Here is a 142,283-nt window from a genome sequence, read left to right as displayed (position 1 = left end):
TCCCTCTCGATTGGGCTGGGGTTAGTGCTTGAGGTGAGCTGCAGGGTGTTGAGTGGGTGGGCGATGGGTGGCCCGGGACCCAGCACACGCTGTGCTTGCTTTGGGCACAGGTTCTGGGCGTGGGGAGGCCGAGACAAGGGAGTGCATCTACTACAACGCCAACTGGGAGCTGGAGCGCACCAACCAGAGCGGCCTGGAGCGCTGCGAGGGCGAGCAGGACAAGCGGCTGCACTGCTACGCCTCCTGGCGCAACAGCTCTGGCACCATCGAGCTGGTCAAGAAGGGCTGCTGGCTGGATGACTTCAACTGCTACGACAGGTGCCAGATTGCCCCCCACCCCCACCTTAGTTCCACTGGTGCCCACTGGTCATGTGGGACTCAGGATGTCTGAATGTGAACCTGGCATTCAAGGTGGGAGGGGAAGAGAAGAGGGCTCTTGAGGCAGCTTAAATACCTATGAGCGGTCGTGCCAGGGCCCAGCTCTTTTGGAGCTGTTTGCTCTGCCCCAGTGAGTGGCCACCCCAGCTGTCCCTTCCTGCTGTTACTCCCACTTTAGAGGTGGGGGCGGGGTTTCACACTGTTCCCCTTATAGTTATTCTTGAACTTATCTGGCGGGGGAGGGGTGGCTAGGCACACCCTGATGGGTCTTGTACCCTTAGCTGAGGGCTGTATGGAATGCTCTGTGCCTCTAGGCAGGAGTGTGTGGCCACCGAGGAGAACCCCCAGGTTTACTTCTGCTGCTGTGAAGGCAACTTTTGCAATGAGCGGTTTACCCACTTGCCGGAGGCTGGAGGCCCAGAAGGTGAGGGGGCTAGTAGGAGGAACAGACTTGGGCCTTTCCTTGGCCTTGGAGCTCTTAGCTCCTGAGTTGGGTGGTGAGTGGTAGCAGGGCCCTCTGGCTGGCCCTGGAGGTTGGGGGTGGGCGGGCTGTGTGACCAGGGCTCCGTGTGTCCCCCAGTCACGTACGAGCCACCCCCGACAGCCCCCACCCTACTCACGGTGCTGGCCTACTCGCTGTTGCCCATTGGGGGTCTCTCCCTCATCGTTCTGCTGGCTTTCTGGATGTATCGGCATCGCAAGCCCCCCTACGGCCATGTGGACATCCACGAGGTGAGACAGGGCTGACCAGGGCAGGGCATGGTGGGGTACAGGTATGGAGATCAGGCCAGACCCTATTAAGCCCTTGATCTCCCCCAGGACCCTGGACCTCCACCCCCATCCCCTTTGGTGGGCCTGAAGCCACTGCAGCTGCTGGAGATCAAGGCTCGGGGGCGCTTCGGGTGTGTTTGGAAGGCGCAGCTCATGAATGACTTTGTGGCTGTCAAGATCTTCCCACTCCAGGTGAGTGAGTGAGGAGCTCCAGGTCATCTCCCTCTGTTGTGACCTGAGCTCTCCCCCATCCCAGGGTAGCCCAGGGCTCATGCATGTGGCATGAGAGAGAAGTGGGCCCCACTGGGGATGGTGAGCATTCATCACAGGGCTAGGGTAGGTCTTTTGCAGAACCTCAGTCCACTCTCGTTTTCAGGGTTTTGTTTTTGACCAGTTCTGCTTAGAGGCCCTGGACAGAGGGCTACCTTAAGCAGTTCGCCGGGATACTTAGCAAAGTCAGGCCAGCTCTGCCTCTTATCTGTACTGGGCCATTCACTCCCCTCTGAACCTCAGTGGCTCTGTTGGCAAATCTGGCACCGGCCTTAAATGATCTCAGGGTTCACTATTGGCCTGGATTCCAGGACTCAGCTCAGTGGTGATCTTCCACTTACCTCCCTTCCGGTGGCTGAGGCGGGGCTGGTGGTTGGGGGGCTGGGTGAGGGGACCTGCAGTTGGGCTGAGCCACATCCCTGCCTCAGGACAAGCAGTCGTGGCAGAGTGAACGGGAGATCTTCAGCACGCCTGGCATGAAGCATGAGAACCTGCTGCAGTTCATTGCTGCTGAGAAGCGAGGCTCCAACCTCGAGGTGGAGCTGTGGCTGATCACAGCCTTCCATGACAAGGTGAGCCGCACTCATAAGACCAGGCAGCCATGGTCCATGGTGGCCTGCGCAATAAGGTGACCTTTCCTTAGGTGCAAATATGTCTACAATAAGAATCCCTACCCCTGGGGTAGTGATAAATTCTCTTGAATAAGAGCAGTGACTTCATGATTAACACCTTCTGACTCCCTTAGCTCCATACCACCTTCCCTGTAAATTCCATCCTCCTTGGTATGCCGAGTGCCCTCCCAGGGCCCAGGTGGGCCCTGGCCTCTGTCCAGAGCCTGTACCCAAGTTCTGTGCTGTCTCCTAGGGCTCCCTCACGGATTACCTCAAGGGAAACATCATCACATGGAACGAACTGTGTCATGTGGCGGAGACAATGTCAAGAGGCCTCTCGTACCTACATGAGGACGTTCCCTGGTGCCGCGGCGAGGGCCACAAGCCGTCTATTGCCCACAGGTACCTGCGTTAGCTGTTGCTCTCCCTGTGCACCCTGGAGCTGCCGTGGGTTGGAGGACTAGAGCAGGGTCGGGGGTGGTGATGTCTCAATTTTGTGAACACGCTTAACTGCTCTGTACTGTGTCAGAAGCAACTGGGCACAAAAACCTGTGTCCTCCTGGTGCTGCCCTTCCCGCCCTGTCTACCTGTGTCCTGGGCATCTCCTGGCAGTTTCCTGGTGCCCTCCAGTGGCTTCACGAGGGAAGTGCTGACACTATTAGTTGGAGTGGAGAGTTGGCTCAGTGTTTCTTAAACCTCATGATTTGAATCTCTTCACACTCTTAAAAAGAACTTTTGTAACTATGGCCTACATCTGTTGTATTTCCGGTATCAAAGCACAGGCATCCCATTGACTGTTAGGGTGACAATGTTGCATATGTGTAGCCTCTGTGAGAACAAGCTTAAAAAAGGCTAGCAGTGGGTTATTATGAAAAGAATTTGAATGTTACAGATCTCCTGAATCAGCCTCAGAGACCATCTGGGTGCTCGGGCCACACTTCCACACTTCGAAAACTGCAGTGTTAACTCCTCACCATGGTGCTTGCTCCACGGCAGATGCTGCTCCAAACACACAGAAACACCCAGGCATTGAAGCTCAGTGCTACCTGTTGGGATCGGGGCTGTTTTATCTTAACCCTGTGTTAGAGAGGAAGGGCCTCAGTGCAGGGAAGTCAAGTACCAGAGCCATGCCTATTTAGTGAGCATCTGTGGTGGTGGAGAAGAGAATGAGCCTGGGGTTCCAAAGTTCAAGGCTGAAGAGCTCCTAGTGCTATAACTTTGTGACATAGCATATTGCCATTTTTTTCAAAGATTTATTAATTTATGCATACAAGAACTGGGGTATAGGCCAGAGATATAGGGGATGAGGGGGGTGAGAGGATTCACCAGAGACAGAGTGGGGAGCAGAACAGGCAAACTGACAAATACACTGCTGAGGGGAGCAGCGGGTAAGATAGGAGAGGTCTGCTTCACCATGTGAGTAGTTCCCTGGCCGGCCGGGGATTGAACTCGTGCTGCAGAGGCTGTGGATTGCTTCATAGTGCTGTGCTTAATCGCTTACGCCACCACGGAGACCCCAGTTAGCCATTTTTGTTGGTCAAGAAAGGTTGAATACCACTCTTTTATTCAATCTTGCCGTGCGTAGTAAGTGTACCAGGGGTGACCCTAAGCTTTTGTACTTACTTTTCTCTCACTTTAATCCTTAACACAAGACTGAGATAGGCACTGGGGAGTTTACGCACCAAAAGTAGCTCTCTAGTAAGGAGCCAAGATGGGAGGCCAGGGGGAGGATGTGTCCAACCATGAATTTCAGCTTCATCTTGAGCCACTTGTCGCCACAGGGACTTTATTTTTTTTTTTTTAATTAAAATAATGTATTTTATTTTTTTTTTGATTATAAAATCTTTTTTTATTTTTTTTATTTTTTTATTTTTTTTTATTATAAATTTTATTGTTATATTCCCCATACAATTGCAGCCCCCCATTCTGACCCCAATCCCTCCCCTCCCGCCCCCGCCCCCCTAAAAGTGTCTCTGGTTCATAGTTTTTTGTTGATTTTGATTTTCACTTTCTTATAGTTATTCATTTTCCTGGTCCCTTATTTAAGTTTTCTAGATTCCTGCTATGAGTGAGACCATCCGGTATTTTTCTTTTTCTTTTTGGCTTATTTCGCTGAGCATGATCCCTTCCAGCGCCATCCATGTTGCAGCAAATTGCATGTGTTTATCTTTTTTGAATGCTGAGTAATATTCCATGGTATATATGTACCACATCTTCTTGATCCAGTCATCTATTTTTGGGCATTTGGGTTGTTTCCAAAGCTTAGCTATTGTAAACAGTGCTGCTATAAACATAGGGGTGCAGGTGTTCTTTGGAATTGATGTTTCTGTGTCCTTTGGGTAAATACCTAGGAGTGGAATTGCTGGATCATATGGAAGCTCTATGTTTAGTAGGTCCAGAAATCTCCACACAGCTTTCCACAGTGGTTGGACCAGTTTGCACTCCCACCAACAGTGCAGAAGAGTTCCTTTTTCTCCACACCCTCGCCAACATTTGTTGTTGCTAGTTTTTTTAATATGTGCCATTCTCACTGGTGTAAGATGGTATCTCATGGTAGTTTTGATTTGCATTTCCCTGATGACAAGTGATGTTGAACATTTTTTCATATGCCTGTTGGCCATTTGCATTTCCTCTTCAGAGAATTTTCTTTTAAGCTCTTCTGCCCATTTTTTGACTGGATTATTTTCTTTGTTGTTGTTGAGTCTCATCAGCTCTTTGCAGATTTTTGTGATCAGTCCTTTATCGTTAGTGTTGGGTGCAAAAATGTTCTCCCAGTTGGTGGGGTTTCTCTTTGTTTTTGTTATTGTCTCTTTTGCTGTGCAAAAGCTCTTTAATTTGATGTAGTCCCAGCTGTTTATCTTTGCCTTCACTATCACTGCTTTGGGTGATGTGTCTGTAAAGATGTCTTTGATGTGCAAATCACGTAGTGTTTCGCCTATATTTCCTTCTATATATTTTATGGTTTCAGGTCTTATGTCTAGTTCTTTAATCCATTTTGAGTTGATTTTTGTGTATGGTGTGAGGTGGTGGTCAAGCTTCATTCTTTTGCATGTAGCGACCCAGTTTTCCCAGCACCATTTATTGAACAAACTTTCTTTGCTCCAATGCATATTCTTTGCTCCTTTGTCAAAGATTAGTTGACCATAAATCTGTGGGTTTATTTCTGGATTTTCTATTCTATTCCATTGGTCTGTATGTCTGTTCTTGTTCCAATACCATGCAGTTTTGATGATTATGGCTTTGTAGTATAGTTTGAAGTCTGGGAATCTGATGCCTCCATTCCCTTCTTTTTTTTTCAGGAGAGCTTTGGCTATTCGGGGTTTTTTGTGATTCCATATGAATTTCATCAATAATTGTTCTATTTCTTTGAAGAATGACATTGAAATTTTGATTGGAATAGCATTGAATCTGTATATTGCTTTTGGAAGGATGGCCATTTTAATAATGTTTATTCTTCCAATCCATGAGCAGGGGATGTCTCTCCATTTCTTTGTGTCTTCTTCTATTTCTTTTAACAGTGTTTTATAGTTTTCTTTGTATAGGTCCTTTACCTCTTTTGTTAGATTTATTCCCAAATATTTGATTTTTTTTGTTTCAATAACAAAAGGGATGGTCTTTTTGATTTCTTCTTCTTCAGATTTATTGTTTGTGTATAGGAAGGCTACTGACTTTTGCGTGTTGATTTTGTATCCTGCCACTTTACTGAACTGATTGATAAGTTGAATTAGCTTTTCTGTGGAGTTTTTGGGGTTCTCTATGTATAATATCATATCGTCTGCAAATAGTGATAGTTTGACTTCTTCTTTTCCTATTTGGATTCCTTGGATGTCTTTCTCTTGTCTTATTGCCCTGGCTAGGACTTCCAGTATTATATTGAAAAGCAATGGTGAGAGTGGACATCCTTGTCTTGTTCCAGATCTTAATGGAATTGCTTTCAGCTTTTCACCATTGAGAATGATACTGGCTGTTGGCTTGTCATAGATGGCCTTTATGATGTTGAGGTATGTTCCTTGTATCCCAAGAATTTCAAGGGCTTTTATCATGAATGGGTGTTGCACTTTGTCGAAAGCTTTCTCAGCATCTATTGATATTATCATATGGTTTTTATATTTCTTTTTGTTGATGTGTTGGATAACGTTGATTGATTTTCGGATGTTAAACCATCCTTGTGCCCCTGGAATGAATCCTACTTGGTCGTGGTGAATTATCTTATGGATACATTGTTGGATTCTGATGGCTAAAATTTTATTGAGGATTTTTGCATCAGTGTTCATTAGGGAGATTGGCCTGTAGTTTTCCTTTTTTGTGTTGTCCTTGTTCGGTTTTGGTATTAGTGTAATGTTGGCTTCATAGAACGTGTTTGGTATTGTCCCTTCCTTCTCAATTTTTTGGAAGAGTTTGTGAAGGATAGGCACTAATTCGTCTCTGAATGTTTGGTAGAATTCATTTGTAAATCCATCAGGTCCTGGGCTTTTGTTTTTGGGGAGGTTTTTGATTACCATTTCAATTTCGCTAATTGTAATTGGTCTGTTTAGGTGTTCTATTTCTTCTTTATCTAGCTTTGGGTGATGGTAGAGTTGTAGGAATTTGTCCATCTCCTCTAGATTGTTAAACTTGTTTCCATATAACTGTTCATAGTAGTTACTGATTATTCTTTTGATTTCTGCTGTGTCCGTTCTGATTTCTCCTCTTTCATTGATGATCCTGTTTATTTGTGCTTTCTCCCTTTTTTCCTTTGTGAGCCTGGCTAGGGGTTTGTCTATTTTATTGATTTTTTCAAAGAACCAGCTCTTGGTTTCATTGATCTTTTGGATTGTTTTTTTAGTTTCAATTTCATTTATTTCTGCTTTGGTTTTTATTATTTCTTTTCTTCTACTGGTTTTGGGGTTTTTTTGTTGTTCTTTTTCTAGATCTTTGAGCTTCGAGATTAGGTTGTTTCTTTGCGTTCTTTCTTGTTTCTTGATGTGAGCTTCTATTGCTATATATTTTCCTCTTATTACTGCTTTTGCTGCATCCCATACATTTAGGATATTGGTGTCCTCCTTGTCGTTCAATTCAAAAAATTTTTTAATTTCTTCTTTGATCTCCTCATTAGTCCAATGGTCTTCTAGTAGTGTGGTTTTTAATCTCCATGAGGTAGGAAAGTTCCTTGCCTTCTTTTTATGGTTTATTTCTAGTTTGATGCCTTCATGGTCAGAAAAGATGGTTGATATGATTTCAATCTTGGTGTATCTGTTGATGTTTGTCTTGTGCCCCAGTATGTGATCGATCCTGGAGAATGATCCGTGTGCGCTTGAGAAAAATGTGTACTCCGTTATTTTGGGGTTTAGTGTTCTATAGATGTCTGTTAAGCCCAATTGCTCTAGGTCTTTATTTAGAGCTTTGGTTTCTTTACTTATTTTTTGTCTTGTTGATCTATCCATTGTTGATAGTGGTGTGTTGAAGTCTCCCACTACGTATGTGTTTTCTCTGATGTCTGTTTTCAGAGAGGACAACAGTTGTCTGATATATTTTGGTGCTCCTTCGTTTGGTGAGTATATGTTAATGAGTGTTATTTCTTCTTGAAGTATTGTCCCCTTGATCATAATGTAGTGACCATTGGGGTCTCTTTTTATCTTTTTGAGTTTGAAATCTGTTTTATCTGATATAAGTATAGCTGTTCCTGCTTTCTTTTTTGGTCCATTTGCTTGTAGGATTGTTTTCCATCCTTTAACTTTGAGCCTATTTTTATCTTTTGTAGCTAAATGTGTTTCCTGGAGACAGCAAAAGGTTGGGTTTTGTTTCTTAATCCAGGCTGCAACTCTGTGTCTTTTTATTGAAGAGTTTAGTCCATTTACATTTAGAGTTAATATTGATATGTTAACATCTGTATTTGCCATTGTGTTTGTCTTTCCTTTGATTTTATTTATTTATTCTTTTAATAACTTTTTTTTTTTTTGGCCTTCTTTCATTGTTATTCGTCCCTCTGAGGTTCTGGCTTTAGGACTCCTTGTAGTATTTTTTGGAGTGGGGGTTTAGTTGCAATGAAATTCCGGAGTTTCTGTTTGTCTGGGAAGGTCCATATTCTTTCTTCAAAGAGGAAGGAGAGCTTTGCGGGATAGAGTATTCTTGGTTGGCATCTGTTTTCTTGGAGTCTGTTGACTATGTCCCTCCACTCTCTCCTTGCCCATAGTGTTTCTTCAGAGAAGTCTGATGTCAGCCTGATTGGTTTTCCTTTGAATGTTATCTGTTTCTTCCCTCTTGCCAGCTTCATTATTTTTTCCTTGTCTTGGATTCTTGGGAGCTTTACTATTATGTGTCTTGCTGTATTTTTCCTTTCGTCGTGGAAGTTTGGTGTTCTTCTTGCTTCTTGTATATCAATTTTCAGCTCCTTCTTCACATTTGGGAAGTTCTCTTCAATTATCTCTTTGAATATTTTCTTTGTTCCTACATCTCTCTCCTCTCCTTCTGGTATTCCTATAACTCTTATATTTCCTTTCCTCATGGAGTCAGATAGTTCCCGAAGTCTTTCCTCGTTCTTTTTCCTTCGTACTTCTCTTTCCTTTTCTGTTTTGGTTCTTTTTATTTCTGTGTCTTCAAGATTACTTATTCGTTCTTCCATTTCATCTATTCTGCTTTCATTGCTTTTCCCAGAATTCTTTAGTTCTTCCATTAATTCTTTGATCTCCTGCATTTCTTTTACTTCCCTCTTTAGGGACTCAATTTCTTTCTTCTGACCATTGTTTTCCCTCTCTAGGGACTCAATTGCATTCTTCTGATCGTTGATTATTTTTCCCTTATCATTGTTTTCCTTTATGACTTCTGTCAGTTTTTTAATCACGGCAATTTTAAATTCTCTTTCTGGAAGGCTCAGAAATTCTTCCAAGTTATTGTCGTTGCAATCTGGGGGCTGGCTTTCTTTTTGTGGTGTGCTTTTTCTCTGGAGAGTTGCTAGGTTGCGTGTGGTTCTTCTCCTCCCTATTGTCTGTTTTCTAATTTGCCGTATGCGTTGGGACACTGTGTTGTTGGGACTGGCCGGCATCTTGGGTGGGCTTCTCTGTTCCCCTCTGGTTCTTCCAGGAGTCATCTGTCAGTTTCAAGCAGCCTTTACTGGAGAAAGGTCCCTGTTCTAAAATGCCGATGTGGGGACACACTCCCCTGTGCGCCTGGTCTGCCCCGGCGGTGGGTTCCTGCTCCCCTCTGGGCTTGGACTGCAGGCCAGAGGGGGTCTGGCGTGGGCGAACTTCCCCCGCTCACCTCTGGCTCCTGAGGAAGCCTTCTGCAGGTAGTCTTTACTGAAGAAATGTCCCTCCACAGGGACTTTAAAAGCAAGAATGTATTGCTGAAGAGTGACCTCACGGCCGTGCTGGCTGACTTTGGCCTGGCTGTTCGGTTTGAGCCAGGGAAACCTCCGGGGGACACCCATGGACAGGTAACGACCCTCAGGGAACACAAGAGGGGGCCTGGCATGGGGGTGGACATTGCCCTTCTGCTGCTCAGCTGGCAGGGTGCAGGCAAGATCACTGCCCAAACCCAGAGCCATCAGAAACTTCCAGGACAGTGCTCCCATTTTTCCTGTGGGAATCGCAAAGCCCAGAGGGTTTGTACCTTCCTGGGCCAGTCAGTCAAGGAATGTAGATGCCCCATTGGGGTTTTGGCTGCTTGTCCTTAAAGGAAAGTCTCTTTCACTTGTAGTTATTAAGATAAAATAGAGGTATATGATGAATCCAAACTTAAAACCTAGGAATAGTAAACTGTCCTGAAATAATCGCTACTTTTATTTTTAAGTATTTTCCTCCCCTTTTTTGCTTTTTTGGCCTTGATCTCAGTATCCCCTTGTGATGTTGATGGAGTAAAGAAGCAGCAGTTCCATGTTAGATCACTGCTGTCTGTTTCTCACTGAGGGTGATTTACACTGTGACTGCTCATAGCCCCCTTGTTGTGGAGAAACAAGGACTGCCCTCGTGTCGGTGCCCTACTCTGAGTTCCACACTCTGGTCCCACATGTACCCATAGAGTGTAGTTCCTATGTCTAGGTTGGTGACTGTGGACCCTCCCCTGTCCTCATATAGGTGGGAACGCGACGTTACATGGCTCCTGAGGTGCTTGAGGGAGCCATCAACTTCCAGAGAGATGCCTTCCTGCGCATCGACATGTATGCCATGGGGCTGGTGCTGTGGGAGCTTGTGTCCCGCTGCAAGGCTGCAGATGGTAGGTGGGATGGTAGCCCCTGAGCAGGCCTGGGTGTGGGAAGGGGAGCAGTGGGGCCTGCTGTGATCCTGCCTGGTCCTCTCACCCCAGGGCCGGTGGATGAGTACATGCTGCCCTTTGAGGAGGAGATCGGCCAGCACCCGTCGCTAGAGGAGCTGCAGGAGGTGGTTGTGCACAAGAAGATGCGGCCTGCCATTAAGGATCACTGGCTGAAGCACCCGGTAGGGTCCTGGGCATTAGATGCTTCTATAGGGGCGCAGAGACGGGAGCCCCTCCATGAGTGGTGGCAACCGCGATGAGGAAGGTGTGGGACAGAGAGAGAAGATGCCCCCGGTGGCAGGACGGTTCCCTCCTCCCCTGCTGGTCCAAGGTTACTTTGTACACTGTTTCCCTTCCATGAGTGAAGTGCCTTGTAGGGAGGAAGCTCTGGGTGTGGCCTTTGCAGAGCTGATGGGGCCCAGCGGCTCTGTCAGGGCCCAGGCTGCCCCTGCGTTGGTCACTGCAGTGGAACCTTCTGGTCCTGGGCCTGATACCTACCGATTCTGCCAGTCAGCAGCTGGGTGACATCAGCATATTGCTTCATTTCTCTGAGTGCCCATCTCCTCAGGGTAACATTAGATTTAATGAGGTATCATTGTGAATTGCTTGGCAGGACACCTGTCACGTAAGTGCTAATATGGATCAGTTCTGATTAAATATTCTCTGTTCTCTGCCTTCGTCATTTTCTGGGCATGGAATGAGCTACGTGGCATCTGGGTGCCTCTATTCTGGGGACGCTGTGCAGAAGATCCCAGTCACGAAAACCATTTCCTGTCTTGGAAGGATATTTGCTTTCAGCTCCCTTGAGTCCTCCCCCAGCCCACCCAGGGCAAATTCAGAAAAAGCATAGTCTTGGGGCACTGGGGGCCAGTTCCCCAACTGGGGAGATAACGGGTGAGCCAGAGTCTGTACCGATTGCCTCAGTCTTTCTCATTCTCCCAAGGCACAGGTGCTGGATGAGCTGACCCAGTTTCCTGATGAGGAGCCCAACATCCAGTGAGGTCTCAGTGTGGCCTGGAACTGAGTGGCCGGAGAGCTCTTGTGGATGTGGGCATTTTGCTTATCCTACTGCCTTTCCCCGTGCCACACACTTGGTTCCTGCACAGATTGTCATACCGTGTTCCCGGACACTAGGGAAGTGCTGCCAGGACTGTGGCGAGTAGAGCAGGATCATGCCCCCTGTCCCCACTGTGACTCACTGTTCTGCTTTGGACCCTTGATTTGGGCTTCACCGTGATTTCGTTTGAATATGACTGCTCCTAGGCAAGCAGCGGTGTCTGCCCCATGAGGGCATGCGTGCCCACTTACTATGTTGAGGTTCAGTGACCCTCCTATTGGGGCTGTGGATGTCACTGCCAGGAGGGAAGGCACCCGATTCCTGCAGTTTCCCCCAGGCCGCCTCTGCTTACCCTGCTGCTTGGCTTGGGTCTGGTGAGCTCTACCTGATCCTTGGACTCATCAAATTTGCTTTCCCTCGTGTTTGTCCTTGCCTAGGGCCACTAACATGGGTGTCTTTTTCTTCTCCATGTCCGCTGTGCAGGGCCTGGCCCAGCTCTGTGTGACCATCGAGGAATGCTGGGACCATGATGCAGAGGCTCGCCTGTCTGCTGGCTGCGTGGAGGAGCGGGTGTCCCTGATCCGGAGGTCGGTCAACGGCACTACCTCGGACTGCCTTGTCTCCCTTGTGACCTCTGTCACCAATGTGGACCTGCCTCCTAAAGAGTCCAGCATCTAAGCCCAGGACACGAGTGGCTCTCCAGACTCAGTGATCTGAAGAGGAAAGGAAAAAAAAGTTGTGTTTTGTTTTGGAAATCCCATAACACCAACAAACACATAAAATGCAGCTGCTATTTTACCGTGACTTTTTATTATTATTATAATTATTATAATTATTATTATTAATATTATTTTTTGGATTGGATCAGTTTTTACCAGCACATTGGTCTACTGTATCGCAAACAGCGGACATGTCAGCAGGCGTTGAGGTGCTGAGCTGTGAACGCAGAACCAGCGCCATGCTGAAGAGCCTCAGCCACCTCCTGTCCTTTGGGGTTCATTTTTCCTGCTTTCTCTTTGTTTGTTGTCTCAGAATCTGTGACACAAAGAAACCCATCTCCTGTCTTAGGAAACTTAATGCTGCAAACTCTACTTAGAGGAACCTTTGAAGACTGTTACATAAGAACACTCCTTCCTCAAAAGAGGAGTTTCCTTCTGGCCCCCCCCCCCTTTTATTGTGTTTTTCTCCCTTTTTAGACAGTGAGTTAAAGAAACAGCAGATGTGTCTTTCACGGATTAATGGGTGTTCTCCTGTCCGAGGAAAAACTGGATGAGGATGAGGATGGTTCGGACTAGAGTTGGAAGGGGAGGATGGAGCTGGGGTTGGGGTTTGGAGCAGAGCTACACTGGACTCGGGCACATTCGGAGCAACATCCTTTACTGTGGAGGCTACTTCTCAGGTAACCAGGAATCGAGGGGAAGGACCGTGCAGAGGCCGAGCATGAACGGCAAGAGCAGGGGTTTGGAGAAAGGATGAACGCAGGTGGGGCTCTGTCCCATCTGCTGGCCCTGGCCAGTTTTTCTCACTAACTTGGACTGGAACAGAGGACAAAATATTTTTTTCTGCCCTACTTCTAAGGTTAGGTAAGGGCAGAAATCATCATGGTTTTTGAGTACATTTTTCATAAGACAATGTGCTGTAAATGTCTTTGAAGAAAAACCGAAAAATGTTGCTCCCTCCAGGAGCGGTTCAGGGAACTGCCCACAGGGGCACCCTGCACAGCCCGGGCAGGAGGATTTCCTGGGCAGGGCTTGCCAGGACCTGCCTCTCTGGAGACTCTGGAGTCCTGCAGTGCTAGCTCTGCCCTGTGTAGTGACACTACTGTCCTCTCTGTGGCTTGTGGACACAGCTTTCTCCAGACCCCTTAAAGTGGTGCATATTCTATAAAAACTTTTTCTATTATGCCATAACCTTGCTCTAGTCAGTGAATGTTCCTAATGCTGCTGTTTCAACATTTGAATTTTTTTTTAATTTATGAAACACACAAATTTTTTTTAAAAAACAAAACACATCCACATACACACACACACGCTTTGCTATGTGGCTTCCGAGGTTTAAATTTTGGAAAGTAAAAGAATTAAAACTTCACGACCACAGACCACCTCAAACCAGAAATACCTCAGAATTTTCTACTTGTGTAAGTTTTATTATATATTTTGTTAGTTGTGTTGTCTTGTAGTAAGTATATTTTAATGTAAGTTGGCTTTTATGACAAGAAAGTTTAAAAGAAATAGAGAAAAAGAAAAAAAGCTTGAGTCTTCTAGGGAGTGCTCCCGATTTTGTTTGATTACACCCCCTTGTAAATAATTGTTACCAACTGTAGGTTGGCTGTCTGGGCATTCATCGCTCTTGTTTGTGAAGGCTTTTCCTTCTGGTTTCTTTAGACCATTTTGTTTAAAAAACTGGATCTCTTAATCTTGAGAGAAGGTAAGTCCGTGGGCGAGGGGAAAGAGGTTGACTTGGGTGAGATTGGAGAGGGCCTCCTCTTGGGTCATTTGGAGGTTCAGATGTTTCCTTCAACTTGATTGGTTGATGTTCAGAATGACAGGTAACCCCACTTTAACTTGGTAAAACTGTGGCCCTTAGACCTGCATGAGGTCATTTTACTTGAGATTTTATTTCGTAAGCACGATCGCTGCAGAGATCCCTGGTGTCTCTGAATCCACACTGTGTCCGGGCAGTTGTGATAGGAGGGTGCACCTGGGAGTGGAGGGTTTCATACTCTGTCCTGGAGGCCACTGCAGCCTCAGCACGTACCCTCCTGCCGTCTACTCCCTGCTCAGTGCGCTGTATGTGGCGCAGCACCCGGGCCCTGCCGCCTGGCTGTGTCCTCGTCTCTGGGTGTTTGGGCACAGGGTGCTGTGGGAGGGGAGTTTGCTTCCCTGTCAGAGCCCAGTTTTTATTTCATGGGTCAAAATGTGAACTGGCCAAGGTGGTTACAGGGACAGGTTTTCCCTTTGTGTTTTTGTATTTTTGGTAAGCTATATGGTCTTTCTTCCTTTTTGAAACTATTTGACTTTGTGCTGTGGTAATTTTCTTCCCTCGGAATAATTTTTAACAGCAAAACAGGCCTTACAGCAGTTGCTTTTCTTTTCCACTTATTTCTTTAAGAAGCTTTAAAATATTTATTGAAAAGTGCCATATCTAATTTCTTTAGCTTTCTCCTCAGGCAGTGCTGGGTGTCTCTCTACCTTCAGAAGAAACAAACCACTGACAAATGTAGCTCATTTACTATGGGAGCGGTCAGATCGCCGATCCTGCCTAGTGCGGAACACTAAACCCCAGCATCTCCATTTGGTTTTAGATTTCTTCTGGGTGATTTTTCTTTTGTGTGCTGGCTTGATTCTTGTGAGAACAAGTTCTGACCTGGTTGTGGAGAATTGTGCCGGTCAGGACACGGTACGTGACAGGGCAGGCCTTCCATCGGCCTACAGGCCTTTTATGTGGGTGGGCTCCTCCTTTGCCAACCCTGTGCTCAGCACTGTAGCAGCCCTTGGCACCAGAGTGAAGTGTCAGGACATGATGGTACCTATTTGTTGCGGCAGAGAGAGGGATGTGTGGGGTGGTCTGTGTCAGACTATGCTTTTCCCTCCTGTTGCATACATGCAGTCATCAGGCAGTCTCCCTGAGTGCTGCCAGTGGTTCGATGGCTGGAAGGTGAGTGATCTTTCCAGGGTACACAGCTGAGAGCCTGGGTGGGTCTTCCTCAGAAAAGTATTTGCTGTTGTATACTCTTTTGGGGAGTGAATCATCTAGAGCCCTGGTTTGTGTTTAATGGGTTGAGGGGTCTCTGCTTATGTTCTTTTGCAAAGACCTCATGTGACATCCACTTCTAGGGAGCTTGGCTAGCCGCTTGTTCCCTATCCCCAAGTGGAAGATTGGTGGGAATGGCGCCTGGTATCATTTTTCCTGCCTGTGAGAGGGACTTCCCCTTCTAGGATAGGAAGGTGGTCCAAGATCCTTGCTCTTTTGATTCTAGAGTGCAGTCACACAAACAGGCTCATGACTGTGGGGTGGACTTTGGGGCAGAATGTGTTATGTTTGGAAACACCCATGATCACTCTAGAAAGACATCCCTAGCCAGGGAAATTTAGGAGTGAGCAAGAGGAGAAGGAAGCAGATGGGCACAGAGGCCATGGTGTCACAGTGTCCAGCAGAGGACTGTCTGTGACTTGGGGCGGGGGGTATGTCGATGAGGGCAGGGAAGGCCATGGACATAGTAGAGCCTCCTGGGACTGGCATGAGCCAGTTTTCTCTTGGGGCCATTGGTCCTTACAAGGAGTCCTTAGGGGGAATTGCTCAGGGTGAGGGCTGCAGGTGGACCTTTCTTAGGAGAAAGTGGGCATCATTAGTCTGCATTGTCCTGTTTGCCTTCCTAGATGCCCCGTAGAATCACCCTGCTTGGGGTGATCTTCCCGTGTACTAGCTGCTTCTTATTCAGAATCCATCCTGTCTGAACTTGAGGGGCATGTGTATAGAACAAGAAAGATCTTATCTAGCCTTGAACATCTTCAGGGCTTGCTGCAGCTGGGAACCTAGGTGGGACTTCCTCAGATTTAATGTTTATTTGCTGTCGTGTATTCTTTGGGAACTGTCATCTAGAGCCCTGGTTTGTATTTATTGGCTGGAACCTCCCCACTCAGCAGAGGGAAGCATCTCATCTCCAGGCCACTGAGTGCTTCTTTTGCCCTACGATGCCAGCCCAGCCCTCTTGTGGTTTGATGCTTTAGAGGCAAAGCAGATGATCTGCAGTTCTCATCTGTCATCTTTCTCCTTGATTGGCATGTTCTTGCTTCCTGCTACCCTGCCACTCTGCACTGGGTGGTTGGCTGGTGACTGGCCTCTCCTTGGTAGCAGTTCCAATGGTGTGTTGAATGTTCACCACGGGCAGTGTCTCATGACCGCTCTGTTCTGAGCCAGGAGGGCATGGAGGCAGCAAACCTATACAGGGTGGGACGACTGGATAGCTCTCTCTTGCAACTGGAACTTTGCCCTTTATTAGACTGCAGTATAAAGTTCACAGCACTTACTGGTAATACAGGATTTGAAGATTTTTAGTAATGTAGTATGCATAAGTGAGTTTTTAGACTTGGTTAGAAGTTGAGTGGCCAGGCATTATTCTTGAGAACTTGGCTCACTAGAAAAATAGTGAAATTGGAAGGCATTTTCCAGGAGTTAGCTTACTTTGATTGTCGGTCCCAGCTGTTTCAACAGCCTATTGGCTTCTAAATGGCTCATCTTTGGAGAGATGGCTAGGCCTGGTTCACATTTCAGGGCACTAGACCATACCTATCTAAGCACGGTGAATTTACTCCTCTACCCCCCATCTGGGGTGAGCAGCCAGATAGGAAAGAGGGCCAGGGAGTCTTCTTCTCATTTGGGTGACATAAATTTTCCTTCGCTGTTTACAAAAGCTGAACTAATAAAATAGTCAGATAATGTGTTCAATATAGTGATGCGTTTAAGTCTTCATCAACAGAACTCTTTGTCTTCTCGGTCTAGATTTGTAAATATTTAATAAATTCAGGGTTGTTTGTACATGTTGTTCTTTAAGTAAGATTACTGGTAGTTGATTTGTAACCAGCAATCCACCTATGAATGTATCCCAAACCTTTAGAAGGCTTGGAAAAGCTTTTTAAGAGAATGATTTAGTTTTTCTAGGAAAAAGAAATTGAAGTGTAAGATGTTCCCCTTGGAAATTAATTCAATTGATAACAGCCACCTTTAAAAAAAAAAATTACATGCTCTAAGAGACCCATATACTATCATCAAATGAAAGTCCAAGTTGTCTAGTAGGGTATTTTGAATAATCCTATTTTATACTTATTTTAGGTCCACTCTAAGCTTTGGTTTGAATGAGATTTTGAATAGAAAGAAGTTACTACCATTTAAATTTTTACCAACATTTTACATTTTTGTGGCGGTATCTTCCAGGTATGAATGAAGCAGGACTTTCTGATTGTAGTCCTCTGTATATCCCCCGTAGTGCCAAAACCAGTGATAGTTTATTTGCTCCTATGGCAGCTCATAGACATAATAACACATATAGTTTTTTCTCATGAATTAAAATGCATTTTCTAGATGCCAGTATGTGGTGATGGGCCCTCCTCTGCCCTTCTTTTCCCCAGGAGTATCTTTGAACTGTCTGGGGAGTAGGTAATTCTGAGAACTACTGCAAGCCAACTACAGGATACTAAAGAAATAGACACGTGGACATGTTTGTCTGCAATGGACTATACAGAGCTGGATGGACATATGTGGAAAAGTGTTAATTCATGTCTAAAGTTTACGTTTACAGTTAATGGAAAATATGCCCCACTGGCTCATGCTTTTCATGCAGGTGGGGATGGGTGTTTTGAAGTGGATGAGTTCTGTCTTGAGTCCTGGGAATTACTGCTATTGATTGGGCACAGACTCATTCCCTGACCCTCGCAATCATGGTTGCGCTGGAATGTTGGTAGGTAGCATGTAAATAAAAGAATAGGCTATATAATAGAGATCTGACACTTGAACTTACACTTTAAAAAAGCTATAGCTCTACATATATATTTAGTTATATCACCTGACGGATTCTTCTGCACAGTGTGGAGATTGTTTTGTACCACAGATTATTTTTATAAAATCTAGTGAGTTTGAGAAGAATGATTTTTGTACAGAATAATGAGCTTTACCTTTCGAGATAATGTACACTGGAGTATGGTTGGTGTGGAGCTTTCACTTGGTACTCATGATGCACTGGCAGGCTGGAGTCCACCAGCCTGGGTCTTGTTTGGCCAGCACTCCGCTTGTGGCTGGGCAGTGACACTTTCGCATGGCTCCCTGAAGCCTGGGAGGAGCAGGGCTGGGGAGGCCAGAGGAGCCTGCAGTGTGTTTTACACTTTGCTCTTCCTCCTGAGATTTCTTTTGATCAAAGGGTTCTGAAAGTTAAACATTATTTTTTAGGTTCCTGCTGTAGTATGTAGTAATTTGAGGGTGTTTTGGGGAACAGAAATTGTGTGCGGGCGCGGATTGGGGCAGGTTGGAGCTAGAATAAGATTCAGACTATAAAAATGAAGATTCGGAGATTTGAATGAGCCACCCAAACTGAATTATCCAGGACCAGATTACCCAGTTTTCAGGACAGACATTCCAGCTGAGTCCCTGTGTGGACAGTGGGGAGAGAGGGGTGGACATAGTGCTCGCACTAGATGGGCAGCGCCGGGCACCTTTCTTCTCTCTGGCAGGGCTATTTGGAAGTGAGAGTAGTTGGCTGGGCTCGTGAGTTATCCAGGAGCCCATGGAGGAAGCTCAGAACCCCAATCGGCAAAGCATTGTTCAGATGTCTACATGTTCTCCTGCTCGTCCTACAAAGGTCAACATCGCAGCCATCATTTGGGAGGCGGTTTTCATGGTAGCCTCTTTTTTTTTTGAGTAGAGAGTGGTTGGTTGTTTGGATGAACCTTTTGATGGCGATATAGGGGAAGCGTATAATGAGGCTTATTCTTCATCTCTCTAATTGCAGTTCTGAGGCCCAGCTGAAGACTGTGCCCAGGCCTGCTTGCTGGCTTAGGCTACTGTGTCCAGAGTACGCTGGTTGGGAAAGTCTTGTCAGGAGACTCCATGATGTGTCATTTTAAACTAATTGCTTTTCATTCATTCTGGTTTAAAGTTTTACACTTTATGCCTTTTATAATTTGGAATAAATTTAGTTTCAGTGCTCCGGAAACCATCCCATTGTTTCTTTCCTCATCCCCCGTAAAAGAACATTTCCCTGCTCTCCAGCCACGAGTCTTGGAATGTAATTCTGTTGTGCCTTTGTTTTTGTCACTTGCCTCCCCTCCACCCAACAAAAGCAACTGCTGTAAGTTTTTTTCTACTTATCTTTTCTAGCCTGAAACCCCACTTTTTTCCTTTTTTCCCAGCTATAATTTCTGGAGGCACTTGTCCTCCAGATATTTTAAGAACCAGTTACCTCAGACCTCATGTTGAACGGTGTCACCATCTGGGTCCTCTTGGTACTGCAGGCCTGTAACACACGTGCAGGAGCCCTGCCAAGTGTGGGCACTTATTTGTTTTAAAGTAAAATTCTTCCCAGGGACTGGAAACAGGGCTTCTGGCAAGCTCTTAGCGCCACTGTGGTGGGGTGGGTCTCATGTGTCATCTGAACGGTGCTTCCTGTGCTCCCTCTTTGACTTCTGCCATTTCCAGTATTCTTGGGCAACGTGATTCAGTCGGCTGGTCTTGCACACAAATCAGTTCCAAAGATGAGCTCTTTGTAACACATCTCCAGCCATTCAACTCAGATGTAGAACATTCCTTTAAATGGCAGGATTAAAAAACCCAAACCCTCCACCACAGTGCATTTTGGGAAGATGTCTGTAGCATATGTTGCTGTGAAATTAGGCCTTGTGGGATATGGCTGTTTGTCATTTTGATGTATTTTAAATAAATAAATATATATATATTTTTAAAAGAGCCTTTTTTACCAATTCAGAAAGTTTAATTAACCAGCAGTCACCACACCTGAATTTTTGTCTCTGGGGCATAGATGGCAGACCAAGATTAAAAGTGGTAACTCAGCCATCGGAGTGTGGGCTACCTGCCGCCTGCCTGGGTGGTGCTGCGGGCTGTGGGACACCAAGGTCAGTGTGTTCCCGGTGGGGCCCAACCCAGCCCGCGGAGCGTTTGGTCTCTGCCCTGCTCAGTGGACTGTTGACTTCAGTCCCTGCAAGTGCTTTAGCCCGCATGGGGTTTTCTCAGAGCACTGCCACGAGTTAAGTGTATGTTTAGCCAAATAATTTCTCCATAAGGGAAAAAACGCGCTCATCCAAATTTTACCAGCAGTGACAGAGATGAGAGTAGGAAAGATCAGGCAACATCTGGGTTTTAAGAAAGCATCCAAGTGATTGTCGAGGCTGTCTGAGAGCCAGTGATCATAGAGATTCATAGAGGATCTCATCTGAAAGTGTTAAGACCTCCTGTGAGGGGGAGGGATTGTTAAAATGCCAGCGGTTTCCTACCCCCCACCCCCATTTTTTTCTAGGATTTTGTAAAAATGCAAAGAAAATTGAGTGGTACTTGAGAATCGAGGGGAAGGGTTACCGCAGATTAGAAACAAACATACTTTTAGATTTCAGTTCTACACCACAAATCCACACAACACCATTTTTCAACTGTACAAAAGAATCTGCTTGTGAATTTGACATGCTCTTAATGGTAGCGTCTGAGGCCGAATTTTTCACCTGTTTAATCAGATTATTTTCCACATTTGTCCTTGAGTCTGAATAACTTTATACAGTACTGTAAATTTAACTTCTATTGAGTTTGATGTCAATTCTTGTGAAAAGAGCTTCTGCACATAACAGACATACAGTTAAAGAACACAGCAGAGTACAAAATTTGCAGGACCAATTTTAGAGTCAGCAGAGTGTCACCTCTCATTTGCCATCTTATCTATCAGTTTTACCAGCTACTTCTAAATTTGTACATTATTTGTAAGGAAAAGAAGGAAAACCCTAAGACTTGTCTAACTTAGTGGAGAATGTGTGTGTTGGGTTTAGGGTGGATAGCAAAGTCTTCTTGAGCTGTGTTATCTTAACTTGTATATAAAAATTGTAATTAAAAGTTTGGATTCACCTGTTTCTTGCGGTTTAAAACAATGAGTAATTGCAAACTCTGGAAATGTGACTAGTATATGATTTAAGGCTATAGAAGTGAGGAAGCTCTTCATGTGCTAAAACTAAAGACTTCTAGTTTTTGGCTCAAATTCAATAAGTACTGTTTGTATACCAGGATATGTGAGATGTAAATGTAATAGGTCACTTTTCACCCTTGTAGCTATAAAATAAAAATTTTGTAGAACAGAAATAGCTTGTACTACTGAATTAACAAAAGTTATACTAAAGTATGTTTTTTTAAAAATATATATATACACAGTTAAGCTTGTTGCTGTTACCCTGTCTGGATTTGAAAAGTGTGCTGATTTATATATATATATATATATATAAAACACACACACACACACATATATATATTAGATACACGCACACATCAAAAATGGCCTAAAGCAGACATCCGTGTAATTACAGTTGCAAAATGAAGACGTTTTGGAAAGAACATTGTATCATAGTTCATTCATTTGCAGTGGATCTTTGTTCCTTTTTACTGTGGTAATTTTAGAAATGAGTGTCAAGTTTGAAATTAGATCTGCTAAGTTGGGGTTTTGCTGCTTGAACTCTGCACTGGGTCCTCAAACCGATGTGAATGTAGTTTTTCCCCCTGTGTGAAGAAGCAGCCACACCCCAACAGAATAGGAGGAAAAATCTAGAACTATTTCAAGTTTTATCTTTTCGTATATGAAAATAAAAGAATAATAATAATAAAGACTTGTTGTTGTCTTAATCATGTGGCAGGGGATGGGGTGGAGGTTTCTTTTCATGGGAATTAAAAATGAAATGGTGTTCTTCCACTTAACGGGGCTGAACACCCTGAACACCCCTGGGAGTTCCTGCTGGGTGCACAGGTACTATCATGGATTGCCTAGTCCTCCATGTTCCCTGAGGGGCTGGATCCTGGCATAGGTCTCCATTTTTGCTCTTCAGAAGCTCAGCATCTAGTTGGGTCATCTCCTGAATGGACTGTCAAGGACTTTGGACGAGTTCCTGCAAGGCAGAGGTGTAATTTCCACATCTCCCAGATTCCCCAAACATAACCCCCACCTCTCAGTCCTCTACATTGCAGGCAGCCCTGCACAGTGTTTGTGTTAACTGGAGCAGAGAGGTCTAGATAATCATTTATATTCAGGACTGCTGCAGAGTACAAGTTCTGCCATTCCCAAACATGGCTGAGTAGCAGGGTCCCTGGCTGAGCTATTAAAAAATAGGATTATTGGTTACCATTCCAGATCTAAATCAGTAAGCCAGATGTCATATTTTGGAGTCCCTGAGCTCTCACCAAATGAGAACACAGTTCCCTGCCAACAAAATAATGACAATCTTAGCTATCAAACAAAGAAAACAGTCCCAGAAATCACCTCACCGCTGTGTACACTCATGTAAATGCTTTTTTTGGAGCCCCTGTTATTTTCTAAGTGGAGACTTACCAACTTTGAATCCTTGGGGTAAATGCATTTTTATTCACCTTTTATTAAGAGGATTAAGCAACCTGCTTGGCTCTGTTAGTGAGCAATTTTTGATGAAAAGGCTTTTATTTAGTGACCAGTTTTCCAGTTTGGGTTCCTTTTTGCTCTTTCAGATTTATAGCGTTCACCTTTGATTAGCAAGTGCTCCTAATGTAGAACAGAGGAAGGCAAAGGTTAACATTTTTAGCAGTTAAATGCTCTACGCCCCTGCTATACCTTCCAGACCAACATTTTTGAATGACTTTTGAGCTAGAAAAGTTGAAGATTGGACCATGGGAGTCATCTGGTCAAACTTTCTCTTTAGCGAAAGAGAAAGGAACTTTTCACCAAAGGAACTGGTTTATAAAAGCAATCTTGCCCAAGTGAGCAAGTAGAAAGGGCTGGGGGAGGGATGGGATTGTGCACCTTGTCTTTCTATTCCTTCCCTTAGGGATCATGTACTCCTGTGGACCACTAGAATTCCCTGGGAGTTACCCTGCTAAGAGGCAGTCCTTCCAATCCTCAACTGTTTACACATACAGCATCGGGAAGAGGATGTCACCTGTCCTTTATTTCTAGTGTTTAGCACAGTGCCTGACACTCAGGAGGGCCATGAGAAATACTTCTTGAGTGAATGAAATAGTAAATTATGATGGAAGCTGCACAATTAGCTTTGAAACCTACAGATACCAATGTCTGGTCTTTGTCCGGACTCTTGGTTGCAAGTAACAGAAACTATTAAATAAAATGGCTTTACTAGAAGGATCCTGGGGAAAGTGGCCCACTGAGAAAGGCAGGATGTTTCTGGGCTTCAAGAACCTTAGAAGCTGGTTGTAGGCCTCAGCATTTCTTCCACTACCACTCAGTGAGAGGTTAGATGCACCAGTACCTTTGTCTACTGATGCAGGAAATAAGGTGGTAGACAGTGCCAGAGTTTTCACGTACAGCTTTGCTACCTGGAGAGAGGTCCAGATACAAAATCTCTGGAAAGACTGTCTAACTTAGCTCAATCATTTAGGGCCAGAGACCCAGAGTTTTACACAAAATGACTTTATGAGTGATATATCTGTGGAGGGAGCATGAAGCCATGAGGCTGTGGAAACAGTGCCTACACTGGACTTGATTGGAAGAAATGGCCTCCTGCTTAGTGAATAGTCCAAGGGGAATGCTAGAGATTGTTTTCCAAAATGTTCAGGACCCATTTATTCGTAAGTGGGAGTGTATAAAGCATCCTTAAGCATTCAGCAATCCAGATTTTCTATCATGGTAAGACTCAAAATTCGCCAATATTATTCTACAGAGCATTTACGATGACTCATGTTCTTCCCTAAATGCTTTAAAAGGACCATCTCCTTTAATCCTCCCAAGAACTTATGGACTCAGTAGTAGTATTCCCACTTTGAAGAAAGCAAATGGAAGCCTCGAAGGTGCAGCAACACACCCAAGGTGGGAAGTGGTTGAGTGGGATCAAACTCCTCACTCTGATTCAGGGCCCTAAGCAACCGTGGAGCCCTCTCTTGTCAAGAACTCCTGAGAGGAGACAAAGCTGTTTTCACAAATTATATTTTGTTTAGAGATTTCCCCTGCTATCTGAAAGAACACCCCACTTTGGTATGACTTAGTAGTTTATTTTGAGGGTCTTGGAATGATCCAAATTCTACTTTCGGATATCGGGAAACCGCTTCCATATGATTAGAAAGCCAGATATCTGCAGACATTCTCTATGGCACAGGTTTTGGAATCAGACCTGAGTGGGAATCTCACCTGAGGACCGTAGTGTAAACCGTTCTGCCAGTGGCTTACTCACCCATGAAGTGAGGCTAAAGGCATATTCTTGGAACTTTCTATGCACACTACTGAATGCTCAGCGCCCTCACGAGGTCGTGCGCCCACCCACACCCGTTCAAGCTGACCTGGGAGGGCGGTGGGAAGCCTCTGGGCGTTCAAGTTTGTCGCCAGGGGGCGCGCGAGGCCCTCAGCGGGAGGGGCTGTGCCTGCGCTCCAGGTACGCGGAGTGTCTGGAGTCCCTCAGCCACAGGCGACTCCAGGGCGTGCATGCGTGTTGGTTTTTTTTTTTAAAGATTTATTATACATACAAGAGCTGGGACAGAGTGGGGAACAGAACAGATCGACGGAAGTACACTGCTGAGGGGAGCAGCGGGCGAGACAGGAGAGGTCTGCGCCATATGGGTCGCTCCCTGACCGGCCGGGGATCGAACTCGTGCTGCAGAGGCTGCGGATTGCTTCCTAGTGTGGTGTTTAACCCCCTACGCCGCCGGGGAGGCCCGCGCATGCGTGTCTTGGCCCCGCGACTGCGATTGGCTTCTAGGCGTCCGACCCCGTTTACGCATGCGCCGAGGCAAAAGGCAGGTGTCTCGGCCAAGATGGCGGCCAAAAGTTTTGCTTCCTGCCTCACAGGCTCCCGGCGCTTTTTGAATGGCTTCTTGACCGGAGCTGTAGTGGGCGTCGCGGGAGCCGGGCTCGCGGCCGCTCAGTTCCTCCGCAGTCAGAGCGCCGAGGCAGCGTTGGCAGTGATCGAACATGACGGTAAGTGTGGGCCCGCTCTCCCCGCCCTGGCCCGGTTGCCGGCCCCGAGCCCTGCCCGGGCCGGGACTGTCTCCGCCCGGCCGCGAGCTCAGACCCTGGCCTTCAGCCTTTCCCGTCTCCCGGCGCGGCCCCCTCTCCCCAAATCCTGTCTCTGCCTCCGGGGATCTTCATCCCTGTAACGGCAGGAAGGCCACTGAACTGGTTCTGTGATCCGGCAGACGGGTAAAGCAGAGACCCGGAGCCCGCGGTGGGCCTCTCAAGCTTTTATTGATCTTTTACATGTAGTGCAGCAGCCAGGTACGCGGCAGGCAGGGGTGCTGGGGGCCAGGAGGCCTGTAGGCCTCTAAGCCCCCGGCAAGTCTTCACTCTAGGCTTCTCTCCTTCTCTCTCTCCTGCCCCGTCTCCTGCTTCTGCTGCCGAATATCTCCAAACTGCAGTCATGGCCCCCAGAAGTAGACCACACAACTTACAACAATGTAACAAAATGCAGGTTGCCCATCAGGCAGGGGAATCCTAATGGCAGGAGGGCAGAAAAGCCTGACAGCCATTTACCCTGCAATCCCCCAAGTATTTATCATGATCCGTATGTCTTATTGTCAGTGTCCTTTAGATCGTTGCCTCCGTAAGAGCTTGGACTGTGTTTTGTTCACCACGTACACTACACGGTATCTGGTACCCAGTTGGTATTCAGTACGTATGAATGAATCAATAAATTAACACGCAGTTTTAGCAGATTAGTTAATTGTTCTTCTTTTGTCATCATTCAAATGAAGCATACCTGCCAACCCTTCTTCAAAGTATATGAATTCTCTAGTTGCCCAGGATACCTTTTATTTAATGAAGAAAATGAATTCATGTTCATTTCTTACACTTACACATGCTAATTAACGTGCCCCTTCTGTTATTGGTATTTAGCAAGAAAACTACTCTGATGAGTTGAAGTCTGGGGAAAGCATCGAGAGGATTCAATTGAAACCCACTCCCTATTAAATGCGTGCTTGGTTTCTTCTGCTAGGAAAAACAGTATCAATTTTGCTACAGTCTGGCTGCAGCACACACATCTCTGCTTCAGTAACAGGATATTGAGGAAAGAAAGATGACAATGTTTTTATCCCCCTAGTACTCTTAAAGGATATCCAGTAGGTCAGCTCTTTTACCCTTCAGTCATATCAGCGACTAGGAATGAAGTATTTCTTTTTGATTGTTACTTTTGGTTTACACAGTTGTTACTTTTGGTTTACAGCAGAGATTGTTGAAGCTGATGTAAATGGCCAATAAGATCAGGTCCTTATTAAAAAGTTAATGAAGTAGCTGCAGTTTATTTTACCATAACTATACAACTGATTATAGGCAAAAAATCAGTATTTTGCCTACTGGCTGTGCCTACAAAACCAGTATTTTGTCTCTTCTTTGTCTTCTAAGTAATTGCAAAATTAACATCTCTGGGTTGATCATATTTTTGAGGCAGTCCTTTGTGTAAATCTCACCCTGCTCTCTTATAATTTTTTGTTCCTACTAAGGGTTGCTAATTATTTGTTGTTTTTGTCCCCCCACCCCCTTTTTTTCCCCTCGTTTTTAGGTTCTGCAGAAAAGGCTGTCTTGGAGCGATTTGGTTTCCCTTTAACTGGAACAGAAACTAGGTGTTACACTAATCATGCTTTGTCTTATGATCAGTCAAAGCGGGTGCCTAGGTGGGTCCTTGAACATATATCCAGAAGCAAGATAATAGGTAGGTGACTAGAAGTAAAGGTATTTGTGAAAGATGTTTCCAACCTAAGAACTAGGAAGATGATTGTTAACCTCAACCTTTTTCATAATACAGCTCATACAGAAAATGATGATGTTTATGTGGCTCACTGACTAAATGGACCTAGCCTGGCAGCCAGGGATCCCCAGATAATTCCCAGGTTAGTCTTAGGGACTGCACAGTTCCATTTCTTGACAGGAATTAGAAGCTCTGTCACAAATGTTGCAATAAGCACCACTCATCTATTGCTTTCATAAATGTTTTTTTTTTTTTTTTTTTTTTTTTTTGTGGGACCTTTGCCGGTGGCTGGGGTTGAACTGGCGCTGCAGAGGCTGCTGGCAGCCTTGCAACCCAGCGCTCAACCGCTGCGCCACCGGGGAGGCCCTTTCATAAATGTTTTTTAAGTGCCTACCATGTGTCTGGCACTATGTGAGGCCTTGGGAATACATCAGTGACCAGGGTAAATGGTCGTTAACCTTCCTGTCCCTCCCTCCTCTTCACCCTTTTGCAATGGATATTAACTGTTCTGAAAGGAAACTGTTTGCAAATTGGGATAGTATAATTATGGAACAGTAAAGAATATGATTTCAGATTATAACAGAATAACCTAATTTGGGTTAATGAGGTTTCTCTGAAAATGTGGCCCGAAGGACGACTGGTATTTACCTAGACAGAGGAGTTGGGTGGGCCCAGGGATATGGAGAAGGGCATTCTGTTCAGAAAAGTATAGGTGCATCTTTGAAGGCCACAGTGTGGAGAAGAGTGTTTTGTTCCTTTAGGGAACTGAAAGGGAGTCAGAGTGGCTGGAGCAAGGGAGAACATGGTATGTAGTGAGACTGGAGACGTTGCAGGTGTGTAAGTCTGTTCATGTGTTGACAGCTTCCCATTATCAAGATCACTGTCTTGATATTTAAAGTCAGATTGGTTTCTCATCGCTGTTCCGTCTCTTCCAGCTTTCAGCCATAAAGAGAGTCATTGAGCTTACCAATCTAATAGCTGATTATTTGTGCCTATTGGTTATCATGAGGGTTGTCATTTTGTGAATTAGTTTTTGTGAATTTTTCTTCATCATTTTCAGTTGGGATATTTAAAAAAGAAAATAATTGGTAGGTGTTCTTTTTATATGTTTAGTATATTACCTTTTGTCATATTTGTTTTATTCCCATTTTAATTTGCTATGTGCCCCACAGATTATTTCTCCTTTGTGTTATAATGCATATTATGTTTTGTATGTTAAAAATGCTGACATTAAATAAATGTGAGCCTTTCTAGAGTGCACATCAACAAGCAGAATAGCAGGAGGCTTGTCAAGTACTTGCTGCTAGAGGGAAACTGATGTAGGTATAAACTTTGTCAAAATAGTTGAGAAAAAATATAAATTTACATCAAAGGATCTTATCTGATTTAGTCTCAAGCCTAAGGAATTTCCTTTAAATACAGAAATTTTCCCAAGATAATGAGGAATTTCGGCTTTACTAATTTTATCCTGCTATTAATTTATTATTGTAAGAAGCATATAAGAAAAATACTATGTTTCATATTGTAAATTCCATGAGCTATGTGATTTTGAGGAGGTGAAATAGAACTAGTTAATATTATTTGAAAACAGGAAGCAACATACCTGTGATTTACTTGATTTTAGTGTAAAGATTGGTCTGTTTTCAGTAACAATGACTAAGTTATTCAGGCAAATTCTGTTAATAGTAAGAAATGTTATTATCATTGTGTAAGAAGTATTTTCTGAGCTTTGGGATCTGATAATTTTGCAGTTTTCTTGGCTGAATGAAATCACTAGAATCATTGCTCTCCATTTTATACTTGCATATCAGCCTGAGGATATTCCATTTGTCTTCATAAGTTTTGTAGTTTAACAAGATCTGTCCTAATGACAGTGGAAAATGAAGTGTTAGGGTTTGCTAATGTCATCTGTGACCAACTGTTCTGGAGGTATTAGAATATAAGTAAAAACTGAGATTTCTTTCCTGTGGTACTCAGATATTTTCTTTCAGGAATTGCTTGACTGAGCTCATAACCTTAATATTTTGTCATGGCTTAAGAGGCAGTAATTTGATTTGTCTATAGATATATCTATATCTACATGTCTATAGATATATCCATTTTTTCAGTATATACAAATGCAATACATGGAGGTCTTTTTAAAGAAGAGTTTGTTTAGTAGCTATGCTTTTTACATAGCTCAGCTATTGGGTCATTTTTTAACTTAGTTACTGTCCAGAGGATTTTTTTTCTTTAACTTGAAAGGCTGGAAACAAAAGTATGTGAGATAGCTACAGTGTATGAAAAGCATTCTTTCCTAGACTAGTCCTTGCTATATTCAGTTAAAGTATCTGAACTATTCTAGGAACTTGAGACATGCACTCAATCACTAAGTATGAGCCGCTCAGAGAGATACAAGCCAGCTGCAACCAGCGTGCCTTGTTTAGAGAATCTTGAGGGATATTTGTTCACTGATGACTTGCCCATTTTGGTTGTGTGTGGTTTATTTTCAGGAAATGCAGACAGAAAACATTGTAAATTCAAGCCAGATCCCAACATCCCTTCAACCTTCAGTGCCGTCAATGAGGACTATATTGGAAGCGGGTGGTCACGAGGACACATGGCTCCAGCAGGAAATAACAAATTTTCTACTGTAGGCATATTTTGGGGGGTAGGGATGGGGATGTGGGGGTGGTATTATGTGTACTCTGGGATTTGGAAATTAAAATCCTAGGAGCCAAGCCTTAATTGAGAATTTCCATACATTTTCATGTTTATCTCATAACTTGAATTACTTTTTTAGCTCAGATACTGAAACATACTTAAATAGGTTGAATGAGGAAAACTGTTCTTTACTTTGAAAAATTTTAAACCTGTAGAAAAGTTGAAAAGATAGTATAGTACATTTTGATACATTTGCATACACACACACACACACACACACGCACGTTTTTTAAATACTGACAATAAAATTCCTGACACTCCTAAATAGATTGCTTGGGAGATTGTATAAGCCAAGAATGATTATCTTTACATACGCACGCATATATATGAAACAATTGTATCTTACTAAGAAATATGTGTAAATGAATTTTTGTGTATATAATAACATCTAACATACAATTCATACTGACATTTTGTCCCAGGTTGTCCCAATTTAGTCCTTTAAAGTTTGTGTTGATTCATTATCATTCATGAATCACATGTTATGTTTAGTTGTCATCTCTCTCTAGTGTCTTAATCTAGAATAATTTCTTCGCCAAAAAAAACATAAAATGTCTTATAACATTGACACTTAACCTGCATGAACTATTGGTGATTACCATTATTAAGATGGTGGTTCACAATTGTGGATACTCATCTCTTGGGAGTTCTCAGAAGCCCTGATGGCCAGACATGTCACCTACATTACTTAAATTAGACACTGTAGGAGGTGGAATCCAGCCATCAATATCCCTGGGTTGTCCCAATGGGCATCCAAGATTGAGAGCCACATCCTAAAAAGAAGGTAGTGTCATTGGTAGTTAGCAAAGATCAATGAAAGTAAATACAGTGACATAGAACCTTGTATTTGTGGGTTAGAAGTGTGAAATGAATGAACATATAGTGGCCAGAAATTCAGAACAACAAGGAATTTTTCTCTGCTACTATCGAATTAATGTGCTTGTACGTAAGCGACATTCCTGAAAACTGTCCTTTATTGAAAAACTGTTTAAGCCAGAAACTTAAAACCAGAATTTACCCTTTAACTTTATATTGGAAAACATAGTTCTTAGATTCTACATTATGTTTGAATTTTATAAATTATAAAGAAAACAAGCACACCAAGCTACCAACCTTGTTATAGTCCTTGTTAGGATAACTGTTGTTGAACTCTCTGTCTTGGAGAGTTTAAACTCTCTTTAAACTCTCACTATGGCTTTTATTTCTCTAAACAAATAGTCACTGTAATTGCTTAGAGCTAATGTATTAAGTAAGGAGCTAGTTTTCTATGTCTTTTATAAAATCTCTCTCAAAGGGGAAGAAATTTCAGTACAAGTTACTATTTTTATTCTTTTCACAGAAAGCCATGGCCGAAACCTTTTACCTTTCTAATATTGTGCCTCAGAATTTTGATAATAATGCTGGATATTGGAACAGGTGAGTTTTTAATCTGTGGTTCTGTGGAAGATGAGTGATTGTGATAGGAATAGTGTGTCTATAAACTTTCCTCATTTTTCAAAAACAGGACTAGAGGTAAGTACTTCAGACTTGTTTGCTTTATTTCAGGAGTGAAGTTTTGTGCAGGAGTACAGACTTCAAAACATAGCTAGTTACTTTGATCATATTTGCTCCGGAAGAAACTAACCAAATGTTATTCCTGTTAATAACTAAAATCTTTTTGAGTATGCCTAGTGGACACTGAATTTTTATTTTTCTGTTAAATTTCGAGAGAGTTTCTGAACTTGTTTTTAAAAAAGTTTTGGTATAAATAAGCATAACCATTAACTACTTTTTGATAGAAGCTAATTATAAGTCTCTAGACCTCTGCGTTTTTCTGACACTTGTAGCCACTTCTGTTAGGGGATCTGTAAACATTTAAAACTAATACTGTTTAAGATTGTTCCAGGCTGTTGTGTTTGTGCCTTAAAACAATAAAGAGAGCAACTCATACTAAAAAGCTTCAACAATTACCAGTCATGGCCAGTATGTTTCATCTACAAAATGTTCCCTCTACTCAGTATTTTAACTGGGTCACAGATGTTATATTTTATCCATATATATTTTAGTATATACTTTTTGAAGATTAGGAGTCTTTTTTTTTTTTAAAGATTTATTTATTTATGCATACAAAAGCTGGGGTTACAGGCCAGAGGTATAGAGGGTGAGAGGATTCACCAGAGACAGTAGGGAACAGAACAGGCAGATTGACCAAAATACACTGTTAAGGGGAGCAGCAGGTGAGACAGGAGAGGTATGCTTAGTACAATGGTCTGCTTAGTACAATTAGTACAGTGAGAATTAGTACAATGTCTCACATAAGAAATGTTAGGGTTAACCCAATTTTCTCACACTAGGAATGATTAAACAAATGAGGTATATCAACTTGTTAAAATGATACATAATTCTTGAAAAAAGTTTGAGAATTATGGCATAGAAAAATAAGTTTCTCCAGGGTTTCTCTCTGGCTGGCCGGGGATCAAACTCGTGCTGCAGAGCTTCAGATTGCTTCATAGTCCAGTGCTTAACCCCATGCGCCACCAGGGAGGCCCAGATAAGGAGTCTTTTAATACTGTAACCACAGTACTATTCTTGCCCTAAAAAATATAGCTGTAATTAATTCTTTATTACTAATTTTACAGTCAGTGTTCAAACTTCCCGATTTTTTTTTTTTTTTTTTTTTTGGTTACCTGGTTGGTTTGAATCAGGATTCAGACAAGGTCTGCATGTATGTTTGGTTGGTAGATCCCTTCAGTTCCTTTTAATCCATAGATTTCCCTTCTCACTTTCTTTTTAAATTTCATTTGAAAATTATTTATTGAAGATCTAGGATACTTGCTGAATTGTGTTTCCTTTCCATAGTTCAGTTGATTACACACCTGTGGAAGCATTTAACATTTTCTCTTCCTGAGGGATATATTTGGGGGAGGAAAACTTTTATAATTGGGCACATATTCTATAAGATGTAATATTGTTTTTTTTTTTAAAGATTTATTTATTTATACAAGAAGTGGGGTATAGGCCAGAGGCATGGGAGGGTGAGGGGATTCACCAGAGACAGAGTGGGGAGCAGAACAAGCAGATGGACTGAAGACACTGCTGAGGGGAGCAGTAGGCGAGACTGGAGAGGTCTGTCATGCCATGTGGGTATCTCCTTGGCTGGCTGGGAATTGAACTCGCACTAAAGAGGCTGTGGACAGCTTCATGGCTCTGCGCTCAACCCACTGCGCCACCGGAGAGGCCCAAGATGTAATACTGTTGATTTCATCTGTTAGATAAAGAAACTGAGGAATGATGACATGCATTGTTACCTTGTAATTATTTTTTTTTTTTTTTTTTTACATTTTAAAAAGACAAGTTTATTAGGAAAAGGAAAAAGAAAAAGAGAGAAAGAGAAGCACCTGCATAGTCACAGGCAGGCAAGAGAGCTGCTCACAAATCTTTCAGCTGCAGTATAAGGAAGTATACTGCAACCAAAGTATAAGGAAGTATAAGGAAGTGTACCAACCAAAAATAACTCCCCGCTATTTTTATCTAGTAAATTAGTGAAAACAGCTTTTAACTGCTAAATCCCAGTGTTCTGAAGATTGTTGTGAAACTGCTATGTCATATTTTGGGTTTTATAGAGTAAATTGGCCAGTATCATTAAAGATACTAGTTTTACATACAGTCAAGTATGATTAAGATATTTATTCAATCAAGTAATTCTATCCCTTGAAACTTCCTGAGGAATTAGTACAATGTCTCACATAAGAAATGTTAGGATTAACCCAGTTTTCTCACACTAGGAATGATTAAACAAATAAGGTATATCAACTTGTTAAAATGATACATAATTCTTGAAAAAAGTTTGAGAATTATGGCATAGAAAAATAAGGGCGAGAACAAAATAGACTTTCAGTTCTAAAATGTTCACTGAATGCACAGACAGGAAAATGTAGGTAGTTGTATTAATGTGTTATGGTTTTAAAATTTTTTTGTACAGTAGACAAACGGGGAAATCATTGCCTATATATTTATAATATTTTTGGTATGTTTTGTTTACTTCAGTTTCTCAAATTCATTGTTTTTGGTGTCTTTCCTAGGGACTTAATGTAGTTTGCTTCTTTTCTATATTTCTATTCATTTCTATTTTTAAATGTTGTACATTATATTTGCTTTTTTTTTTTTTTTTTTTTTTTCAGAATAGAAATGTACTGTCGGGAACTAACAGAGAGGTTTGAAGATGTTTGGGTAGTATCTGGACCCTTGACCTTACCTCAGACTGGAAGTGATGGAAAAAAAACAGTTAGTTACCAGGTGGGACTATGTTTTAACATTCAGATTTATGTAATTTGTATCAGATTATAATTTCATTCCATATTCTACTTTTTTATTTCATTTACTGAACACCTGTTGGAGTGATAGGCATAGGATATAATAATGGATTAAAAAGCAGCCGTTGACTTGACTTCAGTGAGTACATAGTTCAGAAAGGGAGACAGATGTTATCAGTTAATTACGTTAATATGTGACATGCTCTAGTAGAAGTAAATTCGAGGATGAAGTGGTATCACAGAAGTGACCAAATCTTTGTTTGGGTTAAGAAGACTTAATAGAGGCAGACATTTTGGGGCCAGAGCTTGACAGATGAGTAAGAGTAAAGGAGAGAAGCGTGGGAATTCCAGAAGGTGGTGCAGTATGAGCACAGGACATTTATTGTCAGCCCTATAGTTCCGGAATTTAGGTATTGTTCATTGGCACTGGGGCTTATGGCTCAAAACAGTATGGGTGACTCAGTTGGGAAGAGGATTTCTACAACAATAGGTAGATCAGGGCCAAATAATAGAGGACTTTGTGTTCCATGATTAAGACTTTGATCTTAATTTTTAGACACTGAGAAGTCATAGATTTATTTTAAGCATGGAAGACACATGACTTGTTTGGGTTTAATAAAGGGTATTGTGTATGCACTATGTAGAAAGATGGAAGGGGAAGGGAGTGTATGAAGGAGAGTAGAGGCAGGAAGATGAGTTGGGGGATTACTGCAGTAGTCCATATGAGAACAGACATGGAACTTCAGTACAAAGGGTTCCTGAGCTACCACACTTATTTTAATACCTTATTATTACTGATTGCATTTAGATTCCTCTTGGTATTTTTTGTTTATTGTATTCATTTTGTACTTCATTTCTCACTTCCCAACCATTTATTGTATGTTTTTATGTGTTCTTTAAACTCTTGAGAGAAGTAATGACTTTCTATTCATAATCCTACTAGTTAGGAAAGTGTTCTTCTTGAACAGCCTGCTAAAGAAGCCCACATGTTTCTGGATTAAGGAGAAGCTGCTTTTTCATCAAAAGGCATTTATTGAGTGATTGTCTGACAAACTTGTCAAAGGCCTGGCTGCTGCATTTACAGAAACCAGAGTGGCTCTTTGATGCATGTGGGTGTTATTAAATGCTGTCCCAAACAGCAATATTTATGTCTCTGTTCTGAGCCTGTGGCTTTAAAAATCATGAATTTGCTAATGTGGAGTGTGAGAAATAAAGATCAAGGTGCTTTATGTGTTCTTTGGTACATGCATCCATAAATCTGGGATTTCTGAGGTTCTTTTTCTTCCTCCTTTCCCATACACAGAACCCAGAATTCAGGTATCTTATCTTTCTGTTAATTTTAAATCTTTTGAATCTATTTTTCATGAATTACATATTATATATTAAATCAGGAAATTAGATACTATATTTTAAACAATTTAATTTTGATGCTGTTTTACCCCTCATAGCATTGAAGCCTGTAATTGCCAAATAATCTTTTAATAATCTTTGAATTTAAATTATTAAAGTACATGACATCACAATGAAATTCAGATAGTACAAGAGGTCCCAATCCCACTGTCCAGTTTTCTAGTTCTTCTTGTAGTTAGATTTATATCTCAGATTAATGGGTAGGAAGCTGTATTTCTTAACTTTGATTTGTCAGTTTTTAGTGGACTGTTGATATTTTTTCTTAATTGTTTATTTTGCTACATACATTGCTTCAGTCTTTGTCAGTCACATTTTAGTTCTATCGGTAAATTTTACATCATATACTTTTGATATAATATACTTAAACCCTTATATATTATCAAAGTTTATAGCATTTACATTTGTACAGTTTACTAACTATAATGTAGTTTGAGCTGTCTATAGCAGAAGTTGTAAAAACTGAGGCCTCTATGAGACTCTAGCCCATAGAGGTATTTTCACAGTATGCTGTTTTTTAGTTAGTTGATAATGTTTAATAATTGGGAGAAGGCCTCCCTGGTGGTGCAAGGGGTTAGGACACAACCTATGAAGCTGTCTGCAGCCACTGTAGCACGGGTTCGATCCCCAGCCCGGGAGCTGCCCACATGGCGCAGCAGACCTCTGCTGTCTCACCCGCTGCTCCCCTCAGCAGTGTGTTTCATTTCAGTCAGTCAGCCTGCTCTGTTCCCCATTCAGTCTCTGGTGAGTCCTTTCACCCCCCATGCCTCTGGCTTGTACCCCAGTTCTTATATGCATAGGTAAATAAATCTTTAAAAAAAAATAATTGGGAGATTTCACATAAATCCAGATTTTAGCTTCTCTAAAAAAATCAAGTGACTTGATCATACTTTGCATGTGTTCCCATAGGCATCATTCACTTGATGAGGGTAACAGCTTTCTCCTTAGATTGAACACATGTTCTTCAGTTCACCATAGTCCCCACCAGGCCCATTTCATCCATTTATATTGTTATTTCTGCCTAGCCTTTGTTGGTCTCTGAATTTATAATCCTGGGTCTATTGAAAATATAAACCAGCATTTATAGTATTATGAATGTATAAGTAGTATCTTTGAACCTGCAAAGAAGTAAATATAATCCTGTATCATTAAGTCTCTGCCACTTGAGAGATAAGTACTACCTCAAGCAGCACAAAACTGAGATCGGAAAGTAAAGTGGCAGTGTAATATAATTGCTATTTAAAAATTTTTTAATAATATGTATTTTTGTCTAATTCAGATGATTTAACCGTATCATACTATTTTTTTTAAAAAAGGAAACCTGTTTTTTCTTTAAGGCATCATTCTTGGAGTCCTCTCACTTCTGTTCATATTCGGGCTACTTGTTTCCTCTCTTCCCTCCCTCCCCCTCCTCCCTTCCCTCGCTCTCTTTCTCTCTTCTTCCACCTTTTTATTCAACAAACATTAAGTTCCCACATTGTACCTAGTGCTGTTCCGGGTGCTTCTCATGCAGCAATAAGTAAGCCTGTATATTCCGTGGCGCTGACACAGTGGAGGAGATAAACAATAAACAAAATACCATATAGAAAAATAAAACATGGTAAAGAATTATAGGTGAGAGGGAGAAAGGGTAGGCCATTGGGAAGTTGAGATTAAGAAGCTTAAAGTGAATCAAGGGAGTGACCTACTATGAAGAGTTTTCCAGGGGTAAGATTTAGCTGAGCGTGTCCCAGGAGCAGGAAGAATGCCCGTGTGACTAGAACAGAGTGAGTGCTGAGGAGAAAGAGATAAAATTACAGAGGGAGGCAATGGGAAGAAGTCAGGGTTATATTGAGATGGGGTCACTTACGGGGATTTGATTGATAGTGGCTTAGTCTGGTTTACATTTTTAAAGCCTAATCTGACTGCTGTATGCGGAGAACAGAAGAACAGATGGAAATAAGGAGACTAGTTAAGACGCTACTGGAGAAGTCTCAGTGAAAAATAATAACTTGAAAAAGGAGTTGGTGGTAGAAATGATGAGAAAAGATCTAATTTAAGTTTTGTGTTATTGGTAGAACTGATGGGCCTTCCTAATGGATTGATCATAGAATAAGGGGGAAAGAGTCAAGGAAAACACTGAGATTTTCAATCTGAGTTCATAAAGACCAGAGGGAAGCTGATTTAGAGGCTGGAAATCAAGGGTTGCGTTTTGCTTGCAGAAAATTAAGATCTGAAGCCCAAGTAGAGGAGTAGGCCATGCGTTTGACTCTGAAGGAGAGGTGGAAAGGACAGATTTGCTTGGGAGCAGTCAGTATTTAAAGTTATGATGAGATCAAGTAAATGATTATAATAAGTCCCAGCCTGGGGTACTGAGATAGTTAGAAGTCAAAAAAAGGGAAGATCTAGCAAATGAAACGGAAGGAGTAGACTTTGAGGTAGGCGAAAAATCAGGGGAGAGTGGTATCCTAGAAGCCAAGTGAAGAAAGCATTTCATGGAAGGAATGATTGGTTGAGAACCTATTGACAACCTACTCAGTAAACTGTTTTAGTTTTAGGTCAACTGTCATTCTTTTCAATATACTCCTAGCTTCCACTGGCTTTATCTTGAAATCTTTCTCCCTACCTACCCCCTTCCCCCATTCCTTTTTATTGTTTGTAAACTTTCTGAGTTATTGGTTCAGTGAAAATGTCCTAAAATTCAGGCAGTGGAATCTGCACAAATGACAAGCTCTGTTGGGCAGTTTTACATACAGGTTTGAGAACCATTTTTTAGAGAGTTTTTCTAGCTTCATCTGGAGGCATGACAAAATCTGCTTGTGTTGGTTGTGTTACAGGGCAGGGAGAGGGGCACCCCAGACCCCGCAAACCTGACTGCTCTAAATAGGTTCTGCCATCTGTCGCATCAACACAAAACATATGAGACTTTAATGAAAAGGAACTTTAATACAATTAGGAAACAATACAGGAAAGGCAAAGAATATAGTTTCTAAATCAAGCACCCAATGTTACCCGTCCTCTCGTGGGTAAAAGTCCACCCAAGCAGGATTGGCCCAGAGCAAGGCCCTAAAGCCTGCCACAAGTCTAAAGCATCTTCCAGTGGGGACCCATAGAAAGGGATCAGAAACACCAGACAAGGGCCTCCCCTGGTAGCGCAGCGGTTGAGCGCTGGGTTGCAAGGCTGCCCACAGCCTCTGCGGCACAGATTTGATCCCGGGCCACCGGCGAGGGTCCCACATGGCACGACGGACCTCTCCTGCTGTGCCCACTGCTCCCCTCAGCAGTGTACTTTGGTCCTTCTGCCTGTTCTGCTCCCTGCTCTGGCTCTGGTGAATTCTCTCACCCTCCGCACTTCTGACTGTACCCAGTGCTTGTATAAATAAATAAATAAATATTTGGAAAAAAAAAGAAAGAAAGAAAGAAACAATCAGACAAGTCTGGAAGGAAAAGAGCAAAATCAAAATCAAGACAAAACCCACCATTGTCACCTCCCCACGGGTCTCTCACCCACATCTGTGTCACCCAGTCCACGACCAAAAGGCAAGTGCAGTTTATTCATGTGTCTCTCGGCTCCATGTGCCTCCTCCAGGTCTCCTTCTGGCTCTCCATCCTGCTTCCTTCCTTCCCAGTCTCCTCTGCAGCCTATTCCCTCCCTGCTCAGCACCACCTTCCTTTTGGGTGGGGCAGGAAACCTGGAACATCCCCCTTTCCTGGGGACCACCCTGTTACAGTTGCACAGTAATTCTACAGAAGAATTCTGTCTTGATTTGTGACACCCTTTGCTTATGAAGACAACTTAAGGGGCTGTGAAAATCTAAACTTTGGCTCCTTCATCATTATCTAACAATGTAATCACATCTATCTTCCAGAAGTTTATAGCAATTCTTAGTGCACTCATACAGTGCTTTGTCATTCTCAGCACTTTTGAGGGTGTTCTGGCTATTACCTCTTTCCTGCCATTTAAAAATTTTATTTCTTTACATTGAAGGAAAAGAGAAGAACAAAAAACTGGCCTCAAGTTGCCATCTCGAAATGGAAACCCAATTTAATCATTATCCATTAGTTTCTTGTTTATTCTAAGCAAAGCAAGTTGATATGGTTGATATGTTTTAACAGTTTATTTTTGAAATAAGCCCACATTTATAGAAATGTTGCAAGAACATGGAAAGAGCTCCCTTTATCTTTCACCTAGATTCACTAGTTAATATTTTACGGCATTTATACCCTGCCTTTATGTATGCTCCTGTCATTACTATTATTTTCTGAATCATGGGTTAGTTGCAGGCATCTTGCATATTTCCCCCAAATAGTCTAATCTTTCACATAACCACAGTATAATTATCAAATTCATGATAGGAGAATATCCAGTATACAGCCCATGTTCAAATTTTACCAATTATACCAGTAATGTCTTTCATGCAGGTTTTTTTCTCTGATTTAGGATGCAGTCCAGGTTTTTGAAGTCCATGCCTTTAACTGTCATGTCTCTTTATTCTCCTTTAATATGAAGTGGTTTCTCAGCCTTTTTGTCTTTAATGATATTGATGCTTTTGAATAAGCAGGTCAGTTTCGTAGGATCTTTAAATTGGGTTTGTCTGTTCCCCTGTGATCAGATTCAGTTATGTTTCTGGCAGAACATCACAGAGATGGTCTTGCACACTCCTTAGTGTGTGGAGTCAGGATGCGCACATCAGTGTGTCATGTTATTGATGATTTTGACTTCGATTAATTACTTGGTTAAGGTGTTGTCCTCCACATTTCTTCAATGTTAAGTTACAAATTTTTTCTTTCATGAGTCTGCGTGAATCAATTATTACTACAATAGCTGTCAAATGATTTTCTAATTCTTCTTCTCTCTACATTAGATTTTATTTTGTAAGAAAGCACTTTTCCTTATTTATTATCAGTGTGAATTCATAGATTTTTAATCTTATTCAGTGAGTTTTCTTTTTTTTTTTTAAAGATTTATATGTTTGTTTGTTTATTTATTTCTTCAAGCACTGGGTATAGTCAGAAGCGCGGGAGGGTGAGAGAATTCACCAGAGCCAGGGTGGGGAGAAGAACAGACAGAAGGACCGGGAGCAGCAGGCGGCAGGAGAAGTCTGCGCGATATGTGGGACCCTCGCCTGTGGCCAGGGATCGAACAGGCACTGCAGAGGCTGCGGGCAGCTTTGCAGCCCAGCGCTCAACCTCTGCGCCACCAGGGGAGGCCCTATTTACTGTGTATTCATTTTAATGCTCCAGTTGTCCCAGATTTGACCAAGGAGAGCCACTTTAAATTGTCTGTTGTGTCTATTTGACACAGCCTCACTTTTTTTTTTTCCCTTGCACTTACTAATTTTTGGTATAACTTGATATTCCCGGTTCATTTTGGCCACACCCTGGGATTAACCATTTCTCCAAGGATTCCTGGCTCTTTTTTTTTTTTTTTTTTTTTTTTAATATTTATTTATTTATTTATTTGTTTGTACATACAAGTACTGGGTGCAGTCAGAAGCGCGGGAGGGTGAGAGAATTCACCAGAGCCAGAGCGGGGAGCAGAGCAGGGACCGAAGTACACTGCTGAGGGGAGCAGCGGGCGGCAGGAGAGGTCTGCGCGCCATGTGGGACCCTCCTCTGGTGGCCGGGGAGCAACCGGGGATCAAACCGGCGCTGCAGAGGCTGCGGGCAGCTTCGCAACCCAGCGCTCAACCGCTGCGCCACCGGGGAGGCCCAAGGATTCCTGGCTCTTTTTAGTGGGGATGTTATTTAGAAACCAAGATGTGGATGGCAAGTTCATTCTTGAGTGCTTGGTCTGCTGTTTGGCTTGTCATGTGTATTTACCACATTTATTTTTAGCCTTTTATAGTGGGTGGAGAGAGCCCCAAGAACATGGTATATGAATTCTGTTCAATTAATGGCTCGCTGCTAGGAGGCCTTTTCCTCTATCTTCACTGTTCTATATTTTTTTGAAAAGAAGATTTATAGACCCTGGTCTTAAAGAAAGCAAATAACTCTGTGTATGTTATGTATGTATGTTTAAAATTGAATGTTGATATAATCTAGATCCCTGGAGAGGAAATGGTTTTTCATCTTTCTCAGTTTCTTATCAGAATAACAGCTATTTTTATATATTTATTTTTTCATAGTTTCTGTATCATTTTGTTAGATAATGGCATTGTTTTTCAGAGCAAACTTTGATTTCAATAGGAATTTTAAACATAAAAATTAATAGTATAGCTATTAGTATGAAAGGAAAATATGATTCTTTAGTAAATTAACTTGGAAAAATTGTCTCAGAGCTTCTTCCATTTTAAGAATTTAGTTGGGCCAGAAATTTTATTCTTATGCACACACATGTATGTGCATATAAACTTGGGAGAATTCAGTTAAATAAAACAGACATGGGAGGTAAAGATGAAGAAATAGGAACAGGTAGGATATGTGTTAAGGAATAGTAAGAGCATTCAAATCAAAGATTGGGGCCAGAGAAAGAAACCTTGAATGCCCAGCTAAAAATTTCAGGCTGTTTTCTAGCAATTCATAAGAAAATGATTGTGGATCAAAACATGATCTTTAGTGATGCGGAGAAAGGGGCATTACATTGCCCAGGAATAAATATTTGAATTGTGATTTCCTGTTTCCAAGGGAATGTCTTGTTATTATGTGCAATTCAGAATGCCTGGGAAATTTTTTTTTTTTTTCCTCAGATCCAACCATTTTGTATTTACTGCTTGTTTACAGTAATACTCTGAACCATGTTTGGGAAGAATATAGCTAATAAAAATAAGGGTATTGATTTAATTTTATAGCCAGGCATTGAAGCATGTATGTATATACTTTGGAGGCCGTGAAACAAATGAAATGGTATTGGTTGAGGACCATATATATCACACAATATGTAAAAGTAACTGTAGATCTATCTCATTCTCTCCTTACAAACAGCCCTTACAAAATAGCAATGGTTATCTCCTTTTTTAAAAAAAAAAATATTTATTTATTTATTTATACGAGCACTGGGTACAGTCAGAAGCACGGGAGGGTGAGAGAATTCACCAGAGCCAGAGCAGGGAGCAGAGCAGGCAGACTGGCGAAATACACTGCTACGGGGAGCAGCGGGTGGCAGGAGAGGTCTGCGCGCCATGTGGGACCCTTGCCCGGCAGCCAGGGATCAAACTGGCGCTGCAGAGGCTGTGGGCAGCCTTGCAACCCAGTGCTCAACCGCTGCACCACCGGGGAGGCCCATTGGTTATCTCCTTTTATCGGCATGGAAATTGGGGTTTTGAGTGGTCAAATCGAAGTCACATAATTGTCAAAGGGGAGGTCCACTTGGGTCTCTGTGACTTCTATGAGAATTGCCTGTGATTCACAGCATTATTCTTTGAGGCTCTCTAAAGTCTTCATGAAGGCGATTGCTGTGTGCTTCGTATATGGAAACTTGAGGCCACAAGGTGAAAGAGGGTGTGGATCAAGAGCAGTTACAAGTAGTGTTTTGCTAACGTGCAAAAATAAGAACAGAAAATGGGCCAAGAAGAGGATTCCTTATGGTCAGGCAGATATGTCTGTTAGGGTCTGTAAGAAAGGATCACAGCATCATAGGACTCGAGTGAATGTGAGCCTCAGGGAAGCTTAGTAGCAGTGATTTCATCAGAAGTGAGTCATCTGACAGCTCTAATCAGAATCACCCCCTTTATTATAGCTAAGGTCATCCATGTGCTTTCTCTGATGTGCCTGTTTCAAGAAGAGATTGATTCCAGACAAGTGAAAAATACCTGAAGATTCTGACCTGAACATTATAATTGACCTGGCAAGAAAGTGAGCTTCAGATTTTACAACTTGGTGGTGGTAATGTTAGAAGCATTAACAGTTTGTGTTTTCCTTCGACAGCATTGCTTTCCAAACCTTCACAAACTTCTAGGGGGGCGGCGGAGGGGGAAGGGAAGACATGCTTCCAGGGGTCTTGTGGCATCTCCTGACCTGATCAGGGAGTTATTTTTGAAATCTGCTTTATCTTAGGCAGAGCTTTATTTTTCATTTCCATATCTGCTTTAATTGAAAAATAAGTTACTTTACTGGCTAAGTTCTGTTTAACCACACCCTGAATCTCCAAGTAGAAGCGGCAGTCTGGGAAGAAGATGCTTGTTTTCCTGTGACGTGATGGGCCCCCACACTGGCCCAGAGCATGAGCTGGGTCCGTGAGGTGCCATCTCTAGGGTTTGCACTGCTGCTCGAGCACCTGCAGGCACTTTATAAATAACACCGGGGCTGGCTGCATTGCTGCTGACTTCTCCACACCCTCACTTTGCTTGTCCCTCTGTCCTCTCAGGTGTGGATTCCCTATTTATCACAGGACCATATTTTCTTTCTTTCATTTGATTGGCATGCTTTCTGAGGGATTGGTCTCTTCATATGTTCAACAGTTATATTTTTAGAATTTGTCTTACCAGGGGAATCTAACCAAGTATCTTATATACATCTGGTTCTAACAGGTTTATATTTTCCCCTCATGATGCAGCTTAATATTTTACCTAACACAGTTGTTGTGTATGACGTGACAAATGGCTTAGCCTGGCTATTGTTTGTTGCCATTCTCTTCTGGCACTGAATCAGCATGAAGGCCCAGCTCTGTAGTGTTGGCAGGAGGTGGGAGGGAGCAAATTGTCATTCTGTCTTTTGGATGGAAGAAAACAAGCTCAACCAGCATGTGCAGAAAGTAGCTCAGGTTGCTTGTGAGAACAGCTTTATGGCAGATGTATATATTACATTTTCTAGGCATTCCCAGTTGCTTTCCACTTTTATAATCTTGACAAAAATTCAGTGCCTTTTGGTAATTTAATGGCAGTGAGGATTTCCTTTGGCATGTTTTTTTTTTAATTTATTATTTGTTTGTTTGTTTTGTTTATACAAGCACTGGGTACAGTCAGAAGCGCGGGAGGGTGAGAGAATTCACCAGAACCAGAGCGGGGAGCAGAACAGGCAGAAGGACCAAAGTACACTGCTGAGGGGAGCGGCGGGCGGCAGGAGAGGTCTGCGCGCCATGTGGGACCCTCCTCTGGTGGCTGGGGAGCAGCTGGGGATAGAACCGGCGCCACAGAGGCTGCGGGCAGCTTCGCAACCCAGCACTCAACCACTGCGCCACCGGGGAGGCCCAGTGAGGATTTCCTTTGTATTTTTATACCTAAATTCCAGTGAAAAGTGTTGTTGGCTGATTTACTGATGTTTAAGATGTGGTTCACGTTAAGCCACCGAGTCACTTATTTAAGGCATCATTTGTTTCCAGCTTGCTTTCTCCTAAAACTGTTGTCGGCCTTTAACTTTTATGATTTTGCTTAATCCCATGTTTTCCCGATGTCCCCTGTAGCTCTTTTTTTTTTTTTTAACCAAATACCATTGTATCCCTATCTTTTGAATGCTTGCACAACAAAAAATACCTTTTCTCTAAGGTCTTATAAAGATTACAATGTCATTGTGACTGCATGACTGTTCTGAGATCGGCAGCAAAGGGGTTGCTTTTACCGAGTTAATGAATGAAGAAATATGGACCTAGCTTGCAGCTTAGTTGCAAAGCCAGGACTTGACCAGGATTCTGGGGTTCCAACCACTGAACCTTACTGCTTCAGTACCCTATTAGTTTCTAAAACTTTTTCTGATAGCCTTCTAGTTTTCTCAAAACTTACAAAAACATTATGTTAGGTGAGTTGTCTACAAAGAAGAAGATGGCTCCAAAATATTTTAGGGTTTTTTCTTTAAAATCTAAAAGGAAAAAACAATGGTTTTTCTGAATTTCCAAATAAAACTGGTCCCTATTTTAGATAGATTAAAGGTGTTTACTGCCCAAGAACAAAGCAAACTGAACCATTGAAGACAGTGACTAGCAAAATTTTTATTTTTCTGTTTCTAAGGTAAGTGTTTTACTCTTTTATTGAAATATTGTGAGACGGCCAGGGGTGAAACAGTCATACCTTGTGGTTCTTAGCAGGAATGAATCTTTGTGTCCATGAAGTTTCTCAAAAGCAGTAATGAGGTCTTTCGCTATCATGAGGATTTTTGAAACCTAATGGAAACGGTCCATTTCTGTGACGTAAAGCCACGAATCTTAAAATGTCAGACTTCTTTACTTTTCGCTAGAATTTAATTAGCCTGATTAGAAGTCCTGGTTAGCAGCACATGGGTATGACCCGTTAATTACTTTTGAAAATTGCCAATTGTTTGTAGACAAGGATTCCATGAGGAGAGAAAATAATCCAGGGGTCTTGGAGGCTCCTTGTTGGTGCAGCCTGAGAACTCTGCTGCAGTTATGAGGATGTCCACCAGGTGGTACCAAGAATTTGCTTAACTGTTGGCTGCCCAGCTTAGGCTTGAAACACTTTTGAAGCTCATTTAAGCTTCTTTCCTTATAAACTGTGGCTCATCTGTGGCTGTGCCCTCAGTGGTGGTCCCTGACTTTTCCTGCACCTCTTTCCCCTTAGCACTGTTGTTTGCTCCCACTTAATGTCTCATCACATTCTTCCTGCAGTGAAAGCTGTGGTTGTTGACTCCTCTAGATGGGAAACTTCTAGAGAGGAGATACCAGTTGGATTTATGTCAAACTTACTCCTTTCTGTATTTTCAGAAGATCCAGGTACAGGACCTCTGAGTTGCATTGTTGAATTGCATCTGTTGGTGATCTGTGGGCTAATGTGACTGCCTTATAGTTAACCTTCAGCATATTTCTTGCTTTGGAGAGTGTTTATTTTCCCAGTCACACAGATGACTTGTTGGAGGGAGCATGTGGGGATGTTATGTCTATAGATTATGTTGTTTCATAAACTTTAAACCGCACTGTGATCTGTCACTTTCATTAACTTCAAAGATAGTTACAGAAATCTTTCCTATGTTTGGGTCTTTTCCTGCAACCCCACAGTTGGTCGTGATAGTGGGTCCTCTGTGTGTGCCAGACAGCAGATGGCTGTGGAGTTCTTAGGCTGTGCGCCATGTAGGTAGCTTGGGAAAAGCAGAATTCTCTGTAGCTTTCATTCCTCTGCCTTATCCAGGCTCCCAGCAGGCCCCCTGAAGCAGGTATGTTTGCTCAGGAAGGAGTGCCTGCTCTTGCACAGAGGACCTGGAGGAGCAGTAGTACCGGGAGTAGATTGTATTTGAGTTGTGTCATTTTACTGGAGACCATTAAGGAAATGGATGTTCAGTTTTTCTTTTTTAGAAAGCAGATATGGCTTTTAAGCCAATTGAAAGGAAATTTGAAAAGGTTTCAGATTAATGTTATTTCATTATTACAGCCAACCTACACAGGCAACCAAATTGTTTTCAGGCATGAGTCTTGCTCTGACTTCTTCATTGTGTGGATACCTTTCCAAAATGTTTGATTTGATTTGATGACACACTCAGAAGTTCTGTGTTTGATAGCAGTCCTAAGGGTGTGCAAAACTCTGAGCTAACAGTATTTACATTTACTTAATTTAATTTTAAAAAATGAACCACAGTCTAGGTGATACTGGAAATAGTAATACTGATGTGGTGTGTCTGGCTGTCCTCTAAGGTTATTTGTATAACTCCCTAGTATATTTGATAAACTGAGGCCATGTTTTTATTTCTGGACCTGGGAATTCCCAAGCTGGCAATCTTGACTTTTGAATGTTTAGCGCACTGGAAGCTCTGATTATGAGATGACCAAAAAACAACTTTGCTTTTTGGCTTTCCTTTATGCTTTGTCCTGCAAATAGAGCAGCACCGAGCATGCCTGAGAATGCAACCCCTGCTCTTTAGGGGTGACATTGTTTTGTGATCAGTCTGTCCATTAAATGCTATATTCTCTGTAAGTCTGTATTTTGGTTTATTATTATTGTTGGTAGTTGAATTTACATTCATTGGTAGAGGGACCAGAGGGAGGGAGGGAGGAGCACAGGGGACTGAGGTGATGGTGCACGGGTGCCTTGGGGAAGGAAACTCTATGGGGACTACACCTGAGGGGGTGGGGGGAAGCAAATATTGTTTAAAAATGAACAATGATGTAAAAAATAAATTTAAAGAAATAAATAAAAAGGAAGAAATATAAAAAATAAAATTCATTGGCGTGGGGTGGGGGAGCTTGTAAATGCATTCTCAGAGTGCATATGAAGTCTTCACTTGTAGCACAGATTAGCATTGCTAATATGGCTGCTTTGTTTTTTTAGGTAATTGGTGAGGACAATGTGGCTGTCCCCTCGCACCTTTATAAGGTGATCTTGGCTCGAAGAAGCCCAGAGTCTAAGGAACCACTGGCTCTAGGGGCTTTTGTGGTGCCCAATGAGGCCATTGGCTTCCAACCCCAGTTAAGTGAATTCCAAGTGAGCCTGCAGGACCTGGAGAAGTTATCAGGACTGGTGTTTTTCCCTAATTTGGATAGAACTAGTGATATCAGGAATATCTGCTCTGTGGACACCTGTAAGCTCCTGGATTTCCGGGAGTTCACTCTGTACCTGAGCACGAGAAAAATTGAAGGTGCACGATCAGTACTCAGACTGGAAAAGATCATGGAAAATTTGAAGAATGCAGGCATTGAACCCGATGATTACTTCATGAGTCGCTATGAGAAGAAACTGGAAGAACTCAAAGCAAAGGAGCAGTGAGGAGCCCTGGAGGGGAAGCCATCTTAGTTTCAATCACAGAAGGTGTGTGATGCCATCTGCAGTGAACAGGCCGCTCCTCTGATGTGCTTTAGTTGCTTTGCTTTAAAGAAATGATGGAATCCTAAATTTAAGACTCAGTTTCTCCCTCAGAGATGAAAGGTCTAAAGTTTTGGGGTCAGTATTTTACTTAATATGGGAACTAATTGCTAAGGAAACTGTTAACACATGCAGATCTCGTGTGGAGTTAACAACAATACTGTGTCCTTGAGATGACACTGTGTCTGTGCTCCTTGGGTAGATGATACGGCCTTTTATTTTTATGCTTCCAAACTGTAGTCTTTGCTGTATCTGCTCAGCCTTTTGGAACCCAACTATGTATTTGTCCCTAGGTCCTGAGTTGGTCTTAGAGATAGCTTTTAGAAATCCTCTGCATTCTCCTGCTGCATTTATTATGTATTTGTGTCTCGTTCCTCTCGCCGGCCTGCTGTTCCCTGCTCCTGTGACACAGAAGCGGTCAGTGCTGCGTCTGCTGCTCACTTGGTGTCTTCTCTACACAAAGCTCAGCGCTTTGCATGTATTGTCTGATAGAGACCCTCTGAAGTAAATGGCTTTTCCCTCATGAGGCTTAGCAAGTGTAAGCTTTCTGCCTGAGAGTCATCTCTCCAAAGAGAGCACCCAGGGCTGAGAGAGGGGGGAAAAAAAAACAGAAAGTAGATTCAAATCTTCCTTGCACAGAGTGTTTTCAGAAATATGTACCTGCAAGGGTGTAGATCTTTGAGCCTGAGGCCTGCTTGGTAAGAGGTCTGCTTTCTTGTCTGCTGTCAGCCCAAGACAGTTTAAGGCCCTCCCAGCTCTTTGGGAAGAAAGCATCACAGGCATTTGAAAATTAGAGGCCTGTGAGTCTAGTCTGTGGAGGGTTTACCAGAGCCCCCACTTGCCTCCAGAGATGCACTTCTTTGAGTGACTAGAGGCTGCTAAATTGATGTATTTCTTGTTTCCAGGTGAACTTTTTATTCCAAAGATTAAGGAACCTGAAAAGGGCCTCTGGCTCCTGACATGCTTGCCTGTGCTGCTTGTCCCCCTGGCTGGCATCGGCTGGTTGTGCCGTGGGCCTGAGAGCCAAACGCAGTTATTTCTGGGGGACACGGGGGCTAATGTTCCTGACCTGATCTCTACATTTGGATGACGTGGAATCCTTTCATGGGCACTCATGGTATAGGCAGTAAAGTATCTTAAAATAGTGACGTGAAGAATGTGTCATGTCCCTGCTGGCTTTCCAAGTACTGCTACGAGGACAATTTGGTGGTTGTTTTGCGTTGCCGCTAGCAAAAATGCCAGGGCTTTAAGATAAAGGTAAGATGATGATGATTGACCTTTTTCTACGTTTTTATTTGGGTAAAAAGAAAAAAGTCGGATTAGAACATAGTAGCCTGATTAATGCCGTTCTGTTTCATCACTCTGTTCTCATTAGCTTGTGCCAGTCCTTCTTTGCTTGGGGATAGAGCCAAAATGTCACTGTGACCAAAAAATCCATTTTTCTCTCTCCTTGTTGGAGAGGTGACGTTGGGACCTGGGTCTTTCTCTAGAAGCCTGAGGAGGCAGCTCGGTGGGAGAAGCCCACCTCCAGAGGTCGGCCATGCTCCCTCCCCACAGTTCCAGTGACTGGAGTTACTACTGCTCTTTTCACTCCTGCCTCCGCCTGGATGGTCGAGAATCTTGATTTTTAGATCAGTAAACCAAAGTGTCTTAGGTTTTACTCCTCTTAAGAGTACTGTTTGTTCATTTGGAAAAAAAAAAAAGATAACTGCTTGTGATTGAAAAAAATGCAGCCTAAAAAAAAAAATCCTTGTTTTTCTTTCTAAAAGCATTGGTTTACAGTAGTGATGCTTACGTTGTCTCATCACTGCCATTGAGTCCCTCCAGTTCAGACTTTAAAATGGAAAACTTGGGGAGAATTTAGAATTTTCCTCTGGATCAGATAGCTTCAGCCTCCTGCAGTAGGACTGCTGACAATGCAGACCTGGATGCAACAGGTCCCTAGGCCTCTCCCAGCATCAGGTATGACCTGAACAAGAAGCACTTGGTCACCGAACCTGAGCAGTTGCCATTCGGCTGGTCCTCCAAGCTCTGGTGAGCTCTGCAGTGGAATTCTCGGGCTGACCCTTGTGCTCTGTTTACACTCAGGGAGCTTTTGGCCCAAGGACAGCAGGCTGTGGAAGAGCGGCCAGTCTGGGTGGGCTCTGCCGTTGGAGGCCCTTGTCTGGTTGAAGGGGGCTTACTCCCTAATCCTCCTCTGCCTCCCTCTGCCCCCGTGACATCTTTATTCTGAGATTCCAGGTTCTTTGGTTTCTAGATTGAGAATTTCACAATATTGTGCAAAGGCCAAGCAGGATGATCTGGACCCTGTGTGATTTGGGGCAGGGGGTAGTGGTCACGTACGGGCTTCTCGTGTTCCAGAGCATGCTAGTATGGCCCCTGAGTGCACAGGACCTCTCGGGGTCATTGCGTCCTAATGTCGCGTTGCAACTCAACGTCTCAGCTGCGGCACTGCCTCGTCCTCCAGCTCTAAGCCATGAAAGATGCAATCGGCCTCAGCCGCCAGGCGCTGTCACGCAGGCAGGTTGGAACAGAGGCTCTGCCCAGTGGGCCTCATGTTTGTTTCATCTCACAGTAATCTCGGTAGCCTGATTCTGCCCCCTCCAGTTTTATTTTGAGAAATTTTAAACCTACAGGAAAGCTGGAAGAAGAGGACAGTGAATGCTTCTCTTTTCTGTTTGCTCTCTCTTGAGCCTTTTAACAGTGATTGTTTTAAAAAGGAAGTTGTAGACACGACACTTCATTTTTAATAACTTTTAACACTAAGAATAAAGATGTATTTCCAAAATACTTTGATCATGTCTAACAAATTTATGATGAATTCAATAACATCTAATAAACAATCTATTAAAAGTTGAAAAGATTTATTTATTTATGCATACAAGAACTGGGGTACAGGCCAGAGGTGTGCGGGAGGTGAGAGGATTCACCAGAGACAGAGCGGGGAACAGAACAGGCAGACTGACGAAATACACTGCTGAGGGGAGCAGCAGGCTAGACAGGAGAGGTCTGCTTTGCCATGTGGGTTGCTCCTTGGCGGGCTGGTGATAGCTTCGTAGTGCTGTGCTTAACCACTTGCACCATCAGGGAGGCCTGTCTTTCATGCTTTTTTAAAGTTGCAGGTTTCAGTTAAGGCTCATATGTTGTATTTTATAATTATGTCTAGTCTCTCAATTTGAAACAGTTTATCAGGTAAAAGTAAAAAAAAAAAAAATATTTTAAACAAGAAACACTGGCAAGTCTAATGACCACCCATGATTTGGAAACAGACTGTGCTCTGCTCCCCACCCTCCCTCCCTCAACTCACATTCCCTGGACAGGGGTCCCGGCAGGTAGGTGCCCCTTGAGCTCATTCATACCATGGGAGAACTTTCTCGCACCCTTTGGGCTCCCAGGTGTCCAATTCCTTCTTTAACTGAATCCTTCCTTGGCATTGCTGCCCATCAGTGACAGACTCTAATGGCCGCTCAAGGCTACACAGAACTGGCTGGCACCGGCTCTTTCCCGGCAGCCCTTCAGTGAGGTGAAGTTCCTGTGAACAACAGGGCAGGTGCTCAGGGACTCAGACCCTTCACCTTCACGATTTCCATGCCCTCACGGTGTGGTCAAAATGTGTGTGAGCGGTGCCGCACCGAGTGGGGACACTCCGCTTCCTCCCTGCAGCTCTGGTTCGTGTGGAACATATCCAACTGACCGCTCTAGGTTTGTTTTTTCCCACATGATTATTGTCAAATCAGTTTCCCATCAAGTGTTTACATAGTTTTGGGAAGACAAATGTGGCATTATGTGTATGCCCAACTGTTAGGATAGTGTCTACCCATCTTCACACGAATTCACGTTCTTGACGATCCTGATTTGGCCATCTGACATGTTAGCTCTGGCTCCCAGCTCTGAGATTGCAGCTTGGATAAACAAGCCTTCAGTGTGTGTTAAAAACAACGAATGAGACTGCACTAAGGAAGATCCCTTTGGTAAAAAAAAATTCATTTTACGTGGCAGCCTGCTTTACATACCCAGCAGGTTTTATGTGATGGCAATGTGCTCTGATATTGTCTACATTCAATTCTCTTCTATTTCTTTAAAAGGAAACACCACCGTAGACAAATTACTTGCACAATTGCAGTAATAGGTCCCTATCACAACTTGTCTGTGAGTCACTCTGGTGCAGGGAAAGTGCCTACCGCGTATCTGGATCCACATGACCTGGCCGGGCCAAAGCTTTGAACACCTGCAGTGGGAGGCTCCTTTGGGTCCCCATCCCATCTTCCCTCCTACCAGCTGGGCAGCCTTAGGTAATGGACTCCATCCTTCTGAATCAGGTCCTTCATCAGGACCAGGTTGAAGCTGACCTGTGGGGTGGTCTGAGGATTGAATAAGGACATATGCATTTTGGCAACTTCTCAATAAATGGTGGTCAGTCACGGAATTCTTGGCTTGGTTATCACTGACCACCATAGAAAATATGCCTCCCGCAATCTGTATGTTGGAACATGATCCCTAAGTGTTGGTATTAGAAAGTGGGTCTTTTGGGAGGTGATTAGCTCCACCCTCGTGAGTGGGATTAGTGCTTTGCTCCTTCCATCATGTGAGGACACTGGAAAGACAACCGGAAAATGGGCCCTCACCAGATACCACATCTGCCAGCACCTTGATCTTGGATTTCTCAAACTCCAGAGCTATGAGAAACAAATTTCAGTTCTTTAAAAGCCACCCATTTTATGGTATTTTGTTGTTGTAGCCTTGGCAGTGACTAAGGAAGGTCATCCTGTCCTGAGAAGTTGAGGAAGAGCCTGGCCGTAGTATTGTGCCAGCTCTGAGCAGTCTGTCCCCAGTCCTGTGACTCTAAAGTGTTGCTAACAACCAAATTCAACCAGGTCAGTGCTTTGCAGTTTACAAAGTGCTTTCACATCAGAGCTCACCCTGTCTCCCACTCGAATAGCTGCTATGCACCCCATTTCACAAACTCCTACAGGAATTTGTCATTTGTAGAGGCTTTCCAGCTCCCAATCCGTTTGCCCTTCATTTCCCAAGGTGATTGTGGTTTTATTAATTTGCTTGTAATTCAGGTTTTCATGCATATACTCACCTTAGCCCTCTAAGACCCTGCTAACTTCCTGGAGACAGGTAAATATTGGAGTTGACTTTTTGAGACCTCCAGAGGGTTCTGTGAATAGTAGGTCTCTAGATATGATTTGGGGCTAGCCACGTCAGAGAAGAGCACTTACTCTGCTTATCCAAATGTGCTCTTTGTCGATGTGAGGGACCCAGGAAGTGTGGGGACTAGTCCTGGCTGCTGGGTCAGCCCCTGTGCAGGCCCAGTTATGCCAACTGAGGACTGGGTGAGAATGACTTTGGGGAAGTCTTCTCAGAGGAGGCAGGAAGGCACATGCCTTGCTGGGGAAGTCTCCACTGGGGCCATAGCTTGTGGGCAGCCGGCGCTAGTAGAGTGGAGCTGAGGGTCGGAGACTCGATGCCCTGGGAGGCTGAGCATTGCTTTCAGCAGACTGGAGCCCCCAGGGCTCCCATCACCAGGCTCCACAGGGACAGGTCTCTGGACTGAGGCTGCCTGCCCTGTTGGGAAGGTGGAGCAGGAAGGCGGCAGTCAGGGTGTGCTGGGAGGGGCCAGGGCTTTTGTGTGTTTAGTCCTGGGGGAAGCAGAGCTAAAATTGGGTCTTCCAGCTGTGTGCAGGTGTGGAACCCCGCCTTCTCCCCTACCCCCAACCAGGATCTTGGGATTATTTTTGTTCTCTCCCGCCCCCAGCCCCAGTTCCTCTGCAGGCACCAGAACCATCCTGCCTCTGGTGAAGCCAGGGGTCCTCCCTCTCATGCGTCCTCCGGCACAGGGGGCGTGGGGGCCGTGGCCTTGAGTTTGTAGTCCCCCAGCACCTCCAAGGCCTCACATAGCTGAGGCCCAACTGGCTCTTTCCTAGCCCCCACGTAGGACCTGTGGTGGGCTCCTGACTTCTCCCCTTTAGTGCGCTGTGCCCCCTCTCACCTCTCCACTCCTCCCTGCCGACCATTTCTGAGAGAGCCTTTGCCCCTCGCCGCCTAGTGCAGACACAGGCAGAGACCTTGGCCCTTATCCAAGGTCAGTAGAGCCCAGGATGATGTGCTGCATTTGTGCCTTCTCTCCCTCTGTGAGGCTGAAACTTGAACAGACGGGCACTCCTCAGGGATAGCTATGCCCCACCCCCTTGACCCTGCCCTCCGTGGTCCATAGGCTGAGGCTCAGACCCTCAGTGCTCTGTGGCCTAGTTCTGGCTCCATAAACGCTTGCAATGGGATCTTAGGCATCGCTTTGCTCCTCGGTTTCCCTAAGGGTTGGGCTGGACAGTCTCCAAGGTCCCGCCCTGACTGGTGTTTGTCCAGGGCAGAGCACTCCTTCAAAGAAGGACAGCCTGCAGGGGAGCTTGCTGAGGAGGCATGCAGGGCAGTCTGGAGGCCGCAGGGGATAAGTGGGCTGAGGGGCCTCTGAGGAGGTGCGAATGAGGGAGGCAGATCAGGCCAGTGCGGACAGCCCTGTCCCAGCCCTATCTCCTGTCCGTGACACCCTCTCCACACCCCAGCCCTGATAAGCAGGTGTGAGCACAGTCGCCTTGTGACAGGCTCTTCAGCAGGGAGGGGCTGGTGAGGGTTCGCTCCACTTCTGAGTTCAGACGTCAGTATCTTCCCCCCTTGCCCTGACAGACTGAACAGGCCGGAGCACCTGGCCTCCTCCCTGACACTCACCTCTGCTGGGAGGCTGCAGCTTCAGGCTTGGCCTTCTCAGTGACGGCGGGCGGGCCTCCGCCGGCCTCTCTGCGCTGAGGACGCCCCCTCCCCTCCTGCCATGCCTGCTCTTGCAGTGCGGTGCCATTGGCGGGGGCCGGCACACCCTCTACTTATCACTCAGCCCTCCATCTCTTCCATCTCTTCCGGAAGCCTCTTTCAGTTCTGACTTTTGAGTAGTGGCTCTCTCTGGGTCCACCTTTCCACTGACTCCAATCACTGTTCATAACAAGGCCATGGCCAGAAACCCCTTCTTTCTAGTTTGTGGGCCTAGGGGCAGGAGGAGGAAGAGAAAGAGCTTGGAACTCTAGGGAAGGGAATGGGCAGGCAGATAGGAGTCGGCCAGAGGTTCAGGAAACCTCAGGGGTGGGGACCCTGTCCAGAACCCCAGCCCAAAGGCACTGAACTGGGAACTTCCTTCTACTTCCTCAAAGGCTCTTTCCCACGTTCTTCCCCACATTCAGCTCTGAAGGGTAATTGATCTCAGGCTGCAGCTATTCTGCCCCAGGCAGCCTGGCTGTGTTGGAGCACCAGCAGGTCGGGTGTGCCTGTCCTCTGCCTGCGTCCCGCTGAGGCCGCCCCGCACCTGGATAGCCACGAGCACAGACTGCAGCTGGACAGACGGACCTGGGCTCAGATGGCAGCTCTGCCATATTTCCAGGTGGCAGGGTGGGGTGGGGGGGGAGGGGGGAGGGGAGTTGGGCAAGTTGCTTAGCTGCTTTGTGCCTCAGTTCCCTGTGGATAAAATGAAGATGACTGCATGGGAGCTAGAGACACACCCAACAATGTCTTTTGAACAGTGTCACAGAGTAGGCACCGTGCAATTTTGGGCCATTAATATTTGTGTAAATTTTATCTTAAAGTAAATTCAAATTTATAAAAAAGTTGCGCATCGTGCCTTTATTCAGATTCACCAATTATATTTTGCCCATTTATTTGTAATTCTGTACGTATGTGTGCATAGTATACTTTATTCTGTGTTATGGTTATACTACACATAGTAGATATACATTTACACATACCTAATTTTTTCTGAATCATTTGAGAATAAATTGAAGATGTTGTGCTTTGTTTCACATCTAAATACTTCAATGTATATTGCAAAGGACAAAGATATTCTTTTACAAATTCACAGTACAGTTGTCAAAATCAGAAAATTTAAAAATTGACGTAATACCGTTACCTAATCCACAATTCATATTCAAACGCCATCAATTGTTTCAATTATGCCTCTATTATATCTATTTTTTTCCTATTCCAGGGTCACCCATTGATTTTATTTTAATTTTTTATTTTTCAGAGATTTATTTTATTTATACAAGAGCCAGGATACAGTTCAGATGCGTGGGAGGGTGAGAGGACAGAGCGGGGAACAGAACAGGCAGACTGATGAAATACACTGCTGAGGGGAGCAGCGGGCGAGACAGGAGAGGTCTGCTCCCCATGTGGGTTGCTCCGAGGCCAGCGGGGATCAAACTGGTACTGCAGAGGCTGCAGATTGCTTCACAGCCCTGCGCTCAACTGCCTGCACCATCAGGGAGGCCCCACCCATTTATTTTAGCTTCCATATCCTTTAGCCTCCATCAGTCTGGAAGCTTTCCTCAGCCTTTCTTTGTGTTTCTTGAACTTGACATTTTTGGACTGACAAGCAAGCCAGTTATTTTGTGGAATGACATCGCTCAGCTTCTCTTAACTGCTTCCTCATTCCTAGTTTCAGGTTATGCGTTTTTGACAAGTTGACTGCTCAGGTGAGGTGTGTTTCCTAGTGGGCTGCATCAGGAAGCTCGCATGCCTGTTTTCCCATTAGTTGGGTTTGTTTTCCTGGGTCACTTGGCATAGGTGGTGCCTACCAGGTGCCCTGCTCTAGGAAGGCCATCTTCTCGTCAGAAAGTGATGGTGGGGGGGCCTCCCTGGTGGCGCAGGGGTTAAGACGCAACATATGAAGCAATCCGCAGCCACTGCAGCATGAGTTAGATCCCTGGCCATCCAGGGAGCTACCCACATGGCACAGCAGACCTCTCCTGACTCGCCTGCTGCTCCCCTCAGCAGTGTACTTCAGTCAGCCTGCCTGTTCTGTTCCCCGCTCTGTCTCTGGTGAGTCCTCTCACCCACCACACCTCTGGCCTGTACCCCAGCTCTTGAATGCATAAATAAATAAATCTTAAGAAAGAAAGAGAGAGAGAGAGAGAGAGAGAGAGAGAGAGAGAGAGAGAGAGAGAAGAAAGAAAGAAAGAAAGAAAGAAAGAAAGAAAGAAAGAAAGAAAGAAAGAAAGAAAGAAAGAAAGAAAGAAAGAAAGAAAGAAAGAAAGAAAGAAAGAAAGAAAGAAAGAAAGAGAAATGGTGGAGAGATATTTGAAGGCTGCAATGCTCATCAAACTGCTACTAGTTGTCATCCCTTGGTGATTTTCTAATCCATTATTCCTTCTAAACCTGCCAATTGGCCCAGTCAAACTGGCCCCCATATCTTTTGGCCTGTTTGCCAGTCTTGAGCACTTTGGTATCGTCTGGCACAATGAGATAGTCCAGGCCCATCTTGTGATCTCTGCTCTAGCAAGGACCAGCCCTTTCACCAAGAATTCCTATTTCCTCTTAATAGAGAAGGTGTTTCTAAACCACGTTTTGGGTGCTTCTTGTGCTCGTTGATACCAATGCATGATTGCTTCTCCTCCACCCTTTTTATTATCTGGTCACTTGGATGTGATGGGGACAGGGGAGCCCTGAGGAAAACATAATTTAGAGATAGAAGGGGGAAAAAAAGTGGCAGGTACCCGGATGGAGATTCCCCTGTCCTGTCTGGATCCCTGGGTCTTCCCTGCCTTCTCTTTCCTTCCTTCCCTCTTCACCATGACCTCATCTCCCCTTTCTTGGTCAGAATTCCTTTGGAGATTCTGGCTATGGGAACCTCTGAAACTGTTTCCCCAGCTCTGCGTGTGCTATCAGAGGCAGACAACTATGTGACCTTTGTGTGTGAACAGCCAAAGGCAAAGATAATTTACGAGAAAGTTTTTGCTTAGAACAATCTGGTGACAAGGTGATTGGGGAAGACACATTTGGAAGATTTCCACCTGGAAATGTTCCTTTCTCCTGCATGAAAAGCACTCAGACCAGAGCCTGTGCTGAGATTGGGGGTGGGGTGGCGAGGGGGGCTTGCTCTCTAGATCACCCTCCTCAAGGGCTGGCAGGGAGGATTTAAAAGCCCAGCACAACCCATTCTCCCACTCTCCTCATCCACGGGTAGCAGGAGCGGCTTCAACAGAACACAGCCCAGTGAAGGTCGCTTGACTGGTTTCTTAGCTATGCACACGCTGGGTGAGCGGGGAACCAGGATCCCTCACTTGGAGTTAACTGTTTGAGACTAGACCCAAGACTTCCCTCAGGGATCCCTGATACCCCTGGAGGAGGTATATTAAGGGACAGAAAGAGCCCAGAGTTTCTGGGAGGGGAAAAAAGAAACCCAAACAACAATGCCCCTTCCTGAGATTTGAAGGGAAGGTGATAAACTGGGAGGGAGAGGGGGTGGCAGTGTTGGGAAGGTGATCTATTGGGGGGTAACTACAAGCCAGCTTCTGAAATGAAATTATCTTGAGGAAAATAGGGCCCTGGGGGTGGTGGCTGAGGTTTACAGCAGCTCCCCCCCCTGAGTTTCTTGGGATAAGCTGACTCTAGCATGGGGGTGAGGTGGACTTCTGGGGGTGCTGCCCTGCTGATTATGTTCATGCCCGGGTGGAGTGTGTGATTATGTGTCTACCACACTGTCACCAGGTATGGGTGGGGATGCCCCTGACTTCCCTTACCTCTGATACATGGTGCTGTTTTCTGGTAGACTGGGCTGGATGCTGTGAGGTGTCTGAGTGTCCCCCACAGTGCCCCTGGGGCTGTTCAGACCCCTGCCTCTTTTGCTTTTTAAGCAGTTCAAATGGAAAGTGATGTTCCCTCGAGGGAGGTCCTGGTTATGTCATATAAATTCTTGATTGTTTAACAGCAAAAGGTATAGGCAGGTTGAGGCCAGGTGCTCAGGTGACAGTTTGTAGAGCCACAACCACACCAGAGAAGCCAGTGTTTTCCTCACCGACGGGAAAGCAATTGCTGGGACCTTGCTGTCTTTGGGGACTCAGGCTGCCCATATCAGGGAGAGGATTAGGGAGAGTGGAACCAGAATTATTCTTAAATACAGTAAGGCCCCACCAGATCATCCATCCTACCTGCCAGGTGGTCACTGAGGCGGAGGTGGAGGCCGGGAGTGGGGGTCACCTGAGTGGGGCTCTCGTGGCGTCTTCCCCACTGCCCTAGTCAGAGACCAGGGGCGCCTCCTTGCCCGCTCTCAAGTGCTCTGCCTACCTACTTCGCATCCTGAGTAACTCGCCAGCGTCTCACTCTCCACCGCCCTGTCCTGATCCTAGACACCTTCATACCTCCCTACAGGGGACCCCTGGCTGGCTTCCTCTCACGCATCCTTATCAGCCCCCGACACCTGTGCCTCGGAACAGGAGGTGAGATCTTTCTAAAGTACAAATCCAGGAGCAACTGTGCTTCTGCCCTTAAATAATAAAAAGTGTATACACTTAGATAAATGGTGTCAGGAAAACCGACAGTCACCTGCAAAAGAATGAAGCTGGCCCTCTTTCTATCTTACATATAAAAATGACCTCAAAATGGATTAAAGAACTGAATGGAAGACTTAAAACCATAAAACTCCTAGAGGAAAATAGGCAGTAAGTTCCCTGACATCGATTGGGTATTAGTGATGCTTTTTAGATCTGACTCCAAAAGCAAAAGAAGTGCAACGACATCAAACAAAAAAGCTTCTGCACAGCCAAGGGATCGTCGACAAAATGAAAGTGAAAAAGGCAACCTACTGAATGGGGGAAAATACTTGAAGTCACTTATCTGTAAGGATTTTATATCAAAAAATATGTTTAAAAACTTCACAATTCAAATAGCAAAAAAAAATTGATTTAAAAATAGGCAGAAAATCTAAACAGATATTTTTCCAAACAAGTCATACAGATGGCCAGCAGATACATGAAAAGATGTTCAACATCACTCATCATCAGGGAAATGCAAATCAAAATGACAAGCCCATAACACCTCACACCTGTTAAACGGCTGTTCTCATAAAGACAAGTAATGAGCAGTGTGGGCGAGGAGGTAGAGGAAAGAGGCGATTCCCAATGGGCGGGAACGTAAGTGGTTGTGCCCACTCTGGAAAACTGTGGCTTTTCCTCAAAAAATTAGAAGTAGGACTATCATATGATCTAGCAATTCCACTTCTGGATCTTTCTTTCTTTCTTTTTTAAAGATGTATTTATTTATGCATGCAAGAACTGGGGTACAGGCCAGAGGTGCGGGGGGGGGGTGAGAGGATTCACCAGAGACAGGGTGGGGAACAGAACAGGCAGACTGATGAAATACACTGCCGAGGGGAGCAGCAGGTGAGACAGGTGAGGTCTTTATAACAGACAAGGCATGGAAGCAACCTAAGCGCTGCTGACAGAGTGTAAAGAGGATGCGATGTATATACACTTTACTACTCAAGTATAGAAAAGAAGACAAAGTCTTGCCATTTGTGGATGGACTTGGGGAACATGATGCTATGTAAATCAGCAAGACAGAGGAAGACAAATACTGCATGATCTCACTTACATGTGGAATCTCATGGGGAAGAAAACCAAGTTCTTCTCTACAGAGAACAGACTGCGGTTGCCAGAGGCAAGGGCTGGGGCCTGGGTGACATGGATGGACAGGCACAGGTTTCCAGTTGTCAAGTAAGTCATGGGATGTGATGGACAGCAGAGGGCCTATGGCTAACAATAATGTATTTTAAAGTGGATAAGAAGTAAATCTTAAAAATTTTCATCACAAAATATTTTGTAACTGTGGATGGTGACAGATGTTAACAAGACTTTCCTGGGGCCTGTTTTGCCATATATACAAGTATTGAGAATTCTGTCTTGATAAACCGCGATAAACCTTTTCTTCAGCGCCACAGTGCGTCTGCGCTCCTGGATGCTTTTCCTTGGACTTATCAGGCTGGACTCCCCCTCACTCTTGGATCCAGCTTCCTGGGCCATTTTCCCCTTCTAGGATGGACCATGTCCCTTTTACCATGGGATCTTCACACCTGCTCCTCGCTCTGCCTAGAAGGCCCACCTCACTTCAACAAAAATGCCATGTCTCTAACTTGACCTTCATCCCCTGTTCCTACTCAAGGCACTTTGGCTCTACACCCCTCCCCGAAACAACAGTTTTGTTAACTGTAGACAGTCTTTCTGTGGATCTCAAGGTCTCCCCTACTTGACTTGTTCAGTATTTGAACTCCAGGATGTTCACTATTTCTTTGCTGAAAGAAGAGTGGACAGATGCCGCACGTTCCCCAACTGGTCCCAGGTGTAGGCGGACATCACTCCGTGGGAGTGGGTGAGGAAGGGGACCTCTGGGTTCTGGGACCTTCTGCCACTGACTCCTGGAGGTACTGCTGTTGTCGGGTATTGCCCCACTGCTCAGCTTCGTTACCCTGTGAAAGTCAGCTCTCCACGGGAGGGAGAGTGGCTTGGTCAGATGGCAGGCAGGGTCTGGCTTTGTCACAAGGCTGTCCTTGGAGCTGGTAGGCTTCAGTTGGGGCACAAGAGAGCAGAGATTGTCTTGGGGGGATCTGTGGCTGTGGGTTGTGAATGTGGCACTGAGGTGGTGGCTGGCCTGGGGAGAAGCGGGCACAGTGGCCAGGCTGCCAAAGGAGTCTTGGCAGGGGCTGGTGCCTGGGAGGTTTGGGGGGGGCTGCCTGCCCTCGAGGAGGTGACAATGAGCATGAAGAGCATGCTTAGTGGGAGTGAGGGGCGGGGAGGGTAGGGGCAGAGCTTCATCTACCCCCCTGTCCTAGCCGTGTTCCTTGCCTCTCCTTCACCACTCCTGAGCCCCGGCTCCTGGTACCTCCTTTTCCTCTTGCTCTTGGCTTCTAGAACCCAGGTCTCAACTCCCCATCACTGCTTCAGCTCTTCAGGATCCTAGTCCTGCAGCTCCCCCAGTTGCTGCCTCGTCCTGTCCTGCCAGTCCTGGGCCCTGCTGGCCCACCCTTCTCTCATCACCTCCTCCTCACTCCCTGTGGCACCCTGGCACCAGCCCCAGATCTGTGTGAACTGATTCCCCAACACTCCTGTCCTCCTCGCCCCACTTCTCTTCAGGGAGGGGCTCCCTTGGGGTTCCAGCTTTCCTCCAGAGGTCAGGCGATGTGAGGGCAGGGCTCCCAGGGGTTGCGCTAGGGAGGTATGGGTGCGGTGGGAAGGGCAAGCGCAGCTGCAGCATGCTGAAGACGGGAGGGGAGGGAGGGGTGGTGGGGGTGGGGGTGGGGGGTGGGGGTGGGGATGGGGGGGTGTGTGGGGGTGGGGGGGAGAGTCTCTCTAGGACCATGGGACTCCCCCAGCTCCCAGGGTCCTGTGGTCTTGCCTGTTGTCATCCGCCCTTCCCAACACTGTTTCTGTCTCCTCGATCTCCCCTGGCCCTTCCGGTGTCTCAGGGCCCCTCTCATTAGTGAGAGGAGTTGGGCTGTAAGCTACTCAGTGCATCGGGTGTATGGGGTGGGCTTTCCTGCGCTTGTGTGCAGCGACTGCGAGCATGGGAGAGGAAGGGACCGGTAAGGGGTGTGCCAGTGAGCAGAGAGAATCAGGAAACCAGCGGAAGGGACTTCAAGATTGCCCAGGCAACCTCCACCCCCTATTCTCCTGCCTCCACACAACCACCTACAGATGAAAACAGGACTTTGAAGAGGAAAACAATAACTTGAAGAAATCACATAGGGTTAATCATCATCATCATCATCATCATCATCTGGGTATTTATTAAGTGCTTATTATCTAGCAAGGATCATTGTAAATTCTTTACATGTTTTAATTTACCCAATCCTCACACCTCCCTAGGAGGTAAGTATTGTTAAGCCCATTTTACAGATGAGGAAACTAAGAGTGGAAGGATGAGGTCAGGACCTCCAGGTCATACAGCAAGCCCACGGCAGAGCAGCCGAAGGGGGTTTCACTGCAGTCTTGCTCCTGCAGATGATTTAAGTATAGTCACGCAGTATTCAATGACATTCTGGTCAACCATGAACCGACAGTGGTCCCAACAGGCTAAACCATCAGTTTGGGTGTTGAGTAGGCTGTACCAATTAGGTTTCTTTAAGTACATTCTAGAACATTCTCACAATGACAAAAATCATCGAAAGACGCATTTCTCAGAATGTACCTTCATCGTGAAATGACAAAATAATGTTTGCTTAGAGAGCCTTAAAAACGTTTTGCCAAAGAAGAAAATAAGAATGACCGATGAGCACATAAAAAGGTGCTCAACATCATTAGTCATTAGGGAACTGCAGATTAAAATTACAGGATACATCCACCTGAATGGCTAAAGTTAAAGGAAAAATAAAACAACTGGTGTGGTTGTGGAGCAACTAGAACTCTTGCTGCTGATGGGAATGAAAAAAGAACAACCACTTTGGAAAACACTTGATTCCTTCTTATAAAGTCAAACTTATACTAACTGCATGACCCTGCAGTTCAATTCCTAGGTATTCACCCAAGAAATAAAAACATGTGTCCATACACACACTTGTACATAAGTTTCATAACAGTGGTCATGATAGCAAAAAATTATGAACAACCCAATGTTTATCAACCGTTAAATCATAAACAAACATGAGTAGAGTCATATCACGGAAAATACTCAGCAAAGGAAAAATACACACAGCACGTGGATGAGTTTCAAATGCATTAGGCTGGGTGGCTGCAGCCAGATACAAAAGGCTATGGACAGTATTATTTCATTTATATGAACTTTCCAGAAAAGGCAAACCTATAGGAATGGAAAACTGCTCCGTGGTTGCCGGGGACTGGGGTCAGGGAAGGGGTTGGCTCCAAGGGAACATGAGGGAATTTCTTGGCATGACGGCCAAGAAATGTTTGATATCTTGATTTTGGCGGTGGCTATATTGCTTGCACATTTGTCAAAGTTCATCAAAAGGCACATTAAAAGGTGGATTTTATTGTAGGTAAATTATACCTTCCTAAACCTGATTTAAATATAGACACAGTGAGTTGGAGAGGGCAAAAAATAGGATGGTCAGGATTGCCTCGTTGTGAAAGTGACATTTAGGAAAAGATTTGAAAAGGAAGGAGGGAGCCAGACCACTCTTTGGAAAGGTGAGGGGGATGCGGGGTGGGGGTGGGGGGTGGGGGGTGGGGACAGTGAGGGAGGAGCCCTAAGGCCAGGGTGCTCTGCTGGGCAGGAACCAGCAGGGAGCGGTGTGGCTGAGCTGGAGGGAGACACAGGGTGTAGGTGGGCACGGACAGGCTCTGGGGGCCAGGGAGGATTGTGGCGGCCTCTGAGGACTCAGGCTGCTCTCCGAGTGCAGGGTGCAGGGTGGACCACTGGGGTCTGAGTGGAGCAGTGGCAGGATTTGACTTCCCTGTTGATATACACCAGTCCCCGCCCCACCCCCGCCCCCCAGCTGTGTTGAGAATAGTCAGTCTGGGAAAAGGACCAGTTGGGAGTGCTTTGCAAGAATCTAGGCAAGAGAGGATGGTGGCTCAGACCAGTAAGGGGGGTGTTGCGGGTGGTTAGACTTGAGATCTATTTCGAAGGCAGAGCCAACAGGATTTCCTGCTGGATTAGAGGGTGGGGGTGAGAGTGAGAGGAGGTAGTGGTGACGCCAAGGTTTTTGGACTGAGCAGCTGGAAATCCAGCTGGGCACCCCCATGGGGGCTGTTGATTGGTTTTAACTCTCCCCTGGGGCTGGGGCCAAAGTCAAGACAGAGACAGAAGCGTTGGGTTCAGGCCTGCTGCTGGCTCTGGGGCTCAGGGGATGGGCTGCACATACTGGTTATTCCATTACCCTTTATTTATTGGCCTTATTGGCTTTTGTCATTTCCTCGTTGTCTCCTGTCTGGAGAGAAGACTATAAATGTGATGGATTGATACAGGATACAGGAGGCCCAATTATCTCCGTGAAGCCAGCCTATCTTCTTGGCCAAGCCCTCCTCGCCCTCCACAGTCCTTGCAGCTTCTCCCACAGCCTTGCGAGTGAAGCAGCCTGGACCCTGGCCCTCCAGGAAGAGGGGGTGCAGCCTGAGAGGGTGAGTGGCAGGCAGAAGGTCCACCAGAAGCCATGACGCCAAGGACAAATCCTAGAGGCAAGCTCAGTCCCTTGGCCAGTTGCACCTAAAATCCCGGCACCCGCTCCTGAGGCTCTGCCCACAGAGCCCGGGCCTGGAGCAGGGCTGGAGGACAGGACATGCCTGTCGGTCAGCCCATATCCGGGAGGGGGCTCTGCTTTGACTTGCACCGTGTCTTTCTGGAATCTGAGCCGGTCTGTCTCTTCGCAAAGGCTGGGATGATGGGACTTTTCTCTCCAGCAGCTGGTGCCTGGCAGCTGCCTGGGGATGCCAGCCCCATGAGCTGGCATTGGAGGAAGTGCTTGTCAGAGTGGGCTCCGGCTGGCCAGGCCCTCACTCCTGCCGCTTAGGTCAATTTGGCATGCTCAAAAGAGAATAGTGCGCCCAGGAGTCCCCCGGGGTGCCTTTACGATCCCCCAGATAGAGCTTGGCAGCCTTTGGGCATTATTTCTCAGTGAAGTCTCTTGGCCACCCCTTATGACTCTCCTCCAGCCTGTCCCCTGACCTCTGACCCTGGGAATGTCCAGAGGGGGACCAGGACAGGAGGCCTGAGGCTCATTCCTGAAATTTCAGGCATCTTTCTGTGGGTACCCTTCACCTCCCCCCTTCCCGCCCCGCTCCCCAGTGGGGCTATTCAGGAATATTCGGGAAGACTGTCCTTGAATGTGTATGTATCTCCCACCTAACTGAGGACCTCAGATGGCCTATGTCTGACCTCCTTCTAGAAGAACCCAGAGTGGAGGGTGGGACTGCTGTTGAGAAGAGGGCAGGGGACAGGACAGGAAGGGGCCAACTGGAGGAGAGAGCCAGGTGAGTTCATGGGTCAGGTAACTGCTTGACGGGTTGGGTGATTTCTTCTGGCTCCAATCTGTGCCAAACACGGGGGCGGGGACTGAAAAGCATGGAATGAATGGGCAGCCTGGCCTTACCCAGTGCTCAGACTCGGTGCCAGCCACAGAGGAACAGGCCGCTGGAGGCCTGAAGGGAGTGGAGGCACCGTGCCAGCAAGGACGACTCCAGAGGCACCTCGGGGGCAGGAGACACTAGTCCTGCGGCTTCCCCAGCCCATCAGCAGTTGCCTGTGGCGTCTCCTTTCTCCGGTTGCTGCTCTGTCTCCCCTGCCCCCACCCCAGTCTCGTGGCTGTCAGGGCTGGCGGGCGGAGGAGCTGCTGGCACGGGGTGGAGGAGCTACCAGTGCCGTGGCCCCAGGGTGAGAGCTGACGTCTGTCCAGGAGCATCTCTCTCCCTGCCAAGGGTTGAGCTCCCTGGGCCGCATGCCTTCCCCCTGACACAGAAGCGGCATCCGTCCCTCACTGAGCCGCCCACTGCCTGCACCCCCACTTTGTACCCGGCGACAGCTGCACATTGCAGTGGGCACAGGATTCCCTTAGAGGAGGCTGCTGCAGGCCAGGCCAGACAAAGGCCCACCCCAGGCCCCTCAGAGAGGTCCAAGTACCCCAAACTCCAAGCTTTGGCCTCAAGAATGATGGGGAATCCACTGTGCTGGCCCAGGTCATGGAGGTGTCCCCGAGCTTGTGAGAGAGGCCTGACCCCTCCATGGCCTCATGGTGGGGGTCAGAGTCTCCCCTTCTCCCCACACACATTGCACAGATAATTACCGAGTTAGTCACGTGCTGGTACAGAGCTGCTGTGCGGACTCAGTCAGACAGGGGCCCTGGCCTCACAGAGCTTTCAAACTCTTCACTGGGGTTTCCAGGAAAATATATTTTCCACCACTGCCTGGGGGCACACAGTCACTCACCCATGTTTTCTGAGTATCTGAAACAGCGCTTTTACTCGTCCTTCCACACAGGGGACACTGCTATTGTAGGTCCTGATATTTTTTAAAAAGCTGCCGGTGGCCCTCTGCCTTGGGCATGGCCTGCCTTTGGAAAGCCCTGACCTGGCTGGGGAAAGATGATTAACGCCCTGGCTCAGGGTAGAATGAACTGCGTCTTGCCTGGTTTTGACCAAAGGACCAACACCAAGGGTTTGGGACACCAAATCATGTGTCTCTCATGTACAGATTCATGGGGTTGGACACTCTCTGGAGAAGCCTACCTGTATTTACAACAGAAAGGATACTCTTCTTTCACCCAAGATTGACCAAAAAGCCATAGTTTTGGCCTGGTTTTCATCCAGGGCCAGGGAAGATTCCTTCCACTGAACAGAGTTGAAAGGGGCCAGGAGAGACAAGAGCAAAAGCTGGGTTTGATGACGTCAGGATGGTGTTATTTCCGCACTGTGGGTTGAGTGCTTTGACAAGGAAGTACCAAGAGTTGGGGAGGTGGTGGGGAAAGGGGTGGGTGGTCAGGGAGGCTCCTGGAGGAGGCGACAATAAGATGAGGCCTGAAGGCTGAGTGGAAAGGAAAGTAGTATTTTGGGTGGAAGGAAGAGCAGTTGGCAAGGCTGAGAGGAGGCAGAGCCTGGGGTCTTTAATGGGTTGTGTAGAGAAGCGGCTACAGAGGCTGGCAGAGCGGGAGGTCCTGGGAATGGTTTGCTTTGATCCTGAGGATCCAGGAAGCCACTGCAAAGCTTTACAAGGAGGCAACAGTCTTGGATGTTACTATCACTCTGGTTGCCCAGAGGAGGAGTTTGGAATGTGTGAGGTTGGGGGAGGGGAAGCCAGCGAGGAGCCACCCTGGTGTCTCCCCAGGCAGGATGCTGGACAAACCCAGGGAGTGGCAGTGGGAGGCACCAAATAGAGGGCTTGAGAGCTGCCGAGAAGGTAGCACCCACAGGGTGTGGACTGGGTGAGCGGGTGAGGGACGATGGCTTCTGTTGGGGTGCCTCCGCTGACGGGCTGGCTGGGGGGGTGAGAGAGGTGAGTTTGGTGTTGGCGGGGTTGGATGTGGAAACTTGGAGACACCCCAAGTAGGCAGCCGGATATGCCTGGCCTGGGATCTGTGGGGAGCCCTGGGTAGCAGATGAAGACTTAAGAGATTCTTCCTTAAAGCTGGGCAGGGCTTGAGGGTGTTTTCCCTTATCTCTAGCTGTGAAAAGGCCCAAGGTCTAAAGAACTTGAATATTTAATCCAACATTGGAGGGCACACCCCTAAGAGAGGCTGAACTGATGCAATCCAAGAGAGTGGAGGAGGCCCTGCAGGGGCCGAGAGGACTTCCAGAAGGGACAGTTAAATGCCATGAAGGGACCATGCAAGACGAGGACAGAGAGGGCTCCACCAGATCCAGCCGCTAGGAGGCCCCTGCTGCCTGGCAGAGCGCTGAGTTGGGGGTGGGAGGTAGGGCAGCAGTGCGGTGCAGTGGGCTGAGGGGTGAGGGTGAGGAAGTCCGTGTCAGGTGTCAGATCCAAGCCTGACACGAAGGTGTGACCATCTGCCTGTGCTCCGCGGCAGCTGCCTCTCCTTGCCCCAACCTTTCCGAATCCTTCCCATCTGTGAGCCCCAAATTATGGTCCTCTCCCACCAGTGCCCCAGCTTGGGAGTCCTTGGAAGGTTGGACCTGGGCATTCTCCTGTGGGGGCAGTCTGCTCTGCCCACACCCCACTTTTCCAGTAGTGGCCCGTCATTTTCCTGGGAAGACAACTCAGGTCTTCTCTCCCTCCCACCCTTCTAGTTTGCACAGCACAAGGGCCTCCTGGGCCTCTGTCACTGCCCTTGTCAGATCAACAACAGAGCCCGGACCAAGTCATGTAAGCCATTTATTGGTTTGTTTTAAAAATATGCATCTTATTTATACATGAAGTTTGGTGAGAAGTGCTCAATTAGTTCAGACAACACCTGGCACTTGATGCTTGTCCCTCCCTCCTTTTTCCTACCCTCTTCTTCCCTCCTGCTGGTCATTGTGCAGTTCTGGGGGCGGGGGTGAGGGGTGGGGAAGAGCCACGCTAAAAGCTAAGGCATTGGGTCCAGCTTTCGCTGCCCTCAGCCACACCGTCTGCAGCTGAATCTGTCAGCGGGCACCTGTCTCAAGGCTCCTGGGCTGTCCAACACGAAACCACAGTCTCCTTCCGGCCAGCTGGGCTGGTAGCCCGGCCCGCCTCCCTGACCGCATTCTTGCCCACACGGCGGGTGCTGAGTGCCAGGGAGGGGCATCACCTCGCCAAGCCTTGAAAGCAAAGCACAGAGATCTACAAAAATAAGATTTCCACTCCAAGTGTCACTGGGACAGTTTAAAGCACGTCGTCCCACACAGGACTCAAAGGGACCACAGGAGAAGAGAAATCACTGGGGGTGGGGTAAGGTTGGAGGCTGGGGTTGCCACCCAGGGAACTCGGGGTGACGAGAAGAAACGTAATACTTTACTCGCCAGCAATGCCCCTCAGCACTGCAGCAAGCTCAGGAACATCCAGCCCTCCGACAGCTCGGCGAGGTAGGTGAGGAGCAGCCAGTTTCCGGCTTCCCGGGAGGCCCGAGAGGTGGCCTGCGATGTGGACGCCTGGCGGAGAGCTGGAGTGGGGCAGCTGAGCCCCTGCCTGCTCACGCTCCGCCAGCCAACACTGTCCCTCTCGGGTGACAGTTCTCTGTGTTAAAAGATTTGCATATGCGAGAAAGGATTGTCAGCAGCTGAAGAGGCCCTGGGGTAACTGAACTAGAAAAAAGTATTTTTCCCTGAAAAGGCCCCCTCACAAGACCCGTTTACAGCCTGGGCCCTACCCGGGAGGTCCCATGTGGGGGGGCCACCAGGAACCTGGGCTGAGCCGGAGCCCCCACTGCCCTCTTCTCCCGAAGTTCATTTCCCGCATGGTGGCCAAGACTGAGGCCGAGGCTGGGGTCTGACCATCCAAGGCCCACGCTGTGCTCCCACTCCCGTGCTGCTGCACCTGGAGAGGAGCTGCGGCTCTCTGGGCACCCCCTGCCCACCCTGCCACATAGTCAGAGGCAGAAATGTTCAGAAAGAGGGCCCTGGAGATGACAGCAGGCTCCCATCTTTAGAAGGGCCGAGGAGCCACTGCAGCTGGGCGCTGTTGAGCTGTTTCTCCCAGCTCCACAGGCCTCAACTTTCTCTTCCCAGCCTGTGGGGCAGGGCATGCCAGGTTCCTGGAGCAAGGACAGCTGGGTGCCAGGCTGTGAGAGGGGTTGGCTCCCTCGTGCCCACCCAGCTTTAACATTAATACTCTTACAGAAGGTCAAGCTCTCCCGGGAAGAAACGGCAACACCTGTGCCTAGGACCAGCCCCGGATTACAGGTCCCTCTCTTCTGGAAGCTTTTTATTTTTGTAGAACTGACCCCAGTTTGATCTGCATTAAAAAAAATGGGGGAGAAACAGGACCTTGGGGAAAACGGAAGGCCACAGCGAGCCCCTGCTTAAGAACCCTTGCTGTGGGGGCTGGGGCAGAGATGGCTGCCTGACAGACACTCACCGGAGGGGAGCCTGGGCACACGCGGTCAGTGCCTGGCCTCTGTGGGTGTGAAGAGTGTGTGCACACGTGTGTGAGAGGAAAGGGGCTTAGCCCAAGTGGCAGGGGGCCCCTTTATGCCTTCCAGCCCTGAGGGCCTGGGGGAGCCGCAGGATTTCACTTTTGCTTTGAGAACAGAGTTCCAGCAGCTCCACAGACTTGTTCAGAGTTAAGAGGAGGCAGCGTGAACTGCTGCCTGCGTCCATGGAAAAAACATTAGTTCTTTGCTCAAGTAAAAAAATATCAAATATAATAAATTTAAGAAAGCCCATTCATAACATACAGTCTGTTTTCTATTTTGCCTCAGCAGCTGGGCTAGAGTTGCTTTTCAGAGCCCCTGGAGTGGGTGGGGGGGTCTCTAGGAACAGGTCTCTCCCAAGGGCCGGCTGCTTCCGGGTGTCGACTTGGGCCACAGAACTCTGCTTTGTTCCAGAGGGCTGAGACCCATCTCTCACCCCCGAAGCCCAAAGCGAGGAAGATCCCAGGGGATGCTGGTTTGTGGCTGCATTCAGCTTTACCACAATGCAACAGGCTGCCTTTCTGTGTGTCCTGGCCAGCTGGGACGGGCCTCACACGATAGACTCCCGGTCCCGGTCTGGGGATGTGGGGAAGTCGGCAAGATCTTCGCTGCGGCTGTAGTCAGACACCCGCACCTGCAGGTTATCGCTGGTGGCCCTGGTGACGCTGTCATAGGAGGGTGGGAAGGATGTGGAGGAGATGGAGGAGCTGGAGGGTGGGCCCACGCGCCGGGAGAAGTTCTCATTCATCATGTAGGCGATGAGGCCCTCTTGTTCCGGGGCGTCCTCTTCGGACAGGCCGCTGCTGCCTGTCTGCTGGCGGTAGAGGAAGGAGGCGTGCTTCACGGAGCGCTGCAGCAGGTGCCTCCGGAAGGCCCGCTGGATGATGGTGGCTGACACTTCTTCGTGCTTGCGCCGCAGTGTGGTGGTGATGGGCTCGTAGGAGATCTTGGATGGGTTGGCTGCCATGAACTTCTCCTCCATTTGAATCTTCAGGGCGTCCATCTCCCCAGACTCACCCAGGACCCTCTTGGTGAAGGCAAAGAGGATGTCCATGCAGTGAATACGGTCCCCGCTCACCATGGGCAGGTCCATATTGATGAGGCTTATCTGGTTGGGTTTGGCGATGCGGAGCGGCTCAGACAGGGCATCAGCGAAGTCAGACAGGGCTGAATATTCAATGAACTGGGTCGCCTCTGGGTCGAACTTCTCCCAGATCTCATAGAACATGTCGAAGTCATCCTCGCTGAGGGGCTCAGTGCTCTCCTCTGTGGCCACACTGAAGTTCTCCAGGATGATGGCGATATACATGTTGACCACGATGAGGAAGGAGATGATGATGTAGGTAGTGAAGAAGAGGATGCCCACAGCTGGGCTCCCACAGTTGCCCCGGGAGCCATTGCTGTTGGGCAGATTGGGGTCACAGTAGGGGGGCCCCGTGTTGAGGATGGGGCTGAGGAGGCCATCCCAGCCTGCTGACGTGGTGATCTGGAAGAGACACAGCATGCTGTTGGCGAAGGTCTGGAAGTTGAACATGTCATCAATGCCAGCCTCCCACTTGACATAAGCGAAGTTGGCCATGCCGAAGATGGAGTAGATGAACATGACGAGGAAGAGCAGCAGCCCGATGTTAAAGAGGGCCGGCAGGGACATCATGAGGGCGAAGAGCAGTGTGCGGATCCCCTTGGCCCCTCGGATCAGTCTGAGGATGCGGCCGATGCGGGCCAGGCGGATGACTCTGAAGAGCGTTGGGGAGAAGAAGTACTTCTGGATGATGTCTGAGAGCACGGTGCCTGCGGGACACAATGGAGACTGTGGCTATGACGGTACGACCGACCTCCCACCAGCTCAGCCTCTCTGTTGGGGGAGTTTGTGCAGCAGGGAGCCAAGGAAAGGTGACCTTCCAAGAGGATTGGATCAACCAGGCCGTGCAAGGATCAACCAGGCCGTGCAAGGACCCTGTTCCCTCCTGCCTAAGTCTCCATTTCTGCATCTGTAATCCAGAAAACGAGGGCCCCTGGTACTCACATCCTTTGCAAAGTGCCTCCTGAGTTCCTCTGTTCCTTTATCTTCTAAGAACACCCACACGATAGAGGCGTCCTGGGTAACTTCTAGATCATGGGTTCTCTGGCCTGAGGGGACTTGCTCAACGACTCAGTGGCCCAGCTTGGACCAGAACTTAGTTAGGCCTTTTAGCTTCTTGTGAGTCAGTGTGGTCCGAGGATTAGAAGTCATATCAGAAACACAGAAACTTAACTCCACCCCAGACCACTGTGTTTTAACAAGCTCAGATGGCTCACACGTACACTGGCGTGTGAAAAGCCCTGGCCTGGGGTGGGCATGCTCCCGCACACCGTGCTGTCTGCCACTCCACAGCCCCTCTGAGATTGTTCCTATCATTCTCCCAACCCTTCCTGCATCTGGGGCTTCCCCACCTTGGACTCTACTGACTACCTGGGTTTGAAATTTTAAGTAGCAGGGATATAAAGAATGAAACAGATTTGCCTCATATTGGCCTAAGGGAGCTTTCTAGACTCCTCAGATAATAATGGTGGCACTGACTGACATGCATCCAGTGCTTACTGCCAATAGGCAACTGGGTCCTTCCAGTCATTCTAGGAGGTAAGTTGATGCCATTGACCTCCTTTTCTGGAACAGACCCAGGATGCCACCTGGTCAGTGAGAAGCTGGGATTTGACTCAGACACTGTGGCTCCAAGTTGCCCTGTTAACCATGCCTCCTTGGTGCCACCAAGCACCAGGACTAATGGGGGTTCCCAAGGTATAGGCTGCACCTCCTGAAGCCTCTGGGACAGTCCCTCAGCAGCTACACTCCTGTTGCAGGCACCCTGAATCCTCTAATGCTCTCCCCATTCTCACTAGGCACGCTCTTGCCCTCGCTCTCCTTGGGACCCCCCAGAGCATTTCCTGACCCCATTTCCAGCTCCTCCCCACTGCCATTCTGCAGCCACAGCAACCTGGGCTTAGTCTCCAAGTTTCCCTCTGAATTTGCCCAAGGAGGCTGGAGATGTACATGTGGAGAGATGAAAGTCAGTCACCCCCAGGCAGAGTCCCGTGGGGGGCAGGGACAAGAGTTTGAGCTCTGAGCACAAGTGGGAGAAGAATAAAATATTGCTATAAATTTATCTTTGAAATTAAAGCCCTTTTGTTTCAAGAGACAGCAACTGAGAAAGTGAAAAGAAAATTCACAGAATGGGTGAAAATATTTGCAAGTCATGTATCTGCTAAGGGACTGGTATCCAGAATATATAAAGAACTCTTACTATTCAATAATAAAAACATCAGTAAGCCAATCAAAAAACAAGCCTAAGATTTGACTAGCTATTTCTCTAAGTCTTTTTTTTTTATATGTATACTAAGGAAAATGACCGATAAGCACTTGAAAAGATGTTTCAACATCTTAGTCATCAGGGAAATGCAAACCAAAACCTCAGTGAGATATCACTTCCTCCCCACTACAGTGGCTATAATAAAAAAAAAAATTACAGAGAAATAACAAGTGTTAGTGAGGATGTGAGGTAATTGGAACTCTCTGCACTGATGATGGAAATGTAAAATGGTACAGCCACTTTGGAAGACAGTTTGGCAGTCCCTCAAAATCTTAGATTAGTGGTTGCCAGGGGCTGTTTCTTTTGGGGGTGAGGAGAATATTCTAATATTAGATAGTGGTGAGGTTTGCACAGCTCTGTAAATACACTAAAAATGACTAAATTGTACACTTCAAAGGGTGGATTTTATGGCATGTGAATTATATCTTAATAAAACTGTTACCAAAAAAGACTTTGGGCTTGGAGATCAAATGGACATGGGTGCATGCTAAGGTCTGAGTGTTGGGGTCCTCCCAAGGATGGTGGTATTAGGAGGTGGGACATTTGGGAGATGCCTACGTCATGAGGCTGGAACCCTTGGGAATGGTATCAGTCCCTTGTAAAAGCAGCTCTAGAAAGACCCTTAGTCAGTCGCGCTACTGTATGAGGACACAGCCAGAGATGCTGGCTATGGACCAAGAAGAGGATAGTTATCAGAATATACAGCCAGGCTGGTGACTTAATCTTGGACTACTAGCACCCAGAACTGTGAGAAATAAATTTGTGTTCTTTATAGTTATCCCAAATACCCAGTTTGGTATTTCATTATAGCAGCCCAAGGAGACTAAGTGGGAATCCTGACTGTTGCTAGTTATATGACCTCCCTGCCTCAGGGCTGTCTTTGTGAGGCTGACTTCATGTGTTGGGTGATATTCTGAAGGAGTATGCCACACACCTTGATGACTAGACTCCAGAATTTTCCATTTCAAGGATAACTTTGATGCTGAGGGCCACCTGTCTCTCTCTCATCCCTGGCCATTCACCTCGTCCTGAGTGAGCCTATTCCTCCTGTGCCTCAGGGAGTAGGCCTCCACTAGGGAGGGCAAGAAAACCCTCCTCTTCCCAGATTTACCCCTGAAGCTCTCCAAGTGGTCAGAGAGCATGTTTCAGGGACCCCTGGAGGGTGCTGCCAGAAAGGGGTGCTGTTTTCTGCAGGGTTGGCCCTTTTGGTCTGAGTGGGTCTTCCCAGATAGGGTCTCTCTGGAGGGATGTGTGTGTGTGTGTGTGTGTGTGTGTGTGTGTGTGTGTGTGAGAGAGAGAGAGAGAGAGAGAGAGAGAGAGCGCTCACGCGCAAAGGGAAAGGTGAGGAATGCAGAGAGAATGGATGAAGGGGCCTAGTGCAGTTAAGTACTGACCCAAGACTGTCTGGCCTGGGAAGGGGATCTCCGTCCACCCAACATGCACACCTACCCACAATGGAGAGGATGACGACCACGAAGTCGAAGATGTTCCAGCTGTTGGTAAAGTAGTAGTGGCGCAGGGCAGCCATCTTGACGATGCACTCGCCTGTGAAGATGGCGACGAAGAGCAGGTTGATCTTGGCCAAGATGTTGACTTTCTCAGGGCTCTGGTCGTCCGTCTCCACCATCATGGTCACCATGTTCAAGCAGATGAGAAACATGATGGTGACATCGAAGGCTTGCTTGGTCACAATGTCGAATATGAAGCCCTGGTACTTGTTCTGAAAGGAGGGGCAAAGAATGGACTCAGCAGGCGTTTCAGACAGGCAAGCAAGGTCCCTGGAGCTGCCGAGAGGCTGAGGCCACCTCATCTTCCTACTCCACCTTGTAGACAATTGTGAGAGGAGGAAGTCACAGAGAATGCAATACCCTGGCCCTCCTGCTGAGAAGTTCCCTGTGCTGTAGGGTCTAGCCCAGGCTCCCGCTTTCCTGAGGCCTTTTTTTTTTTTTTTTTTAATAGAGGCATGCTTTATTTATTTGTTTTGCTGGTTTGTTTGTTTGTTTTGTTTATACATGCACTGGGTACAGTCAGAAGCATGGGAGGGCGAGAGAATTCACCAGAGCCAGAGCGGGGAGCAGAGCAGGCAGAAGGACCGAAGGACACTGCTGAGGGGAGCAGCGGGCGGCAGGAGAGGTCTGCGCACCATGTGGGACCCTCGCCGGCGGCCGGGGAGCAGCCGGGGTTGGAACCGGCGCCGCAGAGGCCGCGGGCAGCTTCGCAACCCAGCGCTCAACCACTGCGCCACCGGGGAGGCCCTCCTGAGGCCTTCTTGATGGATCTTCAGGAAGGGGTTTATCCTCCCCTGAGCTACCTTAGCACCTTTTGTTCTCACTGTCTGACGGCCCAAGGTCAAGCTTAGTAATTTTATCAGCTCTCAGATTAGCAGATTTTCTCCACTATTTTTACGGAATTGATTTTATTTATTCTACTAACTATATGTATGTGTCTTTAATTGTAAACCAGCCCACGTAATTTTGGAGAAGAGATAAGATTTATAAATAAGTGCAAACACACACAACTAACCTAGAATAGAGCATGGTGAATGGGAACAAGTCAGAAGGAAATGATGACTTAGATTAAAACCTGGGACTACCACTTACTAGGATTTTGGTTATGTCACCTAATTACTTTGAGTACTTCCGCCAACCCTGCTCTGACACACACACACACAAACACACAATTTTTGGAGAATGTTTTGACAGGGTCAAAGAAATCATTCTATTCGTGGACCTAGCACCCCCTGTACCCCCACCACCTTAACCTACCAGCTACAGCCCCAACTGCTGAGGGGGGTTGCAAGGATGAGGCTATGAATGGGGGTGGAGGAAGCCTGTACCCTTGCAGGGGAGACGAGGCTCACACAGAGGCAGGTGGGTTGAGTGGGAGGTGAGTGTCCTGTGTCCACCGCCTTCTCATGCCTTCCTCACTGTTCACGAGCCCCAGACCTTCATGTGTGGTCATGCACCTGAGGGTGTCCCTTCTTCCCTGGGCCAGCTGAGGCCCCAGGTGAAAGACTGTGAGGAAGCCCTGATAGCTGACTGTATGGTGGTGGTGGCTTCCTAAGATCCCCCAGGAGATCTTCTCTACTCCCAACAAATCAGGAGCCTGTCTCACCAGGGGACGTGGGATGGGCTTCTGGGGCTTCTTGGAGCCCAGCTTCTTCATGGCGTTGTAGTACTTCTTCTGCTCCTCCGTCATGAAGATGTCCTGGCCCCCTAAGTGCAGAGAGACAGTCCCAACCTCATTTTAGGGTTCTTAGAGGCTCCAGCATAGAGAGAACAGGGATCTTTCTCGCCTACTTGATGAGGGCAAGAAAGATAAGCCAACCCCTTACTTCCTCTCCCCGTGGAGATGAGTATGCTGCTGATCCTGCATCAGAGTCCTCACTAACCTCTTCCAGGATCTCTGTCTCCCTTCATCTTGATATTTCTCTGGCTTTGTACCCTGCAAATGCCCACAAGCCATTCCCTCTCCTTTCCAGCTCAGCAGCCTGGACAGTCTCTCTGCCCTTTGTTTTGCCCTTCGCCCAATCCTGACCTGCTGATGGAGCCCCGCCCACTGGCCCTGATCATGGACCAGAACAGTCCCAACCTGCACCCAGCTTCTCTCTGGGGCCTTATCTCTCAGGCAGACTAAGGCGGGCATGGGGCCTCTTGTTGAAGCCGCTTAGTACACGCTTATAGACCTAGGTCTGTTACATCACGATGCACCCCCTCTCCCACCCCATTCTAGCAGGAGCAAGAAGAGGACCATTTCCAACAGGGAAGGCAAAATGGGGCCAGGAGCCAGAACGGCCCCCAGTCTGAGGGCACCCAGCCTGCCTTGCCCACCCAGGTGGGGGCCTGGGCTCTACTTATCTTTTTCTTCTGTTGGTTGAAGTTATCAATGATGACGCCGATGAAAAGGTTCAGGGTAAAGAAAGAACCGAAGATGATGAAAACGACGAAGTAGATGTACATGTAGAGGTTGTACTCCCACTGGGGCTGCTCTTCATACTAAGGGGGAATCAGACAGGCGGATAGACAGCAGGAGGGAGGGGCAGGCTGGGGGTGTCACTGCATTCAAAGGAGGGTCACCAGCTTAGGGGTGTGTGACTGTGTGTGCAGGTGAGTTTCGAGCAGGCTGGGGAGGTGGGGCCGGAGTTGAGAAGAGAGGATGTGGCAGGGAGGGGAGCGCTTGGCTGGGCTGGGGCTGCACTCTGCCCCTGGGCCTTTTGCAACTTTGGAGGCCTCTGGGAATACTCAGTCTTCAGAGAACTGAAGAGTGATTGGGTGGCACACAGGATAAAGAAGAAACTTGATTTGTATCTATAGAGATATAGAAATATATAGAGATATAGATATGGAAGCTACAGAGCTTCCACCCCACCCTCCTGGGATAGACTGCAGATCAGGACATGATAACAAATATAATTTGGAAGATGTTGGTTTTGAGACTCTCTGGGAGAGCATGCAACCCCGCCCCAGGGCCGGAGCCAGAGAGGCTCAACTCCCAGTGGACTAAGACAGCTTGCCCCCTGGGACACATCTGAGATGGGACAAAGACTCTCGGTGGCCAAGCCGCAGGAGTCTCTGTGCCTGCGTTGGTGAGCGACACCAGTGTGGCAACCTACCCCCCTGGAGTCCACAGCCGCGTACATGATATCCATCCAGCCTTTGAATGTTGCCTGCAAGGAAAGGATATGTGTAAGAACACCACTGAACGTCTTGCTTGAGCCACTTGGGGCAACTCTGGGCAACCTCGAGGTGGCCTGGAAAGAGCCTCTGGAGGAAGCAGGCTGCCCGCCTACCCCTTCAGCCGGTCCAAATGGCTGAGCTCTCAGGGAAAGGCCTTCCTGTTGAGCCCAGCAGACACCCCAGGGTGTCATGCCGGGGTGCAGGGAATAAGCTTTTTTGATGCTGGCCAAGACTGCTGAGGCCTGCCTCTCAGATCCAGTCACTTCAGAATCTAAAGAACACAGATCCAACCACAGGCGCCAGGGACAGAGAGGTGGGCTCTGGGCTGAGCGTTTGGGTGAACAGAGTGCTGACCTAGTCCACCTTGTCACGCCCCTTATGGCACCTTGTGGTTTCTGCCACAGCCTTTCAAAGGAAGTCCCTGATGAATCCCAACCTTCCCATAAGGCAGTCCTTCAGCCATTGTGTTGGTGAGAGGCTAACAAAGGCTTTCCAGAAGAGAACAAAGCCCTGATTGTTGTGTTTGCCAATTTCTCTGTGTAAATACTCTCACCACGGACAATTTGAAATTGCCAATGCATGCTATTGAACACAGTCGGGAAGAGATGCATGGGAGATGCAGTATAGAATTTCCATTTGTTGTACTGAACAAATATAGTAACTTCAAGCACTGATGTTAATAAATGGCAGTGGTGAGTTCTGAGTACTTACTGCTTTTCTTTTAATATTAGTGAGCTAAACTTAAGCTTAAAATCTAATATTTAATAATGACCATGTTTAACAACAAGCTTGCAAAATATCTGCAAATAGTATAATCGTCAGGTCTTGTAAGCTACACCACAGAGAGGGAGGCTGAAAGAGAAGGGCCTTGGTGCCTGATTCATTATTTGCCTGGATCTGGGCTGTGACAGATTCAGAAAGTGCCCAAGCGACATGCTTGGTACTGACACCACTGCCCAGTGGCTCTCACTTGTGTCCCAGACAAAATCCAGTCTGCCCTGAGCTTTCTTTTAGGGTAAAAGCTTGATCACACAAACTTTCATGTCTGAGAGTTCTTATAAGGCAGGCTGGGCACATTAGGGAAACTGAGGCTGCTCAGAGGAGGCAAGCAAGCTACTTCAGCTCCCTGTGCTACAAGACCCTCAATGACAAAGAAAGACCTGGAAATAATTTGGTAACTGCTGAAGACCACGCAAGGTTGATCCGCGACTGAATTCTTTCTAGAACTGTGTGTTTGTCTCTGGACCAGCAAGCTCCTCCCAATTTACAAAGGGAGCCTTACATTCTGAGTTCTGACATTTAAAGGTACAGTGACTCAGTTTGGTTCTAATCCTGTTCTCCACCAGGTATGGGGGGGCGGGAGTCTTTGGAGAAAGCTGGGGCATAAGAGGTGGTTGGAAGGTGACTGGATAAGCAGTGAGTTTTCAAGTGAGAGTATGCTAGCTTTTCTTCTGCCTTTGGGTCTAGAGGAGTATGGGTTTAAGATTGGGATAGCAAGAAAAGCAAGCTGTAGCTTTACGCATGAAGGGTCTGTTTGCATTTCTGTTGTCAAGGCTGTTCATAGGTGATTTTATGGTGAGTATTGTAATCTTGGAAGCCCCTGTCCTTGCACATCAATGAAAACTTGGAAGGATTGAGCAGGGTGTGTGTTTAGTCACACATCTTGTGCATCAGAGGTGGAAGTAAATAAATTCCTTTAAGTGACATTAGAGATATCTTTTATGACAGAGGGGTGATCTGAGTCATAATTTTGGCAACAATTCAGACCCTGGGTGTCGATGGCCTTTAGTATTTTAGCCTATGCCATCATACTGCTAAGGCGACAGTGTGAAGACAGTGTGAAGAGGTGAGCTGGGGAGTAGGCTGTGTGGCAGACTGTATTCCCACACCATGCACCTTGGAGAATGGCATCTGCTCTAGGATGGACAGTCTAGGGACTTTTCTGGGGGGTCAGGAAGTCCCTGGAGAATCTTTGCCCTCCTTTGGGCAGCGCCACCTCACTGTAGAGACCCAATATGTCCCCTTGACCACCGACTGCCCATACTGAGGGTGAAGGTGCCCGAGACGGGGGAGCCAAAGGGAGGAAGGAGCCCCTCCTCACTGGGACTTACCACCTGCAGGAGGGCCAGGTACCCGGCCCCCACGTTGTCAAAGTTGACTTTCACCTTGGTCCAGTACAGCTCGCCAGTCACATTGAAGGACTCACAGTCGCTCTTGTTGTTCACAAAGGTGTAGTTCAAGGGCAGGTCTCCTTCAGTCTGGTTGATGCACCTCCCAAACTTCCCCGCGAAGAGGTTCACGCCCATGATGCTGAAGATCAGCCAGAAGATGAGGCAGACCAGAAGGACGTTCATGATGGACGGGATGGCGCCCACCAGCGCATTGACCACCACCTCAAATGGATAGAGAAGAGGCCCAGGTCCTGTGGCATCCAGAGCATATACCCTTTTTGAGGACCACCCCCCAGCTACCGAACTCCTTGGCTACAGGTTCTGGTGGGGTCTGGAGTGCACCCTGAGGTCGTGGGCTGAGAGGAACACTTCTTGTCCCCAAGGAAGGGCACCCCATGACTCCCCTGGTGGGGAGCAAGAGGACACACACACACTTTTTTCTTGGCTTCCTAAGATCTAAGGAAATTCCAGAACACATTCCTTCCCCTCCTGGCCCTGCTCTGAATCTCTGATCGTCAAGCTTAGTTTTCTGTGGGGTCTCTGCTGCTTGGGTATGCCAGAGACATGCCTAGGAAAGGACTCTGGGGGTGTATTCCCTGAGTTAAGTTTCTGGTTTATGTTGGGCTCCTGCTACTGGAATGAGGGGTTGCCCTCCCCCAGACCAGACCCAGGGGCATTGGGCAGTATGTGGACCGGTGCCTGGCAGTTCCCCAGTGCTCCGGTGAGAGCGAGCTGGGAGTGCACATGGTGGGGGTGGTTCTCTGATGCCACAGAGTCTCGACCTCACACTTTATCTAAACTCCCAGCAGCTGGAAAATGCATGTGGGGTCCTCCACCCCACAAAGTACTGTGAGCCAGAAGGCTGCATAGACTGGAGGTGGAGCTGCTGAGGTGCTGCACAGTGTGACCCAGAGGGCCCAGTAGCTGGCACATGAAAATAAGAGGGGTCCCTGTTCCCCAGCAGGGGTGCTGAACTCAGGATCAGGGTGGGAGACCCAGCAGAGGCATGGCTGGTATCTAACCTGTCACCCACATTCTGGAATCAATTGTCCCTTGCTCCCCAAGAAACATTTAGCTTAGGCTGGGTTATTAACTTGCAGATGGTTTCCTACTGGGAAAAAGTGATTTGTGTCTCCATGAATTGGGAGTGTGGGCAAAGCTCAAAACCATCAACCAAATGGGGGCTGTGTGATGGTGCCTGCTGGGTGCGTGAGGGGCACACGGATGTGTCTGTGAAGCCACAATAGAACTGGGCACACTTTGTGAAAGACACATACAACGAAAGTCATAACTGTACACACACACACACACACACACACGTTTGTTTGCTTGTCATGTATTATGAGTAATGTTTTTTCTTGGTGAGCTTCTAAGTTTGTCTTACATATGCACATTCTTTGGTAAAATTTGGCGACTTGAAAAATGCAGTTAGAAAATAGAGCAAAAGAGTTTTCTAAGTAAATGCAAACTGATACCTGATGGTGAGAACACAGCTTGCTCCTTCCTTGCTCCCTCCATCCTATCACAACCCTTCTGCCCCCTGCAGACAGAGGGAAGGGGCCTGTGCTGCTAGGGGGCAGGGGGTGCAGACGGGCTCATGGAGAGTCAGGGCATGCCCAGAGATGAGGCCCGCAGGAGAGCAGAGCAGAGGAGCCCCCAGGCCAGCAGAGCTGGGCTGCCGTTAAGACCCTCCCCGGCCCCTGCCTGTCTGCTGCCTGACGCTCTCCTGTCCTCATGGAGGACACAGCCTTGGCGAGGGGTCTCACAGTTCTCTGTCCTCCTGGTGCCTCCAGGCCCCGCCTCGCCCCTCCTGGAGATTCTACACCTTTCTCTCGCGAAGGCAGGGGCCACGGTCCCAGCGACACGGTCCGGGCTGCTCGGTCAGCAAGCTGAGTCTTGGGATTAACCTCCTCCCCCTGCCCCCAGAGAGGCGGCCTCCCCCCCTTACCCTCATGCCCTCAAATCGTGACAGGGCTCGCAGGGGTCGGAGTGCGCGCAAGGTCCGCAGCGACTTGATGGGGCCCATCTCGGCAAAGCCCAGGGTGTTGGCCACGAGGCTGATCAGGGAGACCTGTGGAAGGCAAGGCGGGGTGGGGTCTGGGGACAGCTCTGGGGGTGGGGGGCAGGGCTCCTGGTCCGCCCGGGCCAGGGCTGGGCACCGGAGCAGCAGGCTGTCCCCACGTCCAGTCTATTTCTCTCAGCTGGATGGTCTCACGGGCTGTTGCGCATGGTCTCAGACTTCTCGGGGCAAAGGAGACTTGGGGGTGGGGGTTAGGGCATAAGTGTGTCTTGGCTTTTATTCGTTTAGGGAGCTGCTAAGTGCACAGCACAGATATGCCCTGTCATGGCCCCCCTAACACGAGGACTGCAAAGGCTCTATCCCTCGTACGCAGACGAGAAAACAGTTCTGAAACCACCGGGCTAGTGTGGAGAAGCAGAGACTTCAGGCCCGGGCACTCGGTCCCCATGCGCATTGCTTGTGTCTTCCTCGTGGGCCGGCCCATCGCCTTGCCCAAGGAAGCCTCTTCTGGAAAGAGACGACTGGCCTGGGTTAAGCATGAAGTGACAGACACGCTGGGGCACCTTCCCAAACTGGGCTTTGCAACATTTCCTCATCTTCAAAGAAGGGAGGCGCAGGTGGACATTCTGCCCCTATGGGAGCCCCCGGCTCCACCCCAACTGGGGCGTTTACACACCACAGGCTTTACCCTTCGAAAGCTCTATCGGCCTCTAGTCCCTTCTTACTTCACTGCTGGCCAGTGTTCACAGGCTGGAAATAGCCTCTCGCCTGACCTCCGTCATCACTGATCCCACCCCTGCCCGCTGGCAGCCTGGGGGTGGTGAGGGGCCACGGGCAGGTCTGTGATTCCTACAGCCTCCTCCCAGGCTGGGAAACACCCGATAGGAGGGGGCTGGGCAGGGGAGCTTAGAGGAGGAAGCTCTGGGGTCTTGGGACTTAATGCTGTCTCCTCTCCCCAAAGGATCCAACCTCCTACCCAGGCACCCCCCTGGGCATATGCTGGGCAGGTAAGCCTGCCGGATACCTGGACCCCACAGTCAGTGTTCACGGCTTTCTCACTCCACAACACTTGCCTCCTCCCCCAAGTGGTTCCTTCTACCTGTGCCAGAAGAACCTCTCCTGCCTGTCCAGGATCCCTCCCCCAGCCCTGCCCCCTCTGGCTTCTGGCTCACTCTGTCCCCTGCCCAGACAGCCCCCTCCTCTGTGCGGGCCAGGAGGCTCTGACCTGGATGTCTGTGTGGTAGGCCTGATAGACACTACCCAGCACGCTGTGGTGAGAGCTGTAGGACAGGCTTGTCTGCTCTCCCCATTTCTGGCCACCCCGAGAGGGTGAACCCCCTCCCCGCCCTGGCTCACACCCCTGTCTGGACTGCCCTCGACTGTCCCCCTTGATGAATCTAGTCTCCCCCAGAAGTCTGGGGGCTCCTCAGGCAGTGCATAGGTCTTGCTCTGCTGCGCTCTCTCCTCAAATTACAGGTTCTGATGGGAGGGACCCCAAGGACAGGACTGGGGTCTCTCCCTCATGGCCCTGCCTCTGGCCTCCTTCCCCTCTGCCTGCTCCACACCGGCTGAGCACCTCCACACTAGCCTGCTCACTCCCAGCCGCCCTGTTCTTTCTGTCTGTCTCTCTGCCTCGGCTCCTCTTGCACGGGGGCCGGGTCTCCCCTCTTCCTTCCGGGCGCGCACACTCACGTCCACGATGAGGAAGTCCAGCCAGCACCAGGCATTGGTGAAGTAGTTCTTGAAGCCGTAGGCCACCCACTTGAGCAGCATCTCCAGCACGAAGACATACGTGAACATCTTGTCGGCATATTCCAGCAGAACCCTGATGGTCTTCCGCTCCTCCAGGTAGATGTCCTCGAAGGCCTGCAGACCGGGCCAGACAAGATGGCCGTGACGTCCTGCCCACCGCCAGTCCCACCCTGCATGAGGCTTCATCTCTCATGGTAAGGCCGCCCAGGAGGGCAGGACAGAGGTGAGACGCGACCTGCAGGGGAGTCCTCCCTGCTCAGTGCTGGACCGTGCCAGTCCATCATCCACCCGGGACCACAGTCCACTCTGCAGGAAACGTGTACATGCTGTGGGCCGTGACGTGACCTCACGTGGTGTGTGGACAGTTGGGCAGAATGCGTGCGGAGGATGCCTCTTCCTTCACATGGAAAAGTGTGTCCTGGGTGAGTGCATCTTTAAGGCCTAACACTTGCTGAGCCCCCATTTTAACCCGGGAAGAAAGTGAACCAGCTCAGCACAATATCACACCTTTCCCCCTCACTCTCTCTGTACTTTTACCTACTTCTCACAGGAAACGATACTGGCTTCCTATTATAATCAGTAAAAATTGCTCTTTACAACAAATGTATTTTAATGAAAACAATGAGAGCTGATCTGAAGCAAGCTAGAACATCCCCGAGGCTGAAGGCAGCTTGCAGATATGAGATTTAGGGGAGACAGCACTCCATAAAACCCAAGCCTTTGCAATCCTCAGAATCTAGGAGGCAACGTTTCTAAAATGCCACAAGTTATGAGTCCTTTTTCCACCTCCTCATTCCTGCCTCAACCCACATTCCTGAACCAACCCAGGAACTCCCATGGCTCCCAGCTGCCGGGATCCGCCTCCGCCTCTGACTTCACCTGCTCCTCTCAAGTCACTGCCCTCGGTCCAGAGTGCTCCGAGGCTCCCAGTCTAGGCAACTGAACACGTCACGCGGGCCCCAGGGGCTGCCTCCCCCGGCTCTCTGGGGCTCCCTGTCTGACTGCAGGGCCCCTGTGAGCTACCTGCTCCGGGTCAGCAGAGGGGATACATAGGGCCGAGGCAGATCTATGGCCGCTCTGGCTGGTGTAGATGCGGCAACAGGATAATTCAAGTCCCAAAGGGGGATAAAGTGTGGGTGCATTTCCCCCCAATCATTAAAATGTGTGCTTCTTATAAAAATTAAATAACATAAGCATTATAGAAAAGAGAGTAAAAGGCACCTCCAATTTCACGACACTACAGCAACCCTCCACTAACATTTGGGTGAACTTCCTTTTCGGCGCTCACCATTTATACATGTGAGTGTGAGGTTTTATAAGACACACTAAATATTTTGCACTGAAAAGTTTTCCACTAAACAGTCTCGTAGGCATGTACCTACTCATTAACGCGACCACATCTATCCATCATTCTTTTGCAAAGGCTGCATCATCTTGTATTGTTTACATCTATACTGTTTCTCTGGCCAACAACCCTACTAATGAACATTCTAGTGGTTTCCATTGTAGAAACGACATGGTCATGAACAGTCTGTCTGATTTTCTGTTGGGGAGAAGTTTCTAGAATTGGGGTGCCAGGTCAAAGGTGTACTTTGGGAAGAGGCCCTCCTAGAGAGGCACCAATTGACACTCCCTCCACTGGGCACTCCTCCCACGCTGGCTGTGTTTCTCCATTGTCACTGTTCCCAGACTAATGAATGAAAATTGTATTTTGTTACATTTTAATGTATTAGTCGTGCTGCTGGCATGGTTTCCTTGGATATTTGTAATGTTCCTTTTGTGAATGTTTGTTCACCTCCTTTGCCTGCTTTTGTTTACTTGAGTGGTTTATTTGGGGACATTAACTCTTTGTGTAACACACTTTATCCTAGTTGTGTGCCTTTTGTTTACCTTTGCTCACCATACTGAAGTTCTACGCTGCATTTTCATTTATTGTAATGTGCTATAATTATATCATTTATTATGATCTTCATCTAGTAAAACCTTTTTGAATTCATGTTATGAAAGCTCTTGCCTCCCCTAAGGCTAGAAATGAATTCTTTGTTACCTTTGTGATTTCATTATTTAATATTACCCATAAAATATCTAATAGATTTTGGTAAAGAGCAAATATTCATTTTAATAACTTGCAGAGTATCTTGTCAACTGTCCCATCACCTTAATAAAGAATGTACTTCAAGTCCATGGATTGGAATAGACTACATTTCCACGTTTGTTTGTTTTTAGAGAAGTCTGTGCCTTTGCTGGTCAGGCTATTGAGGGGGCTGAAGTGAGAGCGGTGGGTGGCCCCAGTGCCTGGCTGGCCATGTTTGACAGGCTGGTAGGTGATGGAGAACTCGCCAAGTAGTGGCCAGTTATCTCAGGCTTCATCTCTATGTTTAAATTTATTTCAGATTTCTCTATGTGGTTCTACTGCTGTCTGTTTCCAAGTTAGTAATCCTATGGATTTTTCAGGCCATTTTTTAAGTTATTTTCAAACTAAATTTCAGCAATGTTTTGTCAAATTGCTTCAAAAATGTTGGAAATTTACTGTTGTTGCTTTGAATTTACTGTTTTAGGAGCTAATACAGAGTCTTCCTATCCAAGACCAAAGTCTGCTTATAGTATATATTTGTCTTCTTTTACACTCTTTGGCAAAGTCTCATAGTTTTCTTCATGCATCTCACACATTTCATAGTATATTTATTCCCATTTATTTTATGCTTACAGTGTGCCTGGCTTGTAAGAAATATTTGGGAAAATGTTGTTCACAATTAATTGGTTTCTGTTAGTATGAAACAATGACGGCAACAATTCTTTTATATTTATTTTACAATTGGTAATATAATGTTTTCAATAGGCTTTAAATTTTTTCTAGACAACCATTATGTTTCTATTTATTTCTGTTACATTGAACACTTATTTCATGTTTGACTGTATTAACTGCAATTCTTCTATTTTCTAATTTTTACACTATATGTTTACTTTTCTTGATTAATCACACTAGCCAGGCCTTCAGACTATTATTAAAGAATGAACAAAGTCTCATTAAATCATCCTTTTCTTATTCCTGACTTTAATGAAAATGTTTCAAGTACTTTACTACCATGATGAAAACAAAAATTAATTTGAGAGTAGTTTTTTTCCATTAAATTAAGTAAATAAATTTTATTCCTAGTCCTGGTGCAGCGGTTGAGCACTGGGTTGCGAAGCTGCCCGCGGCCTCTGCAGCGCCTGTTCGATCCCCGGCTGCTCCCCGGCCACCGGAGGAGGGTCCCACATGGCGCGCAGACCTCTCCTGCTGCACCCGCTGCTCCCCTCAGCAGTGTACTTCGTCAGTCTGCCTGTTCTGTTCCCCGCTCTGGCTCTGGTGAATTCTCTCACCCTCCCACGCTTCTGACTGTGCCCAGTGCTTGTACAGATAAATAAATAAATAAATAAATAAATCTTAAAAAAAAAAATTTATTCCTAGTCTTAAAAGTCAGGTGGTTTTTTTTTTTTTTAAAAGATTGATTGATTTTTTTGTGGGACCCTCGCCGGTGGCCGAACTGGCGCCGCAGAGGCTGCGGGCAGCCTTGCAACCCAGCGTTCAACCGCTGCACCACCAGGGGAGGCCCTTAAAGATTTATTTATACAAGCACTGGGTACAGTCGGAAGTGCAGGCGGGTGAGAGAATTCATGCGCCATGTGGGACCCTCGCTGGTTGCGGGGGATCGAACCGGCGCTGCAGAGACTGCGGACAGATTTGCAGCCCAGCGCTCAACCACTGTGCCACTGGGGAGGCCCTTAAAAGTCAGTTTTAAAACTCTAGTTTAAAAATCAGGCATTCATTGAGAGAATTGTGTGGTTTATCTTTTCTGTCCTATTCACATAGATTTCCTAATATGGCACCATTCTGACATTTTGCATTATGCCTATAATATATACAATCTTTTAAGTGTTTTTTCTGGATCTTATTTGAACGTATTTTAAGATTTTTTGCACTCCGATAAACAAGGAATATGAAAATTAGTGTATGGTTTTCCTTTTGGTGTTGAGCTTTATTTTAAAATATCAGTTTTACTATATTTTCTTTATTATTTTTCCTGTTTCCTTAATTATTTGTTATTATATTTCTAATTTCTTGAGTAAAATGTTTATTTACATTCTTTCTATTTAATTATAAACATATTTTCTTTTTAAAGATTTATTTATTTATGTATACAAGAACTGGGGTTCAAGCCAGAGGTGTGGGGGGGTGAGAGGATTCACCAGAGACAGAACAGGGAGCAGAACAGGCAGACAGACCAAAGACACTGCTGAGGGAAGCAGCGGGTGAGGCAGGAGAGGTCTGCTGCGCCATGTGGGCAGCTCCCTGCCCGGGGATGGAACTTGTGCTGCAGTGGCTGCGGATAGCTTCATAGGTTGCATCTTAACCCCTTGCGCCACCAGAGAGGCCCTAATTATAAACATGTTTAAGTTCATGAATTTTTCTGTTATTATAGCTTTGGTTAGATTTCACATATAGTATTTTTAATAATCTTCTTTTCTAGTTTTTTTTTTTTTTAAACCCCAGTCAGTCTTTACCTCTATTTTTCTTTCTTATTTTTCTAGATCTCAGGTGGACAGAATTGGTTGGATCATAATTTTTGTTATACAACCCACTATCCTCTTTGGTCCATAAGTGGTCTCTTTATCTACTCACTTATTTATATGATGAAACCCATGAACCTACAACCGAATTATATTTTGTTTAATCAAAAGTTTCTTTAAGAATGACTTATATTTCTAAGTATTTGTTTTCAGCCTTTCCATTTTTGTTATTTCTAATGGTTTCCTTATCTTAAGATAGGCTTAGTACTTGTCACATAGGGTTACTGTGAGAATTTATTCAATGAGTTAATATTTGTAAAATATTTACAGTATTGTCTGGGACATAGTAGGTGCTATTTACAGTGCTATTATTTTTACAGTATTATTATTTTACAGTACTGTTATTTTTACTATCATTATGTTGCATTAAATTTATTGACTATATTTTTAGATATCTCATTGTGCCTTATTCTTTCTATTTAATTTGTCAGGAACTAGTGTGTGGCAAAATCTCGCTGTGCAATTGCACTATTGCCACTTTTTCTACTTTTTCCCATGATTTTGGCTTCATGTAAGTGCTATCGATTCCCAAATGATTATATTCATAATAGTTATATTTTTGTTGTCAGAGTTTGCATTTGCCTTGGATATTATCTCACTTTTATTTTTTTATTATTATTTTTTTAATAGAGGCATGTTTTATTTATTTATTTGTTTGTTTGTTTGTTTTGTTTATACATGCACTGGGTACAGTCAGAAGCGCGGGAGGGTGAATTCACCAGAGCCAGAGCGGGGAGCAGAGCAGGCAGAAGGACCCAAGTACACTGCTGAGGGGAGCAGCGGGCGGCAGGAGAGATCTGAGCGCCATGTGGGACCCTCCGGGGAGCAGCCAGGGATCGAACCGGCACTGACGAGGCCGCGGGCAGCTTCGCAAGCCAGCGCTCAACCGCTGCGCCACCGGGGAGGCCCTATTATCTCACTTTTAATATTTGATTCACAATGTTTCAGATGTGTCATTTAACACATAGCTGAAGTTTTACTTTTTTTTGTTTTGTAAAAATCCATCCAGAATCCTTTTCTTTTAAAAGATGAATTTTATCCAGTTACATTTATTATTAACAACAGGTTTAATATTGCCTCTGTCACATTATTTTGCTCCCTGATTTAATGCTTCCTTGTTCCTTCTTTTTTCTCTTATCTGTTGCTGTAAGATTTGTTTTCTTTTAAAAAATTTCCTTTCAGCAATTTGGAAGGGATAAATAGTCTGCTTTCTGTTAAACAAGCTTATAACTTTAAATAACACACTCAGATTTCTCTTTCTCAATATATCATTGATGTGTGTTTTTTTTAACAGTGCTTGGCTGCCTACCCTGATTAGAGTCACCATTTGCTTGCCAAAACTCCTCCTCACTTATGCCAGGCTGAGCTTTTCCTCCACAGCCCAGACTAAATGGCTCAGGCTGCCCTTGTTTGTGGCTGTTTAAAAACAAAACTCGTTAACATATTGTCAAATCATCCTTCTCTGAAGCCTACAGAGATTTTGCTCTAGCTGCCAATGGTAAGACAGAATGCAGGCTGCATGTGATGGCTCCAGGCCCACTCTGGAACAGGGAGGGCCTGAACTGGGTGGGATGGGAGCCTCAGAGGTTTAGAAGTGACAGCCACAATGTCTCCCTGCACAGGACACAACATGGGGTGGAGGCACACTGCCGATTCTAAAGTGCCCTGCGCTCCCTTTCTGGGCTCCAAAGAATTTCGTGACTTGCTCATCCATGGGGCTAGCACCTCCCCAATGATTATCAGATGTTGGCTCCCCTGGGCCAGGGAAGTTTCTGTTTCTTCTGCTTTCTGCATCTCCTCTCTCCCTGTTTACCAGAACCTTCCAGAATCCTCTCTAGGGCTGTTCCATGTCCTCGTAGAAAGGCACTGACAGATCAGAGTAGGGTGTTTGGGAGCCAGGTAGGGCCTCCCTGGAGGGCCTCACTGAGCCTCCTGACGTCAACAACCTTCCCTATCCTCCATTGTCCAGCTCCATCTGCTTCCTCCAGGGAGACTCCCTAATGGCTCCAGATTCTCCTGATTGCCCATCACTCTGAGTCATCTGCTCCATTCTGGCTCAGAGCACTCTCTTGAGCTGATCTCTGACTATCCCAAGCTGCTGGATCTGGTTTCCCGAACTAGACTGAAGGTCCTGAGACCAAGCCTATAGACACCCTTCATGGCCCCCCCACTGCTAGATATAAGATTAAAAAAAAACTTATTGAACAAATCGGAGATCAAAGACAAAGGACTCTGGAATCCAAGTGCCAGGGTGCAAATGGCACATCTGCTGCTTGGAAGGGGTGGGACCTTAGGCAAGTTGCTTAATGTTTCCACAAAGGGTTGTTGGGGGATTAAATGTGATAATGTGTGAAATGCATAGCTTGTCCTCTGGCCCTAGAAGACAAGGAATAAGTGGAGCTGCCACTGTTCTAACAGCACCAATGTCAATGGCACTGAAATGGCCTGATGGAATGCCCAATGCTGGGTGCAGGTGGGTGTATCCCCAGAACTCAGGTGCAGGAAGTTGGTGACCTGTGACCTCTGCCAGCTGTGTCCTGTGATCTGGTACAATAAATTCCCTTTCAGGGAACAAGGGGGGCAGCACAGATGATCTCAGTAAACTGTCCTATTCTGACCTCTGCCTGGGCTGTGGGTGCTGAGAGTTTGTGAGTCGATCCCTATTCTGGAGGCCTGGGGGAGGGTATTTTCAGCAGAGGTTCTGCCCCAGTTTCTGGCCTGATGTTCTAGCTGGAGACCTCCTTTCCCCGCTTCCCCGCTTCGTCTGTCCCTCCCTGCATCCCCAGGCGGGTACCAGTGCTCCACTGCTGAGCAGGATCATGAAGATGATGAATGTCTCGAACCAGCTGTGCTCCACGATGCGGTAGCAGGTCTTGCGCAGCCGCCACCACACCTTCCCTGGGGACTGTGTGGTGTCCACATTACAGCAGGGGCAGCGCCGGACACAGCCTAGAGGGGAAGGTGTGGGTTCAAGTCCATCTCAGGGCCTGTGAATACCCACGCCTGATGGCAGGAGGATGAAGGAATGACTGAGAGATTGCAATGGGGTAACGAACAGGTCTACATGGTGAGTGGGGCCGTGTGAGGGTGGGGAAGGGGAGAACTGGGGGGTGCAGCAGGTGCTCCTGGAGAGGCTGGATGGACCAGGCAACTGGGCACCTAATGAGTGGGTGAAAAACCTGGCAAGTCTATGCAGGGTTGAGGCAGGGGCTGGAATGGGCTTTAGCACATTCTTTGCTCATCTGACCCACAGCTGCCTGGGCCAGCGCACTATGAGCAGATACACCATGATCTATGTCATGGGCAGGTGGAGGAGTCCCCAGAGTTATGAGGGGTGGGGAGAGAGGGCAGATGTACAGGTAAGAGTAGGTGTGACATGACCTTGTGTCCCAAGGGCTGCTGGTCCTCCTGCCCCTCTGGTTGGGGCTGAGGCTGGGGCAAAGGGTGGCCTGGGCAGTACCTTCGGTGAAGCAGTCCTCTGGATCCTTGACATCCTCGCCCAGGTCAGGGATCTGCTCCAGCAGGTCAGCAGTATTGGTCATGTCTGCTGTGCTTCCCTCCGAGTAACTGTCTTCGTGGGTCTGTAGGCAGGGCCGTGGGATGGGGTGGGCGGAAGCATGAGTGTGGGCCATGCAGCATCCTCCAACCTTGTACCCAGAGGCTGGGGGAGCCTGGCGCTCCCTGGAGGGAGGTGCCAGACTATTCTCTATCATACACCCTGGGAACCTGAGCCTATGGTGGGTGAGAACCTGCCACAGAGCCCATCTAGGGCCAAACAGGACTGAGAGAAGCTGGCATCTCAGGATGCCTATGTCTGATTCTAGACTCCTAGACTCCTGGCCTGCTGGCATCTAGGGTGAGGATGCAGGTGTCGGGGTTCAGGGAAAACACTGGGTATGGGGAATGCATCCAGTTGGGAACAAAACAGACATGGGGCAGCAACACAGACACACACTGGTACAGGAACACACAGCAGGAGCTCAGTACACACAGGCATGCCACACCCAGAGCAGTCAGGACCACCACTATGGGTGTGCAGACACTAGGTCAGACATGCACAGAACCAGCCAGCCACCCAGCCTATGCATCTCACCCAATTTGAACGGGTGCTGCTCAGCGCCTGAAGAGTGACAGGTGCTAGAACCTTCCCTGTTTAGCCATGCAGGTTCTGTTCCCTGACTTGGATAGCCTGAGTTTAGAGAGGTGTGTGTGTGCAGTGTGCCCTTGTGAGCATGTGCAGCCTGTGTGTAGGCGTGCTGGAGTGGCCACAGGTGCTCTGCCCAGTTCCCCTCTGTCCTGCAGCGCACACATCCCCTGCCTCTGTGATCACTGGTGCCTCACTGGCCCCTGTTCTCTAGAACACTGTCTTCTGCCAGGGAGTTGCCTGGAAAGGGCTCAGGGGGTTCAACCCAAGTCAGGGGTGGCTGACACCCATTGACTGACTGATGTAGGAACACAAGGGCCAGTCCCTGGCTGTGGGTCGCAGCAACGCTGTGGTGCAGTTCACACTTCAGAGCACCCCTTGGAATGAGGCTGAGGTTGGAGTTTAGCAACCACGCTTGTCAGAGCTGCCTTCTTCGCCTCGGTCAGCTTCTCTTACTTCTTTGTCTCTCCTGAGAACACTCAATAGAGCATGTGCACAGAAATTGATCCCAGGCCCTATTTCGAGGAGCCCAGCCTGAAGATGGATGTAGAGTAGAGGGTGCTGTGCGGGAAGGACAGTCTCCACTGGCCTCAGATCACACCTAAGCCCCCAGCTCGGCCGGCTGCAGTGCTCAGGCTGCACTTACAGACAAGATGCTTTGAGCGCAGGTGCTCGGAGTCCACGCCCTGCCTCCACTGCCAAAGCTGCCTTCTCTCCTGCTCCTTCCACGACTCTTTCACTGCATCTCAAAGTCCACTTTAATGTCACGGTTTGTGGTAGGGAAGGGCTGGATTCTGGTGGGAGAAGCGCTCCTGGGTGCAGGCTGGGGCTGTGACCCAAGGGGTGAGGATTTGCCTTTCGTGGACCTGCCATCTTGAGGGCTTGTTCCCTCCTCTGCCAGCCTCGCTGTGAGGAGCGGAGCTGGGAAGCCTCCAGCTGGAATTCTTCATGCTGCTTTTCTTTTCAGATCTGGGTGCTGTCTAGGATACGCCATGTGTCACGTGGGAGGACAAGTTCTCAGGATCACACTGCAGGTGGAGGGGGGGATTGTTCCCCCAGGAAAGCCCCAGCCCACCTCTCGCTCCCTTTTATAGTCTCACTGTGAACTGACTTGAAGACAGGAAGAAATGACCAGACTTGTTCAAAGCCCAATATTCTGGCACGACAGTCCCTTCTTCTCCGCGACTTCCTCTGTCCCTTCCGTGTCTTCCTGTCCCCACATGCCTGCAGGTCTCAGCCCTTCAGGGGAAGAAGTGGGACCTGGACTGTTGGGACGAGGACTCCCCTGGCCCTTGTGCTTCAAAACTGGCCGTGTTAGCAAAGCTTCCACAGGCACCTCCTTTGAGAACGGGTCCCTTGGAGCAAGTCTCAACTGCTGCACTAGGACACGCAGGGCCGATGCGGGACAGTGGCCCCTGAGCAGCGTCTGAACACACGACCTCCCCTCCGCGCCGCTGGGAGTGAGCAGGGCGCAGTGTAGTTAACACACTGGCAGGGGTTGCAAACTCGCATGCAGGAAGCCAGGCAGGCAGGATCTGTGGCAAACCCGGGAGTTCCTGCCTGTGTGCAGAGGAGGTCAAGGAGCCAGTCTCCAGCAGGCAGATTTCTGACTTTTCCAAGAGAAGCCAGAGATGCAGATTTTTTTTTAACCTCAAAACTGCCAGGTTTAAATGCTGGTGGCTAATTCACAGTAAAACCCAGTGTGGACAAACAAACCCCAACAGTAGGCTGGGTGGGTCTCCCTTCTAAGGCCTCTGCTTTAGTTCAGGTGAGAAGCAGCTATTGGCCAATGTGCCAAGAACTTGTTCTCAGAGCTCCCAGAAGTCCTCTGGGATGGGGTGACACAAAAGGGACAAACATTTACCAAGCAGGAACAAAACCTGGGGACCCAGCGAGGAGAGGTGCACAGCTGGAGGTGAGACGGTGTTAGTCCTGGTCGAGTTAGCAGGGTCTGTCTGACTATTTCCAGAACTTCCTATGACTTTGGGCTGCAGGCCCTCCCTCCCCTGTCAGGACAGGGTTGCCCACAGCCTTGTCTGTAGATGAAAGTGTGTTACCTCACTGCACCCTGGGGCCGGGGACTCCACTTTGCGCTGCTGTTGCCAGTCTGCCTGAGCCGCACTGGCCTCGCCCTCGGAGGAAGCGGTCTCTGACACCTGGCTCGAGGCCCCGGGCTCCGGGAGGGCCTCTGGGCCACTGGACACAGGTTGGGATTCCTGCTGAAGAGACCCCAAATCCATGAGCTCCCTGGCCAGTGGGTCTCCAGGGCTCCGACTCTGTGGGCTTCAGGCCCCGACCATGCACCGAGGCACGGCCCTGGCCTCTCTATGAGGCCTGGTCTCACTGAAGACCCCCGCACTCAGGGCCGGCTGGGAGGTCCAGGCAAAGGGTCTGGAACCAGACAGAGCTTGGCATAAATCTCTTGCACTTCCTGCTCCCTGGAAGGGTGCAGCTGGCCGTGACGCCCAGCTCCCCAATGCTGACAACTTCACTTAGGGAGGATGTGTTGATATTCCCCATGAGTTCCCATGGCACTTCAGCTCTCCTGCACCAGTGCACACACAGCACACACACACACATGCACCCTAGGGAACCAGAGTTAGTGGGCTCAAGAGAAGGAAAGGAGAAGGCAAAGAAGGAGTGGCTAGAATTCCATTTCTGCCCTGCCAGCATCCTGGAGATGACTGGAAGCTGTGGTCCTGGCTATGCCAACAGGCCTCCCAACTGACACTGTCTGATTCCAAGGGTCGAAGCTGGCCTCTGGATCCACAGGGAAGCAGGAGAACATGGAATCTTGCCTGGAACCTCAGATCAAATTGCACGCATGGGGAGCAGCTGGTCTCCAGCCAGCTCCACCTAGGGAGGCCCAGAGGAAGCGGCCAGGATGGACCCGACTAAACAGGGAGAACCTAAAGACCGAAGAGCCCAGCGCAGGCCCACTGTGAGTGTGCGAGGGGGGCACTGTCTCTTTTGTCCAGACTCTGGTCCTAAGTGTTAAAAATAACAGGTTGGGAGATAAGATAGTGCTGTCTCTGACACCTGTCATCTTAGGGATACTTATTTTTAAATCTCAGAGTTAGCCCTGGACTTGGGAGGAGGGGAAGGGGCAGCAGGAAGGTCAGGAGACTTACACCTCTCTCACGAAGGCATTAGCCCTTGTTAGTCCCGGAGGGGGACGGAGATCAGGATGGGCTCTGGGGTCCGGGGCCCTGGCTCTGTCTTAGACTATGAGGAACTCCTAGCCAGTTTCTCCTTCTACGCCTCAGTGTCCCTTTTCCTGTAGTCGGGGAAATGAATGATGGATAAGCCCCTCCCAAGAACCCCTCCTGAGCTGGGAGGGGAGGGAAGGTTGACACTGGTGTCAGGATTCCTCTACAAGGCTGACTGTTGGGGGACAGCCTGTCTTCTGCCTGCACCCCACTCCTGCTGGGGCAGCTCCCCCTGGAAGGGCAGCTGCTCTGTGTGAGGCTGGGTCTCCTTGGCAGCAGAGGCCTGGCCCTGTCCAAGTGGCGGCTGCACACACACGGTGGTGGGGGGCTCACCTGCTTGCTGGTCTCCTCCTCCTCCTCATCATCATCTTGGTCATCCGTGTCTGACTCAGCCACGGCAATGGGCACGCACATGGGCTCCGGGTCCCCGGGGGTGCCCTGGCCTGGCCGCTGTCCTTCTTCAAACCGGGTCTCCTTGCGGGCTGGAGGTGCCTTCTCTGTTTCAGCGGGCGGTGGGGAGCTGGAGGTGGCAATGCAGCTGGGCAGCTGGCCACGGGGGGCGAGGGCCGCGGGCTTCGGGGGCCGCCGCTGCAGGAGTCCACAGCAGAAGTCCCAGGTGGTCCGCTTGACGAAGCGCAAGCCCCTCTGGATGCGGGCCAGGGCCAGCTGGAGGTTGTTCATCTCCCCGTCCTCGTCAGGGGCTGTGAGGTTGTCTGCGCTGAAGGAGCTGAGCAGCAAAGCCAGGAAGAGGTTCAGGACCTGTGGAGGCAAGGGGCCAGGCTCACCAGGGCAGGCGCCACGCTATGGGCACACAGCCTTGGCCTTGGGGAAACTGAGGCCCATGGGCCTGAATGACTGCCAAGCAATTCCAAGCTTGACCCCAGGGCCCTGGCCCTCATCCTAAGTCCCCATTTGGTTTGACTCCAAACCAACGGAAGAAAGGGGAGACAAAGTTTTAATTCCTCTTCCCAATCATTCAGTCCCAGGTCTCTTATGTTTTGGTCCAGGTTTGATGGGTGAACCCTGGGTTCACCTAATGTCAAAGCCTGTAGATGGGGCCTTGCTGGCTTGGGAGCAAGGGGGCAGTGAAGCCGGAGTAAGGCGGAACACAGCCTAGAGTTTCTGCAGCGTTGCCTCTGCTCTGTTGGCAGAAAAGGGACCGTGACGTGCCTCTCAGCTCCCACGGAAGCTGGCTGTGAAGCTGTGAAGCTGAGCTCTTGCTGTGAGGCACACGCTACCTGTGTCCCCAGGTCTGACAACGCTTCCCAGCTGAGGGGCTTGGGGAACAGAGCAGAGAAGGGGGATATGGTGGGAAAAGAGGCCAGGAGGGCACAGGTAACTCTTGAAAACCAGGAGTTTACTGTAGGGTTAGGCCAAGGAGAGGGGACAGTGTGTAGGGTGCATGGTGAGGGGTGCTTGGATGGGTGCCGTGTGGGACCAGCCAACCGGGAGTGGAGGGCCTGGGGCCTGGGGCCAGAGCTGGCCATTATGCTGTGGGGAGTCATGGGAGGTGCCAGAGATGTGGGACTTAATGCTTGATTCGGGGCTACAGATGAGACCCCTTAAGGTGGATTTACATAACCACTCTGCCTTCAGATGGTTCTAGGCTGCTGCTTGCTGTTAAAACATCCTGTAAGTGTAAAGTTTTAGCTTCTGTTAAAAAAGAGAACTCGGCTGAGTGATGAGGGGCTGAGCTGGGGCCACTGCCCGGCCTTGAGGAGGGTGAATGAAGATGGCCCTGGGCATGATACAAACTGCGGGCCAGAGTGGCTCAGAGCTCCTCCCCGGCCAGAGGCACAGCCTCCCCAGCACCTTGGGCTTGGTGTCCTCTTCCTCCCACCCTTACCCCTAGAAGGGAGTTCAGCCGAACTCCCCGAAAGCAGGCTGGGTCAGAAGGTGGGCCCGCAGCTCTCCCTGGAAATACACTCTGAGCCCCCTGCTCTGGCTTCTCAGACTCCCACGACACGCCTGTCAGGAAGCTGACAAGAAACGGTGGGTAAGGTCAGAGCACAGGCTTCAGAACATGCCACGGATTTAAAAAGTAACAGATTCATGGGGACAGAGTGGAAAGGTTAAGAGGGAGGATCTCCCCTGCTGTCTCTGTGGAATGAGGGTCACTTGGGACATCTGGAAGCCTTTTTTTGGCTATCACTGGGGTGCTGTGGGGGGGCATGTGATGTGATTCAGAGCTGATGTCTCTACTGACCCTGGCCTGGCCCCTGGTCTCTGTTCACACCGGCCCAGATCTAGCCTGTCTCTGTTCCCAGTTGCCCTCCTTAGATCCTCCCCCATAACCCTCACCCATCCTGGCCCCACATCCCCTGACCTCCAGGTATCTGGGCACCAGGCTGGGGGCAAAACAGGAGGGTATCTGGGCACCCTCATCCACCCACACAGGACACTGGGGCCTCCCTCGTCTCCCGCCTCAGAAGTTTGGCTCCTTCCAGTGCTTTCCCCGTCAATCATGCTGCTGCTCCCCAGCCCTTGCCTGATCATCACTTCCCATTTCAATGGCAATCTTGCTTCCACCCACGCCAGGCAGCGGCCCAATTCCTGAGGCGGCAAGGGAGGGGGCCGTGTGGGCCGCGTTAGCTTCCCTCCTCCAGCAGCCTCTAATCTTCTCATCCCCAGGCAGATCCGCTCGGAAATCGCAGGGCTGTGTGTGTGAGGGCAGCTCAGCCTCGCCCTGGACAGTGGAGAGCTGGGCATGCCTGCTTCCTCTCGGAACACCCAGAGCCCTGGGGCTGGGCCAGCAGCGGAGGGAGGCTCCGTCCCGAGGGGCAGCCAGTTTGAAGAGATGGGAGGGGAGCTGCCGGGCCAGCCAAGAGCTGGGTTTTGCCAGCACTGGGCACCGATGCTCTGCTTCCTTTCAGGACTCCAGCTGTGTGGCCTGAGGGAGACGGATCCCAATTTGGCCTGGCTGCTCTGGTCTGGGTAAGGCACGTGGGAGGAGAAAGCAGGCAGGCTTGGGGAAGGGCTCTGGAATCTGCCGCCCACAGTACTTGTGCACCTAAAGTCCCTCCTTGAGCTGATGTGAGCCTGTGCTGCCCATGCCAGGCCACACAGGTGTGATGTCTGAGCATGTGTGGGCCACCTGCGTACCCTTGAAGACTCATGTCCACAGTGGACACTGGCTTTTGCCTAAACCATTGACATGCCTCAACCTTAACGCTTCTGAAGTTCCCTCCTCTGGCATTTAGATTTTTGGTGTTTTTCAGCTCCAGAATTCCCTGTGTCGTAAAGACACACGGCAAGATGCACCTGCCTTAACACAGAGATGTGCCATGGGAGCAAAGGTCAAGGCCCCTCACAACAGGACAGCAGAGGCTCACCATACACCCAGGGTGACATGTGAGGCTCCTGAGGGCCCCATCTCACCTGAAACACCACCGGCTGTCAGGTGTGGCACCTGCCTTCACCTGTGTTTTGCTCACCCTGTTCTTTCTTTCCCTAACTTTACATGTCTATTAAGTCAGCGCCAAATCCTCCTCCAGGAAGCTTTCCTTGATTTCTCCAGCTGGAGGTGATCAGAAACTGCAGGATTCTCCTTAATGGCTCTGACAATTCTGACCAGTTTGAGAATCATTTCAGGCCTTTTTGAACCCCCACCTTCCTGTTCTCTGAAGCTGGTGAGTAATGTCAGGACCATATTTACCTCTGGAGGCCCAATAGCGTCTGGCACAATATTTTATATGCAACAAGGAGTTCAGCAAATAATTGTTATGCAGAATGTGACAATTAATTCACAGTGAATGATTAGTGAAATAATGGGAATACGAGTAAATGAATAAATTAATGAATACAGAATATAAAGAATAAACAGGAAACTACATGGGTGAATGAGTGAGCAAATGAAAAGTGATGTTAATGGATGAATAGGTCAATGAATGAGTGAGTAGATAGCCAAACAGTTAAGTGAATAGATGGAGAGCACTTGTGAATGAGTGAACTGAAAAATGGTTGATAGATGCATGTGGGGGGTGGATAAATCAGTGGAGAGGTAAATGAGTTTGTGGAAAGATGGATGATGGATGGATGGATGGATGGAAGGTCGAGTGAATAAATGGGTGGCTATATGGAGGGGCAAGTGGATGAATGTATAGAGGGTGTGTGTGTGTTTGTATGTAAGGGGCTTGATGATAGATGAATGATGGATGGGTGATGAACTGATGGAGGGTGAATGAGTGAGCAGTACATGGATAGGAGAGCTGGTAACTGAGGAGGCAGACTGATGGACATGAGGTCAGATGGTGGGTGGTGGATGGATGGCTGAATGGCTGGATGGCGAGATAGGTAGATGTATGGAGTAGTAAAGAGATGGAAGTAAGAATGGGTAAATGATTAGATGGTTTGATGGGCGAGAGAGAGATGGGTGAGTGAAGAGATGGGAGAAATGAGTCCAGGAATGGAGGGGGGGTTATACGGATGAAAATTGATGGTGAATGGATGGTGTGATAGATACATGGCTTGATAAATGAGTGGACAGCTAGAAGGAAGGGACAGAGATGACTGGGACAGTGTGTAGTTAAGTGAATAAATGGATAGGTAGGTGAGTATGTGTGTGTGCACATACGCACATGTGTGGCCTTTGGCCAACTCACCACAAGGTTGCCAATGACCATAACCAGCAAGAAGACCAGGAGACACAGTGACTGCCCAGACACCTCCATACAGTCCCACATGGTCTCGATCCACTCGCCACAGAGGATGCGGAAGATGATGAGAAAGGCGTGGAAGAAGTCCATCATGTGCCAGCGGGGCAGGAGGCCTGAGTCGCTGATGCGGTACCTCTGCTCTGAGTAGTTCTTGCCAAAGAGCTGCATGCCCACCACAGCAAAGATGAACACAATGATGGCCAGCACCAGGGTCAGGTTTCCCAGTGCCCCCACGGAGTTTCCGATGATCTTGATGAGTGTGTTCAGGGTGGGCCACGACTTGGCCAGCTTAAAGACCCGAAGCTGGAGGGCGAGGAAGAGAGAGTCTGAGGGGCCTGGTTTCCCCTCCCATGGACACTTACCCACCGCCACCCCAGCTGCTGCCTGAAAACCCCAGGAGCCCTTGAAGGTAATCGACACCTCCTTCCCAATGTCTCTAAGGGCACACACCACTGTTTCTCTCCACCCCGAAGGTGGCTGCCTCTGGTTCTGCTCTGCGAGTTAGGTGAACAGCTCCAGTCTCATCTTCCCAACTCAGCCCTATCTCTCTGACTCCACAACAGCCTCCTACCCTCCCCAGACTTGCCTCCAGGGACCTCCCAGTAGGTTCCCCTAAAGTCAGTGACCTCCCAGTAGGTTTCCTTAATGTGGAATGTCCCTGCTCTACACCCTCCCACAGCAGACATCCTCCAGCCCAGCTCAAACATCTCTGACTGGCTCAGTTGCCTCCATTTTTCTTCCTCTCAGTTATCACAGAGAAAGGGAGCAGTGTTTATCATCTATTGAACACCTACTATGTGCTAGGCCTGGCTTAGGATGAATGAACTTATTCAGAACTCCCAATACCACATGAGGCTGGCACTATTATTACCTCAACTGATGGAGGAAGAAATCAACTCTTGAACATGAGTAACCATCCTGTCCTCCCAGCACCCAGTGAAGCCCCCAACAGTGCTCAGGAACTCCTCCAGGATGGCTTCCCTGACCCACCTCCAGCCCCTTGACTCTTTTAGGCATTTTGAGCTTGAGGCATGGTCCCAGACCAGTAGCTTTGGCATCACCTGGGCATGTATGTTTAATTAAGACCCCATGTGATCTTTGTGTGCATTCAAGAATCCAAAATGCTGATTCTAAAAGCAGCTGCCCGCAGGCCTGACTGACTCCATTTGTTACCAGCTATGTGGCTTCAGGAAATTATTTCACTTCTATGAAATGTGTGTTTCATAACACCAGGCCTACTCCTGATTCATCTGAGGACCAAAGGGATCAGGGTGAACCATAAAGCATGGCCACCCCAATTGCTCCGCTGGAGGGCTCTCTCCTGTTCTTGCCCACCTCTGCACCCCCCATATCACCAGCACTGAACCCCAGGGGACCCAGCAAACAGCAGTTGGGTGAAGGCATGGTGGTTCAGAGTAAAGTGTGACTGAGCAGTGAGCTCAGGGGAGTGTGCTCAGGGCCCCCGGCTCCCCCGCCCTCTGCCCCCTGCCCCCTTGCGTGGGCCAGCCACATACCAGGCGGAAGGAGCGAAGCACTGAGAGGTTGCCCATGCGGGACAGGCCCAGCTCCATGAGGCTAAGGGTGACGATGATGCTGTCGAAGATATTCCAGCCCTGCTGGAAGTAGTAGTAGGGGTCAAGAGCAATGATCTTGAAGGTCATCTCTGCCGTGAAGATTCCTGTGAAGACCTGGGGGGTGGGAAGCAGAAATCAGGGCTTCCTGACATTTGCATGGGAAAGACCCCTGGCCAGCAGGTCCCCCACCTAGGCTGCCAGTTCTGACCGCACTCAGGCTCCCAGTGGGTGCTTGCCCGGTCATGGCCCAGCCCCAGGACAACGCCCACCTGATGGCCCTAGATCTCCTGCTGCTCACCAAGCAGGAGGCCCCAGCCTTGTCCTCAGAAATAGCTGGTCCCACTGCGGGCACCGCAGAGGAGGCCCTTGAGGCAGGGCGGCGGTGGCACAAACCAAACCCAGACTCCTTCCAGTCTAGGCTGTCACAGGAAACCCCTCACTCCATACCCACATTCCCACAGCCACTGCTGGGCCCTGTGTTCACGCTGTTCCTGCTCCCTCCGGCCCATTGCTGAAATCCTCTCACGGCTGTAACAACCAGCCACCATCCCCTGAGAGCTTGGCCAGGTGCTGAAGGCTAGGCTAGATGTTCTGTTGTTTCCGTTAATTTGCCCAGCACTGAGGAAAGTATCTTTTCCCCCATCTTACAGGTCGGGAAAGGGAGACACTGAGAGGCTGAGCAACTTGCTTGGGGTCTAGCAAGTTTGAGAATTGGGAGATAACGCAGTGCTGCCCCTCAAGATGTAGAGCAACTGCCTCAACCTTCTGGGAACATTCCTGAGGTGGGCAGAGGCTGGGCATCACCTGGTTCATTGACTCATGAGTCCTGACCCAACCAGTCTTTGCCAGTAGAGCCGTATGGTCAAGGGGCCCATGAGCAGTGGGCCAGAGGCTGTCACCACTGCCAGTTACTCTGGGGTGTGCCAATTGCTGTGACAGGAGTGTGTCCCTGAGGGCACAGCTGGAGGAGATTTGGCCTATTCTCAAGGCTTTCTTGGCCCGTGGAAGAGGGGAAGCTCTGAGGTCTTCCACTGGGGAGGTCTGAGGCCCAGGCTACAGTGCCAGGCCTATAGCAGCCGTGGGGTAGGTGATGTCAGGGACAAGGCTGCGGCTGAGGCCCCTGGCAGGGGCTGGTCATCAGGAAGCACTCACCCTGTCCTTGGCACCCACCTTGAGGGCTGACAGGAGAAAAGGAGAAGCATGTCCTGGTTGCCTCATTACCAGCTCTTTCCCCCTCTGCTCAGATGAGTGAATTGGGGGGACCAGGGACTGCTGTTAGCCAGAAGCGAGTAGCATCTCTGCACTGCCCCAGGGCACCACCTGCCAGTCCAGCCTTCGTGACCTCAGTGCTTGTGCTGGAGGGAACCAGTCTTCCTGGGGGAGGAAGGGCCCCGGCACCAATCCTCCAAACTCAGCCTAGATTCCTGGGCACCGTTGGGTTCCCAGCTGCAAGGCTGTTTCGGGTTATGCACCCACAGCCTCTCCTGCCCTCTGGCCCCAACTCCTACTCAACTGCTTCCTTGCTGTTCCCTCTTCAGGCCTCTGCACTTGCTGCTCCCTTTCTCCAGATCACCTCTCCGCATCCAGGGCTCATCCCCTTGAAGTTTCTGCTTAAGAACCACTTAATGCAAGAGGCTTCCTGTCACCGAAAGAGGAGGCTCCTCCGACCGCACTCCTTATTCCTCTTCCCTGCCTTTTTTTTTTTCCTTTTCCTCACATACCATCGGCCATACTGTGTGTGTGGTGTGTGTATATATATATAGCTGCATATTTATTGAAACTTCTCCAGCTAAACTGTCAGCTGAAGTAGGAGGGGCCTTTTTTGTCTTACTGCACTTAGAACAGTGCCCTGTCTGAGGGTGCTCTGCCAATTTTGCTACACAAATGTACAAATGGTTGGATCTTCCACATTCAGCATCCCGAGAGCCTCTAAGGGTGGGGTTTGGGTCTCTCATTCCTTGTACCCCTGCTCTCTTGTCACCCCCAGTGCCTGCCTGCGCATGCCAGGATGGGCATTCTTAGGGTCTGCTTGACAGCTCCTCCCCTATTTCTCAGTGGCTAGATGGGCATTTATATTGATTCCAATTTTCTCCATGATTATCATGGCTGCAAAAAACATAATTATCTCTTGTTCAGACACGTAAGCTTTTCTAAAGAACATCTATCTATCTATCTATCTATCTATCTATCTATCTATCTATCTATCTATCTATCCATCTATCTATCTATCTATCTTCAGTCAGACTGTTACATTACAGGGCATGCACATCTGTGATTTACCAGATACTACACAAGCGCTCCCTGAAATGGTCACCCCAAATCCAGTCTTAACAAAGTACAGTTCCCACTGTTTCACATCTCACCCTCATGGATTAGAAATGACATCTCTATGGTGCTTTAATTCGCATGCATTTGTTTATAACCATCTGCCTTCCCCCTTCTATGATGTGCTGTCACTCGCGCCCTTTGACCGTTGTGGTTGTGTTTTTCCCAGTGTTGTCCTGCTTTTCCTTGTTGATGTGGAAGTGTCTAGATCCCATGTCTCTCCAGTTCAATACTTTGCATAATATTAATTTCCAGTTGGTGGTACTGATTTTACTTCATGTATAGTATCCTTTTTTATTATGCATTTTAATATAGGTAAATTTATCAATCTTTTCTTTCATGGTAAAAACTTTTTGTATTTTTGAAAAGGCCTTCCCAACCTTGAGATAAGTATTTTTCCCGTTTTTATTGCAAAAAGATTTAAAATTTGGGGTATTACACCAGTGAGAATGGCACATATTAAAAAAACTAGCAACAACAAATGTTGGCGAAGGTGTGGAGAAAAAGGAACTCTCCTGCACTGTTGGTGGGAGTGCAAACTGGTCCAACCACTATGGAGAGCTGTGTGGAGATTTCTGGACCTACTAAACATAGAGCTTCCATATGATCCAGCAATTCCACTCCTAGCTATTTACCCAAAGGACACAGAAACATCAATTCCAAAGAGCACCTGCACCCCTATGTTTATAGCAGCACTGTTTACAATAGCTAAGCTTTGGAAACAACCCAAATGCCCAAAAATAGATGACTGGATCAAGAAGATGTGGTACATATATACCATGGATTATTACTCAGCATTCAAAAAAGATAAACACATGCAATTTGCAGCAACATGGATGGCGCTGGAAGGGATCATGCTCAGCGAAATAAGCCAGAAAGAAAAAGAAAAATACCGGATGATCTCACTCATAGCAGGAATCTAGAAAACTTAAATAAGGGACCAGGAAAATGAATAACTATAAGAAAGTGAAAATCAAAATCAACAAAAAACTATGAACCAGGACACTCTATAGGGGAGTGGGGTGCAGGGAGGGGAGGGATTGGGGTCAAAATAAGGGGGTTGCAATTGTATGGGGAATATAAAAATAAAATTTATTAATAAAAAAAGGAAAAAAAATAAAATTTGGGGTATTAAATCTAATTACCTTCCAACTAATTAATGAATATAATGTGGGGTAAGGATCTAAATTTATTATCTTCTGTATAGGGACCCACCCTTTAAGCATTATTTATTGAATAGACTATCCTTTTCCTATTGATTTATAATGCCATCTCTGTTATTTGTCAAGTCTCTAAAAGCGCATTTCCTAATTTTGAGTTCTCAATTTTCACCACAGGTCCATTTTGCTATGTTTGTACCAATACTATAATATTTTAATTACTATGACTTTATAATATATCTTAACACATTGCAGGATAAGTTCCCACCTTATTCCTTAATTTACCTTGATATATTTTACATTTCTACATGAATTTTAGGATTACCTTGTCAGGTCCCACATAAAATAAAGCATGGAGATTTTAATTAGAATTATATTAAATTTCTAGGCTAAATTGGGAAGAATTCATATAGCTACCCCATTCAGACCTTCACCAGCAAAAATGGCATCTCTACTAATTTAAGTCTTCTTTTATGCTTTCAATAATTTTATGCCTTATTCACAGAAAATGGACAATCTTTTGCAACATTTATTCATGGATTTCTCAGTTGTTATTGCCATTGTTAGTGTTAACTTTGAAAAATTACTCTCTTCAATTGATGGTGACTAGGAAAATAACTAAGTTTGGTATATCACCCTGTAACGCTGTCCAATTCTCTTATTAGATATAATAGTCTATCTTGGCTTATTTATATAGATAACAACATAATCTGGAAAATAATGTTGCATGTTATCCTTCCTTCTTCTTTTTCTTTTCTTACCGGGTTGACACAGACCTCCAGAATCCTTCAGTCTGAAAGCAGGGAGAAGGGGACAAAGCTGAGCATGCTGCAATGCAGTGCAGTTGTGGGCCGGCACATGGGCTCTAAAGCAAACTGCTGGGGTTTGAGTCCCGGCTCCACCACTTACTGGCTGTGTGATCTTGGCTTAATTATTTGACCACTCTGTGCCTCACTTCCCTTATCAGTAAAATGGGGGAAATATTATCAGCATTCCGTGTACTGGTTATATACTGACAGAAATGGGGGCTTCCACAAGCATCCGCTGTGATGCTTGCATCATCGTCAGCGTTCGTTCCTGACTTTCATAGGGAGGCCACTAATGCTTCAAGGTTACGTGTGATACTTATTGCAGATTTTTCTAGTTTGCTAAGAGTTCCTACAGTGAAGAATTTCATTTTATTAAATAATTTTTCTCTGTCTAGGGAAAGGTAGGAATAAACCCAACCTGATCATGAGGAGTTGTTTTTTTTAATTTGTTTGATTTTTCTTAATTACACACTGCTGGGTTTGGTTTGGTTTATTTTTTTCTCTTTCTGATCTTAAATCTCTTTTTAGTAATTCATATTTTTCTAAGAAAATTTTCACTTAGTCTGTTCAAAATTTACTGGTATCATCTTTATCCAACAGTTCAGTTATATGACATTCTTAAGAGGATTAAGTCTCTGTGTGTGTGTGTGTGTGTTTGTGTGTGTATGTGCCTATGCTCGTGCATGTGCTGGCTCTTGCTAATTGTGAACTATTTCCTTGTATTCTTTGTAATTTGGGGAATCCAGCTTGGCCTGAGTTAAGTGTGTTCTTTCAGAGAAGTTTTATGTTTGCTTCTTTCAGGAGGCCCCCCCAATGTCATCCCAGAATCATCTTATGTGTTAATTTTCAAGGCAGAATTTCTAGGAATATTCAGGTTCAAATTTGAACTGCAAATCTGTTGAGGCCAAATTCATAGTTATAAGCTTCCAGAGGTTACATTACCCTCCATTTTTAGCCCTGGCTGGGACCATCGAGCTTCCTCCTTATCATATTCCAGCATCAGTGTGTGGGCTTTTCCTGTTACATTTTGCTGAATGGAGGGTCACAGTAAAGGGTTACTGAGTTTCAAGCTGTACCCACTCTGTCCCAAAGACATACATTGCTTCTCCATGTTCACTAAAAGCCAAGGCCCTCATATTATCCAAGTCAGCAGCCTCCCTTTCCCTCCAGGGCCACTGCAGAACCACCCTATGTGTTTCCTGCCATGATTAAAAAAATTTTTACTTATTTATGCACAGAAGAACTGGGGTGTAGGACAGAGGTGTGGGTGTGTAGGGGTGAGAGGATTCTAGAGACAGAGTGGGGAGCAACACAGGTGGATCTACTGAAACACACTGCTGAAGGGAGCAGCGGGTGAGACAGGCGAGGTCTGCTGCACCATATAAGTGTTAGCTCCCTGGCGGGGAATTGAACTTAGGCTGTAGCAGTGATAGCTTGATAGCACTGAGACTTAACCCCTACACCAACAAGGAGGCCCCCTACTGCCAAGACTTAAAAGTCTCTCTTTGTTTTTGGCACTTGGGGATTTTGTTTCTTCTACTGAACTTTGCTATGCATTTCAAACAATGTTTTGCTGTATTTTCAATTGTTTTCCTAGTTGGAGACTTTTCCAGTTTTCTTATCCACACTACTGCCAGGAACAGCATGGGCCAATCACCTTTGTTTATATGATGGAATAAAAGTTGGTTAAATCTCTGGATCTTTTATGGAATTTGTCTTTTGTCACTAAAGACATCTAGAATCCATTAATTGCAAGGCAATCAAAACCTTGCATACTAGCAATAAAGCTATCCAAACAGAACAAATAGCTATAGTCCAACTGCATGGCCTATTATTAATAACGCAACCACAGGTTCAACGCAGCTGCAATTAATCACAACTTAATGATGCACGAAAGCCCCCAGGGCTCTTCATCACCTGCACTTGCTGCTCAGTCCAGCCTAATGGTCACACTATAATAGAAGCACACCCAACTGAAAGCCTGCAGAACCACCATCTGAAGATCACCCAACACAGGCAGGCACAAACTGTACCATGAGACTCCTACAGACAGAATTATAGCTTTCCCTTCTGTTTGCATATAGAAGAAGACAGAAAGAAAAGAAGAATTACAGCAAAAAGGACTTATATTTGTGAGAAAATTTGAATAGATCCTATAAAGAACTATCTGGAGTTCTAGATATGGAAAGTAATATGGGAAAAGAATCTTCACATCCCACAGTGTGGGAGACCTGCCTGCCTATGCAGCTGAGACCAAGAAAGGGCTAAATCTGCAGTAAGAGAAAGCTTGGGCCAGATGACCTCCTCCCTCCACACAAACTCAGGAGCTCCTTTTGGAGGCCATGGGCTGTCTGCCAGCCCTGCCCTGGGGTCACCTGGAGAAGGGCTGACTCTGTGTTTACCTGAACAGAACCGATACAGGCCTGTCCCTAAGAGTCAGGATACAGTAGCTACATGCCCACCTCTGTCACCTTTTGCGCCTCAGCTTTCCATTTTTTATAGTAAAGAAGTAGGGCTTGATTTGACCGCAAGGGAAAAAAAAATCACAGTTAGAACCTAGACATTCTGGCTTCCAGGGACTATCTCTTTAACAACAACAACAGTAACAACCACGGCTATCATTTATTTTGAACGCTTGTTTATCAAACTCTGAGCCAAGCACATTACCCACATTATCTTATTCCAGCCTCATTAGTTTCCTACGAGGCTGATATTGTCATACTAATTTTACATTTATTAAATTCAACAAATACTCATTGTGCCAATTACTGAGACTAAGTAATTTATTTGAGGTCACACAGTTAGTAGGAGATGAGTCAGAATTCAAATCTGGCTCTGCCCAATTTACTTACGCCATCCATCCATCCATCCATCCATCCATCCATCCATCCATCCATCCATCCATCCCTCCATCCATCCACCCATCCACCTACCCACCCGCCCATCTACCTAGCCACTCCCCCACCCATCTCTCCATTTATCTTCGTTCTGATCATCCATTCATCCTTCATTCCCTCCATCCAACCATCCACCTATCCTTTCCCCCATTCAGCAAACAGTGACACGCGTCTCTACATGCTCTGTCTAGAACAGAACTGCCTCTTTCTGCACACACTTCCCTCCTCCATCTACTGATTCCAAAATCTCATGTCCCCACATATTTCAGGTTCATCCCAACTCATTTTGGTTTTCTAGGTCTGGGTCAACTGCTTATTCCCGATGACATCTCTCAGCTCCTTAAAAGTCAATCCTGAGACTCCTGCCTCTGAGAAACCTTCCACAATGACTCTCACTTCAGAAGAGCCTTTTGAGCTCTGGGTCCCTCCTCCCTTCCCCATGAAGGCTGTAACAGCTGGTTGAGAGCCCTTTGTACCAGGATGCCCATTTGAGAGTCAGCTGCTGGTGCCTCTTACCAGGTTTCCGACCTGAAGCATCTCCTCAAACTCAGCCGTCATGTTGTAGTGCTCCAGGGCCATGAAGAGCGTGTTGAGCACGATGCACATGGTGATGGTGAGGTCAGCGAATGGGTCCATGACCATGAATTTCACTCTCTGCTTGATAGACATCCACAGTGGGCAGCACTCCCAGATCAGGTAGCGCTGGGCGAAGCGGTTCCAACATGGTGGACACTTGCGATGAGACTCCTCCAGCTCTGAGGGGACAGTCAGTGAGCTAGTTTGTTTTAGTTGACTGACTTATATAGAACTTGTGGTGTTCCAGAAAAGATGGCTGCCTTACCTGACAGGCTGCTACCTGAGAGGGAGGGGCAGGGAAGATTAGGGGAAGGGGTGTCCTACTGTATTCTTATAGGGCTCCTTAACTTGGAAGTATGGGAGAAGAAGACCACAGGGGCAGGAGATCAGGATGGATGTGGGAAAAGCTGGGACAGGATAAACTAGGCCAGATGTCCTAATCTCTTGAGACAATAGCCCCACATGGACATGGGGATACTCAGGACAGGACAGGTTGAAAAGGATGGGACAACATCTGGTGCAGGCAGGTTCTGGTATAAGGAAACCCAGGACAGAACAGGATAGATGTGGACATCTGGGATGGGTTAGGAGAGATGGGGGCATGCTGGAAAAGAGGTTAATAGATGTGGAACAGGGGGAATAAAATGGGGGTGTGCAAAGCTCAGACTGGAATGAATGTGGGGGTCGCCTAAAGAGGAATTGACTGGGACAGATTGTAGGATGCTGGAACAGTGTGAGACGGACGTGGGAATGGCTGTGAATCCGCCAGAATAGGCAGGATTAGGACAGGATGATCCCAGGAGAACAAAACAATGCTGGGGAGAGGACAGGATAAGACAGCTAAGCACTTGCAGACAGGCAGGACAGCTGTGGGAATGTTCGGGAGAAACACAGGCCAGGCTCCTGAGGATGTCCAGGAAAGAATGAGCGGAAACGGATAAAAGGACATTGAGGAGAGGATACAGACTGAACAGTTTGGCTCAGCTGTGGGAATGTCCAAGGCAGTCCAAGCAGATGGGGGCTGCCTGGCTCGGGGCAGGATCACAGTGAGGGTGTTTAGACCAGAAGAGGGGAGTGTTTGGATGATTCCACGGTGCTGACCTTCCAGCGCGCTGGTGAGGACGCTGACGGCGCTGAGGGCCCGCTGCCGCTCCCCTGGCTCCTCGAAGCCATCCACGCCTGGGGCCTGAGGGGTCAGCATCTGGGGCCTGCCTGGCTCCTCTGACGGTGTGGTCTGGGTGCAAGCAAGAGGAACGCGTCAGCCTGGCGGTGGAGTCCTGGACCTGAAGCAGCAGCTGGAACTGGGACAGCTGGCACAGATCAGGTTGGGGACCTCGCAGAGGGGGAGGGTGGGGGCCTTGATGGGCACTGGGACTTCTCTGCTCCCAACCTCCCCACTAAAAAACTCCCCCACTCCTCACACCAATCGTCTTCCTCGTTCTCGTCTTCCTCTCTACTTCCCATCCGTGGTGATTCTTGAATGTGGACAGGAAGCTACATGTACTAAGGTCTGTTAACCCACTGCTGTCATAACCTTAGTGCCTGCAAAAGTGATCTGGGGGAGTCTCAACTGACCACAAGTGCCTAGAGTCGAGAGCATAAAGAAATTGAAAAACATCTACCACATTCTAAGGTGACATTAATAGAAGCATAAAGGACAATGCTTAGACATAGTTGATGGGAGTTTGGTTACATCTATCAAGAAAACTTTAAAATTGGCTCTGCAATGCCTCAACTAATAATCTAACTCCACAAATAATTATGCACATGCACCAAAAACAAGCATGCAATATGCTGATACCAAAAAAAAAACCCCAAACAACTAATCAATAGGAAGAATATTAAAATCAATTGTGAACAGAACCAGATTCTGGACTCTGATAGGAACACTAAAGAGAATGAGGTTGTGCCACGTGTGCTCTCATGGGAACACCTGCAAGACAACCAGTTTGATGAAAAATAACATCTAGAAGATACATGCTGAATTGTTACAGGGGATATATCTGGGTGATGGAATTGTGGAAGTTCCATTTTCATTTTAGGTGCTGCTGCACTGCTGGATTTGCAGTGAAAGAGAAGTTCCCCTTTCACTTTAGGTACTGCTGCACTGCTGGATTTGCTTCCAATGGGTTAGCACCATGTTTGTAGGTAGAAGAACCAGGGCTGCAAATGGAGATGTGACAAGTTCTGATGAAGGGAGGTGGCAGAGGGCATTCTCTAGGCTTACCTGAGTCCCTCACCCCTCCTTAAGAACCAAGGAGGACCCACGAAGGTTTCTTATCAGCATGGCCCACATGAGCACCGCCCAGGAGCCTGAGCTGGGGCTGCTGAAGACACCAGGCTGCTCAGCATACAACAGCAACGTTCCATGGTCTCCGCAGGGCAGAGGGCAGAGGGACTGAGGCTTTGCAGGGTGGCAGAGCCAGGGCCTGGGGTGGATACCAAATCTATCTGAGTTCAAGTTAAGGTCAACCTTCTCAATTGGTTGGACTGCCCTGATATGTTGCCTAGGGAGGTAGTGAGCTCCCAGGCATGGAAGAATTCAAGCAGAGGCAGCTGTGAGGGCTGAGGTGGCCGGTGTAACGGTAGTAATAACAGTGACAAACCTGCCGGCTTAACTCACAAGTATGTCTTAAATACTTCCAACTTCTCTCCTTTACCATCTGTGCATTTGGGTTGCTATCATTTAGCAAATATTTACTCTTTCCCCTGCCACAGGGGTGAAGTGAATTTCCCTGTCCTGGGGCCTCCCTGGTGCCACAAGGGCTTAAGACACAGCACTATGAAGCTATCCGCAGCCACTGCAGCACAAGTTTGATCCCCGGCCAGGGAGCTACCCACATGACGCAGCAGACCTCCCGTCTCCCCGCTGCTCCCCTCAGCAGTGTACTTCAGTCAGTCTGCCTGTTCTGTTTTCTGCTCTGTCTCTGCTAGATCCTCTCACCCCCCACACCTCTGGCTTATACCCCAGTTCTTGTATGCGTAAATAAATAAATCTAAAAAGAATTTCCCTGTCCCGCTGATGACACACTTGCTTTGCTCAATGGAACGCTAGCAGACGCGATGTGAACGGAGATGTGTTTGTAATGTTGGCCTTGTTCTTGTGCTCCAGTCGTCCTCCAGGGAAAGAACTTCCCCAGCTCGCTGCCACCCTTGGCCCTGGGGCTCAGAACAAAGACACAGCCTGGAGCTGAGCCCACATGCAGCTTGAAGCAGAGCGGCCCGGAAAAGTCTGACCCAAACAGCCAAACCACAGGCAACCTGCAGAGGGAGTGTGAGAAGAAAGGCTGGCTGCTCGCCATTGACTTTTGGGGTAGTTTGTTGCACGGCATCATTGTGGCACCAGCCAACTGATACATGATCCCAGAGCAAGTCATCAACATCTCGTCCCTAGAATGGCTGTGACAGCATCATAACTGGCCTCTTCTCTTCCCTCTGCTCTCTACACAGCCGGAAGGGACTCCCTTAAGAAGAAAATGAGATCATGAAAATTCTCTGATCAACTCCTCCTGCTCTACTGCTCCCCCTCTTACTCGGAGTAACTTTTCAGTTGCCTACAAGGCCTACATATTTCACGCCTTAAGTCATCAAACTCTTTTGATAGAGCTTCCTGTTTGCACAATACCCGCCTGGCTCAGCCTTCTCTTCTCTTGAACATGTCAAGCCTATTCCTCTTCGCACATGCTGTTTCCTCTAAAACTCCATTCTTTCACATCTTCATGGTTGGCTCCCTAAAATAACTTGCCTGTTGATTTTAACATCACCTCCTCAAGAACAATACCCCAAGTATTCCACTGAAGAGCTGCCTTCCCCAGCACCTCTCTATCACCCAGGATATTGGTCAGGTCACGGTCCATCTTCCTGGCTGTAAACGCCACGAGGACAGAGCTCTTGTGTGTTTTTATCACTGCTGTCACCCTGGAGCCTCAAATACTGCCATGTACCCAACACAGTGGGCTGGCACTAGATAAATATTGGTGAGAATCAGGGGGTTTGTGTTAGAGAACTAGCTCTGCCCCTAACTTGCTATAAGACCAGGGGACATGAGGATGAAAACTTAGGCTATGGGGGAGAAGAATGTCTATGCGCTTTGCCTCCAACCTCATCTGGGACCAGCGCCTCATACAGGCCACGGACAAAGGAAATAGGCTCTTCCATCTGGATAAATTAAACACAAGCTGCGTATTGCGCCAGTCCCGTCCCCTGCCTGCTGATTAAGTGCCACTATGTGCCTGACACTGTGCTGTTTCCAGACTGGACAGGGCAGAAACATCTCCCTGGGGAGTGAGAGGAAGCAGGGATGGCATTCCCAGGGGCCAACGGCCTGCTAATCTCTTTAACTTTTCAAATGTCTCCATCTTGGTCAGCTAATTCCTTTAACTCTGCAAATGATCCCCTTGGCCTATTAATCCCTTTAAGGTTACAAATGGGCCCCACAGCGGTGAGAGTGGGTGAAGTCAGAGTTCCCAGTAATGAGGTGTTTGAACTTGGATTCCTCCCGACATGTGCAGCACAATGAGATGATTTTCTCCCCAATGAGATTAGGAAATCTGATTAGCATTCTGGGCTGCTGACCTGATTCCACAAGGCCAGCGCTCCAGGGCTGGCCCTGTAGGGGGCTCCGGAAGTGTCCATTCAGTGCTCCTGGGAGGCCAGACATCCACCTCCAAGTGATGCCCGGGGCCCCCCAGACCTGCCCAGAAGCTATGCCTTGTCCCCGCTGGGTCTCCAGGGCCCTATCTGCTCCAGAGGAACACGAGGGCCCTGGGCACCCCCAGTGTGCCAAGCAGTTTTGACTCCTGTGCACCAGTAACCGTAATACATAATAATGATTACCCGAACACGAGGAAAGTTCTGGTCTCAGCACCAGTTCTTTTAGTCATCACAACCTGCTGACGGGATGTTAATTTTATTTCCACTTTACAGATGTGGAAATTGAGGCACAAAATCCCACAGCTAGAATAAATGTCTGAGGAGAAAAACAGGCCATTTGCTGACCAGCCTCCACTTCATCTACCTCAAAATGTCTTCCCCTGACTCCTTGTAGGCCTTGACGTCTGAGCCACATGATCACCCTTTTCCTGGGTGAGCAGCTCTGGACACTGCATTGGGACGTAAGAGTCAGCAAGGATACCGGATGCCCAATGGGGCTCTCGACGGCTGTCACGATGAGCCCAGAGCTCTGACTGCCCTTTCATGTCACCCCACTACCTTTCCACAATCATTCCAACTCATCTGCCCTTTGCCCTGTGTTCTGGCCACACTGACCACATGGCATTTCCTCTAATAGGCGAGATACACTTCTGCCTCAGGGCCTTTGAACATGCTTGCCCAGGTAACATAATGGTGGTATGTGCTTAGGCTGTTACCGCCACATCAACATACTCATGTCTTGATTGCTTTACCTGTGTTGGCACACTAATCCTCCCAACAATCCTTGTACAGATGACAGCCTGAGGCACAGAAAACAAAGTAACTTGCTCACAGTTATGTGCTGGTGAGCTAGCAACTGGAATTCAAACCCACTTGGTGTCCAGAATCTAGGTGCTAAGTCCTTGTCTCTATTCCCCCTCAGTTTCAGAAAGCAGCCTGGTCCCTACCCTTGCTTCCTTCTGGTCTTTGTTCAGATGCCTCCTAAGGAGTAGGGGTTCCTTCTCCCCCTTCTTTGCTTTTGTCTTCCCCTGGCACTTAGGATTTGGCCGAATACCGAATTACCAGCTTGTAAAATCCTGAAATATTTCAAACTTGGTGAGTAATTGTTGCTGAGAACATTGTTGAGTGTCCCCTTACCACCCCACCTCAGTCCTTCTCCCAGGACCCTCTGAATTGCTCAGGATCAAGCAACTCAACAGGGCTAACCCCTGGTACCCACAGGGCCTCCAGGGCACTGGTCCTGTGCCACCTGGCATCGCTGTGCCCAGGCCTTACTAGGTGCTGTACACTTAACCATCTCCCCTGCTTATCACCATTCCATATCATATGCACATATGATTTTTCAATGTTTGCCCCATTGCTAGAAGTTCTCTCTTTTTAAAATTTTTAAAATTTTTTTTAGCTAGAAGTTCTCTGACAGCAGAGCTTTTAGGCTTATTCACCCCCAGAGCCCAGCACACAATAGGTGCTCAATGAATTCAGGACCTGGCACTGGGGACCAGTTTGACCAGATCTTCCCTGTTGCTACATGGAGGGGCTGGCTCACCGTGTCTGGGGGGCGCTCCAGCATCATCGGGCGGAGGAGGCGGCTCCCTAGGGAGGTGGCCTCAGGGTCGCCCGTCCCCAACAAGGAGACCACCCCGTTGCAGTCCACGGTGCTGTTCCTTTTGCCATTGAGGGCATGGCCAGGAGCCGAGGTCCCGGGGCTGAGCTGTCCTTGGGCACTGGGCCGGCGCAGGGGCCAGGGCACCAGCAGTGATGTGCGGTGGCTCTCGCTGTCCCCCGCCGTGCTATTTTCATCATCAGCAAAATCCGTCTCGGAACCTAGGTCTCGTCGGCGAAATGTGAAAATGCTCCCGCGGCTGGAGCGTGGCTTCATTGAGGTTCTGCTGAGGCCGTGGGTGAGGCCAAGATGATTCTGTGGGCACGTGGAGAACGGACATGACCAAGCCGGTTCTTCATGAGCTCCCAGCCTCCCTCCCGTGGCACTGGCCCCAGCTCAGCTTCTCAGAGTGGTGCGGGCCTCGGCCAGAACTGGGCGGGCTGAGCCTCGGTAGTGAGGGGAGAGGTGCAGGGCAAGAAGCCACCCTGTATCCTCTGGGATCGCCCTCACTTGAAGCCTCTGAGTGGGGGAAGGACACAGGAAGGCTGGGAGCAGACAGTCCTGGTCTGGAGGCTGTCAGCCATGGCCCTCGCTCATCCCAGCAAGCCCACAGGCTGTCCCCCAGGCCCAGCCCTGATGCTGGGACTTAGCTGAGGATGGGGATATCATAACTCTCCATTCCTCGGCCCAGGGATCCTCCACTCCAAGAACGGCCATGGGGGAAGAGGAAAAACTGGGAGGGGGATGAAGAATGCTCTCCTTGGGGAGCAGCTGCGGACTGTGACTGTACCCACACGGTGGCCTCAGAGCTGGGGATTACCATTGCCCGGGGGCCATCCTCTGAGTCGGACTTGGGGAACCGCTCATCCCCACACTCTTCTGTCCCTGAAGACATTCGTTTTCTCCTTTTGCTTCTTCTTTCATGGGTGATTACTGGGGCCAAAGGGGACATCTCCAAGGAGCTGCGTGACACAGTGTCCACACCCCTGATGGTGAGAGCCTGGAAAAGAATGGGAGAGCGATGTCTTGGTCATTGAGAGTGGCCAGCCTCAGGCTAAGGCAGGCCTGGCAACTGTGTCTCGATTTTCTCCATCAGTAAACAGACTTGCACGCTTACCCCCAGACAAGGGCATCACGGAGAGATGAGTTCAGACAGACCCAGATGTTCTGAGAAAGACTAAGATCCAGGGAGGAAGAGAGTGGGGGCTGAGTTGGCAGCTCTTGGAAGAGTGGAGTGTGGGGGACAGGTGGGAGGTTAGCTGTGATGGTGGATGAACAGAGGAAGTGACAGAACTAGGGGGCAAGGAATCGTGAAGGTTCAGGTGACAAAAATGGGCCCTGGGGGAGGTGGCACAGGCACTGCGAAGAAAGTGGATGTCCACAGTCTGGCTTCTCAGGGGCTTGCTCTGTAGTTAGCCTCCAGCGCCCAGCTGTGGAATTGTGGGCAGCAGGGCAGAGCTTTATCTATTGAGCCGGCTCAGGCCTCTGACCTCAGACCTTCCTCACTACCCCGACAGAAGGCATCCCTTGACTAGGGTACATTTGGCCTGTGATTGTACTACACGCAGGAACCACCTTTACCCAACAGGCAAGATCTTTACCTAGTAGGCCTCTTACAAACAGGTACTGTCTTCACTCAGCAGGTATCAATTTTTACTGAACAGACACCACATTCACAGGGAATACTCTAACCAGCACCCGCTTCACCCAGCATGCAGCACATTTCTAAGCACCAGCTTTTCCCAGCATGTACCCTGCTTACAGGCACAGCTTTACCTAGCAGGCACCATGTTTATAAGCCCCCACAGCCAGGTGAGGCTCTTTGGTTGCACTGCTCACCCACCTCATGCTCTTTCTTGAGCATCTCCATGGCTTCTTGGAAGCGCTTTTCCTTCTCCTCAGTCTCTGCAATGGTGGCTTGGTTTTGTTCCTCATAGGCCATGGCAACCACAGCCAGGATCAGGTTCACCAGGTAGAAGGAGCCCAGGAAGATGACAAGCATGAAGAAAATCATGTAGATCTTCCCTGCAGACCTCAGAGTCTGGGGGAACAAGGGGGAAGAGGTCATCTTCACTGGGGTCCCTTCTGGGTCATGGTCATGGATTTTCAGTTGCCCAGTCTGGCTGTGCCAGGGATTCACATAGCCACAGCCTGGGGAGGGTAGAGCAAGCATATCCCTACAGAGAAGTGTCCTGCCAAGAGAGGGACTCAGCATGTCCCTGTCCACAGGGGCGAGCTGCCGTCAGAGAGGGGACTATTCTGTAGCATGGGGGACAAGGAGCGTCCTGCTCACAGAGCACAGTGTTTTATATAAAGGGGTGGGTACTTGGCTACCAGCACAAGTACCCACAGAGGCTATGGTGTCTATCCCCAGTTCCCTGTTCCTCCTCAGCTCTTGCCAGCGGAAAAACTGCTGGGGCCATTTCTGGTTAGTTTTTGCAACCTGGGCCCTGGTGTAGGGGGTCCTGAGCCCCTTCCCAGTACCCCACTGCGGGCTAGGGCACCCACGCACCTGCTGGTAGAGGCGCTCCCAGCAGTCCTGCGTCATCAGGCGGAAGAGGGCGAGGAAGGCCCAGGCGAAGGAGTCGAAGCTGGTATAGCCATGGTCAGGGTTCTCGCCGGCCTTTAGGCATCGGTAGCCCTCGGGACATGTCCTGAGGCCAGACATGAAAATCTTTTCCTATGTGGGGTTCTCTGCTCCTGAGACCCTCACTGGGCAGCCCAATGTGTGCCCTGTGACTTCACCACATTGAGCTCCACACACCTAGCGCCACACTCCTGGTTCCCACCTCCACGGCTTTCACCTGGGACACCCTCCGCCCCTTTCTCCACCCATCTGTATTCTGAAGGTCTGAATTCAGCTCCCCGTGCCCACATGACACACCGTCCCAGCTGCTGTCTGAGTTGCCTCTCCCTTCACAGAGGAAGCACCCAGGGCCTGGCTCACTTTCTTCCTCTGCCTACTTCTCCCAAGGGGAGTCGAGCTTAGAGCAGGAAGGCAGGGAGGGCAGTGAGGCTTGGCTGAGCTGAATAGGATGGTGCTCAGGGTGAAGGCTGAGCCAAGGGGCTTGGAGGATGCTTGTGGGGTGGGCGGGCGGGAGCTAGTTGTGTCTGTAGAACATGCCCATTTGTCTGACTGCACTCAGGCACAGTGAGACGGAGCCATTTACTGAGCAGGAGGGGACAGCCACCCTTCCAAAGAGCAAGTGCTTGCTAGACTCATGGTGTGCACAAAATATTGACAGTGAGAGAGTGAGAGTGAGAGCGAGAGGCCTTTGTGCCTTGTTAATATCATAAGACCTTCTAGACAATCTCTTTAGTGACAGGAGTGGCTCTGGTGCTCAGAGATTTGGGACTGTAACTCCACGGAGTACACAGGTGAGACTGTGTGCCCCACCCACTAAGAACCCCGGGCAGTCACTGACTCAGACCTTGGGGTGCAGAAGCTGTACATGGTTACTGGGCATCTCTGGGTACCATATTCAGACTGCAGGTCCAGGCCCTCCTTGCTCTGGAGGAGACTCTAGGCTGCTGGAAGGGGATGTATCCTCAGTTTTACTGTTAGGGAGGCCTATAGGACTTCCTGGGCTTTCCCCCAGCCTCACACCACCTGCAGACCTGAATCAATCCTCTCTTCAACCTTTAGCAGTGTCTCCCCTGTGGTGGGGGTGGGGCAGGGAAGCTGCCAGGGGCAAGGGAGGCAGGAGGAGAACTCATGGTCCCTGGAGTCAAGGGTATAACTGAAAGTACAGGAGAGTCCCTGGTGGGATGAGATGGCCGTGGGGGGTGGGCACCACATACCCGGCATCGGAGCTGTTTCCACACAGTAAGACATCTGTGGTGCCATTCTTGATCAGGTAATTTTCTGGGGGAGAAACATTGGATGGTGAGAGGCATGTGTGGCCTGGGGGCTCCTGGGGTTGCCACTTTACACACAGAACTTTGGAAAGTCCACTAGTGGGCTAGTGTCCCCCACATTCTTGGAAGACACAGGAAGCCCTTAGCTGTCCCCATAGTGAACTTCTGCATCCTGCTCCTACCACTCAGGAGGGCAACCAGGGTTAAGAGAGGCCCCGGACTAGGAAACAGGGGTCTGGGAAGAATTCCAGCTTAGCGCCGAGTCATCCATCATATAGCCTTGCCAGATGACTCCCCACCTCTGACCCACTTCCTGTGGATAAGGTGGTAGGATGGATACCTGGCACACTCCCCATGGCCATACTTTGGTCTGTTCAGATAGGGTTGGGGCTCAACTCGATGAGACACCCAATCCTGTCTCCTTCTTTCAGTGGCCTTCTGCCAGTCCCTGTAAGTTACCACCACCTGTCTTGGTCAGAAGCAGCACTTCTCAACGGCAGACCAGCAGCATCAAGTATCAACTGGGAACTGGCGAGACTTTCTAAGCGTCACCCCAGATCTACTGACGCAGAAACTCTTGAAGTGGGGCCCATCAGTCTGTGTTTTCCAGAGCCTTCCAGGGGACTCTAGTGCATACTGATGTTTTAAAATCACTGCTATTGGCCACAATCAAACCATTAGCAAATGTCCTCATTTTCAGATTTCCTCAAATTTCTAGATTTCTACTTCCTAAGTGGATTGCTGGTGTGTGATAGAGGCCCTAACTTTACACTGGCCTTTAGGACTCTTGTGGCCTGGCATCTGGCCCTGCATTAGCGTCTATTTTTGGTCCAGGTCAATGGACTAGTTAAAGAGCTACTGGTCATCAGCCTGGAGAACGGAAGTACAATCCATGGGCAGTGAAAGAGGGACTCATGTGTCTTTGTACAATCAACAAGTTTGTTCTTACCCTCTCCTGGCAAGGAACACTGAAGTCAATTGAAACATCCCATGCCAAGCAGCTGTGGCTTCCACTCTAAGCCTCACAAACTACCCAGCTCCATGGCACATTCTTCCCGAACCAACATGCCTCCCTCTGCAGGCAGTCCCGCTGCCTCACCACACCCGACGCTCTTGGGTAAGTCCCAGCTCCAAACATTGCAGTGCTGTTCCGGTCTGCTTTTCCAACTAACTCCATCTTTCCTGTTCTTCTAGTGTCATCACCCCTTCAAGTCCAAGAACTCATGAGGACAGGTCCTAAGTGTGCTAATCACATGACCTGTCTCATGGCGGCCCCAAAGGTGGTGACCGGGATCCCTGAGCACACAGCTGGGCCCCCAGAGGCTCAGGTGGGGCTTGAATGCTGTGGAGGGACGCTAACCCTTCGGCGAAGCCTGTGTGAGAGGCGCCTCACCTATGGAGGGAGCACAAACTTGTACCTGGACCACATTGTAAGTCTGTACCTGAGTTGTTGAGGTAGTCGTCCAGTGATGGCCAGACCACACTGTCGGCCTCCACGGAGCCGTTGGTGTCGTTGAGTATCGTGAAGTTGCGCACGCACTTGTGCCTGAGGTTGCCCATGAAGAGCTGCAGGCCGATGAGGGCGAAGACGCTGAGGCAGAAGACCGTGAGGACCATCACGTCGGCCAGCTTCTTCACAGACTGAATGAGGGCCCCCACGATGGTCTTCAGGCCTGGGGGAGGTGAGAAGGAGCATGGGGTCACCCTATCCGAGACAGGTCCTGTGCTCCCCGCTCCACTGGGCAGGGATTTGGGTAGGGGGGGGTGCTGAGTCTCATGGGTAACCACAAGATGACCTGTCTTGTGCTTTTAGACCCAAATTCCCTAGCTGGTGAGATTCTGTCCTGGGGGACAGAAGTCCCGTGTGGTTCGAGTATTGTCAGAGGGGCTTAATCCTCTGTTCTTCAGTAGCCAAATACAGGAAATGGGTGTGGAAAATGCCAACCAAAGTCTATCCCCTGCTGGCTGGTCTCAGGTATGCAAGGCCTGCCCAGTTAAATGTCACCCACAGAAGGTCAGTTGCAGTCCAGAGCATCAGAGGGGCCTCAGCTTGATCCAAGATGGGGAGATGCTCTTGGTAGGGGGACACAGTACATGTGGTAGGGGGCTGAGGGGGGAGGTGTGGCAAAGCCATTGGGGGGTCATGTCCTACGCTCCCACCTTTTGGGAAGGTTCAGGTCAGGAGGGGATGGGATGACCCACATGGCATTTTCTCCTTTGCCTTATCCTCCTGGGACCCATTCCCATCCATCCCATTCCCCAAAGCTGAGATGCCGTGATCTGTTAGTTGCACGACCCAGTTCCCTGCAGAAGCCAGCACCACACAGCGAGTGACAGAAAAGCACGTGTAGACATATTTGGTCTGACACTTAGCCACTGTCCTACGACAAGTTTGAGCAGAGCGTGGGGAGCAAGGGGGCTTCTCTGCCAGCAGCAGGGCCCTGCCCCCATCCCACCCGCCCTCGCCACGCCCCCACTGAAGCGTCCAGATCTCAGATTAAGCTCCATCCATTCATAGTCCAGCCGGTTAATGTGTTAGGAGCACCCGTGGCTACTGTGCCCAAGGCTGCTGTGCCCCTGACCCAGAGACAGGCAGGCAGCAAGGGGCAAACGCGTGGGGAAGCTGTCCCCACAGTGCCACTAACGCTTCAGCCTGCCCAGGGCTCAGGGGCAGTCAGCGTTCTCTGTGGAAATTGTCCTGGCAGATGTTGGCAACTGCCTGGGCTGTGGGTGGAGCTTGCAGGGGTGTGGGCCCAGAGCCGTGCTGGCGGTGGGATTTGCAAGTCCTTTGTTGTCCGAATGCATCAGCTCCAGTGAGTTCCACACTACCTTGGTGGGCACACTTTAGTTCTGCTCACTGCGCCCAGAGCCCCTGCCCTCCCATGAGGGGGTGGGGACACAAAGCAAGGCCATGGGCAGCAGCTCAAATACCCAAATTGGACTCTGCTTTAATTGTCACTCTACAGTATCTTTGGCCTAAAGCATTGGGTTTGAGGCCAGCAACGCATTTCCTGGTCTGTGACAATAGCCATGTCTGTGGGGAAATATCAGCTGGTGAGCACAGATTTACTCTTTTAAGGTTTCACATACTGATGACAGAGTCCACTTATGGCAAGGAAGTAATGGGATTCTTTCTGAAAAGACCCAGGAAAGGATGAACGAGGGGGAGGTCAACTGGGAAATTCTGCCACTGAAGCTCTAAGAGACTGGACAAAGAGCTCTTGGAACCAATCATTTCTCTCTCATCCCCTTGCTATGACAAAGGAGACTGAGGTCTGCAGAGTGCCAAGGCTATTTAAGACGCAGCTCAGGGGACACCTCTTCGAGGAAGCCTTCGATTACGCTGACTATGGCCTTTTCCTAATGGCCACTTTCAGGGCCTGCTGTCTGTTGCCTCATGGGGTTGCTGGCAGCTTGAGGAGACCCAGAGGAGCTGGATCCAGAGGTTGGTGATCTTTCTTCTCTTCTCCAGAACTGAGAAATATTTTCCTTTGCTGGCCTTTCTTATAGAACAGGCTAGAACATGTTTTTTTTTTCACTGATCTGGTCAGTGTGCTTATTTACTCTGGGGGGGAGGGCGGTACTCCAGGGGAGTGACTTGGGGGCAGATTGCTCACTGGCTTCTTGCAGAGGTTGGGGTTACTCAAGTGTGCATAGGGTGGCCCCTGTGGACTTCCCATGGTGGGTTCAGATTCCAAAAGGAACTGCTGGCTCACAGCATCAGTGGGGGCTCCTCTTATAAGATAATTAACCCCACCAGGGGGAGTCTGAACTCCTGGAAGCTCATAGCAAGGCCCCTGTCTTATGGGGATAGCAATAGCCAAATGCAAGCCAAGGGCCAGGGACCTACTAGCTTTCCGGCAGTGGATGCAATCACCTGATTGACCTAATTCTCCCCTCAGCTTTGACACTGCCCCACATGGGTAGCCTGCAACCTGATCCCAGCTGCCTTTGTACAGGAAGTGCCTACTCCAGTTCTGAGTGTGGCTGCATTCAAAACAGGCTCTGGAAGGAGTCTTTGGGCTCTGCCCTCTGGGTCTGAAATCGTCAGAAGTCTTTGGAGAGCTTTCCTGGATGGATAGGGTAGAATGGCCTTCTAGAGAGGCTGTCTGGGCTTAGAAGATTTCCCGGGTACAATTGCCAACATCTGTCAAGGAGAATTTCTTCCTGAGGCTACCATGCACGGTTTGCTAAACCTCTACCGCACCATGCAGCGAGGGCTGTTAGACACCAAGGCCTGAGGACGCCTGTCCACAGAGTACACTCCGTTTCACAAAGTGGGTCTGGGGCTCTGGCTGTGCAGATATCAGAGACGGGGCACAGGGCAGGGACTGGCACTCAGCCATGAAAACTGCCCTGAGGATTTCCTTTTTAGTTCTAGATACATAAGTGGTTTCCCTCAAACATGTTCTTTTTTTTGATTTCCTTTTCAGAGGATGTTGCTTCCGGCTGAAGCAAATTCCATGCAAGTGTTGAGTAATTCAAATAGTTGAGTTCAGTCAGGGAAAGAAATCGCTGTCTGGGGAAGAATTGGGCTTCCAACCAGGGCCTGCCATGAGGTGCTCTGTGCCCCCCTGGTGTCTGGGAGAATGGGCTTTCCTAGGGCAGCGGGGTGACCCAAAGCCCATTCTGAGACTTTGAGGGGACAGCTGTGTCCACCACTGCTGCCCATCGCCCCCCACACCCAAACTCTGGGAAAGGTATTCTGGTGACAGGCACATTCACAGGGGCCTTCCCAAGGGCGCTTTGGCTCCCAGGTGGCTGGAAAGGCCGAAGCGTGTCCCTCCAGCCTTGGTGTTTAACCTGATTTTCACCTGAAATGACTGATATAGTTTTCAGGGCCCGGAGGACTCGGAAGGTGCGTAAAGCTGAGACATTGCCCAGGTCCACAAATTCAGTTGTGTATCTGTAACAAGGGAAATTCACACACGAGACAGTGACGACACGCCAGTAGGAGACACACGGTCAGAGGAGGGTGGGGGGAGACAGAGAGAGAGTCACTTGTAGCTGAGATCTGAGAGGCAAATCTGGGCATCTTACCTGGGATAACTGAAATAGTTTTTAGAGCTCTCAGGACTCTGAAAGTTCGAAGAGCCGACAAATTGCCTAGTTTTATATTTTCTGATACATACCTGCAGAATCAAACCACAGTTATTGGGAATTACAAAGCAGCACCTCAGCCGGCCCTCCCGACCAGTCCTCTCCCTCTCCACCCCCAACAGGAGGGCTGTGGATGGCCCGGGGTCTCTCCCAGGTGTTCTTCCTGATCCTAACCCTTCTGACAAGGGGGCCTCAGCAACAGATGTCCACACAGCAAGCCCCCCCGGCGGCTCTCCCAGTGACTGTGCTGTTGAGTGACCGGTGCTGGGAGGCAACTACTCTGCCACCTTCTCCAGGCTGCAGGGGGCTGTGGCATGGAACTTCGCGCCAGGGTCTGAGGCTGGGGACACAGCAGCATGAAGAGAGAAGCTTTTCCAGGAGGCGCAGGCCAACTGATACAGGAAACATGTGGATTTCTGGTCCTAGTTTTGCTGTGTCTTCCGAGGTCTGTGATCAGCTGGTGTCTGGCTGCTTCTAACCGTGAGACCCTAAGCTCTGGCTGAGGCCACCTTAGAGGCATGGCTAGGTCTCCCAGGGTGGCCGGCTTGCTCTTTCCAACTGCAAGGAGTGGCTTAGGGGTCCTTGAAGCCCTGAGATGAAGGCACTCAACGGGAGAAGCAGAGCTCCCTAGGCAATGCTTTGGAAGATGGGAAGGGAAGGTGTCAGAATATTGGACTCTGCTACACACAGGCAATGGCCACAGAAAAGAACAGAACAGGGGTTCTAGGGAGAAGCTGGCCTTGACCCCATGACTCTGCTTCAATCTCACTCCAGGACTCTCAGTGTCCAAGGGTGGCTGTGGGTCTCCATGGGAAGTGGGCAGCCCTTGAGGTGTCCTGCCTGGGCCTGAGTGGGGCTCAGCAGGTTGAATGACCCCAGAACTTGGAAACTCGTGACTGGTGGCCTCCAGAGCACAACAGGAAGAGGTCAGTCTCGGAGGGGCAGGGACCTGCCCAAGCAGAGCGTGAGGACATGCATGGATGAGCCACCTGACCAAGATGTCTGAGAGGTAGATGGACAGTGTGTGACCAGGACCATTGGGACAGTGGCAAGTGACTCGTGATATTTAACCAAAGGCTTTGCGTCCAGGGTGTCTGACATTTAACCGAAGGTGTCTGATGTTTAACAAAGGACAGCGGCCTCAGGATGTCTGATGTTTAACCAAGTGTGTCTGTCCTGGTGTCTAAGTGACGTCAGACCTAGGACATCAGTCCAGCGACACCGGGTGAGTGCTAGAGATGGGTTGACAGTGCAGCTGGACTCACTGTGCAGGTCATTCTGGACCTCCAGACCCCTCCACTGTGCACATGAGTCTGAATCTGCCTTCAGACTGGGGTGTCTACAGGGAAGGACTTGGCAGGCTGTGGCCAGGGACTCAGTGTTCTGGAGTCAGCTGGGTCCAGCTCTGACACTGGGTGGACACCAGCTTCCTCTGTCCACTCAGCGGGCCCTTCCAACTTCTTGGGGCCTTGTGGATCATGTCTTCTCCCTCCTTACCACATCCCTTCAGAGACGCAAAGTCAATGTCACATTCTCAGAGATTTCCTTCTGGCCCCAGACGATCCTTTCTGTGCTGTTTTCTATTCTATCCCGCATTCACTTCAGCTTGTAAATCTTTCCTAGGTAAGAGGCGTCCCATCTTGCAGTGGGGAGAAGTCACCTTCCTTGTTCTGGCCCGTATGCACTTATTAATTCGGTTAAAGCTTCCTTTCAACTTTGGATGGCTATTCTGTTCTCTGTGAAGGCTCAGACCCTCAGGCCTCTGTCCCACATTCTCCTCCCAGGCTTGGACTCTCTGTCCAGACCCGGTGCCGCCACGGGACTATTAGGTGGAGCCCAGAACCCTGCCAATGTTGCTGTCACATGGAGGCCACGGTTCCAGGCTGCTGGTGGTTCTGCTCCCCCTTCCTGCTGCTGGTCTTGTGCTGGTCACATCTTCTAGAGAAGGCCCAAGGCAAAAGCTTTCCTTGCCCAGCACACTGATTTCAAAGCTGTCTTGGGTTCCAGGGAGTGAGCAGAGCACTATGCAAATCTGAAGGAGAAACAACTATCCTTGCTTCCTGCCCTGTTCTGTCTAGATCCTGTGTGTCCCCTGGTGTCTCCAGGAAGAAGACCTGCCTGTCTCCAGCTTGGATTCTGCCTGTCCCTGACCCTGCGCCCCTCCTGCAGTGCCCCCAGCTCTGGCGGTGCTAGCCCTCCATTCATCTGCCTCCTTGGCAGCTAGTACTGAGCACAGAGAAGCCAAAATGCCAAGGTGTGTGTCCCCGCAGGTGTGCCCAGCAGCTGAGTGGCTGAGAACAAGAGTGGGGCTGGTGGTCTCGAGTCTGTGAAGTCAGGACACACATGGGAGAGCCTTGACTGTGGGGTGCGGAATTGGGTGACATGAAGATTGCTGTCCCTTACACAATCCAGAGCTGGGTGCCTGGCTGCTTCCCTGGTTGGGGCCCTAGACCCTCACCAGGGTTTCTTTTGGGGCCCTGAAGGTGGCAAAGCAGAAGAGACCCAAGGAAGGCCCCCCCTCAGCAGTGGCGGGGCTGGAGAGGGGTCTCTGCCCTGTCAGGCGGGTTCACCTCTCCTCCCTGTCCTCCAAGCCATTTGACTCTTTCTGCCCTGGGCAAGCTTCTGGGCGGGGCGCACAGTGGTGGGGGGACTGGGGGGCTCCTGGGCCCTGACACAGGAAGAGTAGAGGTGATGGGTGAGAATTCACCCTGTCACATCAGCCCCAGGGTAGGGGGGAGACTTTCTGAGGCTGAGGGATCATGAGGAAGGGCAGGGCCCTGCCTTCTTCCTGCTCCACCCCATCTTGCTGTGCAACCCTCCTCCGGGGCTGCTAGGCAGAGGGGACAGCCCGCGCCATTAGCTACTGCGGTGCCTGCCACCCTCTCCTCTCTGCCCTCCCTTCCTTCCCCTCCAGATTTGGTTTCCATAACAACCCCAGAAGGTGGGAGGCTGTGCTAACTAGCAGGTAATGCCCAGCTGGGAGGGGGGCCAGAGGAAGAGCTCTAGCTGTCTTCTGAACACCCCCTTCGCCCCTCCCACAACTTCAGGATCAGTGGTGGTGGGGGGGATCAGGTCAAAACCTGGCTAGAAACATCAGACTTGGGGTGCTTCTCATGGTTATGAGTTAGGAGACTTGGTTGTAGTCTGATTCATTGACGCTGATTCATTCCCTAATTTGGGCCAAGTGGGAGGCTCTTTCAGCCTCAGTTTTCCCATCTGTAAAATGGAGGGTATGTTAGGGAGCTTCACTGAACAGAACTTTCCTGCAGCTCAAGACCCCTTTGGTAGTCCTAGGAGCCCCATATTATTGAGCCATGTTGGTTATAACAATGCTTTTCACTGCATCACCATGGCAGTCATTGTTTTTACAAGGCAGAGTCACTGTCCCACCAAGCTTCTGGGCTACCCTGGCCCAGCGCACAAACCTGACATGTCAGTGGGCCCATGCAGAACTGGGGGCATCATTTCCGAGAGATGCTCGGACATGGGGAACTAGTCTGGTGGCCTCTGGGCCTGTTCTGCTTTGTCATTCCTGGTCTGGGGCAGAGGGGAGGCAGGCAGGCCTTGGTGAGGCAGACACACCTGCTCCATGGAATCCCACGGGGATCCCAGAGTCATGGGCTGAAGTCAGGCCAAAGTCTGGCTCCTGTCACCAGTCAAGGGGCCCAGGGCCACGCCTTTCCCAGGACCTGGGGGTTTTGTTGCCACGGCAGGGACCTGCTCAGGCTCCAGGATAGGAAGGTAGGGAAGGGACAGGCAGACACTGCGCCTCTCCTGCTGAAGCCGCCTCCCTGTGTCTCCAGGCCCTCAGGAGCCCGGGGATCCCTGTCACCCTCCTGCCAGGCATCCTGGGGCCCAGGCCTTGCTGGCTCCATATTCCAGCCGGTGCTATTTCCTAGCTCTGACATGGAGCGCGCTCCCTCTCTCCTCAGACTTCTGACATGTCTCCCCACTGTGTTCTCAGCTGATGATCCAGCTCCTATCACTGGGAAATAGAAGCAATCAGAAAATTCTTTCTTCTTTCATCATTGAATCTATCAATCACCACCTGAAATTCTGCCTTCCCTTATCTTAAGGCCAACACTCCACCCCCTGGGGCTGGGTTCCCGCCTCTTGGGCCAGCTCAAGGGTTCTCCTGGGGGCCTCCCGCTCTCCCACCTCACCAGGCTCCCCCTCTCTACTGGGTCATTTCCATCGGCCCAGAAGGGTATCAACCTTCCTCGAACGTCTTCCCTTGACCCTGCCTCCCCTCTGGCACCACCCTATGTTCTGTCCTGTTTTATAGCAACCCCCACAAAACAGATGTGGGTATTCCTCCACCTCCCACACCCCTCCTCTGGAGCTGTCTTGTCAGAGTCCCCCATGGTCTTCACGCAGTTGCCTGCAACGGTCAGCCCATTCTTGGTTCTCATTTCCTTGACTCCTTGCAGCGTCTTTCAAATTGAATCACAGTCCTCAGCCGGCTTTGGGGATGCTGCTCTCTCGCGGTTTCCCACACCCTCCCTCGGGCCATTCTGGTTTTCATCCCTTGATCCTCCTTCTCTTCTGAGCCCGAGATGTTGGCGTGTCCCATAGTTTGGTCCCAGGCGCCTCCCCTTCTCTGGAGACACACATTCCTAGATGAGCTCATCGGTCTTCTGGCTTGAAAGGCCATCTGTATCCTGGTGGCTTCTAGATTTGTATCTCTACCTCGGGCCTCTTGTCTGAGCTCCAGACTGGGGTATCCAGTTGCTTGCTCAATATCTCGCTCTGGGTGCTTTCAAATTGAATATAGTCCACACTGGACTTGGGGTCCTCTTCCTCTCTCAGCCAGCTTCCCCCCTTTCTCCATTTTAACAGGCAGTAACACTGACTCAGCTGCTCAAGTCAAATCTAGCCTCTCGTGGGTCGTCTGCCTTTCAAAACACAGCCAAATCTGCTCTTCTGTCTCACCTTCTCCACATGGACCCCGGTCCCATATACCAGCCTCTCTCTCCTGGCAACTAAGTAGCCCCCTAGCTGCTGTCCACACCCATCCTTCCCCTCTACAATCTCCTCTACACTGCAGCCAGTGTGATCCTCACGTGACCTCACTCCCTGCTCTTGACCCCCACCGGCTCCCCTCACATTTGGCCAGTAAGGCCACACAACCTACCCCACCTCCACTCTCATCCTCACCGCCCACCACACTTTCTCTTGCTCACTGAGGTCTGCTAGTCTAAATCTACATGGGATTTCGGGCAAGTGGTAGCCTTTTTCTGAGCCTCTGTTTCCCCACCTGTAAAATGGTGGGCTGGGGTCAGCTCACAGTGTACCTTAAACAGGGGTCCTGATGCATTTCCTAGCCCCCAGATTCTGCATCTAGCTTGAAAGGACCCTGTCAGGAGGGCCCAGCTTCCCCTTCTCTCTCACAGTGAGGCTGAATTCATAGCAGGAAGCTCCTGTCCAGAGTTACAGTTGGTCATGAATAGGTGGAGTCTGGGAATCTGAGAACGCTAGGAAGTAGTTCTCACAGTTATGCTAAACCTGAGACCACTTAGCAGAGCACCCTCCCTTCACAGGTAGGGAGACCAAGGCCCTGCGATGGGGCATAACTCCACCTCTGCCGCAGCTCTCCTCTTGGGCTCTCCACACACAGCAGGCTCTCAGGGTGATGGCTGAGCCCTTGACCATGACCAGCACTGGAGGCCCCTTCCGGACCACTCTCCCACTAGAACACTTGGTGCCCTGACACTTCCAAGGCAGATGCCCCCCACCCAAGCCCTCAGAGAGGGTCTCCTCTAGGCCAGGAAGTGGGGCCTCCACCTGCATAGCAGCAGGTGGGGGATCAAGTTCATTTGCTGGTGGGCTCACTGTGGTCCTCAGCATCAGTTTTCTCATGTAAAACAGTGATAAAGAACCTCCCTCCGGCCTGTTCTCTGGGTGGTGTAAGGATCCACTGGGTCACATCAGCGCCCGAGTGCCTTAAGATGTGCCCAAGGTGGAGAACCTGCGATGGCCTGGCACAAGTTCCTGGGGGAAGCCTGGTCACCTCTCCAGACTCTTCCTCTTTCCTGCAGATTCATCCTTAACCACCTCGGCCACAGTGACTGGAGATTCCAGCCTGTAATATTGGTTTCCTTTGGTGGGAAGGGCAGAGGATACTAGAATCTTAATGATGTCCCTCAAGCATGGGGAGCCACGGAGTCACAGATGAGCCAGTGGACTCGATCGCCAGGCTGGCCCAAGCCACTCTGGCCCCATCTCCTGCGGTCACAGGACAGTGGGAAGCTCCACAGCGCGGGCTGCAGCAGGTGGCAGAGGGCTGGGCGCTGGGGCAAGATGGCCTGTGGCACAGCATGGCACACCGAGCGAGTACTTACGCCATGACAATCACACTGAAGTCCAGCCAGTTCCACGGGTCCCGGAGGAAGGTGAATGCATGCAGGCAGAAGCCTCGAGCCAGAATCTTCACCAGAGACTCAAAGGTGTAAATGGCTGTGAAGGTGTACCTGGGGAGGAGAGACCAAGGGGTTTCTCGAGGAGGCGGAAGCCTGCAGGCAGGCTCCCCACGTGGCGGGAGCCCTGCGCAGCAGCTCTCTCTGGGGACATCAGGCCAGGCTTGCCACAACATCCCCACGGCAGAGCGGGAGTTGGGGGCTGGGGCTTTGTTCCAAGCATCTGCTGACTAATGCACCTTCCCATCTGTTTAGTCGGCAAAGTGCCTGCGCGGTGCCCATCTGAATGCTCCATCTTCTCGTCTCCGTTGCCTTGATGTCAAAAGACCCTCCGCTTATCTCCTCCCCAGCCTCGGGGCCCACGTATGCAGGCATATATGGTAGCCACTGCGGGAAGGACACTCAGAGCCCCTCACCCTTGTCTGCAGGTCCCCAGGCGGCTAGGGATGGGAGCCGCCTACAGGCAGGTGCGTGCCGCTGCCCACCTTGTGCTTGGAAAGGAGACTGATGCTCATCTTTTGATCATTTTTTAGTGCCTTCCCTAATGTTATTAATCTTCTTTGGGGATGCAGGAAGAAGCCCCCAATTTGCCAACAGGGGGATCTTCCTCCCCTGAGGGCATGACTCCAAGCAAGAAGTTAGCAGGAGTGGGAGTAGCAAAGGATCTGAGCTAAGAACTGCCACCCCCGGCCTCTTCTTGGGGTGACTTTAGGGGCTAGAGTGTGGAAAGGAAAAGGTTGGGCGGGAGGGTCCCCTGGAAAGGGCCTGTACATACTTACTCGACATATTTGGTCCAGGGTGGAGGGTCGTGCTGGGCCATGAACACGCAGTTGGTCAGGATGGTGCACATGATGAGCATGCTGAAGAGCGTGGCGCAGGGTCAAGGAAAGCTGTGGGCCCCGTGGGAGGGCTGCCACGCCAGTGAGATGGGTTCCAAGGGGACAGACTGGGGCCGTGCCCACGGTGCCAGCCTCTCCCCACAGAGGCTGGTCTCTGTGCCCTCCCTGGCACCTGCTACTGGACACCTGTCCTGCCCCACAGGCCAGACACCTGAGTCTGCCACTTCAGCAGGCCCTGTGAGGCCCACCCTGGAGGGGAGGGAGGAGGGCCAGCTCCAGACCTCAGGCCCTAGACCTTTGCTTACAGTGTGTGGGAGCCCCGTCCTCAGCATGCTTGGGGGGAGATGCGTGTTTATGCTGTTCCTTGGGGAGCACTGTTGCTGGGAGAGGAAGGACATGGCAGAGCGCCAGCTTCCCTCCTCACAGCCAGGGGAGCAGCCCCGACTGCCCTTTCACCAAGGGCTTCTCCGAAGCCATGCTGTGCTGCCAAAACCTACACACTTTGTCACGCACACTGACCCCGGGCAGGCTGGGCTGGTTCTCTGCTTCCTGCTTTCATGTCTGGTGTTCACTTTGGCCTCTGCTCCATCTACTCTCTTTCAAGAACTCCCTCAGCAGGAGTCCCCTCCCCCAGCAGGAGCACCCCTTTGCAGAAGCACTCCCTTAGGAAGAACATCCCTCAGGAGGAGTATCCCCTCAGAGGTGCATCCCTTCAGTGGGAGTATCCCCTCAGCTGGCTGCATCCCCTCAGTGGGAGCAACCCCTCAAGGGTCATCCCCTTCTCAGGAGTAGCCCTTTGGCAGGAGCAGCTCCCTCAGCACAGCATTACCTTGGTAGGCGGACCCCTTCAGCAGGAGGGCCCTGTCTGAATGGCCTGATTCCTGGATTACCGCAGCCTCTGCGCCACCAAGGTATAGGGTTGCTTGCTGAATGAAATGCCCATCTGACACCCACCAGAAGGGGCGCTCTTCCAATGCTGGTACTGTGTCTAGAGCATCTGTCAGGGCTTTTGGCACTGCCCATGTCTGATCCCTGACTCTTTGGCTGTAAGTCCCAGTTGCTGCTTCAGACTGGATGAGGCTGAGTAATCCATGGCCTCCCTCACCTCTCTGAGACCTGCAGCTGAGCACAGAATAGACCCTGGAACTTGTGTGGCTGTGGCCCCCCCAGAGGGCCTGGCCCAGAACAGGGACACTGCTGCCCTCACAAATCCCTTCCCCACCGCCCTAGCCGTAGCCCTGCGTGCAGCAGCTGCCAGCCAGCGAATCCCTCAGGCCACCCAGGAGCTGCAGTAATTGAACTCCAGGGGCCTGCCTCTTTCCTCCCTACCACAGCTCCACCCTTTCTACAGACTGACCTAGCCTCAGGCATGATGGGGAGGCCAATGCAGTCAGATTGGAGCTGGGGTGCAGCTGGGGGTGCAGCAATATGGGGAGGCCTCCCGCAGCGGAGAGGTGAGGCCTCTCGAGGACCAGTGGCTCCCCTCCACACCTGCAGGAAGTCTAGGGGGTCAGGAAATAGCATGGCATACCTGACCCCAGTTTATAATGAATTCTCGGGCTTTGGGGACCTCCCTCAGTCAAGCCAGGGCTGCTCAGCTCAGAGGTCATAGCTCCAGAAGCCTTGATTCCTCTCTGGCCAGAGGGCACCTCTCTGGGCACTGGGGTCCCTCCTACAGCTTGGAACCTGCCCATCCTGTGCCTGTAGCAGCGTCTCCATGGCAGGCACATCTCCCTCTCCCTCTGCAGCTTTCAGGGGCAGGATCAGATATTCGTCTCAGAACACACACACACACACACACACACACACACGCGCGCGCGCGCGCGACTCATGCCAAGGCTTTCCTCACTACGCAGCTAACAAGTCCCTCAGATCCTTGATTCATTCCCACAGATCCACTGTTAAGCTGTCTGCCGAAGATCCCGGATGATTCCTGAAAAAGGAGAGCAATGATAGGAGCATGCATTTATGGAGATCTGCCTTGGTGCCAGGCTCTGGCTGTCTGTGTCCATGAACTAATTCAATTATCCCAACAACCTATGAGGTGAGAACTTTGTCTCCATTTTACAGATGAGGAGACAGAGGCACAAAGAGGTTAAGTAAAAAATATGATAATGGTAAAATGACAGTCCTCCAAAGACAACCATATCCAAATCCATGGAAATTATAAATGTCAATTCCTACGGCGAAAGGGACTTTGCAGATGTGATTAAATTAAGGCTCTCAAGATGGGGAGATTATTCTGGGCTATCTGGGTGGGTCCAATGTCCTCACGGGTCTTTCTAAATGAAGAGGGATGCAGGAAGGCCAGGCCCAGAGAAATGCATGTAAGAAACACCCCACCAGCTGTTGCTGGTTTTGAAGAAGGAAGAGGGCCATGAGCCAGGAATTCAAGTAGCTTCTAGAAACTGCAAAAGCCTAGAAAGTAGATTCTCCCCATAAAACTCCAGAAAGGAACACAGTCCTGCTGATATCTTGATTTTAGCCCACTAAGAACTTTCTGGAAGTCTGACCTGCAGAACAAAAAGGTTCAAGCAACTAAGTTTTTGTAATTTGTAACGGCAGCCACAGAAAATGACTGAGACGCAATGCCGATCAGTGGCAGCCCAGCTCTGAGCCCCACTAATAGGCACCATCTTGGTCCACTGACCCCGAGGGTCACCGGGTCCATTCCCCTGCCTCCAGACTGAAGGGCTTGTGTGAGTCACACTGGCACAAACCTTGCCTGCCAAGGGGGAATGCTACCCCAAACTTGGCCTCTGCCATGTGGTGGGAAAACCAAATGAGTGACGGGCTCATCCTAAGTGCTAGCAGACAGCCACATGGGAGGAAGAGTCGAACTGTCGATCTTAAGAATAAGCAAGCATGCGTGCCTGGCCCGGTGTGGGAGACAGGGAGGCTCAGGGCCACAGAACCAGACCTGCCTCTCATGGAGCTTCCTGGAGGAGGCATTTAGACAGGCCCTGAAGAATGGCCAGGGTTCCTCTCAGTGAGCAACCGGCCAAGCTGGTCACCACGAAGTATGGTGGGCTGAGGACTAGGGAGGCGCCTCTCTGAGGATTCGCTTCTCTCTCTTTGGGCTGTCGGTGGACAGTTAGGACAAAGGCCCCTTGACAAAGAGCAGCAGTGCAGATAGCCTGCCTTAGGCTGGAGGATATGGCTTCCCCCCACATCAAGATGTGGGGAGAAGCCAGTGTAGGCAGCCCTTCTGAGTCTTGCCAGCCAGGGCTGTGGGTGCAGTGTAGGAAAATTCAGCCTATCTGTGTTTTGCTTTCTTCAGACACAGCAATGACTGAGGGTTTCTAGTCTCCTTGCCACTTGACCTCTCAAAACCCTGCCCAGCTCTCCTGACTTTAAGGATGGCCCTTCCACTATCGTCAGCCATTTCTGTGTGAGTGTGTGTGTCTATGTGGTATCTTTCTGCCTAGACGGAGCCTTTAGTCCATGTGACTCTGCTCAAAGCATCCACGGGTCCCCCACGGAGCCCAGCCTGCAGCGATACCAGAGAGATGAGTCAAGTGTCCTCCTGGCCAGGGCACACCTGTTAGCACTGCCTGGCTTTGGGCTGATGATTGAGCTGGTCCTGTGTGTGGGCAGAGGCAAAGGCCAGCTCTCCAGGACTGTACTCGGCTGAACATCTTCAATCCTGTCGTGTCATTGTCCCCAAACACCCACTCCCAGCCTCATGATTAAAATGCCAGCAAGGAAGCAAGGACAGCCTGCATGGGCTGTGGGGAATGCCTGACACTTGGGCTGCCTGTCTTCAGATCCCAATGAGTCAAAAAAATCCCAAAGAGAAGGAATTCACTGTGGGGGATATTTTCACATATTTGTGCTGTTAAATGAACACACACACACACACACACACACACACGTGGTTTGATTGCCCATTTGAATGTGCTAGAGAAACGTGGGAGGATTTTGTGAACGGATCCTATGCACCCAGGAAGGCAAAGCGCTTCTCGGCGTGAATGTGAGGTCTCTCTGAATGTGACTGTGCTGAATTTGGAGTTCAGTTGGTTGGTTTCTTTTATTTAATCCTGGCAGGAACACATTCTGCAGGATTATCACAAAAATATGTAGGAAAAAATAATTCTAGAGGCCCCTATTTACTTTTTTTAGGCAGCATCCCAGGGATGCATTGCAGGGGAGGAGGCACGAGCACCGCTCCATGTCACCGTGCAGACGAGGGGCCAGGGAAGTAAGCAGGTAGTCTCTGCTTGGGAGCAGGGATCTTGAGAGCAGGGCTGCCCCCTGCCTCCTTTTAAGTCTGTCTTGCCCCTCCTTGCCCTCTCTAGCACAGAGGGCCTAGCACAGAGCCTTGCACAAGTTCGTCTGAGATGTTTGAAACGATATAAAAAATGGCATTGGACAATGGGCATCGAGTTTGGGTTCTGCAGGATGAAAAAGTCCTAGGGCGCTCCTGTGCAACCATGGGTGTATGAAGTTAATACTGCTGCACTGCACACTTAAGGAATGGTTAAGACGGTAATGTTTATGTCTTTTTTAACCACAATAAAAAATTGTAAGCTGAGTGAAAGTTCACAAGTCAAATATAGAATCTGGGTGCATCAGAAATTCATAGTGAGTCCTAATGGGCATGTGTTTCTTTTGGGGGTGATGAAAATGTTCTGGAATGAGATAGCAGTGATGGCTGCACAACCTTATGAATATCCCAGCATCCACTGGGCTGTATACTTTAAGACCGTGAATGGCATGAGAATTATCTTAATTAAAAAAGAAAAGAAATGCATGAAAAAAAAATGTGTAGATTCTGAGGCTCCCAACACTGGTGATTCTGGTCAAGAGAGGGCAAGAAATGTGCATTTTTAACACCCTTCCAGGTGCCCCTCACAGACTGACATTGACAACAACTGTCCCGGGACAGAATGTGCTCAGGGATCCTGGGGACCCTGCTGAGACGCTGCTTCTGGGACGGGGTCTGGAACTCAGCAGCTCCTATGAGATCATGCTGCTGCTGCTGCTACTGGTCTGTGTACCACCCTTAATTGGCAGGGGTCAAGGGCACAGAGGGGCTGCTCCCAAATCCCACTAACATAGGGATTTAGGTGCCTCTCTCCCCCACCGTGCCCTGAGCCCACTAAGGGATGCTGCTGAGGGCTAGCAGTGTGATCCTACCCAGGCAGTGGTGTGTCAAGGCTGCTAGGAGCCCAGCACGGGGCCTCACTGATGCCAAGGCATTTCCCTGGGGCAGCTGCCCTGGGAGACGTGGGCCAGCTCAGAACCCTCAGGGCCTCTCCTACTCAGTGGAACAGCCTCTCACAGCCTCAGTGTCACCATTCAATGGACCCTCTAGCCAGGCTGGGGTCTCCAGTGCCCCCACTACCTCCCTCGCCCCCCTGCCTTCCTGGCCTCATCTGCCCCGCGGCCCAGCCCAGGGCCCCGCAGAAACCTTGGGGCTGCTGCTGTATCCCTGGGGGCTGCCGTGGCTGCCAAACAGTGCTGGGTTGGTTAGATACCTGGAGGAGAAGCCCCAGGTGAGAGCCTGAGATGCTTTCAGGGAGGCCCGCCCTCAGAACGAGGCCCCGGAGACAGGCTCCGAGCGAGGAAGAAGCCTGGCCGACCTCCTCCCGCCGTACTGTCTCACCAGGCTGTGCCCATATGCTGGCAGGCAGGAATGGCAACTATTTGTGTGGCTTTCTTATCACTCTTAGGAGACTGTCAAATTCCCAAGGGGGCAAGGATAGGGTCTTACTCAGTTCGATACCTCTAGGACGCGGCAGGATGGCTGGCATCCATCCAGAGCGCGGGGACAGTTGCAGAGAGGCTCCACATGAAGCAGAACTCTGTGTGCTCCACAAAGTAAGGTGAAACTGTGAACGGCAGGCCCCCTGGATAGCCCCTGCCCCACCATGTCTGCCCCAGGATGTCTGCTCACCACCAAGGCCACCCTGCTGCTCACCTACCTGCTACCTGCAGATGGGGCTTACCTAAATGCACATGCCCCTCAGAAAGGTGGGCGTGCGCGGGATGGAGGAGGGGAGGGCAGACGTGGGGTTGAGAGCGCCTGGGTGGGCAGAAAGCGGGGCCAGGAAGGGACACATCTCATATCTGCCTGAACAGGAAAAGCCCCTGTGTGGTAGAGGTCTCGGTTACTTAGTGTTTCACTGGGCAGCTGTTTTCCTGAAGCCTCCTGCCTGACCCAGAGGGTGAAGGGTGAGGTCTTTGCCTTGACCTCAGAAAAGATCCATCGAGATGGGAAATCGAGGGGCACCTTGAGGAACTCTGTCGGGCCAGCTCACCACATTCCCCACCAACCACAGGGCTGAGCCCAGCGGTGCTGCGCCAGTGGGCAGTCAAAGGCAGGTGGCCTGGGTTGTCACGGTAAGTGACAGACTCTCACCCCATGGCCGATGCCCACTCTGCCTGGGAGGCTCCCATTCTGAAGTCTGGAGAACAGCCACCCCCTGGCACTGGGCCCCATCTGAGGTGGGGCCTGACTGAGGGCCCTGAGATCCCAAAGAGCAGTCCATGCCCTTATCACCCGCCTCACTGTAGGCGCTATCCTCTGCCGCCGGCAGCTTTTTCAGGCTGTGGTTTATATAACTGAACGCAAACCAGAGCCTCTGAGATACTCGGAAACTGCAAACATTTTGTCAACACTTAATCAAAAAGCAAGTGTTGCCTCCCTCGAAAGATGCCCACGTGTGGATAAACCAGAGGCCTCTTTACTGGGAAGGGCTTTTTCCTGGGGGTGTGAGGTCCCTGTGAGTGGGCGGGGAGGTGCAGGGTCCCGGGGGTGCAGAGTGACAGGACATTTGGAGCTAGTATCAGAGCCTGGCCCTGGCAGGACCCATTTCTTCTGGGATCCTCAGTCACTGACCTTCTAGGATGTTTCTCTCCTTTAGAATCAGAGCAGGGATTCTCAAACTTTCATGTGCCTGAGAATCCCTTGGGACCCCATTAAAATCAGCAGGTCTGGGGTGGGATCTGAGAGGCTACACTTCCACGCAGCTCCCGGGTGACCACCGCTGGGCTGAGCACCGGCCAGGGGTTGTCACCGCCCACAGACTTAAATACCCTGTCCACCCCCACTGGGGCCCAGAGGGTACACACAGTAGGGACTGACTGCAAAAGATATGAATGAACGAGAATCTTCACAGCCGCTCTCCGGACAGGGTGGAAGGGACTGAGGATGTACAAGGCGTTGGTGGCGCTGAACCGGAAGATGGTCTTGCCTTTATTCAGCACGATGAAAGTCTGTGGACAGAGAGTTGCTTTAGGTGGAGGTGGTGGCCCTTGTGGAGAGAGGTTTTGGGGGAGAGGTTCTGGCTGATGGCGGGGTGGGAGGAAGAGGAGAGAGGCTGAGGGAGGGGCAGCAGGCAGGGCAGCCAGCACATTTGGCAGGTCAGCAGACCCTTGCTGGGTTGCCCATGCTGGGGTGGAATGAGGTCAAGTTCAGGAGGATGCCAGGTTGGGATTTAATTTAGTTTCACAATGACTGTCCTAACAAAAAGGGGGTCCTTCATGACCCTGGCCGCTGTCGGCAGAGGCCGGGCCCATGATGTCCCTACTTTCCCTTGGCTGATGTCTCCCCACCCTGTAAGGTTTTCCTAGTGGGCCCACTGGGGACTGACAGTCTGATGAGGGAGCGGGGATAAAGAAATGTGAAAAAAGACTAAAAGACTTTTGACTACAATTAGGTACTTCGGGTCGTATTCCTCTCCCAGCCTTTTTCTCTTTCCTTCCTCATCATACAGTGAGAATATATTACGTGTCAGACACTATGTGGGAATAATGTAATAACGCAGATGCCCTAAAAAGAACGAAGGGTTTAATTTTTCCAGTAATGTGTCCAATCTTTGTATTTTAGTACATTTTGCATTTAGAGTTTCAAAGTCAAACCACCCGAAGACGCTGTCTACACAGCACAGCGGGGCACGGACAGTGAGTGCTGGGGGCTGGGCCACATGCCAGATGCAGCCCTTGAGGACAGCAGGCCGCCTGCCCGCCCGCCGCCCATGGGCATAGCGAGGTGGCCCAGTTCAGGGTTTCCCTTTTCCAAGGGTGGAGCTGGTGAGACCAAGTCCCATTTAATCTGGGACAACTGGCAGATAGATGTATCAGGACCAAAATGTTTGAGTGCCTACATCACCCTGTGGGACTACGGGCAGTGTTGGCAGGGGTCAGCAGGAGAGATGGAAGGTCAGAGGCCAGAATCATATCTGGGCCAGGGTTCAAGTGTCCCTGGACAAAGGGACAGAAGAGAGTGTCCCTGACTCCTTCCAGCCCCGATGCCACCCTCGGTTGGTCGTCTGCCATGACACTCCCTGCCCCAGCTAACTCTAACCTGCCACTTTGACTTTGACTTGCCCCTGAAACCTTGCCTCGCCACCAGCTATGGCCCGAACTCCAGCCTTGACCCACTACGGCCTAGGCCCACTCACTGTGATGAATCCCAACTTCAGGTCAAATTCGACCCCAACTGTGGCCCCAATCCCTGATTTGAACCCTACTGGAGTCACTTGAGCAGGGGGAAGTGGGCCACGTCTCCCCCTTATGCTCAGGAAGGACAATAGCACAACTGCCCACTCTGGGCCCCAGATTTCCCACTGGTTGTCATGGCCCATTGCAAGCCTGAGATGCCCAGGGAGCTGCTGCTATTGTTCCCCCTGTCTGGACCACCCAGGCAAGGTCAGTGCTCAGCAGGCTCTCCGGGGTGGGGTGTAGGGGCTCCACGTTGTCTCCATTAGGAGTGTGGACCATAGGATGTGCTGTGAGGCCTCAACTTAATTCAAGACAGGACTCAGGGCCTGACTCCAATTCATACACACCATGGGACAGTCAGGAGTCCTCCAGAGGTGAAAATCTAACCACAGATGATTCCCAAAGTGGGTCCTCTTCAAGGAGGGAAGATTTAAACTGTGGATGTCCTCACTCTTTCATAACACGAAACCATCTCAGCCACACGGTTCTGGCCTGCGGTGATCAGAATCTGTATTACCAAGGACTCATTCCCCCACAGCCCAGGGAGCCTGACCCAAACAGAGCCCTAAATGGACGCAAGGCCCTGTCCCTTCTGCTGCTTTGACAGGGAAGCTGAAAGAAAGTGTGGGCAGAAGTGGGCACAGTCACCTTTTGGGTACTATAGAAGGGGTCCAGGTCCTCCAGGGGCTCCCCGATGAGTTCTCGGGGTGGGTTGCCATAGAGATCCGGCAGCTTTTTGGAGGCTTGCAGGTCCAGCTGGGGCCGGGGAGCCTCCTCCTCTGGCAGCCCCTCACGGCTCTCCTGCAAGGTGGCCGAGCCTCGGGCTTGCCTCTCTGCCATGCGCTTCTCGATGGCCGCAAGGGACTCCCGGGTGAACCTGCGGAAGCTGCTGGTGCCCCGAGGTAACAGGAAGTTTGCCATCTTCTCATCCTGCTTCTGGGGCACAGGCTGTCCTCGCACTGCCTGAGGGGAAGCTGGAAGACACAGACACGGGCCTGACCTACTGGCAGGGTGGAGGGCGGGGTGACCAGCTCACTGTGGGCGGTGGGTGGTTGTGTGGATGGAAGGAAGGACATGCCGAGAGGCTCCTGGACCGCGGGTTCCCCATCTCTCCCCCCAGGCACACCTGGCCAAAGTCAGCTTGGGTAAACTGAGCGCCTTGCAAGCTGAGGACCATGCATGGGGACTGCAGGGGGTCACTCCTCCCTTTCCCACCCCCAAAGGCATGTCCGGAGGAGACATGAGTGATGGTGTCATTGAAGTCGCTTCATTCTGCCCCACTGGACAGACATGAAAGGCAACCCTTGCCCTGCTGGTTCCTCAAACAAGCCTACCTGCTTCACATTGGCA

General features: G+C 48.8%; 3 protein-coding genes across 10 annotated transcripts in view; 2 read left to right on the top strand and 1 right to left on the bottom strand.

Annotated features, from left to right (window-relative positions):
• The window catches only part of ACVR2B (activin A receptor type 2B), a gene marked incomplete at both ends in the record, with an annotated part of 24,528 nt that extends 12,534 nt beyond the window's left edge, over positions 1-11,994 (top strand). Inside the window, 10 exons of the mRNA XM_084246761.1 lie at positions 111-318; positions 693-802; positions 959-1,110; positions 1,198-1,341; positions 1,848-1,991; positions 2,284-2,432; positions 9,327-9,441; positions 10,082-10,220; positions 10,311-10,441; positions 11,800-11,994. Of these exons, the coding sequence (XP_084102887.1) occupies positions 111-318; positions 693-802; positions 959-1,110; positions 1,198-1,341; positions 1,848-1,991; positions 2,284-2,432; positions 9,327-9,441; positions 10,082-10,220; positions 10,311-10,441; positions 11,800-11,994 (1,487 nt within the window). The remainder of the gene's footprint in view (positions 1-110; positions 319-692; positions 803-958; positions 1,111-1,197; positions 1,342-1,847; positions 1,992-2,283; positions 2,433-9,326; positions 9,442-10,081; positions 10,221-10,310; positions 10,442-11,799) is intronic.
• Positions 11,995-24,705: 12,711 nt separating this feature from the next.
• Positions 24,706-47,688, top strand: EXOG (exo/endonuclease G; the record flags this gene model as incomplete). 2 transcript variants are annotated; one of them, XM_084247292.1, is made up of 6 exons in its annotated part: positions 24,706-24,961; positions 26,541-26,690; positions 29,219-29,358; positions 30,769-30,845; positions 33,590-33,704; positions 47,254-47,688. In XM_084247292.1, 6 exons carry the CDS (start codon positions 24,706-24,708, stop codon positions 47,686-47,688), a joined length of 1,173 nt encoding a protein of 390 aa, XP_084103418.1. The 2 variants fall into 2 exon arrangements, with proteins under 2 accessions (XP_084103418.1, XP_084103419.1); XM_084247293.1 differs by lacking the exon at positions 26,541-26,690 and having other exon boundaries at positions 24,799-24,961.
• Positions 47,689-70,640: 22,952 nt separating this feature from the next.
• SCN5A (sodium voltage-gated channel alpha subunit 5) lies at positions 70,641-141,854 on the bottom strand (the record flags this gene model as incomplete). 7 transcript variants are annotated; one of them, XM_084246553.1, is made up of 27 exons in its annotated part: positions 70,641-71,881; positions 74,887-75,157; positions 76,552-76,652; positions 77,291-77,432; positions 78,050-78,103; positions 80,225-80,506; positions 82,233-82,355; positions 83,997-84,170; positions 91,462-91,616; positions 92,128-92,248; positions 94,869-95,030; positions 96,354-96,779; positions 100,622-100,978; positions 102,190-102,363; positions 109,957-110,195; positions 111,118-111,250; positions 116,216-116,587; positions 117,093-117,272; positions 118,116-118,313; positions 118,785-118,926; positions 120,074-120,137; positions 121,573-121,803; positions 125,171-125,262; positions 131,572-131,700; positions 132,426-132,506; positions 139,576-139,706; positions 141,582-141,854. In XM_084246553.1, the coding sequence occupies 27 exons, from the start codon at positions 141,852-141,854 to the stop codon at positions 70,641-70,643; spliced, it is 6,048 nt and encodes a 2,015-aa protein (XP_084102679.1). The 7 variants fall into 7 exon arrangements, with proteins under 7 accessions (XP_084102679.1, XP_084102683.1, XP_084102678.1 ...); XM_084246557.1 differs by having other exon boundaries at positions 74,983-75,157; positions 94,869-95,027; XM_084246552.1 differs by lacking the exon at positions 125,171-125,262 and adding an exon at positions 124,945-125,036.
• Between the last annotated feature and the right edge of the window lie 429 nt (positions 141,855-142,283).

The sequence above is a fragment of the Talpa europaea genome (assembly GCF_964194135.1).
Source record: "Talpa europaea genome assembly, chromosome: 11".
NCBI lineage: Eukaryota > Metazoa > Chordata > Mammalia > Eulipotyphla > Talpidae > Talpa > Talpa europaea.
The sequence above is the reverse complement of the archived record's forward strand: the minus strand, read 5'-3'. Positions and strand labels throughout refer to the sequence as shown.